The 103,627-nt window shown below is 46.5% G+C and overlaps 2 protein-coding genes and 1 pseudogene across 7 annotated transcripts in view; 2 read left to right on the top strand and 1 right to left on the bottom strand.

Annotated features, from left to right (window-relative positions):
- LOC144128836 (beta-1,4-glucuronyltransferase 1-like) overlaps positions 1–194 on the top strand; it is a 21,748-nt gene extending 21,554 nt beyond the window's left edge. For all 5 annotated transcript variants that reach the window (XM_077662595.1, XM_077662591.1, XM_077662593.1 and 2 more), the window contains one exon: positions 1–194. This exon is cut by the window's left edge and continues 80 nt beyond it. Coding sequence is in view for 4 of the 5 variants with exons in the window: in XM_077662591.1 (XP_077518717.1) it covers positions 1–112 (112 nt within the window). In the remaining variant the exon portion in view is untranslated.
- Positions 195–6,736: 6,542 nt separating this feature from the next.
- On the top strand, positions 6,737–19,820 carry LOC144128839 (uncharacterized). The gene is made up of 5 exons (XM_077662599.1): positions 6,737–8,170; positions 9,555–9,687; positions 12,535–12,641; positions 16,150–16,246; positions 19,551–19,820. The coding sequence occupies exons 1-5, from the start codon at positions 7,065–7,067 to the stop codon at positions 19,662–19,664; spliced, it is 1,557 nt and encodes a 518-aa protein (XP_077518725.1). The 5' UTR covers positions 6,737–7,064; the 3' UTR covers positions 19,665–19,820.
- Positions 19,821–26,973: 7,153 nt separating this feature from the next.
- On the bottom strand, positions 26,974–74,602 carry LOC144130487 (anoctamin-7-like; annotated as a pseudogene). The gene is made up of 18 exons (XR_013314110.1): positions 74,429–74,602; positions 67,250–67,493; positions 58,177–58,261; positions 57,717–57,816; positions 52,581–52,656; positions 51,505–51,901; positions 50,867–50,920; positions 50,189–50,283; positions 45,341–45,552; positions 43,714–43,866; positions 43,408–43,444; positions 42,969–43,078; positions 40,519–40,670; positions 39,040–39,202; positions 36,220–36,349; positions 29,929–30,065; positions 29,345–29,425; positions 26,974–27,888 (listed from the first exon to the last, which is right to left on the bottom strand). The product of XR_013314110.1 is annotated as an anoctamin-7-like (transcript).
- Positions 74,603–103,627: the final 29,025 nt, after the last annotated feature.

Genomic DNA, 103,627 nt, shown 5'->3' on the forward strand with positions numbered 1-103,627 from the left:
CACCGTCAACGAGAGCTTCCGCAACGCGGAGAAGTCGCGCAACTACCGCATCTTCCTCGGCTTCCGCAAGACCTTGGAGCACCGCTATGGCAAAGGGCGCGAGTTCACGTGACCACGCCGCTGGGGAGCGCGCGCCTACCAATCCTTGTGGTCACTGTCCTCAACTAGAACAATAAATGTTTCGGTGAAGATCACATCTGTTCCCTCATTTTTGCTGCTTAATCTTGCTCATATTTATGTTGGAATAATTAAGGCGTACGCGCCAGTTCGCTTCGTCGTTCCTTAGCGATCAATTAAAATTTAGACTTTATGTCCGAAGTGATAGCAGAAAACAATCACTCAAAGTGGACAGGGCAACTGAGCAGGAGAAAATGAACCAGATAGAGATGGTCATTGCATTAATAAGTTGAAGTTCCCCAAGAGAGGCTTTGACAAGTATATATCAAAGCGTCAAGCACTTTCACCCGGCTCAGTTAAGCTTTGTCGTATTGCTTGCCTGCGCAGTTTTAGCGATGTTTGCGAAAACGAGTCTCATAATAAAGTGCCGCACAATCATCTCTTTTTAATCGTCTAAATAAATTGTGTCGCTGAGCCATCTTCCTGTCAATACCTGTGTGTGTCGACGAAATCAGTCACTGTATATTCTTGGGTCTATTCATTTTCTGAGCGCAGGTACCGTAGCAGAAGGGTTTTTCAGGCACCGTGCCCACGAGTCCACGCCGACCGTTTCACCTTTTTTTCAAGCAGGAAGGCCGAAAATGTCAGCGTATGTGTATGTGCTCGTCGTGATACAATGCCATCAAGCGTTGCTTGGGCGGTGGAACTTTCGCTTCCTTCCTAACGCACGATCTGAGCCCCAAGTATACGCCCTTCTGTTTTGCTGCAGCTACCTCTCAGGCAGCCTAACTTGCCTTTCTTCGTCAAAAGGTGCCGCGAACTCACGCGGGAGTATGTTTGCGCCGATAGCTATATGTGACGCCAAGCAGCTGTGACGGCGTTGTCAGCCTAACAAAAACACCTGTAACATGCCAACGTCGACGGCCAGGGAACATATAGTCTGTCGCGGCGCGCTTCGAGTAGTCTCGATACTTGAGACATTTCACAAAAAAATGTTCGTGCTCGGCATCTGTATGCATAAACAACACGTGGCGGCGCTCAATTGCAAAAACAGCACCTGATTCTGCACTTATTCCTTTCAGACCGAAGGCAACAATACTGCTACAGTAGCGTCCAACATACTGCACGCAGAAAGCACTCACAGCAAACCTTTCGTCTTGGCTGGATGACATGCGCGGAATGACAATATATGAGACACTCTTCCCATTGTTTGTCCGCGTGTTTTGTTAATGCATTTTTTCAGCCTCTGTTCCCGGTGCTAGTGGTATCTTCTGCGAACGTAAATGTGGCAATTGCCTTTTCTTACCCGTTTGGTTGGTATGCGTACTATGGTCTTTTTTTCTCGTTGATATGATTGTGCAAGCATGCACAAAAGAATAGTGACTCATGGAGTAAAGTTTAACTAAAGGAATGAGCGGCATTCCGTTATACCCGTGCGTTCCTTCATTACTCCCCACCTGCGCTTGCTGTGTCAAGTTTTTTTACGCTCCTTTGTCAGGAGCTCCTAAACACAGCTGATACTCGCGGTGTGTATACACCGTAGGCCTCGCAGCCACCACTGAAGCAATCCGAGCAGCCAGCCACGAACAGCGTTCAACTACGCATCCCATGTGTTCACCAGCAACCAGGCGTCGGTAGGGCCTGCTCATGCATCAAGTGAAAAACAAATTCACAGGGACACCACATTCTGTACTGTGCGATGTCAGTGCGCATTAAAGAACCCCAGGTGGGCAGAATTTCCGGAGCCCTTTACTACGGCGTCCCTCATAGCCTTGGCCGCTTTGGGACGTTAAACCCCGATAAACCAAACCAAATCAGACACCATATTCTATTATGCGTTGGCAATCTGATAGAGGTTGATGCCTTTACCGGAAGTGATTTCACTTCCCTTAGCCAATGGGAATGCTCCCGTCTACTGTCTAGTGACATTGCTCCCCTCCAGCCAATGGGTATGCTCCGCTCATGTGACGTTACCCCCCTCTTGCCAAAGGGGAGTATACCTGTCTGTTTTACATATTGATGGGACACAGTATGCGTCGGTATGACAGCTAGCTAGTTGTTCAGAGTACAGACAGCTGATTTTAGTTTTAGTTTTCTTTTCTGTAATGATGCATAAGACATTTGAATGCATGTATCACCGCGTGGTATTCGCCTACAAACGGTAAATAATTTATAATTTAGTGTATTCCCTCATGCTGTTTCTGTTTCATCAAGCGAACGATGGCTGTGACGTCAAAGTTGGTTTAGGTCGGTGAAAAAACTTCGATACGATACAATTGCTGATGCGTAATTTTAATTCACTGCAGCGCTTAACAAACACTGAAAGAGTCACTCATGCTTGTGCGCGAAATGTCAAGGAATCCAAACCATGCACTCGGCTCACTCTACCAAGAAAATGGAGTCTTCATATGCACAAGTGAAGAGCAGCTGATCAACGAACTTTTCTAAGGTATTTCTGTGGCTATTAGTTTATTCTTTGTGCAGTAGTAGCAGTCAGGTTTAAATGCGAGTCTTGATTCCCGCTTGAACAAGTGAAAAATAACAAATATTCACAAGGACACCTGATTACATTGTGTCGGCAATGGAATAGGATTAAAGCTGTTGATATGCCTTTATAAGAAAGGACGTCACTTGCTGTCTGAGGACATGACTTCCTCCCAACCAATGGGCCAATTTTATGAGCAACATCGCAGTCCCCCCCCCCCCGCTGAGGCTTTTAATGTTATAGCATTGAACAGGTCTTCTTGTACGGGCACAGCAAAGGCATTGTAAGCCGGACTAATAGAAATGTTGTGTAGACGTCAGGAAAAGTATAATTCCCGAAATAAAAATACTTGTTATAGACGCGTCCTGCGTAGTTTTAGATATCTGAGATAAATTTGCTTTCTGTAGACATCTATGAGATGTACTGTGCTCAGTAGGCAGCGCGATACCGGGCAGCAAGGCGGCACACGCCATAGTTAAGCGAGATTCTGCTCCTGCGCAGCTTGCCACCTGACGACATCGCATACCTTTCGCAGCACTCACCTTTCACAAAGAGCTGTCGCTTGGAAATGCGACGACCACCCGGCCAACCAGACATCGATTAATCCGGCTCCGCACTGCCTCTTTAGACTCCCGCCAACGTTCCAAGTGTTTCCTGGTAAAGATGGCACTGCCTGACTCTCGACATCCTGTTTCTGTGGCCAATGTGCACCTGTAAATAGATCACATCCCTGCCAAACATGGCACCGCATATCCAGCTATTGACCCCATGCACCCGTCCTACGAAACAAAGCCCGTCCGTCCGAGCATCACCTGCTACGTAATGAGCCACCCTCGTCAACCTGCGGCCGCCGCGGTGGCTCAGTGGTTACGGTGCTCGGCTGCTTACCCGAAGAACGCAGTTTTGATCCGGCTCCGGCGTTCGCATTTCGATGGAGGTGAAATGCTAGAGGCCCGTGTTACTGTGCGACGTCAGCGCACGTTATAAACCCCAGGTGGCCGAAATTATCCGGAGCCCTCTACTGTGGCGTCCGTCATCACAACCTCCCTCATAGCCCGCGGCAGCTCAGGGGTCATTGTTCTCGGCTGGTGACCCAAAAGGCGCGGGTTCGATCCCGGCTGCGACAGTAGAATTTCGATTGAGGCGGAACTCTAGAGGCCAGTGCGATGTCGGTGCACGTTAAAGAACACCAGATGGTCGAAATTGTCTGGTGTCCTCCACTGCGGCGTCTGTCATAGCCTGAGGGAGTTTGGGACGTTAAATCCCATAAAACCAAACCAATGATCAACCTGCCCACTGAGAAACAGGACTCGCCGAGCGAGTTCATGGGCTGGTCCCCATTTCCAGTTGTGTAACTAAGTGCTGAGGCATCACTCGCTTCTAGGAAAGCAACCGTACATGTGGTTCCGCGCCTCACAGGGGTCGGGTGACGACCTGGCTTATATGCCTACTCACTACATTGCGACCGTAATATATATTCACTGTTTTATTTTGTCGAAACAAGATGTCGTGTATCCAATGCAATTTCCATCAACCGACTATCCGCGCTGCGAGATGCAAAGCCTGAGCAACCTGGATTCTTAATAGTAATAATAATCTCAGTAAGTTTGCTGTAGAACGACCGCATTTCGTTTTCTAGTGGCTACCAGGCCACAAGGGCATCATCAGAAAAGAACTCGAACTCCGGATCAGTAGCCGAACGCCCTCAGTGGATAGGGCGCTCGGCTACGTACTGATCCTGAGTTCCCGGACTCGAACCCGACCGCGGCGGCTGCGTTTCGTTGGAGGCAAAACGCTAAGGCGCCCGTGTGCTGTGCAATGACAGTACACGTAAAAGATCCCCAGGTGGTCGAAATTATTCCGGAGCCCTCCACTACGGCACCTCTTTCTTCATTTCTTCTTTAACTCCCTCCTTGATCCCTTCCCATTACGGCGCGGTTCAGGTAACCGCCGATATGTGAGACATGTAGATACTGCGCAGTTTCCTTCCCCAAAAACCAATTTTGAGTATGAAGAACTGGCAAGGACTCGATGAGACCGCGAAGAAGGCCGGCGTGTGTCCATTCCTCTGCAAGGACCTAGAAGCTGCAAGAAAACTGAGCATGCTCTCCGGTGGCCCGGGTTTTTACCTCACAGCCCAAACCGCTCACCATCAATCTCCACAATGAAGTGTCGTTGAAGTGAGACAACCGTATAGCTGTCGGCAGTTGAAAGTGTACACCTTTTGCTTCGGTGTGTGAGTGTGTGTGTAATAGGGTGCGGGAGCGCAGACCGCGATCGAGGTGCACAGCCCGAGAAGGTTGGTAAAAAGAGAACGTGAAATTATGCCCGAAATATTATGAATATTATGAATGGGGCCTCTTTGCGGCGGAGGGGCTCCGAACATTAAAGAATTGCGGCGCCCCTTGGGAACATGTACACAATACAATCTAAGTTCCGCCAAGGTATCAAGAAAAAAGAAGGTGATCTTATTTCCGAAAATAAAATTAACGCAGTATTATACATAAAAAAAAACTTCAGCGCAGCAAAACACTAAAGGCACAGTAAGGGAGACGAGCAGCACGAGCTGTCTTTCGTATTCTGCTGCGCTACAGTTTTTTTTTTTCATAAACTATGCACAAACAAGCCCAACTGTCAAGCCACGCTGCAGTATTACTGATGTTTGCTTCGCACCAATAGGGGCAGTGGTAGCGTTCCAGGAAAAAAAAAAAAAATGTCGGATTCCATTTCAGAATCTTCAAGTGAGTGCAAACGAATTTTAAAATTTCCCATTTCGTGGTTTCAATCGGGGAGATTTCTACGGGCGGCTTTGCGTGTGTGGCATCACTGGACGCACGGCTGTTGATATTTGCTCTGCGTTTAATGAGGGTCAAAATTTCGAGCGGAATTTTGGTCTTTTGAAACAAATAATGACCCAAGCTTTCACTTACAGTCGCCAATTTAGCAAATCAACACGCACACGGTAGGCCTTACGACAGTACCCGTGACGTCATAGGACAATCTGTCGTGACTCATGACGTCATCGTTTGGTTGAAAACGAGGGTTTGTTTGTTTGCTGACTTTTGCTATTTTTAAATACTTCTGCTTGGTATCTTGAAAAACGGTATTTAGTGCCGGAGCGAAGAGACTCTAAGGAATGTGATGTCCGGTTTATGGCTTATGGGGGTTTAACGTCCCAAAGCGACTCAGGCTATGAGGGACGCCGTAGTGAAGAGCTCTGGAAATTTGATTAACAACTCAAAATGTTAAAAGAAAACGGAGTTGGCCTTAAGCTGTATCCAAGTTATAGGAACGTTCATGATCGACTCCAACACTCAAAACAAAAATTCCCCATCGTGTGTAGAAAAAAAAATAGTGACGAATTAACGGAGTGCATACTGAAAAAAAAAGACGTGTGTACCCCTCTCCCCCCCTTCTCCTCCATTTTACTATGGGGATATGGGGTGCGTAAAGAAATCACTGTAGCAACCTAAGCCGCTAAAGCCGCGGTCTGGTGGTGCCATAAAACGTCTTCGAGTCACAGGTGTGCTTTCGTTTGTGTGCGGGTCGGGTAGGAGTTGAGTGAGAAAACAGTTATATAGATGAATAAGCCATCCTGGAGAGAACGCAACTGCGAATTAATTTCGGCCTTTACTATTAATTTTTTTTTTTTGGAGTATAATGCAGCGTTTAAAGTTTCCGCGTATCAGGAGTAGCACTCAAAATTGGAAATGTAGCGCCACCTATGGGAAGCTTTTCACAATTAACATAGCTACAAACCACTTACAAACGTTGATCATACCAACCCGTAAACGCTTTAAAAGTTTGAAAAAAAATTTACGGCCTGCGAAGGTTTGAATTCAGGTGCGGTCAACGTCAAGGCGTCAATGAGCAAAACAAAAGTTCACTGAGGACCAATTAGATGGCAGTTGCGGCGTCCTCTAGGCTAGGTGGCTTGAGCCACCGCTTGATGTAAAGGGTTCAGCCGTATCCATCCATCCATCCATCCATCCACTTTCCCACAAACCATCTACCCGTCTATTACCACTACTACCTCAGGCACTCGATGACAGGAAATTGTGCTCTTTTGTCCAGTTACTCGTGGCACAATGCTGCTATGACATTTGTCTAGCACTATATCGCATGTGATTAAGCACGTGGTGTGGTCGTGTCGTTCATGTGTCAGCATCGGCACATCGGCATAGCAGCGCTTGTGTCATCGTGTTTCGTCTTGGTGTAAAGTTACAAGGTGTAGCAGTTGCTGTGTTAGTGTGCGACAGCGCTTGTCCTGCGTGGCGGCACGGTGTCGCCAGTAAGACTGAACAGCGCAAGAATACGGTGCTGTTCTATTTTAGAATCGTCGGCCTCGTTACTGGAACAAATGATAATCCATTTACGACAACTTGCAGCTTAGGTGCGCAATGGATTGCCGTGTTTTGTAAGTCGTCGATCATTCGCAACGTCCCACCGACTCACTGCGAGCATGGATGCACTGCATCTGTCGCCTCGAAGGAAAAGCAAACGGCGTCCGCAAAGTGAATCTTCAGATACCGAGTGCAAGCGTGCTCGCTTTGCTGGCGAAAAGCGTCGCAAAAAGGCGAAAAGGAAGCATGAAACTGACGTGGTGAGTTCGGAAATTGGCTTGCTCCCTAAAAAGCGGAAGGGAGATTTTCGAGTGAGCGACTCCGTTGAGAAAAAAAAGAAAACGAAACGAGAAGCGAGTACCGACTACTCCGGCTGTAACGATGGGAAGCCATGCAGACCCACAAAAAGCAACAAAAGGGAAGTAAAGAAACCTGGGCACGAAGCAGGTGACGACGCGGACGAAGCCAAGTTCATCGAAGAGCTGAGGGGCGGTGTCACTTCGATCCTGAGGGGTTTGGACCCAGCTGAAACGAGTACCAGGCCACCGCGTGTCGCTGAAACATGCCCACCGCAGCAGTGTGACAGCGGGGACGTGGAAAACGAAAAACGAAAAAAGAAGCGAAAAAAGAAGAAACGAAAACCGCTAGAAAAAGAAGACGCTGCAACTCAAAAAGGGGCCTCAAGCAAGACTTCTGAAGATTTTATTAGAGTATCATCTTCGTCTTCAAAAAGGGAACGTAGAATAAAGAAGGGAAAGGAGACTGGAAATGTGGATGAAAAAAGCAATGTTACTTGGTCAGCAGAGGAAGAGACGTGTAAATCATTTAGTAACTTCACTTTACAAGATCCCAGTGAACAGCCATCATCAAAGCTTTCAAACTCAAACATTCCCGATGGCACACATGAGGAATCGTCGCTCAAAGCGGAAACACTTGCTAAGCAGCCTGTTGCTGACCCTCTGGTGAAAAAAACTACCAATCAACGCAGGCGTCCATTGACTCTTGCTTCATCTTCTGATGTTCGGGAGAGGGCACTTGCCAGAATACGAGCAGCACAGTTTCGCATGCTTAATGAAGAGCTATACACGACTGCAAGCGATGAAGCAGTTCAGTCATTTGAGAGCGACCCTAAGTCGTTCCAGGTTTACCATGAAGGATTCGAACAGCAAGTAGCCAAGTGGCCTGTGAACCCTGTCGATATCATCATAGACACCTTGCGTAGTATGTAAGTTGCATTCTGGTTGCTTCCTGTTGTGCATTTCAAGCAAATGAAAATTAGGAACGACAGGTGTGCATCGTGTAGCCGGATATTTGGCTTTTTGAGCCATGCTGGCTAGCCATGCAGCATGCTGACAAAGTACAGGGAAAACAGCTTTTCTTTGAACATTCTGGATGTATCTGAAAAAGTCGGTACTGTGAGGCTTCTTACCGCCATTTGTTTCAGATTGCAGTTTGATGCTTGCGCTGCGGCGACCTCAGGTATGGTTATTAGTTGAGCCTAGATAGTGCGTTAGAGTTTGTTTTGTAGAAGATTTGAGTCATTTCAGTTTTATTTCTCGTAATATATGAACGCACAAGAGCAAGTTCAAGCATAGCGCTTGTCCAGTGTCCACTCCTTGAAAGGAAATATCTGAAAGCAGTGTTATGGTGTTATGGGCTTTATCAGTTGCCTGCATTTTATCACTAGATTCAGCAACTTGCTGACATCAATAGCATCCATTTACTGATTCATGTGTATGCTATTTTGTGTTTGTTACAGACACAGTTTCTGTACTAGACATTGTGGCACATATCAGTTGGCTTTAACAGTAGTGATATGGTGCATCAACACTGGCTTAATGCCATTCATTGCAATGGCACCAGGGGCAAGAAAAAAGGAACATTGCTTATCACTGTTAATGTAACTGCAGCATTAAAGTTTGAAGTAGTCTGGAATTGTGAACAGCTTTACATAACTGGGTGTAGTGAGCACCTCTATTGTTTTAGCTGTATTCATTGAATATGTCATGTTCCTAGTGCAACCTTAGTGCTTTTATAGTGCTTGTGTGTGTGCTTAATGAAAAGCAGTCGGGAAACAAAGGAGGAAGGTAAGAGATAGAAAAGTAATGAATAGATGTCAGATATTAGTGCCGGTACAGGAATCTTGTCTCAAGTTGGCTTAGTGCTAAGCTGTGTGAAAATCATGTTGACATATGGTGGACCATGCATCATCTTACTCACTTTGCCTTGTTGTCTACTTTATTGCTTACCAAGCTGTCACACTCAAATGAAAATAGCAGAAGAGTCGCCAATGGAAAGCTTGCAAAGTAGTGCTGGTAGTTGCTGCAGCATAGGGACACCACAGATTTCACCCGATTTGAGGATATACCTTTGTGTTTAGCTTTCCCATGTGACATTTTGTGCTATTACAAATAACAGCACATAAGGCAGCACACAACAGCGCATAATTTATCGTGCATTCTGTTGTGGCCCTTAACTTGCAGTCATTTCCTTAACACAGGAGTTAGTCCCAAAATAGACAATTAGAATATCTGACAAACCTTGTCATTTGGACAAGTTGGTTTGGATGGCTAGGTTCTTGCATTCTAATTTCGTACCACTGTTTCCAGGCCCAAGTCGACTGTTATTGCTGACCTTGGCTGTGGTGAAGCAAAGATAGCTCAAGAACTTGCAAAGAACAAGGTTCATTCTTTTGACCTCATTGCCCTGAATGAACATGTCACAGTGTGTGACATGAGCAAGGTGAGCTGGCTGTTGCTTTCTGAAAACCGTTCTTATGGGGAAGTTTAGCCAACTTATCATGTTACTTTGAAAGGCTTCTCATGTGCTGAAGCCGTAAATCTCCAAAACGTCTTTAGGTACTTTTGCGGTGTTTTTCTTAGCATTCTGCAAAAGCTTGTGGTTATTGTACACCTTTCGCTGTGAGCGTTTCCTCATAACTGTCATATAGTCCTCTTAACCATTAGACTCGTGTTCTTTGAGAGTGCGAGCGTTCTTGTCATAGAAAAAAAAAATTCTGGAAATACGTCAGATGATCTGTGCGTTTTGTGATTTAGATGAGAGTTTGTGTAAGCCAGTTTAAAAAATGCCGTGTGTGCATTAAATTGGCATGCTTATGTCTCCATACTCAATTCCAGATGCAAATTCTCATTAATTGTGATCCTCTTCAATCACTTTGAGGATTCTGGTTTATATTCTGGTGGTTCCTGGGTGTTTCCATTGAACATTGTCCAGCGGGAATTGTCCGATAAACTGACATAGTAGTAGTGAAGTGAAGGCACCCTAAGTGAATAAATTATGTTCACCACGGCACACTCTCATTGGTTCCCGCCCTTGCTTTTCGCCACTGCAGGAACTCTGCAGACTCTTTCGAAGGTGTGATCGTCTGTGTGTGCATCACGGGTGCCCTCTATATTCTCTTTTCCTAGATGGCATTGTCATCACTGACTACATCAGTTACATGCACTGCGTGTTCACTTGCATTGTGTGTCTGTGGAGTTATTCATGCACAATCTGGAGCACATCCGAACTGTATTTTCATGGCAGCATATTGTCACCACCATTTCACATGTAGTGACTGGAGAGAAAATGTGGTGCTACTGCTGGAAATCACACATAATCTCATGTTTAAGGGGACATGCGGGTGAAACAATGATTTGTCGAAAAATTGCATTTTTGGTTTTTGCTTGTTTTAGTTATGTGCAATCCTTTCTTCTTCATGTTTAACAATACCAGTGCCAGATGTAGATGCAAAATTACTAAAACCTGCGATGTAAACACACCAAGTGGCCAAAAAACGAGCACACCTGAGCTACATCCATGATGGCGGAAAATTTAAATAGCAGCATTTCTTTCTACTGCGGTACTGCACACAGATACAGCATGCTTTCTTGTTTTCAGACGCATCAACAGTTTCATAGCTCGAAGAAAAAAAATTCTAAACTAGCGTTTTTTTTATTTCCCCAGAAGCTGCATCACCACATACTCTTCGAAACACTTGAGACGCATTTGTCTTTGTTTATATCATACTCATGCAACCTCAGTGCTTATGCATGACGTTGCAGTCACTCTCGTCGCATCATAACACAATTTGGTATAGATATGCTTTACTATATGCAGAAAGCAGCTATATGACTTTTGTTGCAATTTATGGTGGTGAATCGGAGTTTCACAACCGTTATAATCCTATCATAAACAGATGTTCTAAAGAGTATTTATTTTTGAAAAATTTAGAAATTTTATATGTCGCCAACTGTTTTCTCATTGCATAAATGGAATCACAGTGAGCAAAATGAGGTATGCCTCAGTGCTGTCCTATGTATATACTTACGGTAAATAGTGGCACAAAAACACTCCTTTATTCCAAATGCGTGACTTGCAAAAATTGAAACAGCCAAAGGTAAAAACTGGCAACAGATTTAAAAATAACTGATAAATATCTCTCAAATGTACAGTTTTTAGTCATGTGGCACAATATCTACAAAATACTTTTGTGCTGGAGCATGTCCCTGTACATTTAGTGCTGAATCTTGCTGCAGCATTTGGCTCAGCTTATCATGAGTGTAACTGTATAGGGTGCTCCTGCTTTTCTGCATAGGGGCCCTTCAAGTGGTATTTTCATGTTTCCCGTGTCATTTTTTGTGGTTTTCTTGTTGAAGAAAGATGACAAAATTTAGGCAAATCGTGTGTTGAATAAGAAAAAGAATGAACTTGTCACTAGTCCCGGTGCCACATGTCTGCTGCGTCAGGTGTGGCTTTTGCTGCAAGAACCGATTCCTCCGTTTGAGCTGAAAGATTTGAGACAAGATTTCATTAAACGATTTTACATGTTTCTTTTTAATGTCAGATGTCATGTAAACATAAGGCTTCCTTCAGTGATCAAGAACCTACTTATGTGAGCAAATATTTTAGGCATGTTGATCTTGCATATTAGTTGCAGAAATCAAACATTAGAACATGAGAAAGCAATGGGTGCCTTCTTCAACTCAGCTTTTTTTTTTTTTTTGTTGAGTCCGGCCTTTTTTGGTTTGCCACATTAAAATTGAAAATTGGTTTTTGGGGAAAAGAAATGGCGCAGTATCTGGCATATGGGCAGACACCTGAATGGTGCTGTAAGGGAAGGGATAAAGGAGGGAGTGAAAGAAGAAAGGAAGAAAGGTGCTGTAGTGGAGGGCTCGGGAATAATTTTGACCACCTGGGGATCTTTAACTTGCACGGACTCTGCACAGCACGGGGCACCTTAGCATTTCGCCTCCATCGAAACGCAGCCGCCGCGGTCGGGTTCGAACCCGGGAACTCTGGATCAATAGCCGAGCACCCTAACCACTAAGCCACCGCGGCAGGGTTTTGCCACATTCAGTTCAGTTTATTACCTTAACGTTTCCTTGTAGGGGGCATTACATAATGGGCGGGTTTTCATACAAAGAAAAACATCACGTGACATATTTTATGTTTTAAGCTGTAGCATATATTTTGAGATATGTACGCCTTTTACCATCATACTGTGGTGATAACAGTTTTCTACCAGTTCTCTGGATCACTCGTAATGCAGGGAAGGGTAACTGTTCTCTTTATTTTTGCATTTTACAGGTTCCTCTTCCCAATCAAGCTGTTGACGTTGCTGTGTTCTGTTTGTCACTAATGGGAACCAACCTGAATATGTTTGTCCTGGAAGCAAATCGCATATTAAAGAAGGGGTAAGTAGTGACGGTTCAACTTGACCATGGCTTTTTCTTCCATTTATCTATTTATTTGTGCTACACTGCAGGCTGCAAGGCCCAAGCAAAAGGGAAATGCAGATTCAGTCAAGCAAAAAGAATGGCAGCATAGAATTATGAGAAACAGAATATAAAAAAGCACCAAGTGTGTACACTAGAAAAATAAAAAAAATATATGACAATGCTGTATGGTTTATCTAACCATGATCATTTACAACTGTAAAGGATTATTGACAGTGGGTTTACATGCTTTTCTGTTCATGGGTGGTTTAGAAAAAAAATATGAATGCTTAAATGAGTTGTTCATAACAAAATACAGCTTGAAGGGTGGGGAAGAGAGTGATGAGAGGTGTATTGGGTTCATAATATTAATGGGCATGCTGTACGGAGTGTTCTAAGTCAGAATAACAAAGGAAAATACTTCATTTGAACAAATTTGTACCAGTACTTAGCTCTGGGATTAAATTTCAATGCATTACAGAGATTGAAAACCATACTACTACAGTTTTAAAAAAAAGTAAAGTGTACAGCTCGTCTTTGATTCTTTTCAAGTGATTTAAAGTTATTTTTGTGATTAGTGAATAGTTAGTGATTCAGTAGCATATTAATAGTCAATATCAAGTGGTACTTAAATATTGCAACTTAAACTTGGTGAACATTTATTATGGTGAGTATTTCACTTTAACAGGCATATTTTGAGTTTATTAAGTAGCATGATAAGTGTTTATAAAGCAGATAAAGAAGCATCTAAAATACAGATACTCCGGCTTTTAAGCCTCTTGTTACTTTTGTGCCAAGATGCTTAATTATTTTATTTGGCTTCTTGAATACTGTTACCAAAACCCCAAATCCACGCATTAATGTGTATGCTAATTCTTGCTTTCGAAGGACGATAGCAGAATGGAATGATTTACCAGCATCTCTTTTGCAGTCCAATATGTTAACAACATTTGAAAAAGCTATTTCCACTTCGCACTATAATGTTTTACCAATGCAATACATCGCCTAACTGCTTGGTGATTGCATTTTGCGTTAGGTGAAGACTGGAAACGTGGAAATGTTTTCCTTTTTCTTTTTTGTGTGAATTAACTGGTTTCGGAGTGAATATTTATTAGCACTGCTTCTGTAAAATAAAACTTTACGTTGCAAGAAATGTGATTGTGTAGATGAAGACGAACTTTGTATTTTGTGTAGTTGCACGTGAACATGTTACTCGAAATCAGTTAATTCACACAGAAAAGAAAAAGGAAAGCATTTCCACATTTCCAGTCTTCACCTTAGGCGAGATGCAATCACCAAGCGGTTAGGCGATGTATTGCATTGATAAAACATTATAGTGCGAAGTGGAAATAGCTTTTTCAAATGTTGTTAACATACTGGACTGCAAAAGAGATGCTGGTAAATCATTCCATTCTGCTATCGTCCTTGGAAAGCAAGAATTAGCGTACACATTAATGCGTGGATTCGGGGTTTTGGTAACAGTATTCATGAAGCCAAATAAAATAATTAAGCATCTTAGCACAAAAATAACAAGGTGCTTAGAGTATCTGTATTTCAGATGCTTCTTTATCTGCTTTATAAACGCTTATCATGCTACTTAATAAACTCAAAATATGCCTTTTAAAGTGCAATACTTTGTGTAATTGCAAGTGAACATGTTACTCCTCAAGTGTCACGCCCCACGGCCAACAGTATTTGCAAATAAATAATAAATAAAGATCACTATTTTGACGATGTAGTTGTTGTTACTGGTACATGCATTGAACCCATGGATTGTTGCGGTGCGTCTTTCGGTAGACATAAAATGCCAGCTTCACTATTACGCCAAGCAAGTGCAAGATGTGGGAGCGCACTATTGCTTTTCTTGGCCACCGAATTAGCCATCTACAGTCAAATCAATTTAGCCGCAAAGCATCCATCTACCAAGAAAGCTCTGCTGTCATTTCTTAAACTATGCCACGACAGCTAAGCCCATACATATCTAAGAAAGGCCAAATCAGCATCATTGCTTGAGGTTCATTGCAAGAGGAACCTTCAACACTTTCAAGAGCAAGCTAGGTCCAACCACCATCCTACAAGTGCCTGACATTTCTCGCCCTATTGTACACCACAAAGATGCCTCAAGCACTAGCCTAGGTGAGGTTTTACGGCAAAAAGGAAGTGGTGACATACTGCATCCTATAGCAAATTCCAGTCATAACCCACTGCCACAAGAAACACACCACTACACCATCGAGCGGCAGTTTCAGGTGCTTGTCTAGGCTGTCTGAAAATTTATCAACTCGTTCAGGAGCCGTTCATCATTCAGTGTGACTATCAACTCCTCCAGTACTTATGGTCAACTTGACATGTGAACAATAGAGTGTTGCGCTGGAGCTTGTTGTCAGAAGAATACCTCATCAGTGTTGAGTACATCACAGGAATTGACAATGTAGGTGCCGACTATTCGAATCACATTTGAAATTGTTTCCTCATGTGTGACCTGCTCTTTGGAGTGGCCCTGCATATGACATCGCTGTACATTGAAGCAAAGTGGCATATGCTCAGAGACACCCGAGAGTGGTGCTTCTCGTCGTCAACCACTTTGCTTTGATATGCAGCCTAATCAGACACACTGGCGCCTCGAAGAGCGGAGCCACACACTCGTGTTTTCACGCTAAGAGTGGATCGCCCGGTATGATGTTTCATATTTCTTGTGGAATTTTCCTGTTGTTTTGTGTTCTTCTTTATTACACTGGTATGTGCATTTCGCCTATTCCTTATACTTTGTTAATGCATATGTGTGCTATGCAAACAATGATTGTGCGATGCACCATTCCTTGTCCTCAACCAACTACGAGAATAGTTTTGCACACCTGCATTAAAAAGGAGGGTAATGTGATGATGTGGATTTGTGATAGTATGTGCAGGGAGAGAAGAGTATGCAGAGGATGGGGGGGGGGGGGGGGAGAAAAGAAACGCATGGAATATGTTCGTGGTGTGTGGCTTTTTTTTTGTGCTCGGTGTTCGGCTAGCTTGAGTTAAGGCCAGGGACTGACCGCCAGGGAACCTACATGCTATTTGATTCCACAATGCAGCAGTGGTCAGTGGCTAAATGCAATTACAGTGAGTTGCCACCACACCTGAGTATTTTACTGGTAGGGATCTTGGGCCCATTACCATCACACAGACAAAAGAGTTTATATGCGCAAAAGTATCTGAGATTGTGGACAAAAGCATCAGGTCAGTATTGTGTGCAATTTTTGTTCATGCCTCAGAGAAGTGGCGCGTTTTACTTTATTTGACCTTTTGAACAAGTGCAGTAATGGGTTGGAAACATCATTTGAGCTCGTTTGCATCATTTGCTTTAGACCAGTGGATGTGTGGCACTGGTGCAGGTTTTGGCAGTGTTGCAGTGTTTTCCCTGCCATTGCTGGTGTGGTCTGATCTCATTTATGACTAGTGTAGCTTAGTTGTTGTTATATGCTTTATTGTTTTTGTTTTTCAGTGGTTTATTGAAGATTGCTGAAGTGAGAAGCAGGTTCTTGTCAACTCAGGGCTTTGCAAAGACAATGAAGAAATTTGGCTTTGAGCCTGAGCATATGGTAAGCTTTCTTTGAAGTCTCTCTTCACCATAGCTGTGTGTGGCACCATAACTCTGGTGAAGAAAAGGTTTTGTTCATGTTAAGTCAAATCGTATAAGATCAAGTTTATTTTTCCTACATCAGAAATGTAGACCTCTGTATTGTGCATGATCTTGCACCATGGATTAAGCAAAGGTTTGAAACAAACCGTGACTCTGTCCTATCTCGTAATGAATCGTTTTCACCTGGTTTGATATTTAAATAATGGAACCAACGTACACTGTCAAGAAATGGTCGTTTATTTTGGAAGGTAATGCATAACTTTTGACAGTACAGCCTTTGTGTGTTGCTTGCTATATTGCTATAAAGGACACTAGTTCTTTGTTGACACCATTAACCTAAACAAGTGTTAACACACATGTTTGTATTCGCAAACAATGGTAACAGTGGTACGCTCTGTTATCAAAAATCATCCTCTATGAGAAAATGTAAACGAGACATATTAATTGTTTAATTGTTTGTTATGAAGCAGGAGTGAGCGTGTCTTGTACAGTTAAAGCTTGCTAATTCAACCCTATTATTACGGGAATTCGGACTGTTGATATGGTTCCGGCCATTGCTAATTAAGTATGGCGTGGAACACTTGTTAATTTGTACGCTGCTGGGCTTGCACTGGGGTTAATTCGAACAGGCTCCTGAAGTAAGACCTGCCTTGGGGTATGACTGGCATGGCAAGAAATCAGTCATCCATATATGTATATCCCTCAAAAGCCTCAATAGCCTGGTGTATTGCTGCTCGCACAACGGCAGCTGTGGCGGTGATCGGAGGGCCTTCACTGCTAGGCTGAGAGGTAGCTCAGCTACATGGGTAGTTGTTCGCTGACCTCCACTGCCAGGCCGTGGTGGTGGCTGCCTGCTGCACATTGACAAGCTAACCTAGCTGAGCCAGAGTTCTTGCCGAGTTGAACGCCGTTTTTTATATGGATTGGTGCATCGCCAGACTATCCTACCTGCATGCCACTGCTTCAGTTTTGTCAACTCCTCTACTCATGAAATGATTTGAATGAGAACATGTTTTACAGAAGTCTGTCTGTTTGGGTATGTAACATAGAGGGTACTCTGGCACCAACCAGGTGTTGCTGAAACAAATCCCACCTTTTCAGGACTAGCTCATTCCCTTCTTCAAAGGCAACTAAATGTTCAGCATGCAGCAAGCAGCAGACCTTGATTTCCTGTTGTTGCGTGACGGAAACCATTCACGTAGGTGTAGGGCATAGAGCCCAGGCAGCTGTTCATGTTCCCTTTTGTGTTCTGGATGTGCCACGATTCTAGATGAAGCCTCCTAGTCTCTCGCCATCGGTATCGGCGTAACCGACAGAGCAATTGAGCAGCACAGTGGAGGAAATGGATTAAGTTCTATGCCCAGCAATCTGACTCGCTAGAAACGATTCTGTGGTAAAAACGTCCGCAGTGCTTGGCTAGGGCACTCTGTTTGGTGTCCATTCTCCAGGTGTTTTTGTGTTGTTGAAGGCTCTCACCTTAATTCCTTGTCTCGTCAATGTACGAGGCGGGGCATGCAGCGCAGGGGATCTTGTAGGTCACACCTTGCTGCTTCTATTTGGGAACACGGTCTTTGGGTTGCACGAGGACATAGCCAAGCGTTGACATGGGTTTTTGGGAAACAGATGTTTTGCTTTAGCAGAATGTGTGCCAACACTTCGCTGATGCCCCTTGTGTATGCTATGATGTGAGTGTTTTCCTTCGCTTCATTAGTAACCAGTTTTTATGTCCTCATGGCCTGATGATGGAACACATGCTCCGGGTGTAGCCATTCTGAAGATCGGTGAACATGGCAGCTTCTTTCTTCCTTTTCTCACTTTCCATGGAGCAGATAGTCTTTGCCTTTGACAAAAGAATTGATAAGACGGCAGCCTTGTGGTTCGCTGGACTGTAAGAGTGGAAGTACAGGTAGCGGCTGGAATTTGTCGGCTTCTGAGGAACACAATACTCCAGTTCTTCTTGTCTTTTTACCTGCATGTCAAGGAATGGCAAGGTGGTGTCTTTTTCTCATTCTACGGTGAACTGGATCGCTGGCTCAAACAAGTTGACAAGCGCAAGGAAGTTATCCACCTTCAATTTTTTTTAAATGCACAAGCAGTCATCGACATAGTGCATAAACACTTTTGTTTTTTGCTGAATGGGCTGCAGAGCTTTCTGTTCAGTAACCTCGATCATCAGGTTGACTGCAGGTGCAGAAAAGGCTGCGCCAATGTAGTGTAGTGCCGCTCGTTTCCCTGTACAATTCTTCTCTGAAAGAGAAAAATGTACTACTCAGGCAGAATTCCAAAAGCCAGCAGAGTTCTCCTTTGTTCAGGCTTGTCCTGGAGCCAGGGTCTCCATCTGCGTCGAGGGCCTGTTTTCCTGCAGCGACGACAAGAAGCACGGAAATGCCACGTTGAAGGACACCATGCACTCATCCATGTTCACTTGTGCATGACAAAGGCTTCCGACAAAATAACAGGAGCTGCACCCATTTATGTCAATATGTTGCCTGTCAGAGGGGAGAGGATTCAGTGGGGATAGAGAGTGCCTGAAGCGGCAAGGTGAAGTCGACGATCGGTCGGAGAAACACCAAACATGCGGATTTTTCGAAGTCCATAAATAGCCAGTGCTCAGCCGTTCCTGCAGGTTAGGCATAAATAGAGGCTCTTTGATTCCAAGTTCTGTTAGAAGATTTATGCCAGAAGTCTGTTCACTTTAGTCTGAAGTTGAGAAGTTGGATCCTTTTTCAGTTTTTCATAACCTGGGTCGTCAAGGAGTGTTTTCACTGTGCGTTTGTAATCCTCCCAGTTGGTACTGTCCACAGTAGCACCGTTGGCACAGTTTTTTTCCTTTCTTTGCTGTGTTCGCAGCCAGGTTTGCACTCTGCCCGGGCTATGATTCACGTATGACCCCCCCCCCCCCCCCCCCCCCCCCCCCGCACACAGAGTGCACAATTCTGAAAAAAGAAACGTGCCAGCCTGTACGCTAGTAAATATGGTTTGTTGTCCTGCTTTTGGAGCACCTATTATTATACTTCCTTGGAGCTTCTAGCACTCTTCATGTTGCTTTTTGACAAGAAATTTGACATGTTGTTCTTCATGTCGTTTCTTAATTTATGCTCATTGGAGGCTGGCTTGGATGAAACATAATTTTAAAACCTGAATCATTAATCTGTTAACTGAGTAAGATTATTCTTTATATGCGACCACAGCAGAGTTGGAATGTGATATTTGTGTTATATTGTCTTGCCTGCTTTTTAATTTTGCATATCTTTGTTTGACAGGATGAATCCAATAAGATGTTTGTGCTGTTTGACTTTAAGAAGGTCCGGAGCACCACTCAGCACCCACATCTCCCAACACTTAAGCTGATGCCTTGTCTCTACAAGAAACGGTAATTTGTTGCTAATCAAAAAGGCCATGGTCATCAAGGCCATGAGAAAAACAGTCCTTTCATGCCTTTGGTTGCCAGCCCTTATAACAAGCTGTTCAGCCTCTGCATTAAGCCATTTTAGGATGAAGCCAAATGCTGATTAAAGAGGGAGCACCACATATTTATGGTTTGTTTATTCTCTTCAACCTGAATGAGTAACATGCTTGGACTGCCATACAGCTTTCACATCAAAACACACTGTGTTTGGGAGTAACAAAATAGTGTATCAACAAGGCATGAGCAATAAAACTTCAGTGTGCACTGCACTCAAAAGTGTTGCACTGCTTAATGTACAAAGCCTTTAGTGCACTTGAAAACCATTTTCTGTACATAAATCAAGACACACTCACAGCATTGAACATTGTAAAAAATATACATAAATAGTTTTTTTCTACCTTTTAGCATTGAAAGACATGACAGTTTGATTTAAAGAGCGTGGTTTCATCCCTGGATACTATGCACTTGCGTGATAGAAATGCACAAGTTTTGATACTTTTGGAACAGTTGGGAAAGATAGTTTTTTACACCACAAGGTCATACCCTGACAACCTTCAGAGTGTGCTTTGAATACTAATTCTATGATTTATCAAACGGACATGGCCTTCAGAGCTACAAGCACATACATAAGTTCTATTTCTCATTCCAGTTACAGCACTGGAAAGCTTCCATTTTTACAGCCATCTCTCAGTTTTGTAGTCCAATTTTTTTGTCTATACACTTTACTTGAAGATGGATGTACTGTACATGTAATGCCTTTATACCTAAGGTTATGCCTTTGAGGAAGCAAAGGCATAACCTCAGCATAACCATATCCGGCTTTATCATATTCACAAAGCTGAATGTGATGTGCTAAGCACATAAATGCTGTTGGTGAAAAAAATGCATCCTTAGGAATTATAGTAGTCCTTTCACATCATTCTTCTTTGATTGTGTAGAGTAATTATGTCAAAACACTCATGGGGTGAGGTTTCACATTTAATATGGCACTGCGGTTCCCACTGCCACCTCCAAGTGTGCTTCGAGTTTTTTTGCAGGTGCATGTTGCCGATTCGACAGGCGTTGATGTGCATTCGAACAGTTTCTTGTTTTCTTGGCATGACCTTGACTCAACTTGAAAGCCCTTGTTTTGTTTGCATATTTTGGCGTCAGTCAGCACTTATCGCTGTCTGAAGTGTTTTGTGCTCTTTATGGGGCTTTCTTGTATTTCTCTAATCTGTAGCAGTTCATAGCAGTTAGGCTACAATTAGGTTGGTAGTCTTAAGTATACTGCATGAATTGATAAGATGTGAGTGGAAACGAGGGTTGGTACCAGCCTTGTTGGGCGACAGTTCAGCATTGATCCTTGTACACTTGCTTTACTATGCTTACTGCATCTATTTCACACTGTTGCACAACCATGTGTCAGCACCAAGTCAGTTGGTCGTCCTTGTCACTAAAGTAAGATTTGATCTATTCTTTTGGAGCAGCTATTAAATATGGCTCACCACTTGTCCATAGCACTTGAACGTCTTCCGATTTATGAGCTCTCAGCTTTGCAAAATGCATACAGGATTGCAAAGGAGTGCAACCCACTTACATTGATAGAAGATAAGTGCACTTTTGAGGTGTACATGCTAATGAGCCACTAGTTTTATACTTCCAAGGCTGCCAGCTGTAGGAAGCTTGATGCCTTGAGGAAAAACGAACATAGTTTGTGGTCAAATCTGGGAAAGTCTATACAGTTTTGAGATTGATCAAGGTGTCCTAAAGAAAATTGAGAGAGCCACGTTTTTTTGTTTATTTTAGAATAGAAGACCTAGGTAAATGAAGCACTTAGCACTGATAAACTTGTGCAGATGCAGAATCTGGCGCCAAAGTACACTTTTGTTTTTGGGTTTGCTTCTGACCCCTGAATTTCATTCAGCAGGGGACAGTCCCAAAGCTTATAGTGTTTTGGAAATGTGATGCTAATTGAAAAGAGGAAAGTGAAAATTCATTGCACAACGGCTGATGTGCTGTTGCCTTGTATTTACAGCAAACTGCGCAAAAGGTTTTTCTTTGTTTTATCACTGCTAATGTCAACCACAATGTGTGGAATAAAATTTTTCTGAATTGCCTCGTATTTCAATGTTCTAGAGCTGCATGAGGAACCCAATCGCCAACTATACCCTTTACTTGCTGTCACTATCCGTCAACTACTCGCCACTATGCTTCGTCTCCATTGTACCCTTGTACAGTAGAGGTGTAATCTTAGAGAAATGCGACAGTTGAATGAATAGATTCTGCTAACTCTGAAACAATTTAAGCTAGATCAGAATCGTGTTAAATGTTCATACATTTCTTTGATTTCCTATTTTAATACAGTCCTAAACAGTAAGATTTAACAAGTTGGTTTGGTTGGAACCTTTTCCCTTCAACAGCTGGAGTAACATTGGAATTGGCAAATGCATTCCGGACGCAGTCATGTTTGGCCTCCTATTACAAAACTCTATTCCTCGTACAGTTGTGTACAATCACCAAGATCAGTGTATAAAATTTTTTCTGGATCCTCAGTGTTCGAGACTTGTATTTTAAAACGCTGTGTTGTGGAAAAACTTTTTTATGCTAATCATTAAATGCTCAGTCCTGGCAAGCTGCTTTAATGCTCTTGCGTATTATAAGAAATGTTAAATGGGTTTACATGTCACATGCATAATTTAAATAGTAAACATTCTTATGTTGTTACATGAAACATGCATTTTAAATTTGTTACAAGGTTTGAGGGCTGTCAAGCTGCTTTTTCTCTTATATTTACTAGCTACCTGATTGTTTTGCTTTATTTAGCCCTCCGTAATAACTTTTTATGAGCAGTGCAGTTCATGATGATCTGCAAGACACAGCACTGTTGGTAGCCTGAATGTTTAGACAGTTCTCACTACCAAGATTGTCACCTTTGAAATCACCTTATATTAGTGCTTGTGCTTGTGTAACCAACCACCTTGGTACTGTATCTTAGAGTTTGTTCTAAGCAGCTCTTAAAAAAACAGTGGCCTCAAGCAGGCATCCGGAAAATTTCTTTTTAGACAAACAGCTTCGTTGTCCTGCTTTCTGTCGCATTGCTGTGGACAAAATGTCGGCACAGTACAAGAGCCTATATCAAATGTGAAAACGCACTTTACAAGCTTCCATACGTGTGTGTCAATCTTGTGCATGCACACCCAGCTTCGGAAATGCCTGAAGTGTTGCACAATAGACACAAAAACGCGAGATGTACACTGCTTAAAGTGGTGTTTCTAACGATGCGCATTGTACTGTGCAGTGTTGGCATTAGTACTATTTACAAAAATTACATATTGAACACATTATATCGAAAGCTGGGGCCTAGCAGCTAAAGGCTACACTGTGTCTAAAAGAAGTACATCAGCATAGGCGGCAGCTGACTAGACAACCTGGTATGCTGTCCCGTACTCAGAAATAGCAGGACAGCATCTCTTTATGTTGCCCTTGTGGAAGTGTGGCAGCTGGAGCCAGGATGGCACCCACATCATTGGGCTGGAGCACATTAGCCACTGCATTCTATTTCAGAAGGCTTACAGAACAGAATTCCTCAATGCAATTCGCAAATATGTGCAATGGCTCGAGAAGGGTTCCTTGCACATGCCTGTGTACGTTGATCCTAGCAATGAAGCTTAGGGTTATTAAAGCAACACTCGGGACAAATTTGAGTAGGCATAAATCAATAGATTACCAAATTCTAATGACAAAGAAGCTACTTTAGTTGAAAACAGAACCTTTCTAAGCTAGAAAGAGCTGAAATTGAAACACAGATAATTACCACCGTAGGCCTTTTTTGACAGCAACCTACGATGACATCAAATACTAATTTTCCTTGCAGGATGATGGTTCAACGCCCTTAACCTTAATGTCCCGAGATCCTTGCAGATCTCGGGAGGCTAGATCACACTGCTATTCATGCGCATGACCAGTCAAAGAGTCCATCTATCTTGACATTATCACCAATGTCGTGGGTTTGAATTACATTGAGAAAAAGAACAGGGGGTGTGCAAATATTCGAAATTTTCAAATAGCAAATCGAATATCCTGGTATTCGGTTTGGTGAACGAATCAAACAGTGCGTGTGCAAAATTATTCGAAACGAATCGAATCTGTTCTCGTGTTTATGAATAGTTCTAAAATAATTGGCAGGAAGTTCATATAGGGCATGCTGTAGTTTCTTTTGACAACTTTTTAAAAAACGGAGCCCACTCTGATGCCACACAGCATGCTACCGCGATCTGTCTGTGTAGAAAGGACGGTGCAGCACTACGGCGCAGTCCATTCGTTTGGCGGCATTCATAATGTTCATACATATGGCCTTTAAGATTGGCCAGTGCAACGGTGTTCAGCTAGGTTTAACAAACCCATTCAGTATGTCCAATGTTGGAGGCCATGGCTCAAACTCGCCCCTCTCATCAACTGGGATTTGGTTTTAGTTTATACACTGTCTTCAATAGCAAAAGGTAGTTTTCATATACATATTTAAGGATTGGCATCAAGTTAATATACTGACATCGTATTTGCATGTTTTCCCGATGGACATCAGTGTTGTATCTTTTGACAGCCACAGCTTTACTTCCATGACTTAGAGCGCTGCCACTAGTGCTTCATTGTAATGCATGAGTATTCGTTTTGTAGGAATATTGCACAAGTAGCGAATAATCGCAAATATTCAATTCGTATTCAACTCTTTTTTTTTTTAACTGCGCTATTCATATTCAATTTGGTTAGAAAGCTAGCCTATTCATATCAGATTTCGTTTCGAACAGCACTGCTCGCACACTCCTAGAAAAAATTCCTCAACTCCAAATTTTTCAGCAGTCATATGTATTTTGTTGCTAATCGAATTCCAGCATAGCTACAAAGGGCCAAAAAGCCAAATCTTACTAAGGAAAATATTGGATGGAATTGTCCTTAGTGTTCCTTTCAGGACATTGGCCTTCTAAAGTTGGGGTTCTTGAAATTTTGGCCTCAGAGTACCTTGCCAGCTTTCAAAAAGTGCTAAGGAAATCAAGATATCTTTATTTTCACGTGCAGAAAGCAGTGTACAACCATGTGGCTGATATTTTGTGTTCAGATGTTTATATACAGTCATTAATGGCTGGCCATAGCAGTGAAATGGTCTGGTGGGGAAGGTTCAACTTTGGAGTTGGCAGAGGAAAGGTTGGGCATACATAGACTTGGCTCCTCAGGGAATGTTGATCATGATTTGGCTTTAGTGGTGCAAGAGGTGGCTTAGCAAAGATTGCCATTGTTCACATGCTCAATGAATGTGTACAGACCTTTCAAGGAGGCCAAATGTTCAGGGAAGCAAATTCAAACATTTCTTATGAAGTATTGTAATATAAATGCACAAAAGTAACACCACTGCTAAGTGACAGCAGTGAGTGAATGTCATGTAGTAGTTCTACTCTTAGTGCAATTCAAAATTTACTAAATTAGAAATAATCAAGCTAACGCATCTGCACAGCTTTGAGCTCTGACAATTTAATACAGTAGATCCATTAGGATGATGCAGGTGCAGCCAGTATATTTGCTTGCAGCCTATGGACGGAACTGATGTCCGACACGCTCTCATGTGAGCTGTTGAACACTAACAAACCTGTCTACATCACTTATCGTTAAATAGAGGCCACCAGGTGGATTTAAAAGGAAGCAGAGGAGCGGGTATTGGGGGATACTGTCACCTCCTAAACTCGAAATTTTATATCAAGAATCACTGTCCTCTAGTTCCTTGACAAAAATAGTTCAGGATAAGCACTATAGGAATCCGCCCCGCACCCCAACTTTTCCCTCCACGAGTCAACCATAAATCTGCACTTTAAGGACACGCTCTCTCTCCAAGTTACTTTGTTCTCATGCGGTCTGATCTTCAAAGAGAGGCCACTGACTTTATAGAGTGTCTCAGATTATGAGGGACCAAAAAATAATTTGTTGTGGTAGCTTCACAAGTGCCATTTCGCTCCTAGTATACTAAGGCAACAATTGGTTGTTTGTAGAAAGACGACGGTGCTAGTAGCACTCATTTAAAGTGACTTCTTTTTGCTTGAGTGGAGGAACAATTTTTTTTTTCTGTTTTGTACTGGGGCATTTCCAGAACTTGGGAGAATTAATGATTGAGGTATAGATAAGCCATTCTTGTTCTGAGAAAAGGTCTTTGGCGTGAAGTGGTTAGGAAAACATAGCATTAAATGGGGTAAGAAGCTCTTGCAAAGGATATTGTAATTAAAATGCTCCTTATTTCTGTACCTGCAGAAAAGAGCCAACATATCTGGGTTTTCGTCACAACATATAAAGTTCATACTGGATCTACTTATGATTTTTAACTCATTATTTGCGCAAGTTATTTAGTTGACTGACTTTCATTCCACCATGACTGCACAAATACCTAGCAGGTTGCCCTTAAAGCATGTATGAGCCAACACAGTATTGTATAAAGACTAAAAATACAAGACAAGAGCTTATTTTGTCTGTTATCTTCACCGTGTCCAACTCTTTACTATCCTGGTTTTCGTTATTGCACAGTCTGAATCGCTGTGAAGGTGATTGCTTTCGTGTTGACTAAATGAAACCATGTGTTTGTGGTGTGACAGTCTCTTGCATCTCTTGCATTACTGCTCAAGTGATAGTGTAGGATGGAAATTGGGCAAGCTATATTGGTGCCTTTTTCTACCATCTTTCAGAAATAGACTGCAGTGAAGCACTTTATCCATACAGGTCAGCTCCAAAGGCATCACGTTCACATCAATTCAGACTGCACAACTTTACCGACCAAATCTGTCTCTTAAACACTAAAGGGGCCCTGCAATGGAAATCAAGCATGCAGTTTTTAATCATTTTTTTCTGCATTGTGTCGGACATAATGATGCCTCAACACCCACTGCGATCGCAGAAATTGTGATATTTAATGTTTAGTATGCAATAACGTCATTGGCCACTACTTTGCGAGTTGATAAGCATCTAGCTTCTACTGCGTTCTTTATACTCGGTAAATGAATCCCAAAATACTTCTTGTGTTTTGCAACTTATGCATAACAATCAAGTTGGAAAAAGAAAGCAGTACAACAAGAAGCGTTGTTGGGTGAGTTGATTCATATCAAATACAGGAAGATAGGTTTTGTTCTCTTGTGAATGTCTCATTTGCGCAACCCAAAAAAAGGAAAGCTAGAACAAAAAACGAAGTGAAGAGACATAAAGCAGCGGGTGCCATTTACCACTTCATATCAAGCTTTCTAGACGTGAAAAGCAGTTGGCCTGCAGCACGGCTGAGAAAGAAAGGGGGGAATAATATGATTCTTTCTGACAAGGGAATATCAGGGCAGATACTGAAGCCCTGCTGCACTCACACCTGATCACTTGTATGTCGCAGCAAGTGGGCTGCCCTGGAGAAGCCAGGCATCGCAAGTAAGCTTCCATTTCATGTATGGAACGGCCTGTACTGGTAGGAAGCCGCCGGTTCAATTTTGTAACTTCTTCAATTTCACGTTCTGGGTTTTAAATTTTGTTCGCACACGCTGATTTGTTATTTTTGCGTCGGCCTCTTCAGCGCATGAGAGACGCTTTTTGGAAGGTAAAAAGAAGTACTGCAGGGCCCCTTTTAAGAAGGTCGCTCAACTGCGTCTGAGTCTACTTTCTGCTCCTCCTCAGTCTTCCGGAAGAATCCGGACAAGCGCGACCTCTGTCTCCTATGAACAGTGTGCGTCCAGAAACACTACTGGCTCGGTAAAAAGCCGGCCGCGTCGGAGCCATACCACACCGCAACGCTGATGGGCGTTGGAACTGACGCCGCCAGCGCTTTGTACTGTTCATGCGTCCATAAGTATGACCGTGCTTCGGCGGCGCCTCTTGATCCCGGAGGCGAACCTTTGGAGCGAGGCCGTGGCGAAGGGTATCCACGCCACAGTTCGGAACGAAGTGCTGTCGCAGCAGTTCCCGGTGGCTGCGACCGGTACCGCTGCTCGATCCTCTTGTCATTCCTCTCGCGTCAGCGACAGCTTGCGTCGCAAGGCCTGCGAGCCTCCCGCCGGGCCTTCGCCGACGCTGGCCACCCCTGCCGCTGCCGCCGCCGTGGTGGCTGCACTGCCCGTCTGGGACGCCGTGGCTCCCGAGCCGCCCAGGAGTCTGTCCTGTAGCGCGGCCACCTTGGACATCATGTGCGACAGTAGTTGTCGCTCCTGCGGACACGTAGTAAAGATTGTGAGTGCGCTGGGTGGCACTTTATATAGGTGAAGGGGTCCGTCATCCGGCAGCGTTTTGCGCGACTCGCGCTTCTTGCCAATATGTGCTCCAAATCTCCGGCGCAGCACACCACGGCGCCCACGCCTCTAACCTTAATTCATAACCCGGAGTTGGGTAACATTGTAAAACCAGTGAAACGTTGCAATCACTTACTCGACAAACGCTGCCTATTTGCTGATCTCTTTGCGGTTAGCTGTGCAGCTGCAGATTTGTAACAATCTGTCTTTGCTCCATTTTGTTTTTGTTTTTTAAGCTAAAGCTTCACTAGACTACCCCGTAACGATTTCGCGGTGCTTGAGGTTTTGACCTTCAAGTGAGCCAGAGATCAAGCCAGGACTAAGCCATGGTATAACTGTGGTGTCCTTCCACGTGCTGCCTCAGACACCTCAAGGTCAAGTCAAGGTCTAAGGTTAAGGTCAAAAGTCAAATACAAAGTCGAGAGATATTAATGAGATTATGACATCAATGATATCGTCAATCTTCAATTTTCTTCGAAAGCAAAGGAAAGGCGCATAACTGGCCCCCTGGGGCAGTGGACAGATGTGCGCTGCATGCGTTGGCATTGACAAAGTTGTGGCTGAAATCATCACGGCGTCAGCGTTCATTGCATTCACTGGCGGGTGGCGTTGACAACGTTTTAGACTCGGATGATTTTGAGGAAAGGAAGGGCGCATAACTGGCGCCCTGGGTCGGTGGACGCCTCAATCGTGCTTTGAGGTATGTGAAGGTGGTGAGAGATATGGGCTGCATGCATTAGCGCTGACACCGTTGTGGCAGACATGCAGCACTGCAGCAATAGGCCGCAGCGTTCATTGGGTGACCAACCTCTCACGATCAACCATTCACTGCCACCTGTCAGGGTCTCAAGGTGGGCGCATTGCCTATACAGTAGGCGGAACAAACACAACGTTACAGAGGCCAAGCCGCATCTAGTTGCCCCGGATACACCACAGCTTTCGCTCTCTAACCAGGTTCAGCAGTAGTTGAACCGCAGCTAATTTTTTGTGTGTGCAAAAGCACTATTAAGCTGGAAAATATCGGTGTGTGGTGAAGCTTGTGAAGTTAGTCACGTGATGCGGGAAATTAAAGGAGACGGTGTTTGGAGTGGGGTCATTATTGACAGTTGCAATGATAAAGACCTTTTGGGTTGAAAGCCTTTATGGTGAAGGCCTTCGAGGTAAATGTCTGTCAAAAGCCTATGGTAAAGGCCTTCCTGGTAAAAACGTTTAGGTCAAAGGCCGTTAGGTCAAGAGATGGTTTCACATTCACAGCACATAAGGACCTTGAGTGCCCGCCTTAATAATCATCTTTTTGCGAGCGGCTTCTTTTGCTACAAGAATTTTCTCAGGTCCTTTTAGCCTATTTTATCCGGCGCTGCACTGCTGCACTCACCTTCATTTTGGCGTTTTTCACTGCTGCTGGAGTGTCTGGAATGGCGAGGGTGAGGATGAACTTCACACCGAACACGAGATGCTGCGTGGATGAAACAAAAATCACGCAGTTGGTCAGGAACAGCTAGATACCTTGCAAACACGTTTCGCCTTTCGCCAAAGCTTCACCTCATTGATTAGAAAACAGTGCTGTGCAGCTTGTGCTGTCCTTAGTGGTGAAGTTGTGATTAGTGGTTTGGAATTTGCTCTCGGGGCCAACTATCAATTAGTACCTGCTCGTCTGCAGATCATTGGAGGCCGAATGAACTTTTAACTGAATTGCAGCAGGAAACGTTGTCATGAGGATGGTAACACAGTGCATTGCCATGACCAGGCACCAATTTCCAACGCAAAAGTTTAAGGGAAACCCATGTAGCCGTGTTTGGCGTCGTATTACATCTATCAGTTGTTGCTCCTGAGAAGTACAGATAGGTTTGCCAAACTAATCATTGCTTCGTAACGCATGTCGCAGCAATCTTAATTAGGAGCGAATCTTTCGTTGGCTAGTTTTAATTCAGATGTTTTCATCATCATTATTATACTTACTTCAAACGCGATCACGAAGATGAAGCGCCTGTAGTCGCTCTTGAGGTTCCTTCCGAACGTGGAGGTGAACGCTATGAGGAACGCGTTGCTGACCACGCCACACACATTGATGAAGCCGAACAGGTGGAACCACATGCCTGCAAAGACGTGATGCACTGTGTGAACACTAGCTGCAAGCTGGCGACACAGCGGCTTCATGACGCCGCGCCAAACGCCAGGGTGTATTGTATATTACGGCAGTGGTGTCAGTAGCTATTGCATGAAAAAGAGAATATTTATGTGTGTTCTTTCCAGTACCAATAATGCTTCTGTTATGGTTGTTTCTCGCCTTTCTGCAAGAACGTCTTCTATTCGTTTTAGAGCGAAAAGCTCTACTCCTCCCATGCTGAGCCTGAAGGTCAACTGGCTCTTAGATTTGACCTCTAACTGGAGGTGCGCCGCATGTGGCTATGGCACATAGGTTCTTTCCTTCCTCCATGCCATGGCGCCATGCCATGGGGCTCGCCGACGCCACAGCTGCGCTATAGTGAACTAGATACGCTGTGCGCTTGGCAGTCGCATCCGCCGCTGCGCTGCTGGCTGCTCGGCCGCTCCTCCTCGCCAGTTGTGGCACGTGATTCGTTTTTAAGGCGAAAGCCTTTAATGGCTCATTGTCCGTCCGTCCGCGAAATGTGTCGCACTATGACGTCATCAGTGGCACAATTGCTGAACCCATATACTCTTAGCAATAACTAACGGGTGATTAGTAATTAGTCATTAATTTGTGATTAGCTGAAATAAAAATAAACAGTTACAAATAAAGTAACAATAAATAACATTTAAAAAATGAACAAATAAAGATACAAAAACTACGATTACAATAAAAATTGGCATCTAAATATATATTTAAAAATGAAAGAAAAATTCAAAATGAAAATAAATATAATGAATAAAAATACAAAAATGAATTAAAAAATTAAAAGAAGCAGCCAAAGTGGGGGCAGAAAGGCTCTCGCGTCGCGCACTTTAGATCGCCCAAGTGCCCCCTGAATTTTTTGCGTTTGGCAGTCACGTCAGTCGCTGCATCGACCGCCGCTCTGGACGCTCGCTCTTGCGCTTGTGGCACGCGATGCATCTCGCGGAAGTCTTGAAACTATTAATAAAGATGAACGAAAGCTAAACCGTGTCTAACCATGCTTAACAGAGTGTCTAACCATGCTTAACAGAGTTTTCGCTCTGTATATCCTGGCTCGGCTGATTGAGCCACAGCCACTTTTTTTTTACTTACTCCCGGCATCCCGCTTGTGCTCCTGCGTTCGGGTGTGTACGCCTGATGTACTACATACCTTTGTTAAATGATACTTCGTCAACGCACTGTTATGGGGGAGAGAGAATTTTGAAATGGTCATGAGGAACATTTACAGTTTGATCGAACCATATAGCTCGGTTCGTACGTGCCCTGGACTATGCTGATGCAACACTGCGCATGCATATAGGCATTAAGGTAATTCTTGAGCAACAAATTGGCCAGCTTGTGTTTCATGCTTTATTGCATTTGCTGCGGGAGGAGAGAATAGTGGGAAGACAAGTCCAGCTTGGGTGTTTCGGTAGCTTATAGGCGACGTAACGGCATCAGCAGTGTCAGTCAGTGAGGGCAAAGCTAGATATGTGCACGCAACTGAAAGTTCTGCCATCCTAGAGCTCGCTGTTGGGTATACAGCAAGGACGCGCCGTTTGGCCCTGAGAGGGTAACGATAGAGGCAAAAACTTTAGGCAGCGCGAATTATAGCTTCAGCTGTCTCTTGCATCTTAAAAACAAAATTCGTTCATAATGTTTTCTGGCAGCAAATTAAAACTGTAATATATCAAAATGTTTCGTCAAGGAACCTTCTTTTTTTAGCGTTCTCTGCCAGCCGCGGACGCCTTATACAATCTAACCACTGGGTCAAGAACTGGCGTTCTAATTCTGTCTCCCTTCATTCAAATCCCGATGAAAATCCAGTGCATCGTCACTGTGACGTAGCCCTTTCACGTGTACCTGAATCGAAAAAAGAACATTCGGTTTTGCGAAGACTTGATCAACAGCAACATATCTCATAAGTGCCCAGTAAGGCGGGGAAGCTCGCGAAACCTCCGTCCATAGGTCGTGCTGCTAAATTCGGTTATTGCTTCTCGGGACCGCGCCAGCAAACAGGCATATTCTCTTTCGCTATCGCGCGTTCGGGTCGATATGAGTTGTCCAGACCCCACCGCACTTGTCTTCGCTGTATGAGTGCCTTCTCATCAGGAAAACGGAAAGTCCGCTGCTGAGATTACCGGCGTTTGTCCTTGTCATTGGGCAGAGGCATCTCTCCTCTTTTTCGACCGCACGGGCATGCAGCGGACGACGTTTTTCTGTGCCAGAGGGCCGTGTCCTTGCCAGCTCTCTGCATCGAACGATTCGGCCGGGTCTGTTGTTGCGATATAACGATGGACTCAGTTCGGATTGCGTACTGTACGAGGACAATTTAGAGACCGTATTAGCTCTCCTGTACATTTCAAAGTAAAAGATGCTCTTAATTTGGTTGAATGCCTTTCCTTCTTTATTGCCTTGCACGCTGGACAACATACAGTTCTATAACTTTTTAGTAATATCACGACACCATCGGCTGGACGGTCGTTCAGTGTTCTGTGCAGGACCTCAGTGGAGGAACGCAGCCACTGGTCTGATCGCGTCGCGAGCAGACGACGCTGCAACAAGCTCTCGGTGCTAGGAGTACGTTTGCGAATATTCGAAAATTTCAAATACCGAATCGAATATCCTCGTGTTCGATTATTCGAACGAATCAAACGGTGTATGTTCAAAATTATTCGCAACGAATCGAATATCCCGTCAAGTTTCTGAATACTTCTCGAATAATTAGCGTAAAGTTCGAATAAGACCTGCCGTATGTTTATTTCATTACCGCGGTGGCTCAGTGGTTATGGCGCTCGGCTGCTGACCCGAAAGACGTGGGTGCGACCCCGGCCGCGGAGCTCGAATTTCGCTGGAGGCAAAACTCTATAGAGGTCCGTGTACCGTACGATGGCAGTGCACGTTAAAGAACCCCTGGTGATCAAAAGCTCCGGAGACCCTCATAGCCTGAGTCGCAATGGGACGTTAAACCCCCATAAACCATTAACCAAACCTATTCCAAAAACAGGGACCATACATGCCGCGTTACCATGTGTTGTCCCGATCAGTATGCACGGGATGGAGGGTTCAGCTAGCTCCACGGTGCGGTCTATTCGCGTGGTGGTGTTCATAATCTTCATACATGGCCTCAGAGATTGGACGACGCGGCAGCAGGGCCAAGGCAGGTTCAGAAAATTCGGCTTTTATGGCTGCGTTTTTATGGAGGAAAAACGCTAAGGCGCCCGTGTGCTGTGCGATGTCAGTGCACGTTAAAGATCTCCAGGTGGTCGAAATTATTCCGGAGCCCTCCACTACGGCACCTCTCTCTTCCTTTCTTCTTTCACTCCCTCCTTTACCCTTTCCTTACGGCGCGGTTCAGGTGTCCAACGATATATGAGACAGATACGGCGCCATTTCCTTTCCCCCCAAAACCAATTATTATTATTATGCCTGACCTCGGAGGCCATGCATCATACGTAAGATCTGGCCCGTCTCATGCACTGGGATGTGGCGCTAATTTATTATCTTCCGTTGTCAACTGCAAAAAGTATTTTTCCTATGTGCATGCCATGATAATTATAAAGTTAATGCACTGGCTTTGTGTTGCGACCCACCAAATGGAGAGCAGTGTCGGGTTTTTTATGTAATAATTGGTTTTTTTGGGAAAGGAAATGGCGCAGTATCGGTCTCATATCGTTGGACACCTGAACCGCGCCGTATGGGAAGGGATAAGTGAGGGAGTGAAAGAAGAAAGGAAGAAATAGGTGCCGTAGTGGAGGGCTCCGGAATAATTTCGACCACCTGGGGATCTTTAAGTGCACTGACATCGCACAGCACACGGGCGCCTTAGCGTTTTTCCTCCATAAAAACGCAGCCGCTAACAGATACAGCTATAACTGCGATAGCAGTTGCGAATATTCGCGTAAGTAGCGAATATTCGTCAAAATATTCGATTCGGTTCTCTCACTATTCTATTCGTATTCGATTCGGTTCTCTCACTACTCGATTCGATCCTCTCAATATTCGATGCGTATTCGATTCGGTTTTCAACCAAACTATTTGTTTTCGATTCGGTAACAAAGCTACGCTACCCGTATTCGATTCGGTTTGGAAAAATTGCTATTCGCACGCCCCCTACTCTGTGCGCATGCATGTACTGTCTTCCGTTTCTCCACTACAGCCCTGCATGGGGCGCTCAAAGAACGGCCGTCTGGTCGACGCTGCCGTGATATTACTGAAAGAAAGCTGGTGGCTGCACTGTTGAAAGAGAAATAATGGCATGCGTCAGTTCGTTGTTTTTGAAACGTCTTTGTCCTTCCAAACCCGAACTCGCGTTGTTAAAGACTTCCTCATTGCCTTATTGCAAGGTACTCAAAGAAAGCGGCAGTTTTCGGCCTTAGAATTTGATCGGGACTTAATCCCGCCTTTGTGAGCGTTCCTTGCGCACTGAAGGCATTCTGTGCAGTCAGGATCAAGTGGGGATCCTGCTGTGACCATCAAACCAATGTACGTGCGCCCGCCGCCTGCGTATTTGCCCGCGCACCGGTCGTCGTGCCAGCCCAAGGTATGAGCGCGGTCTGGCAAGGCAAACAATGACTTTCTGTGGAGAGACGCTCGTCAAATCGATACCTTTCTTATCGGTGGTGCCGCGGGCTTTGTCTCGGTGGCGCTCCAAAAGTCGTTACGGCGCGCTGCCGGGATCTAGACAGGCACGCGAGCCATTCGAAATGCCGTATCTATGGCAACAGATTAAGCCACGTCCTCGTGCATCTGCGTGAGAGCCTAGTAACATGGAAGCCTATTCTTGCGGCCATATTTATTGCTTTTCGTGTAGTTGTTTTGGCGCAATGTGAAATATATCGGCCGGAAGAGCGTAGATGCGCCAAGTACTGTAACCCGTTTCCACGCAGTTGACCGTCTCTTGACGCAATCCAAACCAAATACAACTCGAGGCGTTTTTTTTTTTCGTGTGCGCTGCTAAAATTAACGCCTTAGATGATAGGAGGTTCACAATTTCCTCGATGTGGCGTTTTGTGATTGATTGCAGGAGCTTATGAACGATCCTAATTACACGCCAGTGCGCCCTGCCGTATATGTTGAGAGCTGTCAGCACATATACATTTTCGTGAACAGTACTGCAACACACAAAGAGCAGAAGGATCCTTCAGTTGCGTGCTCGGTCAGAATTAGCGCCGCTGCGTGCTGGGCAAAGAGCAAAGAAGACAGGAAGAATGGGTTTGCAAGCAGCTCAGAGTGTATCGACAGAGTGGCTGAGAAGAAAACTTTTGCGAATCCGTGATTGAAACCCTCAAGATCATCGCTGGGAAAGTCGTGAATTAAAAATGGAATTTTTTCTCGCCACTCTGGTGTCGATTGGCGATGACGTCGACACCACGTGGGTTTGCTTTCTTTCATTTGCCATGTTTAATTTTTCTTTTTTGCCTCTCTTTCGCCATAAAATTGCCCTCGAGGACAACATCCGTCTAATTATTGTTTTCTGTAAAAATTGGTTATCTGACTCTTTGTGGCTTTGTTGACGTTTGTCCCGCAGCCAACGACGCATCTTTCGGCGAGAAAATTGTATTTAAAAATATTCCCGCCTGCGGATGCAAACTAGTGACGTCCTTAGCGAAAAATGCGGGTTGAAGTGACTGGAGGTGTAGCGTAGCCTCCGGGATCCGCGACATAAAAATCTGTGTCAACGCATTGAGAACACTTGCAAAATCGGCCGGTTGATGGCGACACCTGTATTTAGTTTTTACTTTTTAAAAATCTTTTCTAGCTTATTACTGGGGAGAGTAGTCTCTTTGTGATTAGATCGCGGTTTACCAATGCAGGCCGAATTCTGTTTCTTCTCAGTGTCCCTCTAATATTCAGGAGCGCAATTCTTTCTTTTCTATTTTATGCAGCAAAAACAAAAGCCTTCGCTGACGCCACCGTACTTTAATTATGGAAACGGGCAGTGGTGGCAATTTCCCACTCTTTTATGACGTGTAAATTCGTTTTGAGCAAAACTAAGTTCTTTGTTATTAGCAAGTGGTAATCCGCACCGACCTGGGCTATCTTTAGTTTTGCCGTCGGAGTCTCTTAAAACCGTCCAGGCGTTGCTGTGTCCAAGGCAGCGCCACAATGAGCTCCACGCATGACAACCCACTCACCAATGTCATCATCCCTGAAGGGCACCGGCCTTCGGTTGAGCCAGAGAAGCCTGTTGCCGTCGATCCGGAGATCGAACATATTGTACAGCAGCGCCAGGAGCGGCGCCAGCGGGAATGAAGCCGCGAACAGCTGCCGTAAAACATCAAAAACAGATAAGTGTCAGTCTTGAATGTTGGCCTGCTGTCATGAGATGCATGCATGGTAATGTGACGGCACCTTCTTTGGCTGCGTTTTGATTACTACCGTTACGACGCAGATTGGATAGGATCGGATATCTGGAGCTAACTCTCTGACACCGAACTTTTTATGACAACAGCAAAAAAAAAAAGAGCATACGATACAAAGAGCAGAAACCGTAATCAGAGGCCCCCTCGGATCTAAGTTACTTTGGGCGTTGGCCAGTCCTCTGCGCCAGCCAGACGCGATAACCTACTATAACGAAAAATAACCAGTGATAACCAACGGTGCCAAGGCACCACCAGATCAGTGACTGACCTTTTATGCGAGAAGCTTTGAGCATACTGCAATGAATACTGCAATATTTTTCAAGAAAAAGATTGGTCCTCCGGTCGAAATGTCGAGTCAAATAAAAATGTTTCCTTTAGCGTCGCGTGTACTTCGCATACGCATAGGTTCAGTTCAATTCGTTTCAATTCAGTTCGGTATTTCTTCCAGAAATCTTCCAGAAATAATGCACCCTGGAAAGGTCAAGGGCTAAAAGCTGCCTCCACGGCGCTCGACTAGGCCCATGACCCTCTGTACAAGGCAGTCGGGGTTTTATATGAATAGGTATTGCTGATATTAATTGGCATCAAGTATGGGAACAACAGTAATTATGCATTAGCGCAAGTACACTGAATTTTTTAAAAATAAACAACATTTGCTGTAGATTTGAGCAGACACTGCTGTGTTGTGCATTTCCCTGTGAACATAGTCACCGCATTTTTTATGAGCGTTGTTCCTGGCAATGTTTCTTTTCTTTGACGAGGTTGCCACAATAGCTTCCGCACAGGAGTCTATTTTCCCTTGTTTCGCGCTAAGCCCACGGGATACTTCTCTGTTCGAGTCGGTAATCAGAGCCGAGTTCCTTGCTTTCTTCCTTCCTTTTTATTTATTTCTTGGCGTTGATCGCAATTGATCGTCCGAGTCGAGTGCGCGCTGCGTAGTCGCCAGTTATTCGCTCGCTGACCGCCCCTTCCCTTCTTCGCTGAACTTTACTCGAACAGCGAGTGAAGTCGTATCCGGCCTCCTCCTCCTTTGTTGCGCCGCGTACGCGGGCACGCGACTCGCGGCGGTTGCACAGCGCGAAGGGGCGTCTCCCCGTGCGGAGGCCATCGCGCGGTCGAAGCGAACGCGTCGGTTGCTGTCGCCATGACGATCCATGGCCTCCCATTGATTGGCCGCTGCCTAGAAGCGCTTCTTTCACTCGAGTACGGCGAACAGCATGTTGCGCGAAGCGAGCGCCGCTAATGCCAACACATGCGGTATACGGCTGTCCCCACCCCCTTTCCCTTAGTCTCCTTTCCCACCAGCCACTGCTCCCATTTGAACTAAATCTGGCTTTCTCGTGCCAAAGGCAAAGATATGGCTTCGGGCACACGCTGGTCAAGGTCTCATAAGCATTAGCAGCACCGACGGCGGACGACTCTCCCGCTCCCTTTTCCCCGCCTAATGACGAAACGAAGCATTTGTGCAAGCTATAAATAAACTATGCTTTTTAAAGTGTTCTCCTCGTAATTCTCCGCTTGCTGTAGTTTTTGCTTGTGCAAATCTATACTTTTTCGTCGTAGTCGATTACCTTAATTGATTCATTGCTGCTCGTTGCCCTTCGTAGGTATTGTACAGTCGTCCTATACTATTAGCCGGAAAGCGGAAGACGCGATACTCGCCGTCTTATGTAAGAGATATAGGCTGTCAAAAAACAAAAACGCACCTGTGTCTGAGGGAGAAAGGCGCGCGCTGGCGTCAAAGCGGAGGACTCGAGCTTCGATCGCGGGAGGCACGGAAAAGCGCCTGTACCGTGTCTCTGCGTTGAGACAGGCGCGTTAAGCTGAAGAGCATTGCCAAAAGTACACTTGAGACCTCAAGATAGTCTCCTAATCTTAGTCTGTGCATTCCACTGTATTAGAAGTGGTTTGACGAGAGAAAAATGGAAGAATAAACCCGTCCACCTCTCCCCGTCCTCACCCTTGGAACCCTCACAAGCCTTACGGCTATACACCCTGACTCCTGAGTGTCTAGTGGAAAGCAAATATAATCAAATAAGAGGAATACAGATAGATGAATCTATAAATACGTAAATCACTAAAGGGAGGAAACCAGCCGTACATGAGTCTTTTTAACCGGACGCATGTCAAACTAATTATGTCCAGTTGGAATCCGCCTTTTTCACAAGGGGTGGCGCCCTCTGAGTAGTGGCGAAGATTTATCTGCTACTGGTTGAAAACAAACGCACGTGGGAGACGCAGGCGCGATCTGGTTCCATGAAGAGACAGCTGCGCCAGCGAAGTGGAAAGTTTGTGCTTGACAGCTGCCGCCATCTGTTGCACGAGCCTGCCACTAATATTAATTGCGCATGTACAATAGGAGCTGGCGGAGAGGAGGCGCCTTTGCGCCGAACGGACTTTGGAAATAGGCGGGTTGGGATAAAGAGGAAAACCTAATGAGGGAAAAAAAAACTATACACAAAAGTATCCACGTCAAGGCCATAAACGGTCCCTTGCGCTTGTGGAGTTCAAATGTTTGAGCAGCAGTCGAATGGCTTCGTGCTCCGTCGAGCGGTGAGGCCGTGGTCCTTCACGCAACGGAGGTGCCCTCACCATGAGGTAGCCGTACTGGATGATCTTCTCGGCGAACTCGTCCCTGCGGAACTCCGGGTCGTCCTGCTTGTAGAGCTCGCGCAGCAGAAAGTGCTGGTCGGAGACCTTCTCGTCCGCCACCCTGTACATGATGCCCCACTTGCGGAGCACCTTCTTCATCAGCCTGCAGGGGTGGCAAATGACAAGGATCAGGGCTAGCGTGGTGTCCAGGACAGTTGTGCAGAATTCGGTGCGAATTGCTGGCACAGACGACCCGCCTCTTTCTCTCTTCTCTACCTTGTGTCACCAAATCTACAACGGAAACAAAACGTCCCGTTCATTTCAAATCCGAACGTTACTATTCCCCTGTGGTTTCTTTCGTCGCTGACATTTTTAGCTTATTGTCCATGTAGACCCTTGACGGGGTTCGCATCCACTCAGTAGTCTGCATGATGTCCTGTGAAAATATGTGGAATGTAGAACAGTCGGTTAATGTGCTTTACAAAAAGGTCGGGAACTTCAGCAATGTGTCAACGGGGCTTATTGTGAAGTTACGACTGCATTAAGTGTTCTTGCTGATATTGTACGTTGCGTGGGTATAAAAACTATACAATTTGAGTATGCGGTATTGATATCGAACGTACAACTTCTCAGCAATACAGGCTAGCCCTGGTAATCACCGTATCCAAGTGACGGACGTCTATCGCTTAACGGACGTGCGGAAAGAAAATCAAGCTTTGTTTTGTGCTCTAAATTATCAGCATCCCATAGTGTTCGGGTGTGCAAGTTACATTATTATTAGAATGTCTGGTCTGCAAGTCATCTCTGTAACCTCCTTAAATGCTAGTTTCCTGAACACACTCACGTGTGGACGGAATTTCATGTACTTATGCACATGGCTATAGTATGTGTGCTGGCGGTCTTTAATTCTTGCAGCACTTATTAGTGTAAGTGCAATGACTGAGCTCAAGGCTTATAGTATTTAAGTAGGCGCACATGAGCTGCTGTGCTAGGCAAAGACAAGAAGATTTTTTTCACGGAAGTGACAGTGAGATGCCTGATCATTGATGCTGAAAAGTTCGCTGTTAAGAGATCGGGACAAATATGTACGTTTCAAGAAGCGTATAGGGTTGGTCAAGTTGGTCAGACTCGCTAAAGGGAATAATGGCGCGGCATCAAGTGACGAGGACACCGGGAGGGCACGTACACTCACAAGCGCCAACGCTTGTGCGTGTATGTGCTCTTCTGGTGTCGTCGTCGCTTGATGCTGCGCCATTATTCCCTTTAGCGTGTACGTTTCGTTTGAATGAAAGCCAAGTTCTTAGCTGAAACGTCTGCGTCACACTGGAACTGTAAGCCTTGCTTTTCTTCTCTATTTTGCCAACTTTTTTTTTTATCGTTCCAGAAAGCGAACGCGTTTGCGCATTCAATAGCTTGTGATGTGCAAGGGTGTGGACATAGCTCACAGAGAGGCGCGGGGCATCACGCGCTCATGCTTACGGCCAGATGACGTCGTAGCAGAACTTGGGAAAGGGCTTGACGATCATGAGGATGAGCAGTTGCAGGGAGAGCAGGGACATGCACGTGTCCCGACCCGGGTGGCCACATCGGTCTCTGAACTGATCGCCCAGTCCGAAGAGCCCGGACCGGCCCTGCGCGAGGAGCGGGAAGGAGAAGAAGAAATAATTGGAGGGGACACTTCAGCTCCGCCTTAAGGAGCTGATGCGATAGCGTTAGCGAGTTAATGCCCATATATGCGGAATTGGTCATTCTCAACTTTACATTCATAGATGCCTGGTAGTCCTCACACCACTCCTTCAACAATGGTGCAGCGGTTAAGGGATGCGCCACTGTTTTGCGATGGCAGGTGCTGCCACCGGTGGGCCTTGTGAGAACCAGATTGCTCTTCCCAAGGAACCTCTCGCCATCAACCATTTATTTAACAGCCACCTGCCACGGGGGTGTGTTTACTCGCAATCCGGTGGTCAGGTTGTGATGACGCCACATGGTCGCGTGACCTAGGTGACCCACCTAGGTTGCTTCTCCGAGAGGTGGCCACCTGGGCGACCCTACACCACCTTATTTTTCGCTCACAACACGGACGCCGACACCAGATTTTCTGCGTAACGGGACCTTTAATGTTCTCGCGTTAAAATCTGATATGCGGTTTGTCGGCTCCCACCTGCTACAAACACAAATCGAAAAAGGGAAGGGATAGACATCTAGCGAGAGTCGTAAAGGTTGCGTCCGAACTAGGAGTTCAGCCGCAGACGCCTTTCCTGGCCTTCAGAGACAAGTTGATTCAAAAGATTGGTGGCAGCATGTTGATTGCTATGCGTTTGTTTGCGGAGTCCGCACGTTCTCTTTTTGTTTGGAATTATTCGGCGCTAGTTGTGTGGTATAAGTGAGAAAGTCGACCATTATGATAATAATAATTGGTTTTTTGGGAAAGGAACTGGCGCAGTATCTGTCTCATATATCTTTGGACACCTGAACCGTGCCGCAAGGGAAGGGATAAAGGAGGGAGGGAAAGAAGAAAGGAAGAATAGGTGCCGTAGTGGAGGGCTCCGGAATAATTTCGACCACCTGGGGATCTTTAACGTGCACTGACATCGCACAGGACACGGGCGCCTTGGCGTTTTTCCTCCATAAAAACGCAGCCGCCGCGGTCGGGTTCGAACCCGGGAACTCCGGATCAGTAGTCGAGCGCCCTAACCATTATGCGCCGTTAACGCCACTGCGGTGAAACATACGTAGCGTCGTGCTGTGCTCTGACCTGTCCGACACTCCACTTCCTTCCTTTCCTGCCTTTCACTTGACATTCGCTACTAGCACCATAGAGCTACTACTAACAATGTGCGCCGCTTGTTGATGAAGGTAAGAAATGAAAAAGGCTCAAGGCGTGAAAGGATGTACTGTGCGTTTCCGCTACTGGACCTAATCCCCAAAACCACCCAAACCTACATGTTTGTTTTGCTGGGTTGTTGCGACTTCTTTTGCGCACTGCGGGAAAACACACACAAACACACGCGCACACATGCACGCACGCGGCACACACACATATGAAGTGGAATAAAGATGAGTTCGTACGTTAAAACATTTTCATTTTATACCGTTTGGCATTAATCGTAACTGTAATTCGTACGTTAAAACATTTTCATTTTATACCATTTGGCATTAATCGTAACTGTAATTAAGCTGCTTGTAATGATGTGCACTTCCCTGAACTCACTATTTTATTCGCTCTTGTCATCGTGAACACTGTCACATTGCTCGCTGAGAATTCCGTATGTACAGTTTAAGCGCATACCATCTAATTGTGTGTGCACGTGCTCTCAGACCCGTTACTTACTCTGTTCTCTTACACTAATTGTCGCGTTGTCAAGCTCATTAAGAGACGATTTTGTTTAGTGTATAACTATGTTCGGACTACAGTACACGCAAGTGTTCCAACGAGCGCGGTCCATACATACCAACAGCTGAACCTCGTTATAATGAAGTTGAAGGGGTCAGGTGATTACTTCGTTATATAGCCGTAGCTTCGTAATAGCCGAGCGTGTTGATCGAGCTTCCAAGGGGAATTGTCATTCCTTCGTTATATCCAATATTTCGTCACAACGAGGCTCGACTGTGGTAACCGCGACCCGTGATGTTAGTTGTTAGAGAGGCTACAAGGCTATGCGTGGTAATGTGGATTTATCTAGTGCAGTACAAGAACGCTGTGACGTCATGCGAGATGCGCCGATATGTCTAGTCTTCGAGTCGTCCGCGCTGAGCGTAATATTTATTTTCTTTGCCACGCGGTGACCGGCGGGCCGTGTTCTGACTCTGTTCGCGATAAGTACATTGTACTGGGATTGATGCAGACCGATCGCTCTTGCAGCTAATTACGTGACATCTGTGCGGTTGCTGACTTCATCCCTACAATGGGGCGCTTCCCAATGGCTTACCTCCCTGAAGAAGGCAGTGTAGAAAAGTGAAGCGTACGTGTTGGTGAATTGGAAGGCGAAAAGCTTGATTACTAATGCGTCATTGTACATACTTCTTGTTCTGTGGTTTTCTGAAAAAAAAAGAAATGACGCTGTAATTCATCCCGCGAAAGCGCTGTTTCCGCTCACTTTATAGATAACTGCGAAAAAGCTGCGTTATTTCGTCGCTGAATGCTCCGGCGAATGATGTTTTTGTTATTCATTGAACCTTGCTGTGCTCCTGCTACTCATTGTTGAAGATACTGCTTATACAGTAAAATTACCGTGTTCTAGTTTTTTTTTAACGGCTATAGCATGAAAATACAGCTCGCGACGCACGTTCAACCTGTCAGGACAGAGAGGTCGAATGCACAATAATGCGTTTGATGACTCGCGCCATATATCGAGAATGTATACTTACCCCAATCTGTCAGCTGGACTGCAGCATATGAATATATCTAGAGAAATAAAAAAACAACTGTGACCAAAAATAATCTTTCGAAACAGCCATGCAATTCGTTATCACACTGAAGGCAAAGTTGTGGTTATGAACATACCCAATGCGTTTCATAATCTGTGATTGTTAGCATATACTAACTTGTACAGTCGCAACCACGTTTCTCTCCCTGACGCTAACAATAATGGTAAGAAAAAAGAACTGCCAGCCTTTCAGAGTTCTACACAGGTCATTTCGTGCGGGGAAGGCATTTGCCTGTGGCCGTCGTACCTTTCCCAGAACCATGATGGATATTGTGTTGAGCACCGGTGCTACAACGGAGCCGTGTACAACTTCGCAGGTTGTCTCCGAGTTGCAGTAGGCATTGTACATGTACACTTGATACAAGGTGACAGCAAGCACGCTGATGAGTACTACGATGGACTGGAAGAGAAATAAAGAAAGAATAAACGAAGCAACAACTTGATAATATGTAATCTTCCGGGCCTTCATTTGGGCTCGCGTAATTATAGCGTTAGTACCAGGCCTTCATTTGTGCTCGCTTAATTATAGCGTTAGTACCATTAACTTTTCTTTCTTTTAACTACAAATCTTTTTGGGAAGTGGGGTTAATTTAAAGAAACGGAAATGGGAGCACGAAAAGGAAGGAGAAAGGAAAGATTGAGACGACTGCACAATGTAATGCGCAATTGTTCACGCGTTGGAAGCTAAGAGTAAAAAATTGTCTAATATGATAAAAATAAGAGAATAGGATAGATTTCTATTGTTTAAATTGGGTGCGCGAAGAGGTTTTTTCATATAAAGCTGCAGACGCGATTACAAGAAAAAAAGATGATGCTAATATACGCACGAGCCTCGTTTCTGTTTGTCAATAAAGTCCTCGATTTTTTTTTTAACAAACCTACCTAAAGACCTAGCTAGGGGCTTTATTTGTCACATTCTCTCTCCAACCTTGGCTTTCTCTCCATCTCGCGTGCTAGCAGGCTCACGCCTGCCGCCAGATGGCATCTAAAGATTTCGTAACTAGCTCAGAGATCATTAACAACTCTTAATCCCCCGAAAACGCCATGGACTCCGGAACTACGACGTCCTTACGTGATACTAACTGAAAAATGTTATCAACCGACTCCACGCGACCATAAACATCGGGCAGGCGCCGCATTTCATAGTGACTGTTTTCCTCTTTGTTCCTATTTGCCACTGGTCAGCCCGGACAAATAGCTAGTGCTGAACAGCCAATGGCAAACGGCTATGCTAACTAGAAGCCTTGACGTCAAAGGCAGCAGCGACCAATGGTGAAAGGTCAGATAAAATGATCTGGAAACCAACCACCTCAAAATACAGCCCCTGATTATGTTCTCTGGTCAGTGCCGTCGAACATTCATACGTCAAGCTTTACGCTTTACAGCGAGAGTTATTTTATGGAGCCCTTCCACACGTAGCCTGTGACGTGCCGGAGCACATCTAATATGACGTCATCGCCAAGCACCGAAGAGCAGTATATGCGGGAGCAAGGGCCGACCGTAGATGGCGCGACGCTCAGCTTGACGTCACAGCGCGCATTTCTGCAAGTACTACGGCCGATTCGCAGCAAAACGAAGAAGACTGGGCTCGCCGCCGCCGCGCTTCTTAATCACATTCTTAGGATTAATGCGCAAAGCCGCTAAGCTTAGCTATGTCAATTTTTTTTCTTCTGCGCATTGCACGAATCTGCGCACATGATACCGTTTACTGATACTTATATTTAAGTGCGAAAAGCTGTGTGCTTATATATATCTACTAGGTGACCGATGGGACGATGTGTGCTGTCCTGGTGGCTGCTGTCCGCGACGTTGAGACACCAGTCGGCCCGTTTTTTCGTGCACCAGTGCATAGGCGCCCGGTGTGGCCGACGTACCATCATGACGAAGAATCCCACCGAGCAGCAGTACTTGGCGATGCGGTGCGACATGGGGTAGTGCCAACTGAGCTCGCCCGTGATGGGGTCCCGCACGGCCACGGTGCCGTAGTACTGCGGCATCTCGGGCTCCTCGACCGAGAAGTGGTCCACGTTCCAGCGATGCGCCAGGGACGCCTGGCGCCGCTTCCAGATCTCCAGGAACACCGTGCCTGCGGGATCACCCGGCCATCTCATACCCAACAATTCTGGACAAAAGCATTTTTCAACGGGAACAACGGGAACAGTAGATATATCCGCAGATGTCCCGTCGACAGGCTTGCAATTTTTTTTTGCCATTCAAGTTTTCTTCTAACGTCAAAAACGTTCCCCATTGACTTTCGATGGCAGCCTTAAGTGCTCGATGCGAGCGATTGAAACACTTTAAAAGAAAGAGCTTGCCACACATCGGAAGAATGAACCATTACCTTCAATTTTTTTTTCCGTAACATTACCTTACAATTTTCCAATTTCCAGAATTTTTGTCCAAGAATGTTGGACATATTAGTTTAGTGGTAACTTCCTGCGCTTCTTGAAAAACACTCCTAAGGACGGCAATGGTGTGGGGTTCTCGCTGCACACTTTAGTGTCTTGGGAACCCAAATTACTGCGGCGAGGCTTTGGGCTCTAATCTGTGTCGCTGACATCTGCACTGGAACGTCCGCAATAGGTAGGGAACTGGTACCTGGCGACATCATGTACCCATGCACGCGTGTATTAGCCATGTCCGGAAGAAAATGGAATCCTAATGGAAGACCCGAGCGCTCCATCCCATCAAGTCCCCTTGGCGAATACATCACACCGATTTTTTGTCGCACGCAAACTAATGGCGTTGAGTTTGGTGGTTTTTCAAGATCCGCCTGCAGTTATTGCATTCGTGTACACTCTCAGCAGAAAGGAGTAAAAAGTAAGCAAGCTGGCCTCTAGTGCAGCCCTAGGGTGTGACCTATATGGAGAAGGGTGTGCGCTAGAGGGCAGCTTACTTCCTTATTATTTCCACATAGGTGTATGCGGGTTTAGAATCTAGTATGTTCTCCCAGATGTTGAACGCTGAATTTTCTGTGCGTTGAGTAGCTCTGTGCCACGAAGGAGTTGATGGTTCATGATATTTGTCGTAAGGTTATACAAGCTGGCCTGCCAGGTACCAGTGCGCAAAGAAGTGCTGCCCAGTGCATGGCATGTAACGCTTAGAGTCCACTGCTCACAGGACCTTATCATCACCTTCTTCACTACGCTTTTCTCTGTGTTCATCCACATCCCGAGAAAATGCTATTTCGGCTGACTTCCACCCATCCATTTACGAAAAAGTTCTTCTATTGTCGTACAGTAGCTTTAGTTCCTCTGCCATTTTGATAACTAATGAACACATTGTCTGTACTTGGTCAAACGTTTTTAGGGGAATCTCCCAAGGTGGCGTAGATTTGTAATAAGAGAGTAGTTACTCATTGGCGTCCACCCGAGCGCAGGCATACGGCTATAAAAGAAAGCTAAACAGCTTTCTCAGAAATTTCGTAGTTAAAGAAAAATTCGTCCTGGTCCGGGCTTCGAACCCGGGACCACCGCTACACCGAAGCAGTCGCTCTACCAACTGAGCTAACCGGGTCGGCAAGCCGCCTATGGTAGGGCGAGAGCGAATTGATCAGTTACTCGAAGTGGGAACAGTTTTAGTCAAATGTTTTTAGGGGATTCGCCCAAGGTGGAGTAGATTTGTAATAAGAGAGTAATTACTCATTGACATCCACCCGAGCGCAGCCACACGGCTGCAAAGGAAAGCTTGTGCATAATGTCTTAGTACGCGCTCATTCCAGAAGTGGAGAGAACACAGGTTCTAAGCTAAGCAAAAATAAAAGCGCATTTTCGAGCCACAGCGAAAATTAAAATTATGCAACTGACCCTGTGCAAAACGTACACGTAGACCTGAATTTCGACCACATTTTATACATTTGAAGCCTCGGAAACTTTTCCATCTATGTAGAACGGCCACGAAAAAAAAAAAAAGGCGGCTGATAGCTCCATAGCATCCACTGTTTATAGTAAGCACTGCTGCATGCATGAACCAAACGTCATTAAGCCATTCGTACTAAGCAAGAAAAAAAAATACTGACAGCGAATAAACTGACTGAATGCATCTGGCGGGATGCCATGTCCGTGACCTCCTAGCTTTCTCTGCCCTGTACCATGTTCCCTAACACAGGGTGCGTCCGAAACTGGCGTCGTAACAAACTTCGTACAGATCCTGTTTTGGGCAGGCATGGCTCGCGAACGATGGAAGGCCACTCGGCTGCACACATTCATTTTACGGGGACCTCCTGGATAGCAAGCAGATCTATGCGACCGCTTTGGGAACTGCGTCCTTGAAAGCAATGTCAGAATGGCCGCATGATGTCCTTTCGCCCTATTTATGGCTTCGGCGCCGAGCAGATTTCGCGACGCTCTGGACATGGCTTCATTTCGCGAAGTATCGATCGCAAACAATCGCAGCCGAGGACTATCATCCGCCGTTTACTGTCTTCACCCTTTCGGTCTCTAGTAACGGCGAGAGCTGTGCTAGGGGTTTCTGCTGCACTGTAAACAATGGCGCTCTCGTATGACTTGACCGAAAACGCTCACCTTCTCCTGCTTGCCATTGAAAACACTACCGAGGTGTGTTGCAAGTGGGTGTTGTAGAGCATATACCCTGCTCGCTAGTAGGATCCAGACTGGCCGGGCAGCTGCGGGCCTTAGTGTGGGTGCTTCCCTATTTGGTTGGCATATTATGTGGAGTTTTTAATTTTTTCTTTAATTAGAAGTCCATTCAATTAAAACTCGTTTTGACTATTTTCTACGCCATAATGCATTATCTGGTGTTCGCACTTCAGATAATATGTCCTGTGCAGTAAAGTGATCAATGAAGTCCATTTCTCGGCCACGTTGGTCTTGGAAGTAGACCCTGTACGCATTGTGACATACCCCCGCAGTCACAAATGCATGGAATCCGACTTTAGCGAAGAAATTTAGTTTAATTACATCGAGAACGCATTGCTTGATATTTTATTAACACTGTAATTTACACCCTCAGAATTAAGGTCCGTATATTTATTTCAGGCTGCATGCAAGAACAGCCATGCATTTAAGTTTCTTTTTTCCTAACCTTCGTTTCATAAACTTTTGCCAGTTGCTGCACGTAGCTATGTGACCCAAGTTAGTCTACATTGGGTGAGCTTATCGAAAAGCGGGGTGTTTTAGAGCTACAGCCGCAACTACTTCTCCGCGCAGAATGGCTGAAGGACTTAGAGTTTCCTTAGGCGCGGAAAACCTTCCCTTTGGATTTCAGCCAGTTGGGGCTTTATTGTCAGAACAATCATACAATAACAAAAAAAAAGAGAGAGTCACTCGGAACTTCGAAGTGCAAGCGCTGAAGAACGATGTCGAAGCAGATAGAACGTTGCGCGGCACATTCACGGTGCCACCTCGGCCAAGCGATGAGCATGCATGGAGGTTCCTGTACGCTTCGGGGGTTCCTTGTGTGCGGAATGCGCACGAATATCGGTTCTATAAATATTTTAGTCTAGCAAAGTGGACTGAATGTAATCTGGTTTTCCTTGACTTTTGTCTTTGCTGCTGAGGCATTATTTCACTTATTTTTCCCTTTATTAATGCATGAAAATGGTGTGTGTGTGTGTGGGGGGGGGGGGGGGGGGTTGTAAATTGATTTTGGCGCTTAGTTTTACTTCGCAAAACCGAAGTCGTAGACGCTATAAATCGAATGGCTGACTAATGGGAAATCATAATTTGTTCGCAAAATCGGGATTCATTTGTAAGCGTAACCCGGACGAGCCGTAATGCCATCGGAGTCTGGTGATTCGAGAATCCTTCGAAATAGGCGACGCTTCGGATTTGCGGCACAGGACCAGTCCACTTGAAAAGCAAGCCGTTTTTGTAGAAGACCTTCGCACACAACGGCGCCATCAGGTCGACAGCCCGCACTTTCAGCAACGCGAATTCACGGTGTCCCAGCATTTGCGTGAAAACTTACGCCAATACGATTTCTCACGGGCGCCCTCAGAGGGCGTCATAATCGACATCGATCTTTCTCGCCAAATGAAGGGCGCGCACGCTGGAGCAAGACCAACACGTAGAGATTTCTAGGAAAAACATACGAGAATGGCGGATTTTGAGTGCTTTTAACGTCGACGCGCATTGCTTGCTGTCGTGAGCTCGCACCGAATACACCGCGCGCACAACCTTCACTTATCACGTACATGTACTGCGTGCCGTGTAAGAGTAAGAAATTCCGCCGTACTGTGCACTTTTTAAATGACACACCCGGTCAAATGACCTCGAGGACACGGCCGTGGTCCGCGCCTCACTCAACGGCGCGTCTGCGTAAGTACAAAAACCGCAGTCGAGGTCACCGACCTGCAGTCGATTTCTAACAGTAAACTGCTTCCTGAGCCAAACATAAGTGTAAGCCGATGTACAGCAATACCCTCTTGCAACTTGTTCATCTTAAAAGCATTTAGTGATTTGAAAGCAGCTGTTACTGGCACCACACCCTCGCTGTGAGGTTTGCTTTTTTTTTTGACGCGATTTGTGTAATTACATGCCGGCTAGCACGTCTGGTAAACACCCGGCCTGCCGAGCGGAGTTGTTTGCGACAGGTTCAGAACAGAGAAAGTGGCTTTCCCTGGCACTTTCCGGGCGGCGTTGTTTGGCACTCAGCGAGCCCAATGGGAACCGGTCGATGCACGACATCGGTAATGGCCTTGGCACCCAGCGGAACTGGACGCAGGTGGGGAAAACAATAAAGCCTCAGGGGGCGCTACTCACCCCAGAGACAGACCGTGAAAGCGAAGAAGGGGGTGAGGAAGGTGTCCCCAGCGGCCTTGATGACATCCACAGTGTAGATGATTGCGTTCACATCTCTGTGTGGGAAACGAGAAATTCAGTGCCGGCGCGTTAACCCTAGGTCCTTGCACTTTACGCGATTTTTTCTCGTGTCTGCGACACGACTCGTCACTTAGAAGTGTGGGGAAGTTGCACTACGCTGCGTTGCACTAATGCACGCAGAGAATTCGATTATTCGTGCCATCTGCAATGCGCGTGCAAAGTTACTAGCTGCGGTTGTTGTTGAAGTAAACACTTTCTGTGCTTAGTGCTCAGTGTTTGCAATTTGTTATGGAAACAGGCAGTCAGCTCATTTCTGTTCCCTTTGAATCTCTCATAAGGGGTAAGAAACAGTAGACTGGCTAAGAACACTGCTGCGTAGTGCGTAGTTCTGCAGCTGTGCTAAATTTCATGAGTCGAGCAATGTGGACAATTTAGGCGTTCCAGACTACTTCTTTAATATGGTGAGAACTATAATAAAACAGTAGCAAAAAAAGAAAGGGCAGCTTTCTTACTGTTTTTTTTTAGTCAACGTGCAGAAGCGCTGAAACATCTACACAATGCTGGGATTCGATGTTTTGAGATAAGCAAATTACGAGAAAGCGTTAATTGCGGACTCACGTGTAGTTTGCAGCGTTGGTGTCGTTCTTAAGCAGGTCCTTGTCGCTGGTCACTCTGCAGACAAAACAAAGAAAACGTATGCGCAAATATGTTTGGATACATAGTACGCAAACCGTGGCGCATCCTTGAGGCATGGTGTTTATTATGCGTCTCTATATCTTTCAACGCTGTTAATTGCAAATGGCGAAAAGCGTACTGTGCCGTCAGATACTTTAACGTAACGATTTTCTTGTGAGACCGACGAGAAAAATAAGGTTTTTTTGTGGCGCCCTGTACACAGTGAAAAGAAGGCCTGATGGCCTAAAATGGATTACTAGTGATCTCGATAGCTAGTAAACTGCGCATTTCACTCCTACATCGGGCGTTGTTTATCATCTATAAAGAACTCCATTCACTCGCACTCACGCTATCACACCACTCAATCACTGACACACACGCACACACACACGCACGCACTATCGCAATAAAAATAGTATTTAAGACTGAACTGCCGTGGAGTTCAAATATCCATATTTGTGGACAATGCCTCCACACAGATGTGCAATACGTGATACAGCAGTTCACGCAAAGACGCATGTATGATGCTCGTCTCTTTTCCATGTCCGCTCTCTTCTCATCGTCGCTGCAGCGCGACTCACTTCTCGATGACGCCGAAGAAGAAGACGCCAAGGCCGATGACGGCGGGAACCACCAGGGACGCGATGAAGGTGCCCACCCAGGCGAAGTAGAAGGATATCTTCTCGCCGAAGTAGTCGCGGATGCAGTCCAGCGGCTGTCCGCCCACCAACTTGCGCCACTGGTGGTCCAGCCTGGCCCGCGTGTCTTCGGCCGTGGAGGCCGCGGCGGCCGGGGCCATGGGCGGGAAGCGTTCGTCGTCCAGCACATGCACCGAGTCGGACACCTTGAGCGCCGACAGGGGCTGCGGCCGCGAGGGGGCGGGCATCTCGCCCGGCACGTACACGGGCTCCAGCGCCGACCGGTCGTGCACCACGAACGCGTCCAGGTAGACGCTCTTCATGAGCAGATAAGAGAGCCCTGAGGTGGAGAGAGAAAAGCGACGACGGGGCATGAACTCAATTTGGTGACCCACCGAAACGCATGGCGCGATGATATGTGCATGTTTGGAAAAACATACAGACCTCGCCAAATTTAACGGAGACAGAGACCTAAAATCTGTCCTGTCTACTTTTTTTCTCTGTCCCGCCTTTATCACTGGTGCAATGCTTGGTAGGTCGAATCACCAAATAGATTTCCGCTATGCTTAAATGTTTTTCGTGATAAGCTGTGAGATCTCAGAAAAAAGTGTGAAGACCTCGTCTAGACGGCGCTACATGTTTATGAATCTGGAGATAACTGAATGCCATATTGGTGAGGTTACGTGCAAGCGCTGCTTAGTTTCGGCCGCCGTACTTGGGATCTTCCCCCAGTGCAGAGTAGTGGGCCAGATAATTATTCCTCAGGCCGACCTCTTTGTCTTCCTCTCTAATGCTCTCTCTATTGAAACGCGTTGCAAGTGGCGCTGCGAATACGGAAATTCGTGAATTTACATGACGACCGGCGGAAAATGCAGCGCCAAGTATCACTCTAGTGATGGCGGCTGTACGCGTCCTTTCAGTTAGCTTATTTTCGCGCGTGATTACCCCAGTAGTGTGCAGAGTACTGTCAGCCCAGCCCGTGGCTCCATCAGGTCAGTATGCGGGTAAAGAGCAATTACCTTTCTTTTTGTGGAACTCCGCAGGATTTGTAGTTTCGTTTTTGGCAATGTCGATGTTTGTAAGCACGTGATGCGTCTGAAAAGAAACCGCTGCTCATGAGCTAGGAAGCCGAAAACGACTCACCACTTGATCGGCAAGCTTGCTTTTCTGTAAAGCATTGTAGTACTGCAACAAAACCAACCGTCTCGGGTGACGTGGATGGTTATTGACGACAAAGAACATACTACTCCTTTTTGTTTTTGTTGTTGGAAATATTGGGGATGTTTTCACGTGGACCTTGATTTTCTCTACATCTCTTAATTAATGAGCGTCCTATCAGTGGGCTTGCGGTCCAGCGTACTGAATGTACGTTTTCCTTCTTGTTTGAATTTGCTGCTGCGGATGCAGACGAAGCGCTGTATTTGTTTTGCAGTCCTTATGCAAATAGAGGCACACACGAATGGAATGTAAGATCAGGTTACGAATTTCGTTGTTAACAGCATGTAACAGCTGTCGCCTGAAAGAAGGACATTGTTATGTACGTTTCTCTTATTTAATTTTCAATTTTCAGGCGGAAGATTTTGATGGTTTATACTCCCGGTCGAGATCCTGTCCGTCCGTTACATCGCCAACCGGAAGTCACGCAACGGAAGTGACTTCATACCGTCCGTTCCGCTCTTCAACTCGTTAACAGTTGAAAAAAATCTTTGTGCGCGATTGGATTCGCTCCACCATCCTTCCGTTCCGCAGCCGAGCACGCTAACGACTACGCTATTTCCTGCCAACGCATATGTAGTTCTCCTTGTCTAGGACGCTGGGATGTGTTTATGGAAAGGCGTCAAATCAGACGAGTGCCTCTCAAACGACCTCCAGTGTCTCCATCATTTAAGATTCACAAACAATTGTGCACTTAATCAACATCTTAACCACACATCAGTGACACAAGCATCAACACCGGGCTGAAGGCTTTCGCCTCTCCGCACTTTAAGTCAACAAAGTGTCCCCCTGAATTTTTCTTTGCGAAGTCTGCACATCTCTTTCCCCTCCACAAGCCTCTCGTTTCTTCTCTGCTGTCCACTGGCAGAGTACCATGTGAGCGAACCGACCTCAAAAGCACGTGCACATTGTCCGAAAGGAGCGCAATCTGACGCACGTCTATCGCCAGACAGTAAAGCAATAGCAATAAAATGCTGTTCACGTACACCTTAGCTAGAGCGAAAATCAGCTGCATGCTAACGCACCGTATTACTCATTTGCCTCTAATGTTAACGCCTTCTGTGATTACCCTTCTTGATGTGAAAATTATGGAGATACGCTCTCAGTCACTTACAATGAATACAAAAATATTGTTTTGGGTTTATCTCGGTGTTAAAGTGAAAGGTTTTATTACTTTGAAGAACGAGAACGTTTACATTCACTTCCGTGATGCACATTCTATTGAAATTTTTCTTGGGGCAATGCTTCATTTTGAGAAAGGGACTAGAGTATTTTAAGAAACTCCGCATTGATCGGACAAAAACACACAAAAAAATTACGGCTATACGGTGCGCCCATGTCCACACAGTTACAGTAGAGGAGCGTATTGAGCCGTTCGTAATAAGCAGGTGAACACATTCGCTCCTAGCTGAGAGTAATTTCATTTGAATCGTCACGGAAAGGTCACATGCCGCCCAATCCTTTTCTTGTTATAGATATTTCTAAAAAAAAAGCAAAACCTTTGCGTGCTCAGGAAATGTGGCTCGACCTTCCTCTTTCTCCATCATTTTTTCTTTCCTTTTGTTTAGCATTGCTCCTCTCGACTACAACCAATAAAATTTTTTATTTTAAGCGATGTTCTTTCGCCCTAAAGGGCAGGTGAAGAGGTTTTAGAATTCGACAAGTTTAAAGGGGTAGAATGTGTGAAACTTGGAGGTAACGCATGCGAAGTATTTTTGTGCTAGGATTTGAAATGGTGACGTAAACGCAGAACAAATCCGCATTGGTGGTCAGGCTTCTCTGCAGTGCGCAGCGATGGACAGAGGCCGCAACGATGACGTCACATGGAGCGGTGCTGCGTCTCCAGCTAATAAACGGTTGTGTCAAGGAATTAAACCAACGCCGTCGACGTTGAGGCCCACGAAGCATTGTTTGGCGGTGTTTGAAAGCTCACTGCAGCTCGTGGACGAAGGTAGCGGACATCCCAAATTTCGACAATGACGTCGTCGCCAGTTTCTCCGCACTTCTTTACCGTAGTGAGAAGAAGCCTGACTATCGCTGCGGTTTTAATTGGCGATTACGTCACTATTTTAAATCTGGCGAAAAAAATACTTTGCATGCTTTACCTTCAACCTCCATAGATTCGATTTCTTGAAGAACCTCAAATCCTCAAAAAACCATTTCGCCTTCTCTTTAACGATTGCTTAACTATCTGTTACGCCAACGCTGGCGCCACTGACAGTAAAGGTATGAAAATACTTTTATAACCTTCCTATAACTAGATAGCACCTTCTTATAAGACTAGAACTTTTTTCTTCTTTAGAGCGTAATTATTCAGAATTGCAGCTCCATTTTTTTTTTTCATTGACTTCCACCAATGGGCAAGCTTTTTATTAGTGGTCAAATTGTGGATTTTTCCTCAACGCGTTTTCTGTAACGAGAAAGTACAGTCGCATGCAGAGGATGAAACCACATCGCGATTATTAACGAACACTAGTACGAAAAGTGTTAAAAACACGTGAATCCAAAGTTTCAGGCAGTAAAATTTACGCCTCGTTCACCCCCTCGAAATTTCTGTGTTCCGCTCATTAACAAAATGCACTTTGCCAGCAACAAAATGCGCGGAAGGTTTTTTTTTTTTCCGGCTTATATAATTCTCCAGCCGATGGCAATCTCCTCTTAACAAAGCCAAGAAGAAAAAAAAATTATTTATGGTAGCAGTCACCAAAGTTATTGTGCGGCCTGTCAGTGACATCAAGCACAACTGAATATCTTGCCCTTTCTCCCCATCGCAATGTTGCATCTACTTCACAATGACGCCATATGCACTGCATTTTCCCCGTTGAACCGATTAGGCGACGAAGGGGTCGATTAGGACGCATCGATTAATTGATTAACGATACTTTATGCGCGGGCGCGAACGGAAGAGAAAGGCGAGAGAAGCAGAGCACTGATTTACGGCAGTGTTTTTGTGCGCACTTTTTCGTGACGTTTTTAAAGCGCGTTGTTTGGTACTTGGAACACGGAACCACGGAGGCGAAACAACGACGCGGTACCAACTCCTTCATTCATTACAAAGCCCGTGAAAGGAACAATCGATCGGCCTGTTTTCTCAGAAGTAATCTCTACAAAAAAAAAAAAAAATAGAAGCAGCACTGCCAAGTTCGGACGCTATTTTTACGACCCGAGTAGCAGTGGCACAACGCGTGGACGACAATAAGGAGTCGGAATACGGGAAGGGGAGGGGGGGAGGGGTGGTATATGCGTGTTCTAGATGCTGCAAGGCTTGGTCTACTATATACAGAACCGGCTGCCACTGTCCACCGCGAAAAAGATATATATATAGAAGGCCATTGTTACTATATTTGGCAAGACGTTGTTTGCACGTCATGCAAGCGTGGCGATGACGTCACGAAATAAGCGCCCAAAGCCAGCGAATACCTCTTCGGCGCGTTCACTCTATGGAACGCGTTCTTTCCTTTCCAGGTGGCACGCGAGCTGGGTCGGTCGATTCGGCCTAACATCGATGGCATGTGTCGAAAGCATTTAGGCCCTTTATTGTATGTTGTTCGTGTGGGTAATATTGCTCGACTGCGTGGCATAAATACCTTCTGCGGTTTTCCCTTTTGCTGCTGGAAGTAGTGTGCACGTGGGGTCGTCGTCAGCAGGCTTCGATCGAGCGAGGTTAGCGTTCGAGGCTGTGTTTATGTGTGGAAATTTATGGTACAATAGTGAGCCACCAAGGCCTGCTGCTGGTGTACCTAAAGTGGTTAAATGACGGCAAAAATTGTGTTCATCGCTTATTCGATACCGGCTTAAGACGTTCAGACACAGAAGATAGCGATGAAAAGCGAATGGTAATGAAACTCGGTGATCATGCCATAATCGAGAATTCCCGTCATTAGATCGAAAATTTCCTACTTCTGGCCCTTGTCTGCAGCCGATCCAGCAGTTTATTTCGTCAGATTTTATTTCTAAAGTTTCCTCAAAATGGTAAAAATTGGCCAAATGGAATAGTAGTGATGAAAATGACGGTTACTTATTTACATTAGTAAACGTCACGCATGCGGTTGTGGTGTGCGGCCATTCGTAGTGGGCTAAACACCATCGAAAGCTAGTATTCAGCGTGTAACAAAGTGATGAAAAAAAAAAGAAAAATGGTAGTCGGAGTTGGCCGTAAATATTTCAGTCTAGAGAAGCTAACGTATGCAGTCGATATAAGCCAAGTACGCAGCCACTGTTAGTTTTCCTTTGGCGATGAGTGGTGTGTGCCGTGTACCAAGGCGAACGCAAACGAGCCTGAATGCAAGGAACCCCTGATATTTAGCGTATGTTTATTATACCTCTTTGTTAAAAGCACTGTGGTGTATTTCGACTTTGTGTTTCATAGCTTATGTGTTCTGACGCGGGAAGTTATATATTTAGCGCTTTGGTGATTGTTCAAAGGAAGTGCACGAAAACGCACTTCTTGATCTTTGAACGGAGGCGTACTGCCGATGATTCGACAAGTGGAAAAACTTAAACTATAATCTGTGCAGGTCTTGAAATATTTGTGTAAGACCAAGAGCTTAACCATTTCGGAGCCAGCGTCAGCACTGAACACAAGGCCCTTCTCTCGGAGTCTGAACATTGTAGGTTTCATTTCATAACACCTGATAAACACGCTGAAAGGATCACAATTAATCGCTCAAAACTTTATGAAAACATTCCATTCGTGCAGTTACGATGTGTAGCTACGTAAGTTACAGGCATGCTGCTGAATACATTTTGTATTTGTTTGTTTTACTTTCTTCTCGGTGACTCTGTTGATCTGCGCACTTTCTGTTCTCCATTCTGGTATTATTTTGTTGCGTTAAGACAGTGTATGAGTTTTAGTCGCATCTCTTGACACTTTCTGTTTGCGATGTTTTGTGCGGCTTATAAAGAGACGTTGAATTTAAATTGAATTGGAAATGACTCACTAAAAGGCACCGCAGGGCTGATCGGAAGTAGGTCGATTGGTCCTTTCCGCCAAAAACCACTCTTTGCACCTGCACTGGAACGGTGCGCTGATTGTGCGGGCTGCAAGTAGAAAAAGGGGTGCAGGTTTTTCTGGGAATCTTGCCAACACTGTGATGTGGGCTTCATCTCATTGAACCATGTAGTGAACAAAGCTAAGTAGTTTCAGCTTCATCTTGGTTGAAGGGTGCAGATGCATTTTGACAGATGCTCACATAACTGGTGGCAAAGTTTACGGCTCCAAAGTAATGTTTATAGCTTTTTATACGTTTTTTTACTTTAAGTGTGACGCAGAGAATGTGAAGGACAAGTACAAGATGAGATTCGGAGTTTACATAACTCGAGTATACATCGTAAGTATTTAAATTCGCGTACGTTTGCCATTTTATCGCTGTAAGCGGTAGATACGACGCAATAACTCACAATTCACGCCCATGTCGAACATTGCAGCTACTTTCTCGTGTATCCACTGCTGCTCTTCGTCGTCTTCGTTGTCTTCTATCAGCAACTGCATCAAAAAAGAAAACGTAGTTTGGCGTTTTAATTTTTCTCTTTCTGCAATAGAAACGATGAAAAACACCGCAGGCGTGGTGACTGTCATTCAGAAATAGGCAATTTAATTCTCGCATAACCACGAAAATGATGAGAGCAGTGGATAGCTAAACGCACATCCACTTAAAGCCGTCTACTTGCGCGAAATGCATTAGCCGGGACCGCCGCGCTGGCTCAGTGGTTACGGTGCTTGGCTGCTGGCCCGGAAGACGCAGATTCGACCCAGGCCTCGACGGTCGCATATACACGGAGGTGAAATGCTAGAGACCCGAGTACTGTGCGATGTCAGGGCACGTTAAATAATTCCACGTGGTCAAAATTATGCGGAGCCCTCCACTACTAATACTTCCCGCCTAGCGTGAGTCTCTTTGGGACGTTAAACGCGTAAACCAAACCAAACTATTCGTCGGCGGGCAGGGAAGAGATGGCCGCCTGGTACGTGCGTCATGATGTGACGCCATTTGGTTGACGTCGCTTTGCGCTCTCCACAGGCGCGCGGTTTTCGAGTGGTGCGAGAAACGGTCCAAATTAGTTTGGTTTGGTTTGGTTTATGGGGGTTTAACGTCCCAAAGCGACTCAGGCTATGAAGAGACGCAGTAGTGAAGGGCTCCGGAAATTTCGACCACCTGGGTTCTTTAACGTGCACTGACATCGCACAGTACACGGGCCTCTAGAATTTCGCTTCCATCGAAATTCGACCGCCGCGGCCGGGATCGAACCCGCGGCTTTCGGGCCAGCAGCCGAGCGCCATAACCACCCAGCCACCGCGGCGGCTCGGTCCAAATTAGTCGAGCCACATCGGAAGGTAATCGCTCTTTCGAATTCTAGAAACTGGTGCGGCTATTACTAATTGCTGGTTACAAATCTATAATTGCAATCGGGCGCCTATCGGTAATAGTTAAAAAGTTAACTATCAGAATTTAGTTAATCGCTTTACTAGTTAACGTGATTCGCCTGTTTTTTGACGCCACCAACACTAGTACTACTATGCCTCTAAAGGCTTCTGTTTACCTCCAAAACCCCATTTCAAAAAATTAGTGGTGGGCTTCTCTGAAACACCTGGTTTGTAAAATAAGCTGTACAGTCTTCAGCACCCTCCTGCTCTCGCTGCTCCGTCTGCGGCCGCGTCGTTCCCGAAGCTCTCTACAATCACGGGCAAAATAGCGTCGTGTGCTGCGCGAAGTCAGTGAACGTTGAAGATCCCAGCTGGTTGAAACTGTTCCGGAGCCCTCCACTACGGCACCTCTTTCTTCTTTCGCTCCCGCCTTTCTCAGTTCCCTCACGGCGCGGTTGAACTGTCCACTGAGAAGTGAGAAAGTTACTGCGCCTTTCATTTCGTCATAATCAATCTTATTTCCGTCTGATGCGCCACGCAGCCTATTCATACGAGCGTCTAAACGGCCGCGTGACGTGCAGCCTTCGTGGCTTTGCGCAGGAGGTTGTAGTTGAAGAGTGTAATTAGGTTTTGCTTACCCCAATTTTACACTGATTTTCAGCAACAAGTTCATTTCCCTTACATGGGAAAAAAACAAAAACGTTGTCAGGAGAGTGCAGGAAAAGGGATAAATTTTTAATACATTTTTAAGCACTTTTCAGATTCCTTGGGCATAAAAACGGGACATCCGTAGATTGTTGAAGAAAGAAAGAAAGAAAGAAAGAAAGAAGAGAGAAAGAAAGAAGAAGAAGAAGAAAGAAAGAAGAAAGAAAGAAAGAAAGAGAAAGAAAGAAAGAAAGAAAGAAGGAAGAAGGAAGAAGGAAGGAAGGAAGAAGGAAAGAAAGAAGAAAGAAAGAAAGAAGAAGGAGGAAGAAGAAGAAGAAGAAGGAAAGAGAAGAAGAAAGAAAGAAGAAAGGAAGGAAGGAAAGAGAAAGGAAGAAAGGAAGAAAGAGAAAGAAAGAAAGAAAGAAAGAAGAAGAAAGAAAGAAAGGAAGAAAGGAAGGAAGGAAGGAGGAAAGAAAGAAAAAAGAAGGAAGAAAGAAGAAAGGAAGGAAGAAGAAAGGAAGAAAGAAAGAAAGAAAAGGAAGGAAGAGAGAGAGAGAGATGATGAGTGGCGAGAAAGAATGAAAGAAAAATATATAGAGGAAGAAACATGCAGGAAGGAGGGAAGGACTGGACAAGTGGGAGGTTTTGAAATTACAAATCAGTCTGTGGAAAACGCTGTGATACATGTTTGGATGCCTTCGAGTGCCAGCACCCTGATATCCTCTACTGGCCAGCCAAAGGATGTGATTACACGGACGTAATTATCTTCTAATTGCGAACCTACATACATACAAAAAATGAACATCCAGCACACCAACTGAGTAGACTCTGTGTAGAGTATGCATAAAAACTGCTCTGTACCAGACACCTGCTTAATTAAAGTTTTCTATACGTTACGAAGCGAAACTTTATCTCCGGTTTTCGAGAGGCGTTGCGGAAAGCTCTCAAGTCACCTTGCATTTTTGTTTCTAAGTTATCGACCAAGCTACTCGCTGAATGATCTGTCCGTTTTCACGTATTAATAAGCCGTAGCCGCTTATATATCGACTCCTCCTATTTACCCAGCTCTCAAGTCCCGCACATGCTAAACAAAAAGAAGGGAGAGTCAGAAAGGCAATTCCGATCTCCGCTTCATCAGCTCGATCCGCACGCCGTGCAAGACTGGCGCGGCACTGGGAATCTCGTTATTAAAGTAATGACGCCGGCGTGCCGGCGGCAAACACGTCTTTTCCCTTCCGCAGATAACGCCGGGCGCCCAGGGAGGACCCGCGACTCGGCGATGTCTGTATGCAAATGGCACTGTAAGTGCGCGCGTAGGCGGCGCTTGTGTATATGGCGAGAGAATTCGATAGTCCGTGCCGTCCGACGTACAGTGCGTGAAGGCACTTTCTTGGGGGCTTTTTTGACATAGGTCGCTCCGCAGCTGGCGTGCACGCCGCGTGGGCTGAAACAGATCGATCTAAACGGCACGTGCTTACCTAAGCCTCGCTACGCTTTCTGGCCTTTCGCTTCGTCATTCTCGTATAATGCTTCTTGAATGCCACGGACCATCCGCGAGAGTTGAGGATCGTTGGTCATACGTGCGGCAGGCACGAAAAGAGAAAGGGAGGTCCCTGCGTGTCTCTGTCGGTTTGTATCTTTTTTTTCTTGTTGCGCCCGAATAAAGGGCCGAGACTTTTTTTGCCCGGCGTTGTTTCGCAACTGTTCGATCGATGTTTGGTTCTTCTTCATGGCGGTCTCAACTCGCTTGCTGCTGCAAAGCGACAGGGAAGGGGTGTCGCGGGAATTTCCTTTCCTGGCCCGTGTTTCGTTGAACCGTTAGAGCAGTATATCCATGGGACGAGCCAGCGATGGTCGCCCCCTTGCGGAGTGCAGGGGGTAGGCAACCCCTTTTATGTCCCCTCTGCTCGGTTATCTCGTTTCGGTCCTGCCATAGTGTTTTTTTTTCTTCTTTTTTTTTCGTTTTCTGTGCCCACATTTTTTGTTCCACCTTCGACTGCAAAACAAGAGCGGTCGAATTTTCGAGACTTGGCTCATCACTCAAGCTCAAAAAACAAAAAACAAAAAAAACTAAGGGTATCTCAGCACCGTGACTCGCCAGTTTTCAGGGAGGTATCATCATGGAGTTATGCTTGAAACGGCACTGACGGGTAGATTTACCTGTAATAAAAATTTTATTTCAGAGTTAGAGGGTGAACATTCACTCTCCCGCGGTGGCGCAGTGCCACGTGCCTTTTCTGTGTCTGATTTTGCGTCCGAAATTGAGACGTAGCATTATATGATGTTGTATGCAACGTTTGTTTCACATTTTGCCATGTACCCCTTTATGCGCGCAACTGTACCGCATGATATATGTAACCACTCCTGCTATAGCCCCTGGAATGGGGCTGCAGTATTTTCAAATAAATAAAAATAAATAAATAAATGTGTTCGCAAGCGCATGTGGTTTGGGTGGTGTGCCACGAAAGCAGTGAAAGTTTAGGAAATGTTTTTGGGAAGTGCGTCCAAGTCGAACAAGTGCTACCAACGAAAGCTCCTGACATAAATGTGCGTTCCGGCACCTCCTATTTAGGGTCAATCCCTGCCCGTTGATCAATCCAGAGCTCTCGCAAGTCAATTCAGGGCAATATAGCTCAATTCGCCACTTCATGGTGATAAGCGATTCACAGTATATTTCATAGTGGGGTCCCTTGATATTCCCACTTTTAGCCATGGAAAAGTGAATGGTTTAAATATCTTTATCTAGAGAAAAAAGTGTCAAGCTACCAAAAAACTGCTGTGCTTACTAGTCTGAATAGCAACCAGGAGATACCAATTGCCGAAGCATGTTCACTCTTTGCAGCAAACGTTTCTTACGTCGTTCTTCCTGCTATTGCCCTCTACACCGAACCACTAATATCGACCTTGCGGGCCATCCGAATCAAACCTCAGCAGGCGCACGTTGTTTTGTCTACTTGGCACTAAAGGTGGTGTGCTAAGGTGCCGTGTTGGACAGCCGACTTCTGCTTTTTTATTGCTAACTTTGAAGCCACCACGAGACTATCCTTTCTGGTATTATCTTCACGACCGATGCAGCCATAAGGTTTCGTAATGACAAAGCGCATTCTGTGCATACCATGTCGGGACATGCCAATAAGCGCATGAAATATCATTATATCTGGCCAAAAAATGTAAAGGCAGCGTGCGTCAAACTTCTACACAGTTGCCCGAATCGGGAAAATCTTGAGGCGAACGAGGGCCAAGCATGAAACCCGCTCGAGATATACGCACACGCCTAGCGTTGTTTCGTTTGAAAAACAAATTAACGTACACTATTTAATTCATGAAGGATGATAACGCGGTTTGCGGGGAATAGGGTGGCCGCAGCTTACACAGGACAGGGTCAGTTGGAGAGACACGGGAGAGGCATTTGCCCCGCAGTGTGCGTAGTCAGGCTGATGATGTGACGATGATAACGCGAGCTCGTGCCCCTCAGCACATCTGCGCAGTGGGGAGGTGCTTATAAACATGCGAGTAGCCCACGTAAGCTCAACGGATTTCGATTGCAACTATATGGATGGGGAAAACCTCCCACCACATCACCACCGAAGTCGTCGCCGTCGTCATCGTCGGCGTATCAGCCAAGTTGAGTGCACCGCAGGGCAAAGGCCATTGACAACATTCTTTAACCATCCCCATCATCAGGAGTAAAATAGACCTCGGGCCGCAAACTCAGGTTAGCTCGTTTCACTCGTTGATGACTGTACGACATGAAATGTGAGATGCGCACGCGCTCTGCAGGTGTCAGTCCAGAATGAGACAGTCACGACGCCTTTACTTTCCTCATAACCTCCTCCTCCGCACAGGCGCGCACCCAAAAGCATGTGTCTCTGAAACCGTGCAGAGCCGCCGCCTGGGCTCTCATATCTTTGGGCACGGAGATTCTCCAGTTCGAGGTCGCCAGTCGTCCAATAGGAGCCATTTTATGCTCGCTAACGTCGTTCTGAATTCAGCTACCGGCGAAACAACGCCAGCTCTACAACCTCCACAACGCTGCATCGTTTTAGTGAGGCACTACGACAGGTCGATCGCTTCAAACGATAACCTAGATTCGTTGCCCGTGCGCCCATGCTGCAAGGGCGCAGTCGCCAGTGATGACTTGAGCTCCGCGTTTGAGACCCTGCGATATAAATCTCGGCGATGAGTCTGCAGAGGTTGGTTACTTCTTAATGGCGAATTCACTGCGCAGAAACATCAATGTCGTCGTATTTGAATCGGCCCGGCGTCTCCTACAGATTGGACCAGTACTGCAATCGCGTTTTGAAACTCGTCTATGTTGTGCCAGTGACGGACGCAATGTTTGTGATAAGCTTCCTTGATTTCTTTTCGCTTCGATTGTTCTTAAAGGCAAGAGATGAGAATGAAGTCTCAAACCTGCAAACTGCGCACATTGGAAACGCCGTGAAAGTATGGTAGGTAAACTTTGTTTACATTTGTTAGCGGCTTCGGAAAATGGAAAGTCGCAATGGAAAGGAACTATTTGGTGATCAATGAATGAAGCACTGTTAATAACAAAACTGCAGCATAGGGCTTTTCTGTTCCAGAAAAAAGAAGGGGGGGGGGGGGGGGGGGGAATCTTCTTGATATGCGGTATGCCAAACTTCAATATTTTATACTTCCGTTTACTTAAAAGTTATTTCAGCGCTCTGCTTAGTCAGCTAGCAGACTAATTCAAACGTTTCGCTCATTCGGACAGCGCTTCTACTGAAACGAAGACACACTGCAGTTTCTCCCTACAAGGAACAGGCAAATGCCGACCCTTCGGAACGCTGTTCTGTAAAAATTGCTCACGACGGCCTCTGGCCTTTTTCTCTCCTCTTTTCTTATCCGACTCCCCAACCGTTCGCTTTGGCTGGCACTGGACAGCCACTGGAATGCGCTCGGTATCTCCAAGGATCGCCTTTAAATTCTGGAGACTTCCGCCTCCTTCAACTAAAAATTCCTTCGGCCCCGCGCTCGATTCGAGACAACCTTCGGTTCACCGAAGCTCTGCCTGGCTTTCGCACTTTCTCTACGCTGTGCGCGCAGGCGTTGTGCGCATTCTGATTTCACGGTTTAGAGCACACGTGGGTTAAGTACACACACGCCTCAGAGGTCGTGCTTGTCTCTTAGGCGGCTCCCGCGGGCTGGCCCACCCGAGTGAAACTGGCCTCGCACACGTTCCTTCACTTTCTTTATTCACGTTCTACCATCTTCTATTCGCCTTTCCCCGCATGGGCCAATGGTTTAACATCCTTGACAATCACTGCGCGAGTACTGCACTTTCTCTTTGACTGCAACCACACACACACGCGCACGCACGCTCACATCGCTGTCGTATTCTAAAATGCTGTCTCCGCCGCCGACTCTCATTAGCCGCCAGTGGTCCCTCATAGGCCATGTGACCTACGGGCCTCCTCTATCCCTCATACACCCCTATCTACAGGACATGTGGTCAGACAGTCAGAGCTTTCTTTCAACTTCCACTACACGATAGGCTTTCCTGGAAGTTATTCGCAGCTCTATCATACCCAGAAATTCTGGTCAAGCGCATTTTTTAACGAGGAACTTTTTATGAACGCATTTTTTTTTTCATATGTGGTAAGAATCCACAATATATCCGCAGATCTCTCCTCGACAGGCATGCATTTTTTTTTGCTATTAACGTCCTTGCTATGGTCAAAAACTTTCCCCATTGGTTTTCAATGGCAGTCTCAACTACTGGGTGCGAGCCGTGGACAAATGTTAAAAGAGATATTTTGCTACCCATCAGAAGAATGGACAGTTACCTTCAGTGTTTTCATAACAGTGCCTTACAATATTGCCTCAAAGTTAAAATTGATGTCCAAGAATCCTGGACTTGCTGAAAGCTGCTGGCAATCAAGAAAGCAAACAGATCTTCTAGAAGTTAATCCACGCCTTACCGTATTCACATAGTTTATCGGCTGCGAGCGCGGAAAAAAATGTCATTAAATCAAATCAAATTAAATCAATGTTTATTCCCAATAAATTTTACAGAAAAATAGTGTCATGTGGTCATTCTAAACACATAGTGCTTGTTCGTAGACCAGGAAGCGCGTAAAACATTTTTTAAAGGGGATGTAATGCATTATACAGATGTAAAATCACGCAGTTTCAAAGAAAAGAGCTCTAACGCAAAAGGAATAAACACTAAGTTTCCGATCGAAGCGCTAACAAACAGCGGGGTTTTCAAGAAGCAATCAAGGAGCAAGAAAGAAGCGAAAGAACAGATAATCCCAATTCCTTGCCTCTTCCCTATTCAGTGACTCTTGGGCCGCCTTTTCTCAACAAACACGTTCATTCATGCATTTCCTACTAACTGGCTGGCTGAAAAAAGTTACGTAACGTGGCGCTCCTATAGAGGAACACTAGGCGGTCCAACCTGAGCGCACCTCATCGCGGATGACCGGCGAACGAGGCATCCACGCTTCTCCCTTCGGAAAGGCGATGATATGACAGGCACTGATAATAGAGGAGGCGTTTTTTTTTAATTGTTAGATAAAGCGGGCGTTCAGCGTGAAAAACGCAGAGAGCCGTGACTATCCATGACCCTTATTGTGTGCTTTACCGTGCGTCAGGCCAGCCCTACACCCGCACCCTCTCACCTCATGACTGGTTACTGCACCCAGACTACTCCAGAAGTCTCAGCAAAAGGCATTCACTACAGTGCTTAGCCGTGGCGCTAAAGCGAATGTAGCGGCATAACCGGTAGCCAGAGTTTGCTAGGCATTCTGACTGGCACCCCCTTCCCCCCTTCTTTCCCCTTAAGCTGTCGGCGAAATTCGCATTATCGTAAGGGTGAACGTCCGGTAAAATTTTTCTTTTGACCATGGTTGAAGGGTCCACTGAGAAGTGAGACAATTACTGCGCCATTTCCTTTCCTAAAAGAAAAGGTGTGCTAAACACTCCTGGAACCTATCGGAATGAATGACTGATTGCCATAGTTTTTAAAAAGCAAGTCCGGAAATCCACAATAGACCGCAAAAGCCGCCGCGATGGCGCAGTGGTTATGGTGCTCAGCTGCTGACCCGAAATGCGCGGGCTCGATCCCGGCCGCGGTGGTCGCATTTCGATGGAAGCGAAATGCTGGAGGCCCGTGTACTGTGCGATGTCAGTGCAGGTTAAAGAACCCCAGGTGGTCGAAATTATTCGGAGCCCTCCACTACGGCGTTCCTCATAGCATGAATTGATTTGGGGCGTTAAACCCCATAAACCATACACTAATAGAACGCAAATTTCTAAGCAGTTATAAATTCGAGCCTTTCTTGTGTAGTTCGTGATAAAAATCGTATCCCACTTTGTTGTTCAGGAACTGCAGCCAGATAGTGCTACATGGTTAACATGTTCGTGGCGAGTCAAAGCGCAAGGCTGCTTGGCTTGACACGGCTCGGCATTATTGTGGAAGGAAAGAAATGGGAGACTCACGCCTTCTAGCGGCAGGTCGAGGCGAATATTCTCTGCCTCCTGGCAGAGCCTTTGGACGGGGCAGTACACCTTGAGAAAGACGTACTCGCCAATGTGCTCCTGGTCCATCTGCAGCCCTTCCGTGCGCATGGCGTTCTCGTACAGCTCGCGGTAGTGCCGATGCAGCTCCCATTCGGCCTCCTGGTAGGTCCGGCTCACGTCGTCGCACTCGTACACCAGCACGTAGTCTACCTCTCTGGCGGCGCTGCAAGACACCCCGATTCAGTCGCATTCGCATATTCGCTAGTCTTAACTTGCAAATTGATTCGTCGCACTGCGATCTATCCCTCGATAACGCTCACTTATCACTCAGGAACACATGCAGTCCGATTTAATTCCATCCAATGCTCTACAGTCGCACCACACAATCCAACACATTGCCTGAAATTCTCATTTTCATTTTTTGCTACAAAGCTGTGGGATATGTTACCACGAACTGTTACGTTAGACATGTCGATTCGTTCACACAAAACAGCAGTCAGAACGCTGGAACCCTAGTGGAATAGCGACTATACAAAATTGTTAGCATTTCTTTTTTTTCTCAGTTCTTGTATACTCTCTTTGTACTAATTTTCTATCTTCAAGGATCATCTCTGATGTAGTAACTTTATTTAAGAACCCCTCACACAACTGCCCGTAGTTCTTGGGCTGCACCCTTATAAAAATGGGATGTAAATCCACGGAACAACAATGAACCATTTCTGATTGTTTCAGTGCTGCCTAGAGGTTCAGTTTACTAATGAGGGGATAATCTGTATGGAGTTAAATTAACCTTAGGTCGGCCATAAGGCAACAATATAAAACTTTCCAATTCAGTATATACTTTCCAATGACCAAAAGGCTACTTTAACAGAAAATTGAACCCTTAAGCGCTAATAATAAGGGCAAAAAGTGAACGACACTTACATTAACTACCGGCTCTTTTCACAGATATGACTGAACCTCGTTATAACGAAGTCGAAGGGTCCCAGATCTCTTCGTTAAAGTCATTGCTTCGTTACAGCCGCAGGTGACCTTGGCCACGACTTTCGCATGCCAGCATGCTAACGTGCCATGATGTAGATTGAGGGAAACCCAGCTAGCGTTTATTATGTTGCCGATGTTGAGGGCGCCTTCACCGAACATTTTTGCCTCGCCGACGCACACCCGTTTTTTTTTCCGCGGCCGGAATTGGCTTCAGCGTCTAGAGAACGGCTGTGGAGGAATAATGTAGTAGATGAAAGAAAGATGCCTATCTAGAATAATAATCCTATTTTCTAGGCGCTGAAGCCGATACGGCCTGCTGTGAAAGCAGCGACGATTTCTTCGTGAACACGAATTTTGATTGACTTCTCCACATAACGTTCTGTAGCACTTCACTGCATGACGGCAATGTTTTGTAGAGAAGGGTACCCCAAACAGAAGGTTTACATGAAACAGTTTGGACAGGGTTCCGAAATGCTTCGACGAGAAGGAATGTGAGCTTCTTTTTAGTTTCTCCTACACATCGGACGACGGTGTTAGTGGCTGCTCTAACGCGATAGCGTTAAGGAGCCGCTGTCGCAGAAAAGCCGCCGTCGTCGTCGGCATCGGTGTCGGCGCGCCATTGATCGTGAACGAGAAATCCACAAAATATCCGCAATTAAGCAACCTAAGCGGGCCACCTGTGTCACGACTCACGTGCCATTGTGGCGTCATCACAACCTGGCGTCCGGATTGTGAGCAAACTGCCCACCGTGGCAGGTGGCAATTCAATTAGTGATCGGTCGCGAGAGGTTCCTCGGGAAGAGTAACCAGGTCTTATAAGCCCTACCCTTGGCAAAACCTGCCATTCGATGGCAGTGGTGCATCACGTGACCGCTGCACTGCTGCACCAGAACTGGTATGAGGGCAAGCTTCCAGTGATCTATGAATGTAGAGAATGACCGATTCCGTATATGTGGGCATTAACCCATTACCCTATCTCGTCATACCCTTAAGGCGGAGCTTAAGTGTTCCCACCAATTTCTTCTGACAGGGATTGTACACAGCGTTCTCAGAGCTGCGTCAAAGTCCTTCGCTACCGACACTTCTGCGCACTCAATGCAGCCGTATTAATTATGGGCGCGTTCTGGTCACCGGAAATTGTCTCGCACTCGCGTTTTCCACCGCTGTCACTAATCTTAGCCTTGCGAAACCCACGTCGGCAGTGCCGAGCGCACCAAACCCACTGCCAAACGGCCAAACCATTCGACCACGTCACGAAAATGGAAATTATGCTGCGCGTGGCACCCGCCGCGGTGGCTCAGTGGTTAGAGCGCTCGGCTACTGATCCAAGTTCCCGGGTTCGAACCCGACCGCAGCGGCCGCGTTTTTATGGAGGCAAAACGCTAAGGCGCCCGTGTGCTGTGCGATGTCAGTGCACGTTAAAGATCCCCAGGTGGTCGAAATTATTCCGGAGCCCTCCACTACGGCACCTCTTCCTTCCTTTCTTCTGTCACTCCCTCCTTTATCCCTTCCCTTACGGCGCGGTTCAGGTGTCCAACGATATATGAGACAGATACTGCGCCATTTCCTTTCCCCAAAAACCAATTATTATTATTATTATTATTATTATTATTATTATTATTACTCCTTTATCCCTTCCCTTACGGCGCGGTTCAGGTGTCCAACGATAAATGAGACAGATACTGCGCCATTTCCTTTCCCCAAAAAACCAATTATTATTATTTTGCGGAGCATGACACCTGAGAAGCACAGCGCGCCCGCAGCGGGCCGTGTGCAGCGAGGACGTTGGAAAGCCGAGAACATCAATGACCTTGGCAACTATTTCGGCGCAGCATTGCGCAGCGGGTCGCATTTATTGTTCTGTGCGACATTGTGCAGGGAGCCGCGGGCCCGAGTTTTGGGCGATGATGAATGCGCTGGCGTCGAAATCTTATCACGCCGAAGCCGACAAATAGCTGACAACGTGCGGTATCTCGAGACGGTGTTAAAAGTTTTAAAGTCGTTTATCCCTCACAAAAACGTCTTCAAACAGTCTATAGACTGTCCATAAAGTTTTGGCAATAAAGTCTATAGATTTTCTATAGAAATTTTATGTACTAGTATATGGACAAAATAAGCCTATAGACAGTCAATAGACAATATATGAATTTCTGGCCATGCACTTTTAGCAGACTTTATCTGTAGCCAGTATATAGACTACGGACAGACAAAAGAAAATATCTACAGGAAAGCAATATTGTCTAAAGAAGTATATAAAGTCTATAGACCACTTTTATAAGGGGAGAGTGGCTTGTTCCATTGCTACAAAAGTATTAAAGTTGTAGGAATTTCGAATGCATTGCATGTAACTGAAGATTACTTCATTTACTAAGTTGATGAGGAGCCGAGTGCAAGCAGCGTCGATAGCGATATCGATGAAGGACCTTATAAATACCTGCAACTAGATGCCAGATATAGCGTCACACCGTGTGACTCAATAAAGTATAGTTCCCACGAATAATAATAATAATAATTGGTTTTCTGGGGAAAGGAAATGGCGCAGTATCTGTCTCATATATCGTTGGACACCTGAACCGCGCCGTAAGGGAAGGGATGAGGGAGGGAGTGAAAGAAGAAAGAGAAATAGGTGCCGTAGTGGAGGGCTCCGGCATAATTTCGACCACCTGGGGATCTTTAACGTGCACTGACATCGCACAGCACACGGGCGGCTTAGCGTTTTTCCTCCACAAAAACACAGCCGCCGCGGTCGGGTTCGAACCCGGGAACTCCGGATCAGTAGTCGAGCGCCCTAACCACTGAGCCACCGCGGCGGGTTTCCCACGAAATACAGTTGCAAAACTGAACTGCAAGATGCCGCTTTCGCGAAAGGCCGCACCCCGCCAAATTTTCGAAAAGCACATCCCTTAGTCAAGTGTATGCGGCATTTAAGAGTATATTTTACTACTTTTGAAGAAAACCCTGCACAAAGTGCTCCTGAGCCCAAAGGCGAGATAGCGCTGCGCTCCGGTGACCGCACTGTTTTTCCCTAAAGTAACTAGGCGGCAGGGCTTGTTCCTTTGCCGTGAAGTGGAGCATGGTGAGGAGAACCCTTGTGCTCACCTTTCGAGACCTTTGGGTATTTAGCGGTGCTGTAAGGGCTCCATTATATGGATGATAAGCAAACCCCATTGCGTGGTTACTTTTGGCAAAGACTGCACTGCTGGCGCGGCAAGACGCTTGTTTAGAGCGCAGCGTGTTCGTCCCCTTTGCTACGTATTAGAAAAACGAATGCATGAACGAGCAGATGTAGAAACGCTGGCTGCGTCTCTGACAGTAACACTTGAGGTATCTCGCATATTTCAGCAACATAAACGCTAATTGGCGTACAAGGGCACCTGCGTGTATACATATGTATCGAAGAACTGAATCGAGCACGCTGCAGCGTTTTAAGCCAACTCCTGCGCTGACTATAGCTTAACTAAGCATGTACAGGGTGGGTCAGAAGTTTTCAGGCCACAGAATCTGGTTTTTATGATAATATTTTGGCACTTAAGGTTTCTATAAAGCTATCAAGGTTCTCAGAGGTTAGAACACTGCTTCTTCTATCTTCTACACGTATTTTGAGCTTCCGAGGTGTGATAACTGCCCGACTGCACTGCTCAAAAGCAGACCCTGTGGCCTGGAAACTTTTGACCGACCTTGTACATACGTGATGTGAGCGTTGGACGGTATTGCTTTTAAGGTGGCGCAAAAATGCAAACTCCCGTTATGGCTTAATTTCGTCCAGGACAAAATCTTGTTCGCCACTTTCTGTATCATGAAGCATCTCTTGTTTCTGGTCTATACCCTGGGAACCGAGAAAATGTTGCAATGTAATAAAATCTTTACGAATACTTGAAAAAGCCTCGTAGTTCTTTCGGTAGCCGCACGCCAGTCCTCAGATGCATTATCAACTATAGTTATCGCCGCGACTGAAGTTTACCGCGTCATGGCGGAACTCTCGCGAAGACATGTTACCTCATGAATTATTCAGATTTCTATACGACAGCACTGTTAGTTTTCACAAGGTCCTTCTGTGGAATTTGCGGAAACACTGCGCTTACTGCGAGAACGGGTTTAGGCTGGCTTCTGCCATAGGATATTCAAATATATGTGAGTCAAGTGGAGTGCATTATTGCGGACTTAGCCCTAAGGAACAAATTTCAGAGCTGTCCGTAGTAACGGTAACTACACGCATTGTCCTGGCGTTCAACTGCAGTGCCTGATGTCATCCATAAACATGGCAGCATACGAAGTGGCGCGGTCTCAATGGGCCTACAATCCACAGAGTGTATGAAATTGGCGTGCACGTTACTGTGAATTTTATACTGTAGCATATTTGAATTGTCAACGCCTTAGCTTCGTTTTTTTTTGCCTTTTCCTAGTCTACAGATGCGTAACACATTTATGAAAGAAGTGACTACAGCCTAAATTACGATGCTTAAACATGACAGCCAGACGCGCGACATTGTGTTGCGATAACACGAGGTTTTTGTCTCTTACTGACCCAGTCACAACTGACCCAGCGTGGCAGCGAACTGTAGATCCTAGCGTTATAGACATAAAAACTGAATTCTGAAGAAAAGCCTCTCTAACTTCTTAGCCCATTAGTGTTGTCATCTACTAATCTGGACAAGCTAGCTCTGCAATGGCACGGACACGAAGACCATTCAGCCATTGAGGCATTGAGCGCAGACCATGACTCTATTCGAACGAAGCTAGCCGCCAATGCATTTTGTGCATACTGACATAAATACGGGCGTTTTGAGAGCGCTGCTAGTTGTTTCACTTTCACATACTTGTATTTCCGCATCCTGAGCTTCTTCGTGAGCAATCTACTGCGTTTTCAAACTTCATAGGCTCGGATTCCGTGCTGTATTGGGCTAACATACTTTTTTTCCAAGAGCACGTTGAATCTCTGACTGCTACCTAGATTTCAGGTTTATTGCATCACACTGATCTGTTACGCGCTAGTCAGTAGCGAGTCGGCTGTACTTTGTGGCAAACGCAATACCTTGTTTAGGAGTGTTTTTTCGGAACCTAGGCTGAGACCGTAAGAGGAAAAACACTTTCGTTTTAATGTCAAATGGACGAACAGGCGTACAATCTACATCTGCACACGTAACAAGCGATGGATACTTATACACCTTCTAAAACATTATAGGGCACATTTCTGCCGTCAGGTACGATCTCATAAAAGTAAAGCTCCTTGTTTTGTACACAGTAGGCTTCAGTGAACACAGTAATACAATAATCTCCAGTTGCGCAGTCACTGTTCATCTACTCCTACTCATGTACGAATTGAACCACACTCGCATGTCGCTAAAGCGCAACCAAGGGTTCTGGTTTATGGTATATCGGGGTTTAACATCCCAAAGCGACTCAGGCTATGAGAGACGCCGTAGTGAAGGGCTCCGGGAATTTCGACCACCTGGGGTTCTTTAACGTGCACTGACATCGCACAGTACACGAGCCTCTAGAATTTCGCCTCCATCAAAATGCGACCACCGCGGCCGGGATCGAACCCGCGTCTTGCGGGCCAGCAGCCGAGCGCCATAACCACTCAGCCACCGCGGCGGCGCAACCAAGGTTCTGTCGCAACACTTAATTACAGTGCATCAGTCGCCCACGCAGCGGAAGCATAACGAAAACCGTACGGAAACCTGCAAAAGACTACAGCTGCAGCATCGACAACTCTCTTCTTCCTTAGGCCGGGAAATCCAGCAAAGTTGCAGAATTTCACCAATCGTCCTTTAAGTGACACTACCGTTTCCTCATGCAGCAAGCGACACCATCGCGACAACAGGACACAAAGGTTGTTCTGTCGTTCACTAAAGCCGTTCGCTAAACTTCCCCTTAAGTGCTGGCCGGTCGCCAAATGCTTGCGTGACACAGTAGGGCACTTTGGGATGTGACAGCTGAGGTAAACGAACTGAGTAGCAGCTGCCGTCACCCCTTTACCAGTGGACGCGGTCCACTTGCAACCGAAAACCGCGCCGCTCGGAGGGGGGCTCTCCCTCCGCGGAGCTGATAGTATTCCGAAACGGAGCGCGCTAGGGCAGGTTCACGGTTACGCGCTTCGACGCGCGGGAAGGACTTCCCGACCGCCCCTATCGACCCGAACCGGGACCGCGCATACCGCAATGCAAGTGTCACCTGTGGTTGAGGGCCACTTCGGCGTCGCGAAGGACGCTGGCCAGCGAGTTTTTCCGCTTGGCTGCGGCTGCCGGAGGCAGCGTGACCTTGGAGCGCGCCTCCGGTGCCCACTGCGAGGTCTCTTCCCAGCACGTGGCGCCTCCGGCAGGCATCGGGGCGGTGACGGCGCTGTGACGGAGGGCTTCCACCACCGGCGCCCGGCACGGCAGCAGCCGCCAGCTCTGAGCAGTGGCCGCAGGCCCGACTCGGGCCCAACATCGATCTGAGGACGCTGGTCCGGCGGCGTGGCCAAAGGCTTGCTGACGCCGCTAGGTGGACGCGCATCGTCGATCGCCGATGCAAGGTTGAATCGAAAGCGCGTCTTTTTCGCGTGCTACCCCATTTACAGACAAGGAAGTGCGCGCATTCCCATGTTCCCTTTGTACTCCTGTTTTCTAGGGAGAAACTGCGCCAGTGTAGAAATTCTTGTGAAAATGCAAGGTTGTGACTAAGACCTTTTGAGACAGAAAGACGGTTTCTTCGACCACTACTTTCGGATGCTACATAACACACATGGCATGAAAGTTGGTTAACAATCATGTGTTATTAACATTTAACTATTTTAGTTAGTCTCCTAACTATAATTAGAGACTTGCAGCCAGCTATTAACAATAGCCATAGCTGCTTTTAGGTTTCGAAAAAGGATATTTCCCGCGGAGCTGCGCTGCTAGGAACTCTGGCGCTCCCTGCGCGCTAAGCAGTAACCGCGGGCTTACGAATAGCGCGTGCAGCCGCGCCCAACTACGAGTCTTTTCTGCACTTTTCCGCGTCACCCGCCTGTCGCACAGAAAAGCGGCTATACTCCATCTCACGAGTCGTTTGAAGAGCTGTGAAGGCTGCGGCGATCTGAGCCAGCTAATCAGAACGGCGTGTGCTGCAAAACGTGTTCCTCCACGCTCCTCATCCTGCGACTAGTGGCTCCATCCCTGGGAAGGAAAGAGCACCAGTGTTCAGCTGCTGCACGCGGGAGACTCGGCCGACTGGGCGGACGCCATGTTTATGCATGGCGGCTCACCACTTCGCAGCGGGCCTCCGCTATGCCGTTTTCGTGGGGAATTTCTGTGCTGATTTAATCAGTGAATGAAACGCTCTCAGTAGTGTCGCAACGACATCCCGAAATACAATTTCATTTACTTCAATAATTGTTCAAAAGATAGTCAAAACAGTGCTCAAATATTTGAGGGATTTTTTGTTGTCGTTCTTGGCTCTGATTGGAGGAGAGAGCTTTGCAGCACCTTTCACAGTGCTGCGAACAACTTGTGAAGCGAAGCTTAGCAGCACGGTGGTGCGGTTGCTACTGATAGAGCTTGCTCTCAACATTCCCCTATATAGTCACAAGTTTTGTACCACTGCTGCTACCACACAAGCAATAAGGTTATCGAGACAGTAAAATGGCATCCGACGGTCTGTCTGATGCTGCTTATCACCTGGAAAATTTTTCTCCTTACTGAAACGCCGTTGGTTTTCACTGATCAACCTGTCAATCATTTTTGTCTGCTCATACGTTTCTCTAAGCAGACAGACCATTGTTCCCATGCTTCCTGTACTCATAGCTTAAAAGTCGCGGATTGCATCGTCGGATTTCATGCATTATCCTGTGAAGCTGTCCAGCCTTGCAGTAGAAAATCTGGCCGAAATTATTATCAGACTATGCCTGATGCAACCAACGTCTCTGCAGTTTGCCCCTCGATAAAGATCAACTAAGCCGGAGCCAAATGTATTCGCCACAACGGAATCGGAGAAAGACACCGTTTGTCAGTAACGTATACCGGACCACGAAACCTAACTTCTTTTGCAACCATCGCAGTGGCGAAACTTCGGACTCCCGTATAATGAAGACACATGTGTTTGGCCGCTCTAAACCTACTTCGCAAAATTACTTGCATTTGCAGTCGAAGTGACCACGCTTAGAGCGGAACTCATTGGACAATTCACACGCATTCTTTTGCTCCTCGCGCCGTAATTTTGCCTTCTACGAGGGGAGTCAGCACGCTTTCTTTGTCGCCTAAAGGCAGGAACGGTTTCCACTGCCACTTGCTTTTCTCTTTGCCGATAGCGTGCTACCTGCTGTAGCGCTTGTGACTGCAGTGGGATGATCGACCATGACAATTGTCACTATCCTTTGTTATGTGTGCAAAAAGAAGACAACTGCTCGCTATCGTACCAGTCAAGCTCGAAAATCGACCAGCAACGAAAAAAAAAAAGCATTGGTCCAGTTTTTCTTCTTTACAGGCACGCGCAGCGACGACTGCGAGAAACTTGTTGCGCATGTGAGCGAAGCCTTCCTTTTTTTCTCTCTCTCTCTCTCTCTCTCTTGCATTAGCGTCCTGCTATTTATTTATTTTTTTATTGAACAACTTTAATTTCCACCAGAAAAGACGTTTCTCCCCGCCCCCGGCACGCACGCGATGCAAACTCAAGGCCTTATAAGAAGAATCGCGGTTAAAGGTAGGCGATTGAAAGAGAGGAACTTGCTGAGGCTAATACAGGCGTACGTAATTAGTAGAATTAGTTACGCGACGCCCTACTTAGATGTAAAAGTCGGAGAGAGGGAGAAAATAGATGCACCCATTCGGAACTGTGTTAAAAAGGCACTAGGGCTACCCACGGGTACATCGACGGAGAGACTGCTTGGGTTAGAGGTACATAACACATGGATAGAACTAGTGGAAGCGGTGCATACCTCTCAAATTGAGAGTCTCAGCACAACGGGAACAAGCAGGGTAATCCTAGCTAGCTACAGTTGGATTAAATCCCGAAAGAGGGATTAAAATGAAAGTTGAAATCGACAGGGAACGAAGGAACGCCTTGGTAGTCCCCCCCCTCCCTCTCTCTAAAAATATGCACCCGGAGTTCAACGTAGAACGCAGGGCCAAGAGAGCCGATGCTCTCGAGCTGAGGTTCGGCAATATGGAGAAAGCGGACGTAGCGCATGTTGATGCGGCGGGTGGCTGGACGGGAGCGGCAGTAGCTTCGGTCGCCAACGGCCAAGGGGCTCCAGTCTACACGGCAGCCATCCGGGAGCTCAACACAGAGACTACGGAGGAAGTTGCTATAGCGCTCGCCTGCGTATGAACTTCGCAGTAAGCGACAGTAAAACTGCCATTAAATTTTTTTTAAAGGGGCAGGATTTCACCGGAAGCGGCCGAGATCCTTAGCCTACAACCGCTGGATAGGAAAGTTCATTTAATTTGGACACGCGCACACACCGCCGTCCCCGGTAACGAGGCGGCTCACAAGCTAGCCCGAGTTCTCTATTTTCGGATAGCCGTAGAACCCCCCGAGCACTGCGGGAAAGAGGAGCGCCTGCAAAATTACGGGGAAATTGTTAACCATTACAAACTGGGACGTATACGCTGGTACCCCCACCAGACCCAAAATTAAACAATAGAGAAGCTCTCGCGTGGAGGCGGCTACAAACCAATAAATACATTTATGAACCCGGTATGGGCTTACCACGTGCACGCACGTAGAGCTGAGGTCGCATGATCGATGCACACACTGTGGGGCGAGAAGGACCCTCGACCACATAATTTGGGAGTGCCGGAATTCTCCCAGGGCGGGCGAAAATATTGATAGTAGAGTAGGAAGTCTGGGAGACCCTGCTAAGAAGCCCGGACCCTGAGCTCCAGCGCAACATCATCCATCTGGCGGAAGAGGCCTCTGCCAGTCAAGGACTGCCAGCCAGCCTCCGCTATTTATTCTCCGGTCGTGTTGCGTGCATGGCGAACCACGTTGCCTTCCGTTTCATTCGTATGCAAATATCGAGCGAAACGCGCGCTTCTCGGAACTTTCATAATTATCTTACAAAACCTCGAGGAGGTGAAAAAAAATACATTTTTTTAATTAAAGTATTAACGAGTCAACACCTAAAAGTGGTTTGTCATGGATTTTTTGCGAAGCTACTCTTTTTCGACGTTACTTACCGATCAGTGTTTCTTTTGTCTTTGCAACTTCAGTTCATCCTGAGCAGCCAGCCCTGCAGTGACGTTTCATTCAGTTTACCGATGTACATATTAATCGTGGAAAAGCCGACGTTCGGTTCTCATTGAGTGCCTTGTAGCGTCGCATCTTTGGGCACCGTTATTTATAGACCTCCCGGGCGCTAGTACATAACTTCGTACACAACGAACCCGAAGCTTCTTCCAGTGTGCGATACATACAAGTGATTTCTGTTTCAGAAGAATTCAGGGATATTCATATCGCAATTTGGGTGAGTTGCTGTTCTACTTAGTTGTCTTAAAACAGTGAGCTTAGCCATACATTATTCGACATATAGTCATTGGTACCGTTTTTATCATATATATGTGTTATATGACCTGCTGGGACGAAAAAAAATTGTGATTGTGTGGTCTCTGGAGTGCTATTTTCTTCATTTGCCAGAAGCATATAATAGTTTGCGCCAATCGCGATGCTGTTTACACGACTGTCTACATAAGTGTAAATTACTAAATTTGAGCTTTTTCGGTTTCAAACTAAGCTATTTGGCTTTCTTAAGGCCGCCTTGGACCATTTAAGAAGTCATTTTTAATGGGGAAGCGTCGAGCGAAAAAGAAAGCGAGACTTAAGCTCCGCCTTAAGGTTATTACGCGATAGCGTTAATGGGTTAATGCCCATATATGCGGAGCTGGTCATTCTCGACTTTGCATTCATAGATCCCCGGGAGTTTTCATACCACTCCTGGCGCAGTGGTTGAGCGATGGCAGGGGCTGCCATCGGTGGGGCTTGTGGGACCCAGTTTGCTCTTCCCGAGCGACATCTCGCGACCAATCATTAATTTAACTGCCACTTGCCACGGTTTCAGTTTGCCCACAATCCGGTGGGCACGTTGTGATGACATAACAATGTCACCTAGGTCGCTTCTCCAGGGATTTTGTAGCGAGAGCTACATTACGGTAGCATTTCGAGACATCAACATGGCGGCGCCGTCACGCTGTCATATGGTTGGCCACGGGGTGAGGAGCAGCTGCCGGTGGCGCGGCTGGTCACATGGTTCGTCACCTGGTTGGTCACGTGACCAGCCACGTGGTGCAGAGCAGCTGCTGCTGCCGGCGGCGCGGCGCGCCGGTGAAACCAACGTGAAACCGAAACCGAGCGGCCACAGCTGCGCGCATGCGCCGTGTCAAGTAGGACGAAGGTGAAGAAGGAACGCCCAGCGAAACGGAGCGGCGCAAGGCTGACTTTGCAATTCAACTGAGCAAGTTCCACTCGGCCAGATGTAGCTATCGCGTCACTCCAAGTTTAACGAGAGCTAAACCATGGCCAATTTTTTTCGCTCACAACGCCGACGCCGACGGCGACGACGGATGTTCTGCAGAACGGAAGCATTAAAGCTGTCGCGCTGGAAAGTTAATTAGCGGACCAAACTAAGTCGCCCAGCTGAGAACCCGTTTGATTCCTGACATCACTCACTCATTCTCACCCACCCACTCACTCACTCACTCACCCACTCACTCACTCACTCACTCTCACTCATTCACTAACTCATTCGCTCGCTCGCTCGCTGCCGGCACACAGCACAACGTGGACGTTCATAATAATAATAATAATAATAATAATAATAATAATAATAATAATAATAATAATAATAATAATAATAATAATAATAATAATAATAATAATAATAATAATAATAATAATAATAATAATAAAAATTGGTTTTGGGGGGAAAGGAAAAGGCGCAGTATCTGTCTCATATATCGTTGGACACCTGAACCGCGCCGTAAGGGAAGGGTAAAGGAGGGAGTGAAAGAAGAGAGGAAGAGAGAGCTGCCGCAGTGGAGGGCTCCGGAATAATTTCGACCACCTGGGGATCTTTAAGGTGCACTGACATCGCAAAGCACACGGGCGCCTTAGCATTTTTCCTCCATAAAAGCGCAGCCGCCGCGGCCGGGTTCGAACCCGGGAACTCCGCATCAGTAGTCGAGCCGCTTTGGTTTTCTATCGACAGAGCACAGCACTTGGCCAAGGGACCAAAGGGAACGATTTTCCAGATAAAAGCTGGCGAGGCGAGCGCCGTTCGATGGCAGGAAGAAAGATCACAGTGTCCTCCCGAAGCCGAACATGGCTCCATATCGCCTCTAGATCTCCAAGGGAACGTGTTTGCAGCTGGGTCGATGCGTGCATTACCATGCTGTGGCAGCGGTGCTCGTTTCGACCACTGCAAAGAGTCTCCTGAACACTTTCTATGCTATGAAGAGCGGAACTCTTAACACGGGCTGGAGATATCGTCCTCGCTAGAAGGTTAACTTCCCGCAGCCTAAATGGCGGGATAAAAACATGCCTAATCAGAGAACACGCTTGTGCGCGTGCCTCGGAACTGCGATTCTGACTTTCGGTGAATCAATTTATAACCGATATATCTCTCATTGTTCTACTTTCAGGTCATCATATTGATATGCTTTTCCAGGGCTTACATCGCAACGCGGTCGTTTACATGTCCCATATGACCTGGATCTGACGTCAAGCGCCAGATTCTAGTACACAACGTAGCGAATTAGCATAGTTATCAGCATGTTGCAGTCGCTATATCTTCCCATGTTTTCACGTAGAGCACACAGGACGCTTCGAATATACAAAAATTAATAGCTAAGAGACACCGAGGCGTAATTTTTCTATATTTCGAAGAATACCTTCATTTCATTCAGGCAACAACGATAGCAGGACGGAGGACGCATGAGCACTGAAAACAATAAATTAGATATGGGTAAAGCAAGGAGATATGCGTAGTACGTGACGCGCATAGACGGCAATATGATTAGCAATTAGATAAAAAAATTGAAGAAGCAGAATAATTTTATGTGGATTTGCGCAGTATTGATAATAGTTATGGTGCTCCAGCCAGTGAGATCAGAGATGAGAAAATAGGAATTGCAATTTTAACTCAAAATAAAATAAGAAAACCTTTACAGTTCGTACGGAAAGAAAAGTGGCAGAAAAGTGTCAAGAAACTGCAGATTTGCTGAAGGATGGCGGACATTTTCACGTATGGAACCTTGCATCCGTGCGCGTCCAATACTCGAGACCTCGCGTGCATCAAAAAACTTGAAATACTGGCAACTTAATGCTAATCCGCTAGAGAAAAATGGTCAGTAGACTTGAAGCTATGCAGGCCGATTCGCTTGCACTCATTCTTTACAAATAATCACAATATGTGATAATTTCTTGCAGAATAGGAACAGCAACAGGCAGCAAGAAAAGACAACAAGAGAATAGAGTGTTGCCTTAAAGAGTACTCGATCGAGGACCATATTAATGCCACCAGTCAGTCTACAGAGAAATAAGATTGATTTGTCGAGTTCTGATATATAGCATTACGAACTATGGAAATATCATTTCATTCAATTGAAAGCACCTCGGCATCCATGCACACATTGCACTTCTAGAGCGTGGGGGAAGCCTGTATAAGTATGCTAAAATAATGTCTACACGGACCGCACAGTGACTCTACTCTCACAGGAGCACTGAGGTAATGCATATTGGAGACGAAATGCGGGGCTGAAGACGTACCTGACCAGTTAGTCAATTAGCCAATTCACAATCTGGCGTCGTTCTTGACACCCGTTTCCAATGGCCGACTATTATTTGACATGGCCGTAAACGTCGAGGCGGTGACTGAGAAGCATGTGAGCGGCGTGCTCTAGCACAATTGGTTACCACTCTGCCAGCTCCACTCGCGAAACAATTCGTTCGAGCCATGTCCGGTCATTCCTTAGCCCGGGGTCTCACATTCCGGGCGGGAGTCGAGCCCTTTGTACGGGCCGAGGAGCGCCTGCTTTCCTTCCGTGATATTCTCAAGTAATACGGGAACAACGAAGGGAATACGCACCCCCAGCCCCATCGCTCACCATAGCGCAGGCCGCAAACTGGCGACGACTACAAACTCGGACTGCTCCATACCCCAGACTATTACATGCCCGATACCCAGACCAATTCCCCTCGTCATGCAAACTTTTCGGAAAACCAGGAGACTTTCTACACACCCTGCTCACATGCCCCACCTTCCCTCATCCCCCACCACCGACCGTGGCGGAGTCTTTACCCTGTCACACGGGCACCGCAAAGGCCTTTGAGAATCGGGTCCTTATATCCAAAGGCTTAAGGAGTGCAGCTACACGGCACAAATGTTGCACCTTTTCCGCTAAGGGCCTTGGAGGCGAAGTCGCCCGTCCGAGACCTTTGGAGCCCAAAGGCGCGGTCTTCGAGAACCTGCGACGGCAGTGCCTTCCAACGTCAAAAAGTAAAAGCAATGAAAAAAAAGTAGATGAAGCCAACAATGTTTGAAAACATCTTTTACAAATACAAAAGGTTTGTCTGGCTTTGCTTTCTGTACGGTGTTTATATTTTATGCCCAGAAGATTTTAAGGCAGTAAAGTGTCGCAGCGAGACAGAGTGCCCCTGGTGGCAAAGGCAATACATAAAACCTGATGCTGCTGATGCCCACTTCAGCCGGCTCGAGCACAGCAGCGGGTGATAAGCCTCTACGACTGTTTCACCTTTGGGCTACACCGTGTAGCAGCGTTGCTGCTCCTTTAAGCTTTCGCTCCTTTGGTGAAAAAAAGTGCATTTGCTGGAAAGGCCTTGAAGGAATGCCGTGTGACAGGGGTATTACTAGGAGACTCTTATGACCAAAACCTCCTCAAAACAAGCGCCGGCGCATCTCCAGCGCTCTGAGGATTGCTCTCCAAGGGCTATCCTTCGCTTTGTAGGCGTGCCTCCTCACAGTGAGGGAGCATCCAAGTGCCACGTAGGGGGCTTCGCCCCCACCATTTACATCGTTGGCAATAAAAGTTTCCACCACCACTGGTCCTGAAGACACGACTTCCTGCAGCGAAGCTTCATTGGAATTCCGCAGCACGACTGCGAAATGACGAAACCGCATTTATCGGCGTAACGGGGCTCCACCCAGTGTACACGAACCGGAGTGACAACAGAGAGTGGGCCGCGGACTGCGACGTGTGGTCTTTACTGACGAGCACCGTACCCTGTACAGCAACAACTGCGGGGCGCTGGTGGTCCCTGTTTCGACCTGCCCTATTTCCGGCACGTGGTCGAACGAGAGGAAGAGAGGGGAAAAATTAGCCGCGATTCAACTACTGCTAAAGCTGGTCAGAGAGCGAACGCTGTGGCGTATTGGGCAACTAGACGCGGCTTGGCGTCTGTAACGTTGAGTGCGTTCCGCAGACTGGATAGACAATGCGCCCACCCTGGCAGGTGCCAGTTAATGCTTGATCGCGAGAAGTTGGTCACCCAGTGAACGCTGCGGCCTATTGCAGCAGTGCCGCGTGTCTGCGACAACGTTGTCAGCGCTAATGCATGCAGCCCACATCTCTCTCCCTCTCTCACCCCCGACACGTACCTCAAGGCGCGACTGAGGCGTCCACTGTTGAGGCGTCCACTGTCCCAGGGAGCCACTTATGCGCGTTCCTTTCCTGAAAATCATCCGAGTCTATAGAACGTTGTGAACTCCAATGGCAGTGAACACGATGAACGCCGATGGTCTATAGCTTCAGTTCCGCGTTTCTGCTGCAACGTTGTGAATGCCAACGCATGCAGCGCACACCTGTCGCTACCACCACGTAGGTTAAAGCGCGACTGAGGTGTCCACTGTCCCAGGGCGCCAGTTTTGCGCCTTTCTTTTGCTTTCGAAGAAAATTGGATTGGTTTCGAAAATTGGTTTTGAGGAAAGGAAATGGCGCAGTAACTCTCTCACATATATCGGTGGACACCCCAACTGCGCCAATGGGATAAACGCGGTTGGGCTGAAGGTCGTTCAAGGTCCTTCTCCTGCCTACCCGACGACTGATTTACCTAGCGTAGAGAAGTTTTTTGGGAGAAATCTTCGCGCTAGGGACGCGTCTTCTCCGAAAAAAAAAGACATAGCTCTGCCTTGCCATCCGGTCGCAAAGCATTTTTTACCAGCGGATAGAGCACACATGTCCTTGATACCCTGACACGCATTCCAGGTGGCTAGATTGCGCGACTGCGCCGAAATAAACTGTTTTCCACACGCTCGCGTCCCACAAGCGTCTGCTGCTCATAGTACATCTTGCGAAGGACTTGCATTATTATTACTGAATGTTTAATATCATAGGCCGGTGTTGGCGCTTTCGTTTTGCCCACATATGTTGCTCGAAGGGAGCGCAGCGTCTCGCATCTGCCTCGTATGCGCGAACTGCATGGTTTGATCCCCAGTGCCGCCGGGCATCCACCGGTGATACTATGGGTAGACGATTTCGCCTGACCTGGTGCTCAGCTTATAAGGGCGAAAAACCTTCGGAAATAGGTCTTTGTGATCACCTTGAGTAGACGAAATACTTTTTGCCATGGCGCTCTTTGTCCAAAGGTGCCTTTGCGCCAAAATTCGCCACCATCATCATGTAGCTCGATGAAAAAAAAACAGGAGGGTGTAGCCTTGGCGAAAGTAATAATAATAATAATAATTGGTTTTTGGTGGAAAGGAAATGGCGCAGTATCTGTCTCATATATCGTTGGACACCTGAACCGCGCCGTAAGGGAAGGGATAAAGGAGGGAGTGAAAGAAGAGAGGAACAAATAGGTCCGTAGTGGAGGGCTCCGGAATAATTTCGACCACCTGGGGATTTTTAACGTGCACTGACTTCGCACAGCACACGGGCGCCTTAGCGTTTTTCCTCCATAAAGACGCAGCCGCCGCGGTCGGGTTCGAACCCGGGAACTCCGGATCAGTAGTCGAGCGCCCTAACCACTGAGCCACCGCGGCGGGGCAGTGCGCAGAAAGGGAGGGTGCAGTGAAAAAAAATAAGTGAACGTGTGCTGGTGTCACAAAGGCGTTGAAGGCCGGTGCGGAACGGGGGAAAAGAGCGCATCTTATGTGGCGCAGGGGCCGTATTACGGAACTGTCAAATAGCAAAGTTGCCAAAAACTTGTGAAAAATGGGTCAGTTAGCCTCGCTCCTATTGGTAGGTCGCGACCGGCGGCCATATTGCGTTTTTGCGTCATGGGTGGCTGCAGATGACGCCACGGATGTGGCAGAAGGGGTGACGTTGCACACCTAATTATGCACGCGCAAATTGACAGTTTTCTGTGACAGCCTCGAGGCGGTCAATTTGACCGTTGAGTTTGTGACAGAAAATGGCGGCGGTGTAGACGGCGATACGAGGCGGCTGCGCCGGCGCGAGCAACGGCGAAGGAGAACGCACGAAGACACGTTTGACTTTGTTTGACTTGACGGACGAGCTGTTTCGACGCCTTTCTCGACTGGAGAAGCAGACTGTGGAGTGGCTGTGCTACGAAGTCGCCGATGTACTGGAAGGTGCGCGTGCGAGCGTGTTGTCGGTGCGGCGGCAGGTTCGGTGTGCTCTGCGGTTATTTGCCACGGGCGGCTTTCAACCTGCCGTTGGTAGCGGGGCGCACGTCGGCATCGCACAACCGATGGTAAGCAAATGCGGGCGGCAGGTGTTGGAGGCAATCTGCTAAATTAGAGCGCAGAAGGGGTGGGTTCCCGCGCTCACCTCTGTGCCACAGCTACATATAAATAAAACACGCTTATGCTGGCAAAGCACTTTATTTTTCACAGCAAATCGCACTTCGTGGTCGTCTTCTTTTTCCCAAGGAAAAGGAAACAAACAACCACACATCACATACTGCAACACCTCACCTTTTGGCATTTTTGTGATCGATGGAAGAGCCGAACAACACAGACTTCAACAAGTTGTCTTCGTCGATTTCGTGCCAAGCGCTTCTTGCAAGTTCGCTCGGAATGCACGTAGCCTTCACTGCATTTGTTCAAATTTTTCCTGCGCACTTAGGTCAACCGCGCAGTATATTGATTTCAGACGCCGCGTAAAAAACAATAACACGGAGTGGAATCGGCTGCTTTCGTGCAAAACGGCTTGACGTTTTACCGCCGTCAGCGCATCCCCGCGGCAGCAAAAGTTACTTACCAGCAACTTTAATAGGACTACTTCGAACGCTTTTTGTTTTGTTTAATATCTTCGAACTTTAAACACAATGTTCTGGCAAAATAAAATAATAGTTATTTTCATTGCTGCATACTTCATAAGTCTTTAGCAGACGGCCCTTCGCTGTGCATTTAGCAGACGGCCCTTCGCTGTGCAAATAAATGCTCTCGGGGCGCCGCCCTGCTGCAATTGGCTGATTCCTCGTTGCGCCAAGCGGTGACGTCTCATCGTTTCGTCATTTTGACGTCACTGTCAATAACTTTTGACAGAATTTGCGACAGTTCCGTTCCGCAATACGTCCCCAGATATGTAAATGGTTCTAGAGAGGTAGCTGCGAATTTGTAGCGCATCGCGCAGATCTTATGCTTATCATTTTAGACCCCTGCCTGGTAATGCATCTCATTGCCTCCTTTTTCCCAAGGCAGGTGGACGCTGAGTCGTTGATGATGATGATTATTATTATGATGATGATGTCCTCAGGCTGAATGGCACGTACCCACGGCGGGGGATTGGCCAGGGTGCATTGCTGATACAAACGCACACATGGGTAAGGAGTGGAGTAATTGGATAATTTTGTGACGAAGGCTCCTTGTGAGTCGTTTTCGGCATCAGTCGTCAGCTTTCTCGTCTTCCTTTTCTCCTCATTTGTATGACCGCAGCAATAACAACAACGCAAACAACAATGTATAGCAAACCAATTCCATGCGGGCCCGCTGTGCTGCTGCTGAGAATTATGCTTCCGAGAACGTAGCCTTGCCCACAACGAATAATTGGGACAAGACTGCCAATGGAACTAAATAGCTTGTCGGTGGCATAATAATAATAATAATAATAATAATAATAATAATAATAATAATAATAATAATAATAATAATAATAATAATAATAATAATAATAATAATAATTGGTGTTTTTGGAAAGGAAATGGCGCAGTATCTGTCCCATATATCGTTGGACACCTGAACCGCGCCGTAAGGGAAGAGATAAAGGAGGGAGTGATAGAAGAAAGGAAGAAGGAGGTGCCGTAGTGGAGGGCCCCGGAATAATTTAGACCACCTGGGAATCTTTAACGTGCACTGACATCGCACAGCACACGGGCGCCTTAGCGTTTTGCCTCCATAAAAACGCAGCCGCCGCGGTGGCAGTATGCAGAAACTGAATAATATCGGGTACAACGAATAGCCGCTAAGCGCTCCTGTGTGGTATGGATTTAAAGCAAGCCCACCGGCCCAGGACCGATTGCGGAGGCACAGCAATGTGCAGAAGGTAGGCGCAGGGCGAGAAGTATCTCTATACTTTGTGCATTCAGTAAATGTTTGGTGTCGAGCAGGAAAGCGAACTTCATGCGTATGGCATGGCCGTCGTTTGGAAGCAGCCTTTTTGTACCCTTTTTTTGCATTTCATTCGGCATCTACCTAAAGGTTACCCCTTAATCCACTTCCGCTTTAAACGCAGCTTTTTCACTGTGTTACGCGAGCAGTTCAGGTAAAGAAGCGCCAACAGTGACCAGGCTCTAGTGCGCGTTTTGTCTGCAAAGACCGCGCTGATTATTCTTCCGAATGTTATTCCTCGTTGGGCGTCATTGATGTTCCGAGTATAGAAGCACCGCCCCAAATGTAGGCCTGCCTAGTGAGCCTTTTTGGGAGATAAAATCTGCTCCGCGAAACGGCGACCGGTCCCGTCGCGCGGTTCCTCGCTAGATCGAAACTGACGCGCCCGGGAGCGCGCGCTCTCAAGGCAGCCTTCGGGCACCTGTCGCGAGCGATGATGACGTCCGAGCGCGGGCCAAAATTATCCCGCGCAATAAGCAAGTCGAAGTGAATCTATCGCTCGGACGACAGGGGGCGCTCGTTTGGCGGGCCTGTTCAATAACATGTCGCGGGACGTCAACCACGTAAACTCTGCTGAAATGAATTTCATTCCAGTGCTGCCAACGCATGCTAATGAGGCCTCCCCATCTATTGTAAAAAAATTTCAAGCCAGTAAACAAGTTCAGAGTTATTACCCGACTCAGGTTAAGTTTATTATGGTTTTTTATCGTGTATATCAAGGAAAACTTTAAATACGCGTAAAAATCATGACGATCAGCTACTGCGAGCCTTTATAAAGACGATTAAGAAAGATGGCAGTGGGCACAACGCTGAACATAAAAATCAGGAATGGTTTGGTGAAAACAGTGCGCCCTGTAGATGTGCAAGAAACCTAATAGGACACTCTCTGTGCTCCCTTCTGTACATGTTCACGCGATGCGCTCCGCGCAGCTTTTTGATCAGCGGCCGCCTATGCTGCCGCCTTTCCCGAAGTCCACGTCAGCAAAGATGCCACCATCCTCGGACCGTGTGATGCCCTAGAATGCTGAATCCTCCACTGCCAGCCTCACCTTAATTGTGTCCGAATTCGTGCAGCTTGTCCAGAATAATCGGCGGAAAAGGGTTCTCGTAGAAAATGTGGTTCGGGTAGAGCTAGTGGCGGATGCGAAGGGCGTCGGTGGCCATCTTTATTGTCTCATCAAGGTGTAGAGTCTTGAACAAGACCACTGCTGTGTCACGTACTGGTTATTGGGAGCCAACAGCACCGCCGACCGATGGCGGTTTGGGTTCGTACTGGTCGGTGAAAAATATATTTGAGTACTTCGGAAATGTTCTAGTGGGTCGCACTGCAACGCACTTGCGAACATATATTTAGCTATGTCCCCTTTGCTCCAGGCTTTGGGCACTGTCTCAACAATTTTGTTTCAGGCACGTCATCCCAATATATAAAGAGATACTAAATGCAGCTCCGGGACTCGCGTGGTGTGGTTCTGGGCTAGCTATGAGTGGAGCTAAAGCCTGCCGTGAGGCTACAAAGGTCTTTTTTAGCGCGAAAACGCTCATACGCTCCCCAACACCGACCAAGAATCGTGTCACCTACGTACGTACGTGCGTATGTACTCGTACGCACTTAAATAAGAAGAAATCAAACAAATATCCACGACTCGGCTACTGATCCGGAGTTCCCGGGTTCGAACCCGACCGCGGCGGCTGCGTTTTTATGGAGGAAAAACGCTAAGGCGCCCGTGTGCTGTGCGATGTCAGTGCACGTTAAAGATCCCCAGGTGGTCGAAATTATTCCGGAGCCCTCCACTACGGCCCCTCCTTCTTCCTTTCTTCTTTCAGTCCCTTCCTTATCCCTTCCCTTACGGCGCGGTTCAGGTGTCCAACGATATATGAGACAGATACTGCGCCATTTCCTTTCCCCCAAAACCAATTATTATTATTATTATTATTATTGCACTGAAGTTCTGCACGAGGATGTGGCGCCGCCATGCGGGAGCCGCAAGGAAAACTGTACGGCAGCCTAGTAGACGACACTCAGTGGGCATCGTGCTAAGGGCTACCCTAGGTATATGGGTAGAAATTTCCGGAGCCCTTCACCACGGCGTCCCTCATAGCCTGAATCGCTTCGGGACGTTAAACCCCCTAAATCAAATCAAATCAAACCGACAAGAAGAAAAAGCGTAGCGCGAAGTGCGGTGGAAGCTGACTACAGCAGAATAGATTAACGTATGCATGTTTTGTGCGATTAAGTGATCAGTATAGTCCGAAAGAAAAGTTGTAGTGGTTAATGAAAATAATAATAAAAATAATAATAATAATAATTGGTTTTGGGGGGAAAGGAAATGGCGCAGTATCTGTCTCATATATCGTTGGACAGCTGAACCGCGCCGTAATGGAAGGGATAAAGGAGGGAGTGAAAAAAGAAAGGAAGAGAGAGGTGCCGTAGTGGAGGGCTCCGGAATAATTTCGACCACCTGGGGATCTTTAACGTGCACTGACATCGCACAGCACACGGGCGCCTTAGCGTTTTTCCTCCATAAAAACGCAGCCGCCGCGGTCGGGTTCGAATCCGGGAACTTCGGATCAGTAGTCGAGCGCCCTAACCACTGAGCCACCGCGGCGGGGCAATAATAAAAATGAAAGAAAAGATTTTTGCTAGCCCCGGCATCTGCCATCGATACTGAAGCACCTGAGCTGGGGCAGTGGAAGTAAAGGATAGCAGGCAGAATGGATAAATGAAATGAAAGATGTGAGAGGACATGAAGAGAGGATATAGGAAATAAAGAAGGAAAGATGGAAAGAAAAGGCGCGCGCTGGGGGCGTATGCCCCGGGCCGATCTCGGAGGCAGTGCAATACCGGGCCGACCCGTGCCAGAGTGCTTCAAGCACTCCGCCATATTTTCAGAAATATGGTTTAATATCTTGGGTCCAAATGGGACCCGCATCAGATATTAAACCCGTATGGGTATTAAACCCGTATGGGTATGGGCATTCAAAAGAAAAGTATTATATAGAGTCAGAAAAAGTGCAGGTCGCGGGGATGAAGCCATCGGTATAGCGTTGTAAACAATCGGCGCGCCGACCGATAGTTGAGTGCGGGTGTGCTTGCTTGAGCGGCGATGCTGTTGCAAAAAAATGGGCCGAATCTCTGTGCTCTTTTTCTTTCTTTTTTTTGGAAACGTAATTACATTCTTGGAAACGCAAAGTGCGACCCCCATGCACCGACGCGACACCTGCCTCGTTGATTGGTGGGCATGCTCCTTACAAAAATGGTCTATAGACAGTTTATAGACTCGTTATAGACTCTATTGCCATCCCATAAATATTTCTTTTTGTCTATTTATAGTCTATAGATTGTCTACAGACAGAAGTCTACGAACACTGTATGGCCATAAATCTACAGATTGTCTATACGCTGCCTAAAGGATTTGTATTGTTTATAGACTGTTCTCTAGGGTTTGTCTGCAGACAGTCTATAGACTTCATGGACAGAAGTCTATGGACAGTCTATAGACTCTGTAAAGAAATTTTTGTAAGTCGCTGGCACAGTTCCCGGCGACGACCCACGACTGGCGATTGAATGTCGTCGCACTGTGAAAGCATAGTTCAGGTCAGCGATGCCAAATAAACTAAGGCGGAGGAGGGTCGCACGACAAGCATCTACGTTTCATGATTGCGCTTTGATACTCGCCAGCCGTGAGCGTTTCCCAAACCCCTATGTTTTTATTCGGAGGCGGCCCAGTTCTGTGGTGCATATAAGCCTAATTAATTATTGCATGTGGTGATTGGGGACAGATTAGTGTGGGCAAAAAATGAATAAAAATAAAGTGCCCCACCTGCACCGCCAAGAGGCACAATGGGCTGGTGATTGTGGACATAGATTATATTGGAACTAAAAAAAAATAAGCAAAATGTGCCCCGGCCCGCATCACTAAGTATAACGGGCTATGGTGATTGTGGACATTGCGTAGGTTGGGACGACCTAAAAGAATGAAAAGTAATCAGCTCCTGCCTGCGCCACATGATGTATAACCGGCGTAATCTAATTCCAAAATAAAATAAGAGGCCCAAGGGCAATGAGAATTTTGCCACCCGTAGGTGGGGGGAAAAGTAAAATAAAAGGGGGGGGGGAGCTACTGTAGCGATCCAGAGCCGAGGGAGCGGGCAGCAGGGGTGTCACGACGCAGCTGGCGTACGTCGTGGTATGGAGAGCGCGAGAGAGGTTGGTTGGTGGCAGCCGGACAGATCGGTCGTGTGCGGCCGGTGGTGGTCCCGGGGTCGCGGAGTTGGAGAAGCGAGTTCCTTGAGCGGCGGCCGGGCGGGTTGGCCGTGTGGTGGCCGACGGTGGTCCGGAGTCGCGAGAGTTTGGAGTTTTGTCTTTTTTTTTTTGTTAAAGCGGAGAGGCCGAAACCTTTCGGCATATGTAAATCAGTTTTGTAAATATTGTAATAAATAACTTTTTGATGAAAGTATTTCCAAGTGCCAACGTCAGAAGACCTGCACGCCTGTCTCAAACTCAACAGTCGCAAAGTACGTCCCCCCGGGTCATTCACGAGACCCGCTTTCTACCACTCCACGTCAACATCTGGATGCAACAACAAGAGAGAGAGGGAAAAAAATCGTGACTAGGGGGTTCAGCAATTTTATATGATGTAAATAGTGCACTGGAGTAGTTTTGTCAACAGTTACCTAAAATTGACTAAATTTTACATCGCAGTACGCGCATGCTATTGTATTAGCGGAAAGCGCCGATCCTACGCGATGTCAACAAGGAGACTTCCGTGAGTCGCATGGCTGAAAATGTGGCGGTTCCCTCCCCAACAAGTCCTACACGTTACATGATTTCTCTGCGCACGCAGGATCGCATATATCAGAAGCTCCTACCGCGCAATATGAGCGCTAGCCTCCACCAGGGTAGGCGGCAGGCTCGAGCGAGCTATTACACCAAAACATACAGCAACCGCTCCGACATCCTTTATGTCGACGCGGCAGAAAATTCTAAAGTAGGATTCTTCACGGCAGTCGCAGCCTATGAAGACGGCACAGTGGGGGCCGCCACCACTATCCGAACTAATTCGTCTGCAGAGGCGGAAGGAGCCGCCATCCCACTTCGCTGTCCCACTCCACCATTGACAAAAACATATCCGAAATTTGCACAGATTCCCAGGCCGCATACCGCCACTACCTAAAGGGCGTGGCGACGCCGGCCACACACCGTATTCTTGCCGCAGCCACCTCTCTCGACCGAACGGTTACCCTCTCATGGATCCCTGGGCATGCCTCGATCCCCGGTAATGGGCGCGTTCATGCGCTGGCCCGAGAACTCTCCTCCCGGACCCCGGACGATCAGGCACCCAACCTTGCGCAAGAGGCCCCATCGGTCCTTTATACATATCACCAAATCACCACATTCTACAAACTCAGCCGCATGACATTACCACCACCCCACAGTACCTTGTCGGCCCTTTTCCAGCGCCATATGGCGGCAGTCACAGACGGGCTGCTTTATTTCACCCTACCGTCTCTCATGCTTTCACCCCACCTTTCCTCCTCATTGTAACACCTGTGGCGTGCCCAGACCCACACTTTTCCACTGCCTTTGGGAATGTCCTTCCCCACAGGCAGTGGCCCCCATCCCAATTCCCACTCATTCTTCCTGGGAGGCTGCTGTATACGGACCGCTCAGCCCGCCGGCCAGATATGGCTGGTGTACAGCGGGCTTCATATCAAGCACAAGTCCATGGACTCCTGGACCAGTAGGAGACCACCCTGGAATATTTTTTTTCGTCTAATAAAAGTTGTTTCCACCCATCCATCCATCCAAGGTGCGGCCGAGAGCACACATCGGCGTCGCTTGTGAAAACAGCGAGCGAAAGTAAGCCTTCAAACGCCAACACATTGTTTACCATAGCGGAGTGCAACTTGCATCTTGTATGAAGCAGAGAACATGCAGGGGTTTTCCCCAAGCGGCTACGTAAACAGTCGCGCTCTCGTTCTGTCGTCCTCACTGTCGCATTCTTGAGGGGAGTTCGCGTTCTTTATAAGCAGATATTCAGTCATGAAGGACTGCCTTTAAGCGTTCCTTCAGTTAATTCACGAGCCGTTTGCGAAGCAGGTCGTGAAAAAAAAAAAGCTTGAAGCAGATATCAACACCAACGCCTACAACATGTACGGAAGCCGGAGCAGCCGCGTCAGCGTAGCTGTTGGAGGAGCGCCATGGAGAGGCAATTGCTGTTTGGTCGGTGCGACCGGTGGGGTGCAGCGTCGTCTCGGTGATTCCGATTTTGCGTCGCCTGCAGAGTATTGATGCGGAGTTCCCGTGTTCGAACCCGACCGCGGCGGCCGCGTTTCGATGGAGGCGAAACGCTAAGGCGCCCGTGTGCTGTGCGATGTCAGAGCACGTTAAAGATCATAATAATAATTGGTTTTTGGAAAGTAAATGACGCAGTATCTGTCCCATATATCGTTGAACACCTGAACCGCGCCGTAAGGGAAGGGATAAAGGAGGGAGTGAAAGAAGAAAGGAAGAAGAGGTGCCGTAGTGGAGGGCTCCGGAATAATTTCGACCACGTGGGGATCTTTAACGTGCACTGACATCGCACAGCACACGGGCGCCTTAGCGTTCCGCCTCCATCGAAACGAAGCCGCCGCGGTCGGGTTCGAACCCGGGAACTCCGGACCAGTAGGCGAGCGCGCTAGCCACTGAGCCACCGCGGCGGGTACGTTAAAGATCCCCAGGTGGCAGAAATTATTCCGGAGCCCACCACCACGGCACCTCTTTCTTCCTTTCTTATTTCACTCCCTCCTGTATCCCTTGCCTTACGGTGCGGTTCAGGTGACCGCTGATATGTGTGACAGATACTGCGCCATTTCCTTCCCCCCCCCCCCAAAAAAAAAAACAGTTTTCATTTTCATTTTTTCGCCAGCAGCACTGCTGCCACCGCCCATTAAGCGTTGCTTTGCTGTCACGAACGCACGTGCGTGGTTTTCTTACCCCGTCAGATCATCGCGAAACGCTCTTGGTCAGTGGGGCGCTTTCCACGTGTTTGCTCAATTCAGGGTGCCGTTGTACACATCGTTTTAAAGAATATGGGCATTGATTATCTTTCTTTCCCAAAAGAGTTACCGCGAAACTGTGATGATAGCCTTAGGGCTTGCTCAACAGCGTCGCGTCCCCTCGGTCGTATACGTGCAACTGAGGCACACATTGATATATTCGGCAACAGCTGCTGTCCAAAGACCATGCTCCGAGAAGCACTGTTTGGGGAAGAGTTTCTCGTACGCAATGTTCTTTTTAGCCGTGAGTCCTGCTGTTGGGCGATACATTAACGGAAGCTACAGCACATATACGTCCCCCTGATGACAACCCGCGCAAAGTATGGACTTATTGCTATCGGACACACCGGAGTCGTTCCTTGATCCCTCTGGCGATTTTTGTCTCCGTTGGTGCGATACGCTTATTAATGTCGTCTCATTTTCTACGCAGTACTTTAGCTGCACCCTGATGACCTGCGAGGGCTTATGTTTGCATCATTGTTTGTTTACGAAACTGTCGCCTCGCATGGAAGCAGTTCTCTTTTTCGAGTCTATGCGATGCCGACATCACTTCCCGACATCAAAACGTTAGCACATCACTGTTGTGACGCACCCGATCGGGGGAAGTGACATATGGCCAAGATGTGTCCTTGGAGCAGCTTCGAGCTTGCATCCAGCGAATCTTTCAACCTGTTTAGCCTAGAATAGGGTGACCCCCTATCCCCCTAATCGATGTAGTCACCCTATTCTAAATCTCTCTAATTGTTAATGAGGGGTGTATTTTAGTGGCACAAGTCTTCAGATTTGCGTGCCATGTGATTTTCCGCCTGCAACCCTAGAAAGAGAAATCAAGCTTTAAGGTATGTCCTGTGCCGTCTGCCTTTTTTCGTGGCTGGCTAACACTATAGCTTCAGCAAAGTAGCTCCAATGACATAAACTTGGGTGACCTTTAAGCGTGGCGCAATAGGTTCCCTCCGGTCCTTTCGGGGGTCCCCTGGCGCACCCTTTCGCAGACATCGACACTCATCACATACTACTTTATTACACATCATTGTCCATGCACACCCCCTCCCAATCTTCTTCTCTTACACCCCCTCGTTCCCAGTCGCACTCGCCACTTCGTCAACGCGCACTTCACACTGCTGTTCCACGTAGCTGCAATGACATAAACTTGGGGGACCTTTAAGAATGGCGCAATACGTTCCCTCCGGTTCTTTTGGGGATCCCCTGGCGCACCCTTTCGCAGACATCGACACGCTTGTTGTCAATGTCAATGTCGGCTGTCAAGATGCCGTCAACGACCGTGTTTATCTCTCCCAGTGCCTCTAGCAACGCCTTATGATCCGCGAAGTGACGGTTGACAGTTTCCGCTATCCACCATTGCCATGCACAAATTAGTGTTTTTAATTTTTATCGCGGCGCTAATCACCAAACATATTAAACCATGTATCGAGAAGCAGCGACACACGAATGTGCCTATGCGGCGTAGTGGCAATAAAGATTTGAAAAAAAAAAAGCCTCGGTGGCGTAGTGGTGGTGTGTCTGTCACCCGACCCAAGGGTCAGAGGTTTGGTTCCACCGCTTCAAAACCCAGTTTTCTTTTCAGCGTAATTCGCTCAGTGTCCTTAATTTTACGCTTTGTAAGGATATTTTAGCCGTGTTGTGACCTCATAATGACAGGTTATACAGTGTTTTAACGTCTGTGATGTCATGTGCCACGTCACGACCTTCTCGACCGACCAGGATTTTCCAGTGCACAATGACGCCCACGCCTGGCTTTCCGCTGAACGACCTTTTACGCTATTGAAAATGTGGTTATGACGAATTGTTTCCGAGTTTTTTTTTTTTTTACCGTCACGAGCATTGTGAAAGCCTGATCAGGCACAATGGCTCCCAAGAGTGAGTCACCTGCCTGAACGTGGTGCCCCTCGTGTGACGCAAGGAAAAAGAACTCCCATCTCCGCACACTGGCTACCGCAACTTTTTCAACAGTCTGCCAAGATCTAAAAAAATGTATTTTGCAAGGGCAGAGCGTTTGCAATATTTGAAAACAAATTATGCCATTCAGCTTTCTTGAGAACAGAAGCGTTTCTCTCGAAAATGTTGACGAGAAGTGAACGTTCCCGCATTTCTTCCTCTTCCTTCAACTTATCATACTTTTTTTTCCAAAAGTGTGCCATGAGGCTCTGACTTGGGTTGTTGTTTCTAATGAGCGTCCTTCACCTACCAGCCCGAAAATAGAGTTTATTGGTGCGTATTCCAATCTTTTTGCATGCGAATCTTAATGCGTTGCGGTTAGCATTGCTGTCCCGTGACACCGCATCGGCGTTTGCAGCCGTATCACTTTTCTGTCTAGCATCGCTGTCAATAAAAAAAGTGAAAAATTTATGAAGAAATAACTAATTTTTTATTATGCGAAGTGGCACTTCTGCGTCTTATAGTTTTGTTTATTTCCTTTGTTTTCTTTAACGTTTTCTCCTTCTTTTTTGCTTTTTGCGGCAGCTGCATACTTGGCACTCGCAGGTACCGACAAGTACCAAGAAGCACATAATACGAAGAAGCCAGTAGTCACTGAAGCCAAGAAAACGATAGGGGAATTATTTTTAATTTGCGGTCATCATTAATGCAAAATTTGTACTGTAATCACTTTATGGCTAAAAAGTAATTGATGAAAAGTAAAAAATACCCCTATGCTTCCCATGGTTTCGATTACTGTTGCCTTCGTTAATATGTATGTCTGCTTTAATATGCATGTCGTTAATATCATAATCATCATCAGCCTGACTACACCCACTGCAGGGCAAAGGTCTCTCCCATGTCTCTCCAATTAACTCGGTCATTTTCCAGCTGCGCCCACCCTGTGCCTGCGAACTTATTAATCTCATCCGCCCACCTAACTTTCTGCCACCCCCTGCTACGCTTGCCTTCTCTTGGAGTCCACTCCGTTACCCTTTAATATGCATGTCTTTAATATGCATACTGCTTTCTTAAACGTGTACTTTACTCGGTAGCCTGCGCCCTAAACAAGGCGCTCATCGCAAGCCAATAGCAAAGTAACTACCGATTCGCGTACAGAAGCTGACAACTACCGTTTTTCCGACGGTGACATGTGCGCATCAAACAGCACGCTCTGCAACTGATATGGAAGCTTAGCAACGCATCCTAGAAAAAAAAAAAACAGCGTATGCATGGCTAGCCACCTAGAGCCGCATAGAGCTACCTATAGAGCTACAGTAGAGGCTCTTTACGTGAGCTATCCCGCAGGGAAATGTAGAGCCACCCAGGGTGCCTCGATGCCGTCCGCGCCGTTGAGGCACCCAAGAGCTGCCACCGTTCACTGAGCGCCATCTGCTAGCGTTATCTGGAAAACGTTCTCGTCGTGCGCGCTATTCAAAAAATGTAGCGCTCTCAAACAATAGCTTTTGCTTTTAGCTGGTTTGGCTTCACGGGGTCCCAAAGAGACTCGGGCTATGAGTGACGCCGCTGTGGAGGGCTCCGGATATTTTCACCTACCTCGGGTTCTTTAACATGCATTGATATCGCACAGTACACGGGCCTCTAGAATTTCGCCTCCATCGAAAACGTGACTGCCGTGGCTGGGATCGTACCCGCGTCTTTTGAGCCAGCAGCCAAGCACTACAGCCAATGATCCAACGCGGCGGCTCAGTAGTTATTCTAGGCCTTTATCTCAAGCAGATTATGCGGGCGCGTATATTATTTTTTTTTACGCTTAGTTAGCTTCTTCGCTCTCAGATTTATTTTTGATATAAGAACGTGTATACTTACATCACGCTTTTTTCCCCTTTCCTTGATTTTCGTCGTCACCACTGTCTTAGAACGCAGTAGTCGCCCTGTGTCAATACGTGGTATAACTGTTCTGCACCTGATATCGGTAACCTTTTCCGATTCCATGAATGTGAGATCAAATTAAGTTAGCAATACTGCGCTGCAGACAGGACAGTAGTCTATGCTGTCTTAGTATTGCTGTATGCACAGAATCACCTGTCTAGTGTTCTACGTGGTACAGAGCTATCCAAAACCGGTTGTCTTAGTGGCCCCTCAAGAAGCCTCTTCGAGTAAACGAAATACACGCGCAGTCTTTCCTGTTTTTTTACGACTTTCTTTTTTTTCGTCAGGATGAATATTGCACATGCACTTATAAGTTCCAGGAATGAATTCGCGATGTAAACATCCAGCTTTTAGCCTTGATTTCAGTCTGTCAACATCCTACGAGATATAATCGGGATCACAAACATCAGTGATGAAAAAAAAAGAAAGAAAGCATAAGACGGTGGACCAGGAAAACGACACAAGACGGCCGCTGACTCGCAATTAACGTTTCGTTGCCAAAACACGCACTTGAATACTAAATCAGTGCAGTGAAGGTCCAAGACAAGAGAACGCGCAGTAATGGAAGGTTAAAAGGCGGTACATAGCAGGCCCAACCGAATGGGGCATGCATGCGCAGTTTGCCCGTCTCATATAGTTTCCTCAGAGAATACATTAGACTATAGCTCGAGAGACCTTTCCGTGCCGCTCATCGATTACCTTAACGGCACTGACGCTCGCATTACGCGTTTTTATCTTCGTGGGCTCAGACCTTCACTCTACGTTGTAACGTTCTCTACAAGTTAAACTTTGCCAACAACAAAGAAATTGGAACAAACGTTTCTACTTGTTGTGTCTTCACAGTTACGACCTTTTAAATACTGAGTGCCTGTCAAGATGCACCATCCGGAGGTCACGTGGTAGTCAGCCGTACACAAGCGCGGATTAGCCAAAAGTACTATAGGCCCAGATTACTCGCCGCGTCTGACAAATTCGGAAGTCTCCGCCATTGAAGCTCGGCTTGATTTCTTCGCCCCGTCGACCGACAGAAGACCCCTTATCACCATGTGGGCACGGACCTGCTTGGTCCGTTCCCGGCGTCCTCGTCTGGAAAACGTTCGATACTGATCGCGACCAACTAGTTAACACTGTAAGCTGAGACCATGTTCCTTGTCTGACCTCGGCGTTGACACCTCTGTTCAGCCTGCTGAGGAAGCGCGGCAACTGCCTCGGCTCTGAACTCACCATCAACAGGAAACTGACGCCACTATAGGCAAATCCTCGAACAAAGTTTCATCACTTACGCGCCAGGCGACTTCGAGTGGGTTTGGACACCTGTTCTTCGCCGCGGACAGTGATTTCTTTACACACCCGCTATGGGTTGGAGTGTACACGCCCTCTTGTTCTCAAGGCACCCCATTAATTACGATTTTCTTTTGCACGCGACGGGGAAGTTTTGACATCTGTGTGATGAGTGTTTCAGTCATAAACGTTGCTACCCCTACGCGACACATTAGCGACACAAATAAAAAAAAATCGCCTCTCCTTTACCCTCAACACCTCCCCCCCCCCCTTTTTTTAATTTCAATTCCTGGGGAAACTAGTGCCGCGGGATTTTTGAAAATTTTCTGCGCAAGTATAATTCGGCCCTAAACGAGGCTGTTCGTCGCATCAGTGATGTCACGTCCGCAGTTGCACCCGCAGCCCCGGTCATCTCATCGCCACAGTCTAACGGCACTGAAGCCGTCCACTTGCTTCGGATGAAGCCCTGTCGCGACAAACCGCTTGATTGAACTTATGGTTAACAGTAGCTCTGTCCCACATTGCGATGCTTGTGTCTATACCTGTCTCTGACTTTTACATTTTATAGCTGACATTGGCGCATCGTGTAGATGCTACAGAGGAGAGGGGGGCAGTGATGCATACATTGGTAGAAGCTGGTTGCCTCCTGCTCGTAGACTCTGATCACTTGGCGCCCACCGCAGTTTTCTAGGGTTCGGCTGTTCCTATACTTCGTATTGTACGCTACAGTATTTTCAAAAATTAATAAAAGTGGGAGGAGGCGTCTCTACCCGAAATGCCTTGTAAGGCTTAAAACCAATTAAAAATAAAATAAGAGGAACTAAATGCTCAACAGAGACATTTTCGAAAAGCATATATTTAGAGAAACGAAAGAACTGGAAAAAGTATAGTTTTCCATCAACATCACATGTGACTTGCTAATTAACACAGGTCGTGTTATTGATTGGAATGTGACATACCCCGACAATCTCTCGAATGGCAGAGCCTTTGTTCCAGTAAGAAACGTCCGAAAACGGCAATAACAGCCGTATACGCTTGGCCGTTGGCAGAGAGGCGATTGGCGGTCACTGATGAGATAGCTGCTTCGTTCACGTAAATATCTTCCTAACTGGTCGATGTACACTGCCCAAAAACGACAACAACAAAAGTGGTATATAACGCATTTTGTGATAGGCTTCAAGGCGGTGTTTTTTAGTAAAAACTTATTTGCCAACAAGAGCTCGTCTTATAACTTCTTTTTTTCATCCGTGGTCTTATGCTCCGATTCTTACACCAGGGATGGAAACAACTGGTGCAGCTTTCGAACTAGAGTGGTGTTGCTGTTCTTCTCTTTCTTTAAACTATCGTTCCAGTCTACCTTTTCTACTCTCGTAGTCTTCAGCGTCACCTCTGTCCTCACAAAGTGCGACAGTTAAACTTTCTGTTCACTCATTGGTAAATCCCTACTGTTGGTAGGTATTTCTCCCGAGCTGCCACAATATGTGTCTTATGTGTATACATATATTTCCGAAAGCGTTAGATGCTTTTCCTGGGCTCTCAAGCAGAGGGAATGGAAGCTTGGGATTCGTAGAAGTCTACTTTTGCGAAATGACCTCGATATCACTCTGGCCAGCTTATGGAGGAAACATGAAATAATAGCGTGTTCATCAACATTCGGAGCATAAACTAACTGCGGAGAAACTGACAGATAAAAGCTTAATAATCTCGTGCGTCATTGCACGCGTTCAGGATAGCGTCCTCCTTCACCATTCGGTACTGATGACGTGCATGTTGATGCCTAAGTCGTTGCATAAATATTCAACAAATTAACAGATGGCGGTGAGAGGGACGTAAAAAGACTGCATTGCGGAAATAAAAATAAAAGCGTAAGGAAAGGAATAAAAAAAAGGCCAGATTGCGACGCTATTACTTCTTTCTCTTCAGATTTCTGTACTATCATGTCTCATTTAGCAGTCTCTAACCGCTACGTGCGCCAATACGTTTAGTTTTACAACACGTCCATGTTACTTTTTTTCCTGTTCGCTAACGACTTGTACGCATTTGTGTGAAGCAAGCGCTTACTTTTTTTGTTTCAAAGCTCATCGCATGCAATAATGTCCGTCCAGCCACTGACGCAGATATTGACTTCTTGAGTAGTATTGTGTAACAGTTGTTCCTATAACTGATTCTCTCCTTTTTTTTGTCTCTATTGCTTGCTGATCTGCGCCACCACAGAACCAGCGACGTGCCCTGCCTACCTGACGTCATAGGCGGTGAACGACCAATTTTATTGAGACAGAGGACAAATCAGGAAAATGCAAATCCTGGCTCCCAGTCATCGCCATACGTGTTTCGATGCAGAAAGTGCACCGCGCTGAGAGGCGACTCAGATCGCGTCTATAAATGGCGCAATGCCAGAAAGAGCACGCGTCTACGATAGGCGCATGGTTTAGCCTACATATTAACGAGCAACGAGTATAATAACCGCTCTCTGATGACGTCATACGTACGGTCTTCCTTGTTCTTATCTACTACTCTGACGACGGATGCAAACAAAGCTCCGGCGTTGACCATTCTTCGTTATAGCGGCTCTTGAGCTTTTCGTTTCACGTCAGCCGTTGTCGTGCTGCATAATGCCCAGTCCCAATCTAGCTGCACGGCAACAAAGCTAGCGTTACAAAAATTTCGCCTTGCTTTCAAGCAGTGTAATTTAGCGACTTAAATTGTCGGGAGTCGCGAGAGCTTCAATAGGTTTTAATTAGTTATTCCTGGTTATTCGGCAATTTTGCAATGAGCCTCGCCTAGCGAAAATGAACCGCTTAGTTTCATTCACACTTCAATTTCTCTCTCGAAATATTTACAAACCCTCGAATTATTTTAGGCTCATATTATGCATGGAACAAAGAGTACGTACTCAATCTTTATATTTGCGCGCGTATTTAAGTTATCTTTTGTTATTAAATCTCGCTTACCGTATACGCTGCGGCATCTAGCTCCTTGTTTACACGCCTACTTGCCGCAGATAAAAATACATATCATAGGTGTCAGACCCTAAATAGCTATATGCCTCCAGGGGGCTAGCTCCAGGGGGCTACCGTACGGCTCCCGGCCGACCACGTTGATCGTAACGATTAGTGAGAAACCCAGTTCGAAAAGCAGGTTTGAACGAAGACCAAATAAAGGTCACCGCGCATTGGTCGCTATGTAAGTCGAGGTGTGCCTGCTGCGCTTTGCAGGCCTCCTTATGTTCCCACTCTGAAAAGTTGCGAAAGCGCATGCTCTTTGCTTCAGATCTTGTTAATTCGGCGTAACGCTGTAAGTACGCATTTCGTAACGCAGTGTTCTCCACCAGAACTGTACGGGCGTCTAGAGGGAATGGCATCGGAAATGTCGATCACGTAGTAGTTCACAAATAGCGCGCATTAAAAGGGCACTAAGAAGGAATTGATTATAATGAATAGTGGCCTTTTCTCATCAATAATAAAAAGGCTAACACAGGGTCCAGTTGGCTGGACGTCAAGAAAAAACCGCACTACTAGTAATTACAACACGACGAAACTGAAAAACCAAAAACAACAAACCATTCTTGTCCTCTAGCAAAGGAAAAAACAGCGCTAAATTTGACACCAACGCACAGAAAGATGGACATGATGGGCGCTGACTGCAACTGTATGTCTTTCTGTGCGTTTGTATCAAATTTAGCGCTGTTTTTACCATCGCTAGACAATGTTCCACCAACTATCCCAGCAAGAGGTACT

Source organism: Amblyomma americanum, chromosome 4, assembly GCF_052857255.1.
Source record: "Amblyomma americanum isolate KBUSLIRL-KWMA chromosome 4, ASM5285725v1, whole genome shotgun sequence".
NCBI lineage: Eukaryota > Metazoa > Arthropoda > Arachnida > Ixodida > Ixodidae > Amblyomma > Amblyomma americanum.

Coding starts and splice junctions, on each gene's coding strand:
- LOC144128839 (XM_077662599.1), top strand. CDS start 7,065: ATGGATGCACTGCATCTGTCGCCTCGAAGGAAAAGCAAACGGCGTCCG. Junction 9,688..12,534: donor CAGTGTGTGACATGAGCAAG/GTGAGCTGGCTG, acceptor TGCATTTTACAG/GTTCCTCTTCCCAATCAAGC. Junction 16,247..19,550: donor GCTTTGAGCCTGAGCATATG/GTAAGCTTTCTT, acceptor TTTGTTTGACAG/GATGAATCCAATAAGATGTT.